Here is a 137162-nt window from a genome sequence, read left to right as displayed (position 1 = left end):
CGCCCCCAACTCACACACAACTCACACACAGCCCTTCCCCCCAATTTTCCCAAATGCACCCACACTATGAAAGCCCAAACACTTTGGTTTTTACAAGGAAGCGACAGAAGCGACAGTTTTTGCTTTTCTGCCTTTTTGTTTTTTCTGTATTTTTGGTTGAGTCGATACATTTTTCTTTTTCCGATTCTTCAGGTGGAGGAAGTTTTTAAAGTTGCACTTGAGTGGCTTAGAGAAAGTGTGGTAAGAGTGAGAGAGAGAGAGTGGGGCAGGGGGCGATTTTAGTTGCCAGGCATGAGGCCACACTCCATCATTCAGGCGTAAATATTCCCTTACGCAAATGCGCGTAAATCTTAGTCACCTATAGCAACTTCTCCCCTTCTCTCACTACTTCTCCTCCTCCTCCTCCTCATTCAGCCAGGCAGAGAGAAAGAGCATCTACTGCTGACCTCTTGGGGGCTTCAGTTTTCACCAGGGTGATCGTGTTTCATATTTATGTGCATGTTATGTAGCTCCTTCAAGGTGCTAGCCCCAGAGACGAGTCCTGCTTCCTCTGTGTGGGTGGATGTATTTTCGCCATGAAATTCAATAAAACCCGCCTCACTTACTTCACGTCATTTCCGCTTTGCCACTTTTATATATATACCTACATATACATATTATTTTGGTTCGTATATTTATTTATTTATTGACCTTACCCCCTACCATCCTCCCAATGTCCCCCCATCCACATTGCCGGTTTTAGTGGAAACAGGATTCTTATGAATGAATGGTCATTTGTTGGCCTTGGCTGCCAGATTAGCTGAAGAGTGTTCAAGCAGCTCGAACTAAGCATTTGCTTTACTTCTTATATAAGTACTTATATGTATGTTAGTGTATGTATGTGTTTGCGTGTGTGTGTCTAAGTACCTAGGCTGAGACTCAAAGATTGTTGTTTCTTGTTTTGTACTACTTAAATTTATCTTGCTTTTTGTTTTGCTTGCTTCTTTCTAATTCGAAAACCAAAGTAAAATTCCGATGAAAAGAGACAAGAAAATAGGCTAATACTTTTTACAACTTTTTAAATTGATTTCAAGTGACTTTATTTTATTTTATAGGCAATCAATTTTTCAAGATTCTTATATTGTGTAATATGGCATTAAGAGCTTTGAGGCTTAAATATGTACAACTTATATAATATAGTTTTATGTATAATAAAAATCACACAAATCAGCATTACAATAAATACTACTTAAAATACCTTTAAATAACAGAATTGACTTTACTGAACTATCGAAATTTTGCTTAAACCTTATTGATTTGCAAAAACTGATAGCGATTGACTTTATAAAGTTATAATTTTTGTTACGCAGTTTTAATCTTATTATAACCTTTGATTGATTTTATCCTAAAGCCGGCAAAAACAAAGGCTCGATAATTAAAATGTTTATCGAATTATAAAATTAACTTATTTTAAGCTTGTACTTTAAAAGAACTTATTAAATTAATCCTTAGTTGTATTAACGGTTGAGTTCGGCATTCACCTACAATTAATAATGTTTAACTTGTTTTATTTGCTAAGATTATCGGCATAAATGAGTTATGGCTAATTTGTGATATCACAAAAAAATTGATGCCGATAAATTCAGCAAAATTAATTCATATGCCATAGTGAAAAGTTGTAGCATTAGATTTAAATAAGTTAGCTAATATATGCCAAATGCAATAGAACTTTAGAAGGCTCTCTTTAGTTAAAAAATTTACCTCTGTTAAGCCAGAAATCAAAGGTTTTAAATCGAATTTATACCTTTAAAAACCTTAGACTTTTTACATGATACACATAAATGTATATAATCTTTTATTATTCATATTAATTTCAATTTGTAAAATACACATACAAATAATATGAAGAAAAAAATTCAATTACTCCAATCAATATCTAAAACGACCTTTAGCATTGGCATGGCTCAGAATTAGATAAGGACCCAATGAGCCTTGGCCAAAAGTCAATGGGCCTCGGGTTTGTCGTGCCGGCTCGGGCCTAAACTTAAACACAAAATGACCGAAATTAGGGACAATTTCTTATAACAAAATAGATAATAGATTTTTTTATGAAGTTGAATAATGTATTTTTTTTTTTTTAGCAATTGTCAAGCATTGTTTTAAAAATTAGACCCGTATCTATCTTTACTCAAAAGCTCTTCAAAGCCTTGTTAAGTTGGTCTAACTTTGGAGTGGTCATTGAACGTCCAATTCATCTAGCCAAACTAAGGTAATGCCGAGACATGACATTCAGTTTTTGTTTCTATCAGACCCCAGTGGCATGTCTAAAGAAAATATATTCAATCATTAAAGTCAACCTTTTATTCCTTAACAACCAACTTTGTAGTTAGCCATGGACTTGTCTTTGACAGTCTACTCAAGGCCATGATAATTGCATCCCATACGATAGCCTAGTTTACAAAGTAGGCCAATCATACATATGTATGTATATTCCTTGCCTTAACATTTTAGATACGAAATAAAACTTGAGTGCAGTTTTCCATGCACGTTTTCCTTTTAATTTTGGTTCACCACTTTTGCCATTTTCCACACCCACATACACAAACACACACACGCACACACACACACAAAATACAACACATCTTGGCTAATTACAACAACTTCTCACATCCTTCTTCTTCTATTCATTTTCTTTCTCCCCTTTTGCCTTTGCCAGTGACCAGCTGATCATAAATAAAATTACACGCGCATTAAATATGCACACAAGGGCGTGGCGCCCTTTGTGAGGAGAAGGAAGAAACGGGGAGCCAAATGTAAGAGGAGCCCAAAATGGAGCGAAGTTTTGCATGCTGAGCTGGAAATAATTGATTAGAAACGAACGTGATTGTTAACTTTTTGCATATGTAATTTCGATTAGGCTTTCTGTTACACACACACACACACACCCTCCCTTCCCTTTCCTAGCTTGTTTCTTACACTTTTCGTAGCAGGCAACAGTGCGTATGAGAAATGTTTGTATTGGATTTTATGGGCATTGCCGCATTGTGTGTGTGTGTGTGTGTGTGTATGATATTTAGCCAGTAAGTACAGTTTACAGGCTGCCAGCTAAGCAACATTTGCCTACGAGTATTTCATTTTCATTGCCACAACACCATTACCTACCCCACCTATCCACCGCCTACCCCTCCCCATTGCTCTCTGCTTTCACTCTAGTTCTGGGCTGGTTCCCATCACAATGCAAATTTACAGTTACATGCTTCGATTGGCAATTTAATAAGGTAACTTTTTGCAACAGCAGCCACGGGGCAAGCATGTCAGGAACCCTTTGGGTGCCCCCCCCCTCCCTCCCCACCAACTGCCACCTTACCTCCATCTCCTTTGTGTCCACATACATATACATACAAACGCGTTCACACAGAAACTGACGTGCTTTACATATTTAATGTTTAACTGTAAATTAGGTTAAAATGTGTTTGCAAAAGCAGTTTTCCTTATTTTTTCTCGCTCTCTTTTTGAAAAAAAAAAAAAAAAAAACAGAAAGGATTTCAACAACGTGGCAACTTCAGCATACATCCGCATAGCTCTGTCTCTCCGCACCACCAACACCACGTAACCCCTTTTCTTTGCCTTCTATTTGTCTCTGCGTGTGAGTGAGTGTGTGTGAGTGTGGCAAAAGGATGTGTTTTTTTTTGCTGCTACTCCTTTGTGGATCTAAATGTTTGCCATCCACTTGCGTTCGCTCATCAAGAGCACCAAGCGCTAAAGGCTTAAAGATTTGTCCAACCAAAAACCGAAGCATTTAAGGTTCCACCAAAGTTGATGCTTCTTCTTTTCGCACTGACACGAGGAAGAGAGAGACTCCATTGACGCCATTGACCTTTGCCCATTGTCCATTGGTGCAGCAGTTTGCAAAGAAACACAAAAAAAAACAGAAGTAAGTGAATTGTCGCAACGAATTAGATTTACCCTGTGCCAAGGCGAGAAGAAATCTTAAAATTCTAAAGGATTAATTTCTCCTTCACACGTTACCGATACTAGCGATACCAACAACAAAACGTTTCGACAACTTTTCATTCGATTCTTCAAAAATTTGGTATATTGCCTCAATATTATTAAGAGATGTGAGTTTTATTATTTATCCTTTAGCGCTTCTAGCGGTCAACTAAATCGTTGCTACAAAACGATTCTATTAAGAATTTAGTTATCTATAGCCATTTTTCATTTCTGTTATATTTAACAAAATGGTATATTGAAAAATATTAGTTTACGGAAATATAGAATGTTCAGACCACATGCTCCTTAAGGCTTCTTGCGGTTAATTGTATCCTTCCTACAAAAACGATTCTATTAAAAATTTGTCATCAGATTTTACTAAAGTTCGGTTCAGTTTTCAAAGCTACAGAAAACTCATTGTGGAAACCCACAAAACATTCTCGACTAATGTTTCAAAAAAAATCGACTATTTTTCATTCAGTTTTTATTCAATATGGTGGACTAAAAGATGCCGCTTAGATTATAAGGTCATTAAATAGAAAATATCGGAATAAATGTATAATCTTAACTATGTCCTTCTTACAAAACATTTGAAACCATATTTCATTGTCAAAGTATTGTCGACCAATTTTATTGAAATTTGATTAAGTGAAGAATATTCGCATACCTACTTATACTTTGGCCCTCCTAGCATACCACAGAGATCTTGCTAAAAAACTTATCTTTCCATATATTGGCCATTTTTTAATCGAGTTTTCCGAAATTTAGTATTCTTATTAATGTTGAATTTGTCATTGAGTGTATTAAGTTTAAGTTCAATTGGTGAATTGGTTTATAATATAATCAATCAAAAAGGCAATTAACAATCGAAATATGCTTTATCTGAAGACATATTCATTTTGATGGCTCTAATTGCAATGGTAACAGAGATCTCAGTGGGGCAGATAAAGAAAACTCAGTCAAAGCTGTTAATGTATTCGAAAATGAAACCTTCTGAACTCAAATATACCCTTTCGACAACAAAAAGATGCTGGGTATAAAAAGTCGAATCCTAAATGGTGGAGAAAAACAGAAACTCATTCCAGAGATGCTGGGAAACTGCTCACGCATTAATTAATAATTTATGGTTTCGTTTGTGTATGTGTGTGATGGTGTTTTAGGGTGTGTATGGGTGTGTGTTGATGTGCTTTGCCTGTGTTTGAGTGCATTTGCACACGCATTAAAAATAATTTCATTTGCTGACGCCAATGTCCGGCATTTGCAATGGGTTTTAGAAAGGGGTGGTGGGGTTTGGTTCATGTTAATGAACCAACAGCTTTAATGGCTAAAAAGGATTCAATATGAAAGGACTCCCTGTCCCTGTCCCCTCTCCCACCTAACTAATAACAAGCCAGAATTATACCCATGGAGCAGAAGATGATAAAGAACATTTCAAAATGCTTCTCTTGGACTTGTACTTGTTGTTTTCTTTGTTTCCTTTTTGTTGTTTTTTTGGCAATAAAATTGAACAAATTTTATGTACAAATTTGTATTTTATTTTTTTATTAGCACTTTTTCAATATGCAAAGCTGATACTCATACACACACACATAAATCTATAGAGAACACGAAAAATCCAACAAATTGTTTTCTCGTAAAAATAAAAAATTCTTTATTTTACTTTTCAATATACCGAAATATTTATAGACTTTAAGGATAAGCCATGGCAGAAACATGAAAATGCATTTACATAGGAAAAGGCAAAGAAGAGGAGAAGTAGAAGAAAGTGTGTGATGAGGCGAAAAGAGTATGGTGAGGGGAGGACACAGAATTGGAGAGTTCTCTGTTTCAGTCGCTGTCTCTGTCTCTGTCTGTGTAGCAGACAAAACACAAGGCCCCCCGAACCAGAAGACGACGACGACGACGACGCAAGCAGGAAAATGTAATCCCAGCCAAGCGAAGCAAACTTCCGGCAAACGCTGGAACGGACGCTTCAATGTATTGGATACGGGAAATGGGCAACAATTGGCAACAGTGCAAGAAGTAGATGAAGAAGAAGAAGAACATCACAGACCCCCGGACTATACACAGATACTAGAGACTGACTCCAACTGCAATTCCTACTCCAGGCACCGGCTGTTGCGGCTGCGTCCACCAACGGTGGCCAAGAGATTTGAGGGTGGTATTGGGGCATTGAAGCATTTGGGGGTTTGGGTAAGGGTAAGGATCTTGAGCATTATAATAACTGAACCAGAACCAGCAACAGCAGCAGCAGCAGCAACGAACATTGTCAACATTGCATCTGTTGTGGCACGCCCAGTTTGGTCCCCGCCTCCCAACCGTTCTTCCCTATCTTGTCTCCTTTGTGCACTTTTTAGCCAACAAAGGAAAATCCCCACTTCGATTGGACTTTGGCTATGGGATTGTTATGCAACGTTGAGCAAATATGAAGTGCAAGTGCATCAACAAGAATTGAAATAAGTATCATCAACTAGCATACCGATTTAATACGGGTATTTTGCAACTAGTACAAATATATGTGTCCCCTTGGCATCTGAGCAGATGATACGATTTGCTGTTGTTATTTTTTAAAATTGGGGCATTTGAAATGAAAACTTTAAAAATTTTGGTTAAAAAACTATGCACAAACTAATTTTCCATATAGCCAAATGGGCCTAAAACTATGTTCAAGTCTGGGCAAAAAGTTTTCCATCACCCCACACAAAAAAAAACCCAAAACGTAATATCAACCTAAGCTAGCCTGAAGCATGTGGAAACCCCTCTGCTAATACAATTTGCATTTTTTTTCCTTTTCTCTTTTCGGTTAAACTTTTCTTTCTCTCTTTTTTTTATGTCGGTCATGTGTTGGGATTTTTAATTGAATATAACTGCAACTCTCTATATATGTCTGTATATAGGCTAGGCTGGGCTACTTTTTACGCATGCCAATTTGTTGTTGATTTTTACAGCTAACGGGTAGGAAAAACTAACCACAGTTTGTACATACACACACACACTCACATACACAGAAACTATATATTTTTATGTATTGAGGCTTTTTTTTGCCAGCCTCAAGTGTGGCAAAATAGTTTCCATCTCACTTAAGCTTTAAAGTATGCTTAACTATTTCAGGTAATTAAACTATTTCAATAGCTAAAACAATTATCAAAATGTATAAACATTGCAATTAAAAATGTTAAGCTAATAAAATTTCAAAGCAATTAATAAGAGATGCTTGGACAAAAATTGGATTTAGATTTAGAATAACTTTCTACGAGAAAGATTTAAATGGTATTGCACATTAAACTATCTACTGTACATATATGTATCATCTTTCACATGATTTTAATCCATTCAGATGATCTTATTATGGTTTCATCTATAACTCTAATTGATTTTTTTTTAACAATAATTGACAGAGATTCACTTATTGCCACTGATAAATTTTATATATCTTAAAATCAATTTAAAAATCATATAAATTTTTTTTAGAATTCTTATCTTTCTTTTAAATCATTTCTCAAGAGATTTAAGCATACTACTTGAATAGAATAAAATAAATAAATCTTACTTTTTATAAATTTATTATCTCATTTTTCATTATAAATATTTAAATCAACAAGAGACAAAAATTTTTAGAAATATTGGTCTTCGAATAAAAAACCTAGATGTATCAGAGCTATATATTCTTCAAATGTAATCAAATTAGTAACTAATTATTAATATCTTTGTTCTTATTTCCGATTCATATTAATTCAAGTCGTTTTGGAGTTGGAAATTAATATAATAATAAACAACAATTTTTCGGAATCCAAAACTGTGATTAAAAATTATTTTGGAGAAAAAACTATATTTATATTCTTTCTATTTTCTCTTATTAAACATTACAACATTGCAAAAAAATTTGTCAGGATAATTGACTAAAAGTTAATTATTATAAATGAAAGAAATACAGTTATGTAGAATATAAGAGTTTACACTGTATATGTAGAATGACTTTAGAATTTGTTTATTTGAACCATGACAATTCGCTAGTCAATGCTAAAATTAATAGACAATTAAACTAACTTGCTTAAGATTAGGAAGAAATAATTGTGGTTTATAACAAATCGTAAATGAAATAACTAGTTTGCTTAAACATCAACTTACTCTCTATATTTTCACTTAGCAAAACGAAAACGACACAAATCAAAGTCATAACATTTATTGAATTTTGATGGGATAATCAACTAAGAACATTAAATTTGCTTCTGCTTTATCCTTTCGTTCAATATAAGACGACATAAAAATATATCAATTTTGCTTTGCCTATAATATTATTTCCCAAGCGTTTCAATAAACTAATTTTATTTATAAGTATACAAATTACCAAAGTTTTGATTGAAGCCATCATCATCATCGTCGTTCTCGTCATCATTGTAGTCGTCATTATTATGTTGGTCATAATCGTCATTACTAAACAGTAAAAAAAACACTGGCACACTCTACCACTATCCCACACCTAAGCCACACACCCACACGCTGCTTTGGGGTGTATGTCGAGTGTGTGTGTGTGTGTGGCAGAGTTTTAAAACAGCCAATAAATTATTAATAGCCCCGGCATTGATTGGAAAAGTTTTCAAATATGTTGCCACTTTTCTACCCGAATAATTTGAGAGCATTTTCCAAAACATACTCAGGCACATATACACACATACACACACACACACACGCAAACATAAAGGAGGAGTTGTTTGAGCCACTCACTTGGTTTATTATTAAATTCAAGTTTTTGGGTTTTTAGCTTATTTACTCACAACTATTTCTAAACCCCAAAACTAGCCAGCTTGGTTGCTTGTTCTGTTTTATTGGCCATGTTGCTAGTGTTCGTCCTGCTTCAGCAGCTCTTTCTCTTAGCCTTCTCCCTGTTGGATATTGTAAATAAATATTTGCTGGTTGATTCAAGGGGGAAATTAATTTCAACTATATTATTTGAAACACACTCAAAAATAAAACAAAATGAATTGGCAAAAATTTATCCACTCCTTGTTATGACATTTCAATACTCTATAGAAATATTCTGACACTTTTATGTTTTCTTTTTTAACTACTTAACAAAAGTTTGTATTTTTGATAGTTGTTTCTGATTTAGTTGAAAAATAAGTCACGTTTGTTTGATGATTTCAATTACTTTTAGTCCCATTCAGACCTGAATATAACTTGAAAAATATATTTTAAAAGAATAAATCTTCTTAAAATAAAAGTAGGTACTTCATTGAAAGTATTACACTTAGTATTATAATAAATTATTTATAGTAAGAGAACTCTAGCTCATAGAATTACAAAACTTTTCCATGTAGAACACTCCAAAAATTTAACATTTTCCCTTGTGTCTTTTTTTCTACCACATTCTCGAAATTTATCAACATGAGGTATATATACAAATTTACGGTTTCTCTTTAGTATTCAGTTGATTTCCAAAATTCCATTCGCAATTTATTGATTAAGAAAGTAAATCCTGAATTGATTTCTGGTGTATATATAAAAAGGAAATATGTGAAACAATTCTTACTTAATAGTTTTAGAGATTAGCTGGATTGTTAAATTTTCGATATAAATTTACGATTATTAAATTTGCGTAAACCTTTTCGATATAAATTTACAATTTAAAACGAAATTAGAAAATTTTTCTTTACTATACAATCATTATTCCATTCAAAGAACTACATAAATTAAACGCTATTATTTCACACATGATAAAATTCAAAGCAAATTATAAAATCAGCTAATCCCGCAGATCAAAAATAAAACATAAAACTCCATTATTCTAGCATTTCGCCATCTTTTTGTATTGCATACTTTTGGGCAAAATAATTGTGTTCTCTACGCATTTCGTTTGCTTGTGTGTACCTGTACAACATATATATATATATAGGTAGATATTTTTGTATGTGCATACATATTTTTCCAATTTAATTTGTTTACCATTTTGGTTTTTGGTGTTTGCTTGGCCCTGCCATAAAGTGTAATTTATTTTTGTTTGCCAGCTTCCATCGCATTTGGTTTGTTAATTAGAAAAACGCACACAGGTTTTTGGACTAAGCAAGAGGAATTTTCCAGAGCATTCTTAGCCACAAGGATGTGTTATCCTTGCGGATGTTTGTTTGCTTGTTTATTTGTCTGGCCAAAAAGTTAGTTCACTTTCTGTCGTCGTCGTCCTCGTCGTCGACCTCGTCATGGTCATAAACAAGTCAAACATTTTTGCGGTTTTTGTTAGCTAGAATTTAATGACCATTTATCTATTGACATACCAAGGAGATGCAAATATCCCGATGTTCACATGTCACTTTGAAATTGCAATTTTTCGCCATGTCCTTGAAATGTTTCGGCTGGCATTTCTCCCACACTCTGTGACGTTCTCTCCCTCGCTCTGATTTCGTTTTCTGGCCATGTCGCATTTGATGTAGTTAATTATTTGCGCGTTTTAGTCCATTATCTCGTCGCGTGGCCGCGCATCCTCCGATGTCGCCTGATTCCGATCAAAGTCAGTATATTGAAATGCAATTAGTGTGTCCCGGCGATGTCACGTGGTCTCTGGTCCACGGTCTATAGCTAAATGTCATCGTCAAACGGAAATGACGTATGGCAAATTAAATGGGGCCACGTGCTAGATTATCCCCCTACCCGCCCCTTCTCATTCGACCGTCTCTTTGTGTTCCGTGTCATAAATAAACGCTAGAACAATAACAAATGTTCTATTAGCTGACTGGCGGCCACCACAAAGCTGCCTCTAACTAATTGTATTACATATAAATATTTTTTTTTTTTTTTTTTTTTTTTTTTTTTTATATAGACGTAGTCGTACAACGCTCAGTACGAACAAGTGGCCCATATGACACCAGGCCCGGGCCTGTTACGAATGACCCTAAGTAAAGTTAATGTTACAACCTCTACCCACTCCGACCTAAGGGCATAGGCGTATTACATATATAAACATAAATTAAACTAAAGAAATAGAAAATATTAAATGTAATGAGATAATAGGTTACATATAAAAAGAAAACAGGATAGGTATAAATAAAGATGATTACAACTAATTACGAGCGAGGAATGACAAGATCGCAGTTTTAATACCCGGAAGCGATGTTTCGGAACCGATAACGTGCCAAAGTCTGTTGTAGTCACTACATAGTATACGAAAAGGTTCATGCAGAGAATAGTTAGTTGTGCAAGTGGGAAGTATAAGCGGTGTGAAATTGCGGGTCCTTCTAGATGGAACAGAAATGTTAATTTGGCTCAACAGCTCGGAAGAGTCAATCTCACCATTCAAAAGTTTGTAAAGAAAAGTTACACCAAGCATTGTTCTACGATTAGTTAAAGAAGGAAGGTTAATTAACTGAAGTCGACTAGAATAAGATGGAAGTTGTACAGTTGGATCCCAGCGCAAATCACGAAGGGCAAAGAGTAAAAACTGTTTTTGTACAGATTCTAATTTGTTTTGATAAAACTCATATTGAGGAGACCAAACACAAGATCCATATTCTAATATGGGGCGGACTAAAGAAGTAAAAAGTATTTTGGTAATATATGGATCCTTGAACTCCTTCGACCAGCGCTTCATAAAGCCAAGAACACTCTTAGCCCTACTAACAGTAGTCGATATATGCTGATTAAAACTAAGTTTGTGGTCGATTAAGATCCCCAAATCTTTTACAACCAAGGAAGTATTATTAATTTTTTCTAACGGGAAATTATTTAAAAAGTAACTCGTTAATTGGGGAGAACCTCTATAAAAAGACATAACTTTGCACTTAGAACAGTTTAGAGATAACAAGTTAGTCCTACACCACCCCTGAAAAGCATTCAGGTCAGCTTGCAAGGTATGACATGAGAGAGAGTCTACGATGCGATTAGCGATTTTTACATCATCGGCATACATAAGAACTCTGGAATTTAAAAGAACGGTGGGGAGATCATTAATAAAAATGGTAAATAATAATGGGCCAAGGTGACTGCCCTGTGGGACTCCCGATTCAACACAAATGATCTTAGAAAGAGAGGACCTAAAAAGAACCCTCTGCCTCCTATTGCTTAGATATTGTAAAATCCAAGCAAGCAGAGCATCCGGAAAGCCAACTAAATTCAGCTTATGTAATAGTAAGGCATGGTTTACCGAATCGAAAGCCTTACTGAAATCCGTATATATAACATCAGTTTGCTTTTGTTTCTTAAAACCTTGGATTACAAAAGATGTAAACTGTAAAAGGTTAGTTGTGGTAGACCTATTCTTGACAAACCCATGCTGGTATGGCGAAAAAATAGATTTACATAAATGCTGTATTTGAGACGTCATAATTTTCTCAAACAGTTTAGGTATCGCTGACAATTTAGAAATTCCTCTGTAATTAGTGACGTCGGATTTATTGCCACATTTGTGAAGAGGTAAAATGAACGAATCCTTCCATATAGTTGGAAACTCGGACAGTGTAATGGACAACTCAAAAAGCTTAAGTAAAGGCGAGCACAATGACTCCGCACAGAACCTCAGGACACAAGCGGGAATACCGTCTGGGCCCGGTGAGTATACCGGCTTAATCGTCATTAGTTCCTTAGCTACCGAACTTTGCGTTATAATAGGATTAAGAATACAGTTGGATTTCGTTATAGGATATGGATATATCTGGCTAGAGTTGTACTTAGTAGATATGTACGTAGTCGAGAAGAAGTTAGCAAATAAATTAGAAATAGATTGATCAGAAGAGGCCGAATCATTATTAAAAACTGCAAACGATGGAAGGGAGACAGAATTTCGCTTTGAGTTAACGAAACTATAGAACTCTTTAGGATTTTCGGAGAATTGCAACTTGCAACGTTGTAAGTAATTATTATAGCATTTAGAATTAGAAACAATAAAATTCGATTTAGCAACCAAGTAACGAGACAGATCCGATGATAGACCCGTGACTTTATATTTTTTTTTTTTTTTTTTTTTTTTTTTTTTTTTTGTAATACCTAGACTTAAGATTCTTCAGTTTTGACAGCCCCCGCGTAAACCATGGTGATTTTTGCGTCACCACAGGAGACACTAGGGGTACACAGTCATTAAAGATCGAGTCAACAGTGGTATAAAATAAAGAAATGGCGGAATTCATATCCGTACAAGTGTATAAATTAGTCCAATCGGTATTAAGAAAGGCATTGTTTAGTGCGACAAAGTCAGTCTTCCGAAAACATCGGGTGCTTACCGTAGGATCACACTCGGAGATGGGCTCGCGGCTGGGAAACTCAATAGATAACTCTAAAGTTGGATGATAACTATCCTCTGGTAACACCATTGGACTAGTTCTAGATACTTCACAAAAGCTAGGATCAGAAGTAAAAATCAAATCCAGAAATCTGCCAGACGTATTAGAAATCGAATTCAGCTGGGCCAACGAAAGCTCAAGCAGACCATCAATAAAATCATGACACCCAGAGGGCAGCAACGTTTTGCTACCATTAACTGTTGACCAAGTCATAGTGGGCAGGTTAAAGTCCCCTAGGACAATTAATAAGTCTCTGTCAGAAAGTAGTTCAACTATAAATTTAATAGAATCTAAGTGTAGTAAATAGGTTGGCCATTCCGATTGGGGCGGAATGTAAGAACAGGTAACAAAAATGGAAAAACGACTAAAAGATACCTTAACGCATATAAATTCGATAGTACTTGAGACAGGTATTGTTATCAGACCCGATGATAGGGCGGAATCTACAGCAATAAGAACTCCACCACCCCTACGATCAGTACGATCACGTCTAAAAATATTGAAATTAGAGGGTAGAACTGTGGCGTCAAAAACGTCAGGTTTTAACCAAGTCTCAGTAAAGACAATTAGGTCAAAATCAAAAGACAGACTATCTACAAAGAGTTTAGTAAGTTTAGTATTAAGGCCTCTGACATTCTGATAGCCGACAGAGAAGGAAGTTGTTAGTTTTTTGATAGAGTAGAAGAAGGAATAGATAAGGAAGGAGTGGGAATAGATGAGGAAGAAAGAGGAATAGATGGTGAAGGAATCCTTGTTTGGCCCCGTGTCTTCTTTTTTCTGGATGTAAACTCCTTCACAATTAAGCTTTTCGGCCAGAAGCTAGAACTGCAGATACAGTCAAAGAACTCAATTGGAACACTGATTTTAAAAGATGAAATTTCTCTAGAATATGAAAATTTGAACTTTTCTATTGATATATTGGAGACATTCAGTTTAGCCCGAATGTGGGCCATGACATCATCCGATGTAGCATCAGGGAGAAGTCTCGAAACAAAAATGTGTTTTTTAGGTGGCACTCCCACCAATGGTTTCGGCATTGCAGGTATTGCATCAGCTACCGCATTAATTGTAGCATCAGTTGCAACAAGTGGCATTCCGGCACTACTATCACTAGAATCCCTATCGGCAAAATCCATGGGTGTAGATTCTTGCCCAGACAAAACGGACACTACAGACATCGTCTGCGGAATTGGAGTTTGCATTGGTTGAGAAGGCGTCGGAACCGATATAGATGTGGAGACCGGCAAACACAAGGACAAATCAGAAGTCTGTTCTCCTGCCTTCTTACGCTTTCGAGACTCAGTCAGTAGCGTTAAACTACTAAACTGAGACTCGACAGCTTTAAACTCTTGCGAGAGTTTAAGAAAACTGGCGGACAGACTCATCAGGTTATCCTTTGTTTGCCGCATGAAAAGTTCCATTTCATCTTCCACGATACGGCATGACTCACATCCCCATTTGAGACCCTTTTTTTGATCTAAAAGATCCTTTACCCTGCATGTAAAGCCGGCGCACTTAACATGTACTGTAGTTTTACACAACCAACAGTAAATAAAACTATTCAGGGGTGGGGCGGGCTGCAAACAATTTTTAACCGAACAGACAGGCATTATGAGTTAATTAGATGAATTAGTAAGCAAACAAATAAAAATGAGATATGTATTGGTATTAAAATATATAACTCACTCTGAGGTCCAGAAATAATAAGAAAGCGAGATATTGGGGGTGCACAAGGGTTAAAAGATAAAGAGAGCACTATAGAGTCTAAATTACAGACACACAACAGACTGCAGTATGAGCGCAAATAACGGCGACAAGTGAAACGAAAACGAGAGAAAAAAAAAAATAAGTTAAAGAGCGCGAGCGCGGGAGCTAGAAATCACAAAAACAAAAACACTGCAACAAGAACTCACAGAAATTTCAAGACAACAACAAATGAGCGTTGCTTGTGATTTACAAGAAAGAAAAAAAGGTGGGAAAGAGAGAAAGAAAAGAAAAAAACCAACAAAGGTTTTAACAGAATTAAGGTTGTTAAAAATTATTAACACAAACACACAAAAACGCAAACGAGTGATATGGTGCAAGTTAGATTTAATATTATAATTATAATTTTCGATCGCGATGCCGATAACACAAAATAAAAAAAAATTATAAAATCAGTTAAAACGCGGGAGCTTAAAAAAAAACACGTCCGTCTTCCTCGAGAGCGTTGATGTATAATTTTATATATAGCCTACCTACTATATAAAGGCATTTTTTCTCAACAATTAATTTGGCAAACACAATTTTTTTAAAATTGAAATTTTTGTGTTTTTTTTACTTTTGGTCTCTTTCGCTGATGTGTGTCGCCTAAAGCTGATGCAAATAAATCTTGTTTGTCCCGGCACAGAGAGAGGGGAAGGCAGTTAACAAGGCTTTACACTCTTCACTCTATCTCTGCCTCGTTTCCTATGAGGCAAAATGGGGCCAGCAATTATGGTCAAAAAATATATAGTAAAACGGTGAATATTTGTCGAGGAAAAAACTATTAAAAGCCAAGTGAGTTAGTTGTTGTCACGAATTTTGCATACCCTGGAATCAGTGATTGTTATAGGGATGTGAAACATAGAAAATGGGCCCACAAAAGTATGCAATGGGCAATAGACAAAATTCTTTATGTGAAAACTAGGAATGACTTTTGAAAAACCATGTAGTTGGAAACGCTTTCTAACACGCTATAGTCGTTTAGTCTCGTTTAAAATTCTTTGACTAGTCTTTGCATTCTAATGATACTTAAACGTTTAAAACAGTTTTATAACAATTAAAAAAGCAGCCTAAAAGTAAGCATATGACTCAATAACTTTAGTTTTTTTCGGTAAAAAAAAATATTGTAATGTAACAGTAGAATTTAATGTTATAAATGTGAGTTGAAAACTCTTTTTCAAACTTTAGTCATTATCAGGAAATCGACTTTAGTTTCCAAAGGGCGTTTTTGAATCCATTCATAGACTTCTTTGGCTGTGCTTAGCATACTTTAGAGGACAATTTCCACCATTTCCCAATTATAAACATGCCCTCAGCTAGAAACCATCCGTGTCTTATAAAAATATAAATAGTAGTGAATATAGCTATATGTTGTATACCCCTAGGTAAGCCTGATCAAGAAAACTATATTATTTTTGGAACATTTTCCACATTTCCTTGACTTTAATATACCCAGTTTTACTCTATATGGCTATTACTGCCCTCAACTCTTCATTTGTATAATTTTTCCTGTTATTAGTTTTTAGAGCAGAGCAGTAAAACACTTTAGATACGCTTAGGGAACACTTGATAGCATTAACTTATTGCATTTTCATAACACACGCCTCAACGCGTACTGGGCAAACGGTTCTCTCTCACCCACTCTTTCCCTCTGTGTCCCTTTTTGGTCATATTTACATATGCATAACATCAGCCAATGACTCCGCCTTCAAACTCCGTTCCATCCACACCACACACAATATTCATCCATCAAGTGCACACGCAGCACGTACAACTAGAACCGGACGAAGAGAGGACTAACAAAAATATAGGTAGGTAGTAGTAGTAGTATACCTGTTAAAAGGGAAAATATTATTTATGCACGTAACTAGTTTGTCATGTTATCCTTTGGCTTAAAGTAAATTTTCTTTTTCCCTTTCCACTTGCTCGTCCTCCCTCGTTCTTTCTCGTTCTCTGTGTATTCTTCTCTAACCCACTTCCACTTGAGTTTATTGTCATAAATAAGCAACAAGAAAAGTTGTGACGTCAGGAACCCGACTCCTTCCCACCTCTTCTTTCTGAACATTAGCATATCAAATTGACAGTCGCTGAAAACAAAATGTTGACCAACCTAACCAAAAGAATAATCACAAAAAACAAAAGAGAGAAAGAGCAGAAAAGTGCTCCAACTTTTATCTCTTCCGCCACATTAAGAGAAAACTTTCTCTCTTATATCCTTTCACTCTTATACTTGCATGATAAACAAATGGCTGAATCTGTAAATTTATTTTCCGTTTACGCAAAAAAACAAAAACACAAAAGGAACATAAGAAGGCAAAAAGACACATCACAATATATATGGGCAGTCGCATGATGTTAAGCCTATGGTCCATATCGACATAACCCTAATCAGTGTTGAAGTCAGCCAACCATAAAGTCCACTTTGGTGCCTCATCAAAATCACTTTATGCTAATAGAGCGACCACACACACACACACACACACACACACACATTAGCATAATTTCCAAAGCGTTGTCACAACAAAACAAAAAAAAAAACACATCCCAGACAAAAAACAGCAAAAAAAAATAGGCAAGTAAATATATTTCATATGGCTTAAAATAATATTCGCCAATTTTCCGGAAGCCAGAAAAAGGGCTTTAAATAAATATACATAACTATTTTATTGACGGTTTTCGTTTGCATGTTGAATTATTATAAACGGACATGTGCAATACACTATCTACCACTCTTTGCTCCCCTTAACCCGCCCCTAGATCGAATAGCCACAGCAATCCTGTGGATTGTGTGAATGTGTGCGTGTGTATGAATGTGCCCCATATATTTTATAGTCCGACTTGGAGGGCCACTCTTTTTTTTACCTGCCAACACGACTGTTGGTCCTGCCTCCTATCGCGCAACGGAAACTGTTGGTTATACGTTCAAGTTCCGGTAATTATTTGATATAGGCCGACAGCAAAAGCCAATGCTTTCGGTAGGTAAAGTGCACTGTGGGCAAAAAAAATACCATTTATTAATTTAAGAAAACATATTTAAATAGCTTGACTTTCAATCATTTGAAACCATCCGATCCTTTATTTTTGCATAAAATGTAAAATTGTGTGCATACTTTTGGGCTGCGTTTAAGAAATATCTGAAACCTTTGATTGAGTCTTAAGATCCAAATTTAATATAAAACTTTAATAATTAGAAGTATTTTCTTTTACCGTCCTTGTTATGCCCAAGGGAAGATTGTTACTCCCTAAAATATGCAACAAGCTGTACAAGTATTTGCATTTTAAGACATCATCTAAAGAAGTTTTGTAATGTCCTGTGATTGAAATCCTTGGATAATATTACTTTAAGACTTTTTAAAGATACCAACATAAGAAGTTCTAAATTAGTTAGAAGCAATGAAAAACATTTTTGTTTTTTTGCATTAAATGAAAAAAGGAGAATTTCTATCACGTGGTTTGAAGTAGTTTTATTGACAAGCTTCAAACCAATCTTGCATAGGTAAACAAACCATAAACAAACTTTGATAGTAATAAAGGGTTTTATTCAAGTAATTAATAGGTAGAACTTAAATTTATCCTTAAATTGTTAGTTAGAAGCAATTGGTCCTTAAGACACTCAACTACCTACAAACAATTTATTTTGTATACCTCGATGCACATTTTTCACATTTTTATATATTTCCTGTCTTTACCATAGAAGCTTCGTTTATTGTTGGAAAATTAATAAAAGTTTCAAAAACTTCTCTATTGTTTGATCAAAGACAAATGCTTTAACAAGTATGCAGGTATGGAAAAATACTTTTTAAACCAAATGGATTATTTTAAACGAATTCACAACTAAAGAACAACAAAGAAATAAACATTTTTACCAAAACATCTGTGATTTTTTTCCATAGTCAGTAAATTGGGTGAGGTAGGTCGAAAGGATGCATGATGAGTGGAATGTGGATTGTTATTTCACAGTTATGCTCTGGTTTGCCTTGCCAATTCCAATTCTTAATATTTTTCATCCAAGTATTTATGGTCACGTAGTGCATAAAACAGAGAAAGAAAAAATAAACCTGTTACATCTCATCAAATGCCCTGAGGCCTACAAATAAAGAGAGAGAGAGAGAGTGAATTCTTCTGATTCAAACGTGCATTGATTCATTGAGCCCGTCTCTGTTGCTCTCCGCCACATAAAATTTCATTAGCTCCTCTTGGCCAATTAGGTGGCCTCAACAGTCACCAAAAGTAGTAGTCGTAGTAGAAGTAGTAGCATTCATAATGATGCCCTTCTGTTGCTTGCTGGCTTTAGTAATTAGAAATGATTTATTTTGTTGGCCATCAAATTCGGTTCAAATTGAGTTCAACTTGAGGTCTGCAGGAGTGGCTATAGCTAAATTTTTATGTCTCGGTCAATGAAGTCATCACGAAAAAAAAAAAAAAAATCAGCGAACGAAAGAAAGAAAATCTGGGCCTTGGTTGTTGTCCATAAAAACTTTTTATGGGTTTTAATTTGATATGCAAGCACATTTACATAAACAGCTCATTTGGTTAATATAAACGCGTGGAGAGGACAAATCATCCTATTCATGTGGTTTTATGAGCTTCCTTTAGCCATTCGCCCCGGTCATGTTGTGCCAATGTTATTTTGGGATAAACACTTTACCTGTAAAATGATGACCCACAACACAAACACCATAAACCATCTTTAAATCAACTTCACTGTCCATCCATCCTAAAGCCACAAAAATTGCTTTATTTTGATTACATAATCGCTTCTTTTCCGGCGCAAAAGAAAACTATTAAAATCGCAAGAAAACTTTACCGAAATTATAGTGAAGTCGAAATACTTTTGCCAGAGTTTTCGTTAAAAATAAACTTGAAACTTAACCAGCATTTCCGGAAGTCATAAATGTGGCCTACAAGAAAAAAACAATTAAAAGAATTATTTCACTTTTCTTTGGTAAATGCTTAATCCAATTTTATAGCAAAGTTCGTTGAAAAAAAAAACTAAATAATGAAATAAAAATCTGGCTAAAATAAAGTCATCTGAGATGTACTTAGAGTACTTTAAAAACGCTTTAAAACCAGGAGAAATAACAGAAATATTCTTAAAGAGGAAAAAAGAGAAAAAACTTTAAACTATTTCCTCTTCTTGTCTTCAAGATTGTAAGCCAATCGAGGATAAGAACCCTTCTAGTCTTTTAGTTGATTCAATTATATTGACATTTTGCTACTTTCTGGTATATAGCCTCAGTTTAAGGGTCAGAACTTTGACTTAAACTTAGTTATATGTACGTTTTACAAGTAAGTAATATCAATAGGTTATCAATAGACAATCATTCAATGAACCTTGAGAGGGCTGAAATAATAAGCTAACAATAAGGCGATGTTTTTGCATTTCCCTGTTTATCTAAACTATAAAACCTTATTTACATATAAACAATTTTCAAATCTCTTTCCACCATAGACTTCATTTTAAAGCCAAAATAAAACTTGGGCTTAATCTTGAGATGTTTTTGTTTATATATAGACTATTCCTAGGTACTACTCAGTAATATAAATATTAATTTCATAATTGCTTCATTTGGTTTTAATTTAATTGTAATTTTCTTTTTGTGAATATCTAACCAAAAACGTACTTTACATTTTCCTTGTAATCCAATAGAAACTATTATTTAAATAAGAAGAAACATATTATAATTAGCAAAACGAGCTCCCAAGTCCTTTGTCTAGTTGCCACAATGTAGTTTATGGTATGCAAAGTGAACTAATTGTAATTTTCACACACCTAAAGTCTATCTATTTGTATATATATAAAATATTTCATTGATATACAATCATATTGGCCAAGCTTCGCCTTGGTAATTATTCCTCAATTTTAGTCCAATCATGATTTTCTACACAATATTTGATTGGGAATGTTGAAATATATATGTGTGTATATATTTCAGATCGTGTTCTGAACATATATTGCCTTCATTAAGTTGGCAATTAAGTTTTGCTAGCATCCATTTGCACTGATTTTTGACTTCCAATTGGCAGGTTCCAATTGGTTCTCTGAGCTGAGAACTACTTACTACCTACTTGGCTTATTGGCAAAATTTCTTGCTAATTACCGCATATTTAAGCTAAATCCTTCTTTCATCCCCAGTCCCAAGTTGAGTCTTCAGAGTCACCTAGCTATTTACCTTTCATGCACATATTTGTTAACAGGTCCCTCAATATATCCTTAGGATGCAGGATTGCAATTGGCATTGGGAAGCCACTTTACAGACACACTCACACACACACTCACACTAACTGAATACGCAATGAAGCCAGAAAGGAGGCCATAGCGAAAGGGGTTAATGGAGATGGTGTGGTGGAGGAAGAGCGTATGTGGGTATTAGGGGATTGTGATTGCGCCTACTCCTGAGTGCTGTTTGTGTCTCGTTATCATTTGGTAAATAGTAAATTGCCTACAAATACGAAGCAATTATCCAACATAAAAGGCAAAAATTATTAATTATTTGTGTGTGTTTGTCTGTGGGGAGAGGGGCGCGGTTTTGCTTTGACTAAAGCGGAGCTTGTAGTGTAGTGTAGTGTCTAGTAATTGCCATCATTGTGTGCAATTGATTGCATCTACCCGGGGGCGCCAATATAAACAAACCAATTAAGGCCCAAGTGCACAGCACAGTTCAGTTCCAATCACAGCAACAACAGCAATAACAACAACAACAACAACAATGTGAAACATGAGGCATGGAGCATGTGTCACTTAGGGATCAAGGGGATCAAAGGGCCGGGACCAGAGCCAGACCAAGCTGGGTTTATGGGGTGGTTGTGGAGCGGACCGAGGCATGGTCATCTCGCAGGTCACACAAATGGCAGGCAATGAAAATCACAGCAAATGGAGCCAATTGTTTTATGAACTTATTGCCTCTCTCTCTGCTCTTCTATCCTCTTTTATCTTTCAGCCCCAGCCATAATAGTTTCTGTTCTCCTCTATTCTGAGAGGCAGACGCAGAAGAACCCTGTAGGAGGGGGGCAAGTATGTAGTAAGTGTGGCACAAGGACAAAAACCAGAATAAAAGAAAGTAAAGCAAAAAAGAAAAAAAAAACAGAAAACACAAAATCTGTCGAACGAAATGCTTATGCTGCAAGAAATGGCAAATACATAAAGGAGGAGCCGAAGTACGACGAGAAGAGGAGTAACAGTTGGAAGAGCAGCGAGCAAAAAGTGAAGCGGAAAATGTATTGCAAACAAATTGTCAAGTATTTTTGTGGCTTACACATCTTGGCTGGATGGCTGTCTGTTGGTCGACTGGCTGGTGGCTGGTGGACTCTCTGGCTTGACTGGATGGGGTATTGCTTGGTTTGTTTGCCGCTGCTGCTCCATGGGTGTGCCAGACATTTGACTGGCTTTTGGTCGCAGCTGGGTATAAGGCACATCCATACATATATACTAACTCATACACCGAGCTGATGGGGCAGCAGCCAAATGTGTGTCACACACTGTGAGAGGGGACAATCTTCACTTCTCAACATTGCTGTACAAATTATAAAGGCGCTGACCCGCTGTTCCACAAAGAAAACATAAAGGCAGGCTCTTTGCCTGCGTGTGCACTTTGAAAGTGCAAGGGAATTTTAACTCACTGAAATGACTATTCGAAACAGAAGCAAATGATGAACCCTACAGAAAGCAAAGATTTCACAACATGTGGGGAAAGTGAAAGAAATTAAATAACATTTGCTTTTACTTGCAGTATCTTCTCAATGTTGAATGGATAGGTACTTAAAATAACCATCGTGTGATGAGACAAGTGACGACACTATATGCTTTATTTATATCCATTTTATTTTGACTTAAATTAATAATTTGTGAAAATTCTGTCTTTGGCTTAAGTTTCCCATTTAATTAAACTTTTCCACATTCAACTTATTGTTTATGATTGCATTTGATATTTTTAAGAAAATAAGAAAAGTATGTGCTAATAGAGTATAGCTTTTTTATGGTATTTAAAATAGACTTTAAGCTTTATTATTTTGGTTTGAGGGCTGCCTCTATGTATACTTAATCAAAATCATAGCCTTTGAGCTTTATTAGCTAGAAATTCATATGATAAAATGATATTCTTACCTATACCATTTATGTTTTGATCTTTAACTTTGAAAATATCCACTATAATTTATTAAACGAAACTACTATAAACTTGGCTGGATGATCGATTTCATAGATATTTTGACTGTTTATTTTCTTGTTTGTTTGATTGTTTTCTTAAACAATTTAGTTTATTAATAATCACTTCCATGGTTTAAATCTAAGTTGAATTTAATTTCTCTCTGCTACATATGCTAAATAAGATTAAGTGGGGCAAAGAACCTTTGTTCTTGGAATCAAATTATTAACAATTTCCATTTAAGGGTAAAATAAAATGACTTTTTAAGGATAGGTTTTGTGTTTTCAATGAGAGGACTGAAAAATTTCCATAATTTTTCCGAAAATCCTAAAAAAATTTGATAAATTGTTAATAAAAATTGTAAACATGGATCCAACGTCACTCAAAAGAGGTATTATTCCCATTAGGCTATAAAAAAAAGCGCATCCTAATGCATAAAGTCAAAGAATCTGAAGAATATAGATGAATTTATCGTCAAGTAAACTTGACAGCAAACAAGAAACTGAAATGGAATAACTCGATATGTACCTAAATTATTTAGTTTAATCTAACGTTTTGCCGATTCCCTTTTCATATGTATATTTGTTTGTAATTTACCTTTGTTAAAGTTTGAAATCAAATATATAGACTACAAATTAAGCAAGACAGAGATTACAAATGATACAGATTGGGAAATATGTATACAGAGATGAGAAATATTGATCAGTCCTACGAAAATAAAATATTAATAAAAAATAAATATATCAAACATAGAAGAAAAGCACTTCACATGATCACGAAATCGGAAAAATGCAAAAAAAACTCAAACGATAAATAACTTCTTAGACAAATCGACGTACCAACACTTTGTTTTTTTCCTGTGAATCTGTAAGATTTCTCGATTCAATCCGACAACAATGAAAAGGTTATTCCAGGAAAAGGAAAGTTGTTGAGATAAAGTGTGAATTAAGTATCTCTTAATCTCTTATTTTTTTTTGTGAGAGTGTGGCATTGCATGCTCTTTGGTAATCAAAAATTAGCCATCTATTAGTCTTAATAGTTATTGATTTTCCTGCCACTTACAACCTCATCTAGCACTCCGTTCACATCACTCCCTTTCCTTTCCCTTTCTATTGCTTACAAAGTAAACTGCTCATAATTGCATTATGGCAATTAATTGCAGCATAACCCGAAATTAATTTCACATATTGTAGTCGTAGTTGTAGTTGTTGCTTGTCCCTTTGCCCTCGCATCCTTTTTGGCATTACTCATACGACAGGTGTGCCCCCAGAACCAAGCCCCAGAAGAAAAGCGTGTGTGTAGAAATTATCTTCTAACATCGCTACCAAAGTTGTATGTGGCTGTCTGTTTAATTATTTGTATGTGTGTGTGTGTGTGTGTTTGTGTGCGTGTGTGCGCAGCTAATCAAACTTTAAATAGAATTTTCCTCCATGTATCTTTCCACTTTCTCCTCCTCCCCTTCTCATGTTTGAGCTTAGACACCCGACCCTTTTGCCCATCTCTCTTTCTCACCCTTTCTCTCTCTCTTACTCTCTCTTAGCCATCACGTACATATCAGAAATGTTTTACAAAGTGAAAATGCATGAAACGTGTGCGAGTTTTGCCCAAGTTTTTCCTAGGGTTAACTTGCTTACTTGGCATGGCTATTGTTGTTGCAATTGTTGCTGTTGTTTGTTTTCCACAAAAGAGCATTTTGTATCTCTCGACTACATCTGGAGGTGCTGCTGCATGCTGCCTGCTGCTGCAGCTACTGTTGCTGTTGCTGCCACATTGCATAGGAGAAAAGTTTGTTCCACCAAAAAATGTTTTTCAGTTTGCTGCAAAACTGCAAGTGGCGACACATTTCAGGCATTTCCAACACGTCGACATATCCTTCTAACCCTGTCGTTTCTCCTAAACTTGTTCTCTTCGTTTTTGCGTCTTTTTCAACTGTGTTTCATCACACACACTTTTACTTTCACTTTTCTCTTGCGTTTCGTATCGTCTTGTGTTGTCTTATGTTGGGCGGCGTCGGTGTTGAAAAGCGGCTCATAAACAGTAAGCTGCTTAGAAAATGCAACCACTAGGCAGGCTTTAATACCCCCAACGAACCACGAACGAACGCCCACAACCCAACCGCCCTCCTTCTAGCCACATCCTTGCACCCCCCTCCTTCGTTTTCTCCAGCATCAAGTCTTACCCAGAAATGCCTTGGCATACTTTTTGCTGCTTTTATTTTCAATTTATATGTGTGTAAGTAAAAAAAAAAAAGAAAGAAGAAGGAAAGGGGTTTTCATATTTGCCTCACTCTATCTCTCTTTCTCTCTCTCTCTCTCTCTCTCTCTGTCTTTATTTTCTTTTTTCTGCTAACACCAAATCCTTTAAGTCCTCTCCTGCCCCCGCTGGCTAAGAGAAACGAAAGACGACAATATTTATTTTAAGGCAAATAAGTTTATAAATATGTTGGCTCTGCCTGCTTGCTTTACCATCTACCATTCTGCTTCAATCCTTCCATCCATCCTCCATTTCCAGCAGCATGTGCATGGGCGATTAAGCGAAGGGTTGGCTGGTTGGTTGGGTTGGTTGGTTGGTGTGGCAAGGTTTGAGGACTGCTGAAAAGCGCCTGAAGCATGGCACTTGCCTTGTGTCTGTGTGTGTGTGTGTTTGTGTGTGTTGATATTTCAGACAGTTTCATGATTCCTGCTAATTGCCTCGCTCTTATGCCTGCCTGGCCCCAACAGTTTGTGTTCCTCTCTCTCTCTCTCTCTCTGTGTGTGTGAGTGCATTCACTTTGGCCTTGCCGCAAAGTGAATCATGGCCCATAAATCATTCTATATTTATACTATAATTCCGCTTCATATTTGTATTATATGAGATGTCGCCGTTTGCTGCCAATAAAGTAATTTGTATAAACAAAATAATTCATAGCCAAGTTTCATTTATCAAAAAGAAATAGAATCCCATGGATTGAACCCTTCTTCTTCTTTCTTGACGATGATGATGATGATGATGAAGAAGAAAACGATTGCCAACTTGACAACTGTCAACTGTCAGCAGTGTGGCAACAGCAACCAGGGTCTGTGCTTCGCTGCTGGTCGCTGTCTTTCCTCTCCCCTCTCACTACCCTTCCCTGACTGACTGAACAAACAATTGTGTCGCCAGGCGCTGAAAAATTGTTGAGCATTTGTTTTGACAGGCGCTGCTCGCGTTTTTCTTTCTTTTTTTTTTTTGACAATACAAAGAGCAGACAGACGACTGCGACAGGAACGACGACAAATAACAAACGGTGTAATGGCAGACTTCTCTGACTAATATAGCTCTAGAAATAGCGCCAGGTGGCAGTGGTTATACCCCGTCCCCAACACCCTCGCAATGATAGGTACAGAGGTACAAATTAATTGTGTCATGTGATGTGTGCAAAGATGAAATGACTAGACGATGAGTTGTAGTCATCGTCTACAAATGAAGGAATAATACATGGTTTACATTGCGTATACTTCATTTGGAAAAGGCAATCAAATGTATAGACTGAACCCCCACCAAACACATGAGAAGGAAGGTCCCAACTTCTTTCTCCTATTCTCTCAAAGAAAAGCTGATAACGTGACACGAAATGATAAATCAAAAATTTACATTGATGTTAACATTTGTTTTTGATATTTTTTCCTTAAATTCTTGCCAATCATTAATTTGCTCCAATTCAAATAGAATCTTTGTTTATCTACTAATTTTGACATCATTTAAAAAATCAGACACTATATTAACAACATGATCATGCGATAACAACATTAAATATCTATGAATTTGAAAAATTGTAATTTTGCAATAACTTGATCTTTAATTTAATTTCCAAGAAATTTATCTTTCAACTTGTGGAAATTATTTAGAAGATTGTTTAATTAACATCCAAGTGGATGTCTGGCTAAAACAAAGGTTTAAAGTTTACATATTTTTAAAAATTGTGACAAAAGAACGGTAGCAGTTCCTTCGAAGGGAGTTGAGGCTAGCTTTATCCCCAAAAACCTTTTTGCGACTTTTAAACTGAAAAAATTTTGATAAAATAAATACCTACATAGATGAGATACTTTTTAAGAAAGTAGTGCCCATGTAGGTAAAGGTATTTCAGAACTGGTTAAGGTATACCTAACTTAATCCTCACATTCATCTTTCTATTAAATCTTTCGATTGTTTGAGCTACTTGAGGATTTTAAAGTGCTTTCATGTAAATGGAAGGGTATTAAAGTATTAAGGGGTATTGGAGTATGGCAGGGTTGTGGGGTATTTTAAGTATTTATCATTTAATAATTCTTGACAGTAATCTTAGTTTGAAATGAAAAAATCTAAAACAAACTCTCTTTTAAAAAGCTTTTAACACTTTTTTTAAATGGAGCTAGACATTGTCATTCATGTGTGTTTCCTTTGGAATATAATTCATAAGCCATAAAACACTTGATAAAAAAACATTTTATAACTAACAAAAGTTTTTCGATAATTTTAATTTTTTAGTTTATACGTTCATCCATACTTAGAAGTCTTTTACTTTGTTTGTGCAATACCAATATTCTTTCGATAGTTTGGACAAAATTCTGATTGTAAGAAATTATAATCTTGTTAGTTTAATCGATTTTAATAGACACAGCACAGGTCGACAAATATAAGTCAAACACCAGAGCAGCCAAGAATCAGAATATATTTTCTAATATTTATATGTTTTATTTCCTAATGTATTCTTTAAATCTTTAGATTTGTTCTGTTTTAGAATATACTGAATATAACCACCACAGATCAAATCTATCTAGAAATATTTGTTAACGTCTACAGGATGAATATCTTGGGATATTGGATATCACTTCTTTAAAAATTATACTGACCCAGTTTCCAATGGATTATATTAAGAAAATACAAGATTCAAAAACGTTCTTTAAGTTGTTTCCTATACTTCACCAAAACATTTACTAAATCATCGTCAAGTATTAATGTTTAAGAAACTACTTGGGCACGATGTCATCTCTATAGTTTGTTGAGTTGCAGTTTTGCCCGAGTGCCTGGCAGTCGCACGTCTTGTTTGCGAAAATTTCAATTTGTATATTACCTCATATCATATTGAGCGCATTACTTATGCACATGTAGAAAGAACGAACTTGCAACACCATCTCATGCATGTAAAGGTATGTGTGTGTATGTGTCTGTGTATATGTGTGAGTGCAGACAATGAAATTTATGGAAACACCAGGCAAAGAATAAGAAATATTGAAGCAGCCGAAGCACAAAAAAGCAGAACAAGTATGAAAAGCAGAAGAAGAATATGCTACAAATTTGCTTTATTTAACATGCGAAAAAGTTGTAAAGTTATGTTACACTCAGTTAGAATGTAAATTTTCAGAAGGGTAGATTGATTTTGATGAGATGCACATGGAAAGCACTTGTCACTTAACAACCCGAAATCAGGGAAAAAGAAGTGTGAGGCAGTTCAACGATTGACTTTTTGACTCAATGTCTTCTGAGCTCTGAGACTCTGCAGGGTAAGAGCCAAGTCGAGCATTTAATTTGTCATTTTTTAGCCAACTTTGTATGTGTAATATGTATGTGATTTCATTTCCTTTTTACTAACATTTGCCACCATTTTCTCTTTTCTTTCTTCATGTTGCTGCTTATAGGCAAACCAATGTATAGTTGGCAAAGTTTGCAGCCCGTTTTTGTCCTTCCCTCACTCCCTCATCATTCCCGCATTCGTTCTCTTCGTTTTTATGAGCATTTATATATGCGAGAGATGGAGATATGCAACCTTTTGAATAACTTTATATACCCAACTCGCTTACCCTTTGAGCTTGAGAATCCTTAAAGGGCGCTGATCTCTCTGTGATGCTGTAAAATTGTTTTCTATCTCCTTGGCAGACTTTGTCCGTATAAGTGAGTGAGTGAGTGAGTGAGAGATGCATTGGCCAGCAGGAGCACCAGCAGCAGCATTGACCAGAAGCAATTTGTTGTGCAATTTGCTGTGAATTTGGCATCCATACACATATAGAGCCAGAGAACAAGTCGAAAAAGGAGAGCGCAAAAGGAATGGCAAAAAGGATGCTAGTGTCCTGTGGCTGCCACGCAGCAGCAGCAGCAGCAAGAGCAACAAAAACAACAACAACGCTGACAGGCAACGGGGACAATGTGTCCTTATTATTGTCGTAATTATCTCTTGAGCGTGTAGCGAGCGTGAAGCAAATGTAAATATAATAAAAATAAAAGCAGTTAAATGAACAAATTGAGTTGAGTCCGGCCAAACGACGACGACAACGACGATGAGATATGCCAGTAAAAAAAAAAACGGACAAAAAGGAAGGAGTCGAAAGTGAAGGCTTTCATTCTACTATTTCTTTCCATCCGCTTGCCGCTACCCCTTTGGGGTAGGCAACGAACATTGTTGTTGCGACTTTCTTTTTTAATTGCATTTTTTTATTTATTTTAATTTCACTTGGTTTATGTGTGTGTGTGTGTGTGTGTGTGTGGTGTGTCTGCGTGTGTGTGTGTGTGTCAGCATTCAGCGAACCGTAAACGACCCCAAAACCCGAAAGGATAGTTGACGCCATGCCGATTTTGCTTTAAGGTGTCCAAGCGGCGTATGCGTAATGTTAAATATCAGGCTCAAAGTTTTTAATTAACTCGACGGAAAGCATCCGTACTATAGCCAATATGAAATGAGCAATGAACGGTTATTTAATGCCAACGCAAAATAAAAACACCGGAAAAAGGTTTTATTCGCTTTCTTTCCTGTGTCTGTTGTCCCAACCCAGTGGAATTAACCCGTAAAGCATTGCTTTTACTTGGCGTGCTCATGTGGGACTTCAATGCTCAGGATCAACATTAATGAGTTGGCATATAAATATTATTAATTTAAATTTGAATTTATAAGGGAAAATTAATAAATTCATTATAAAAAGGGGGTGAAAGTGGCCGGCGTAGGAAAAAAAAAAAGACCTTCATGCCCAGCAGAAAGTAAATGTTGCCAAGATTTAAGGATTTTAATTCAATTAGACTTTAAGGATTTGTACAGCCATAAAACGAAGTTTATAGTACTTAGGTCAAACAATTGTTCTTTGACATTAAGATTTTAAGATTGCTTTTTGATATATTGAGCAGATACTCCGTAATAAAACCGCTTTGATGCCAAAAATGTTTTTTTGCTTCTATGATATATGTAAAAAATGGGGGTTTATTCCACTCGAGTTCAATTTTATGAAAAAGATCATTTCATAGGCAGCAGGTTGTCTGTATAGCTGTCTATATAACTATCAAGTGCTATTATCAAGTACAATGTAAACCTTTTCTTCAAAGCCTAACCATAGATAGTGATCGAAGAGAACTAAATATGTTGTAAATATTACAAAATTTTCTAAAATTGATTACTCATTTCATTAAATTAATTAGTTTTTTGCTTTTCATTTATAAAATTACATCTTTACTATCTAAGTTTAAAGCATTTCTTATTATATGAACTTAGATTCCTTTTCCTAAAAGCATCGACATAATCAGTAATGAAATTTTGAAGTCCGAAACATATTTTTGGTATATTAATTGCACTTATCCTAACTTGATTTTGTTTCAAGCTTATTAACCTTTGTGAAAAACCCATTTACTTTTCAACAAATATATTATAAATCTCTTTTAAAACCAAACCAACTGTGTCTTAGATCATTTTGAAAAGATTCCCTTGAAGTGCAAATTTTTTTAGGTTAAACGACAAGAAATAAAATAGAAATTAATTCAAAGAATAACCAGAATTAGCAAATGTTTTGATCAATCTTTATGAGACTACAAAATGCATTCTTTCCAATATTGAAATGATCTAAATAAAACGAACCACATAAAGTTAATATATTTAATATTTGGCTAACATAATCTGGTTGAAAGACCTCCATCACTTAAATAATAATTTCTTTAAATGACCCTAATAAAATTTACATTGAAAATATTCCATCACAACATTTCTTTAAAATATTTAAATCATTGCCAATTTTAAAATCTTCGGCCCTTTATTTTTACTGCCCATTAAACTTTGTAAATAAATACTAAAATTTATTTGCATAACGAATTAAATTAACTTGTTGATAATAGATAGTTTCTTGTCATATATATGATTTATTTCTGTATTGAACAATTTTCTATAATATGCTTAAATTTAAGTTCTATTTGATATTTCAATTAATCAATTTAATGTCCGGTAATATAACATTTCTGTTTATCATTCACAGAATATCGAAATGATTTAACACTAGCAAATAAATAAATATCAAGTGCACACTTATGAACATATGTATGTATGTTTGTACAAAACGTTTGGACATATCTTTATTATAATCAGCTAAAAATTTTGGAATTGAGGTAAGTGTGAATTCCATAAACATTACTAAAATAATATTCATAGAATTGTGCATAGCGATATTGACTGGGCGAGTGGCGGGATGGAGGCAAATGCTTGGCTATTTATGGTCAATTTTGTGGTGATGTGACAAAATTTAATTAGAATTTCCGATACTCAACAATTGTGGAGCGCCATATTATAGGCCATTGGTTTGGCTTGACACCCACACAACAACAACATCACACACACACACATACTGACAGAGACAAAAAGACACACCAACACGTACACACGTTATTTTATTTGTGGCATTTATCAGTTGAAACCGCAAAAGCCAAAGTGCAAAAGAGAAATGAGTAAAATGGAGGTGAAAACAGGTGCCACAGAATATTTTATGAATCATTTATAACTCAATAATCCTGTTGAGTTGATTTTAACCAATAATTGATTATTGTTTCCGCCAACTGTCCCTATACATAAACACCCTCTTAATCTTCCCTTCTCTCGGTTCTGTCTTTTTGGGTCATAAATTTGTAAATGCATTTGAATTTTTCTGTCCTTTTGCTGCAAAAATTTAATGACCGAAGTACTGAAAAATTTAAGAGACAAATTTATGGCAAAATACTTTTGCCTAGACAGACAACATAATAATGATGATGACGATGCTGATGATGATCAGGAAGGACGTTCCTCCTACGAACCCTGAGTTGTTGAACCTCTAGCCGAATTTATGCAAATTCTCCTTTTTTTTGTGAATATTTTCTGTGAGGCATTTGCCACTGCCACTGCCACAGACGTCGCCCGAGCCGCCGCCTCCATTTCTTCTCCAGCTTCATTGTGGCGTGCGCATTTCCATGAATATTAATGAGACAACACATGGAAATTAGAGAGTAAGACAAACAGGCAGAGAGGGAGTAAGACAGAGAGAGATAGAAAGAGAGAATTGCAGATTCAGAGACCGAAACGAAGACCGAAAAATTATTGCCAAAAATCAAAATTAAACAAAATATATAGTTTCCGTATGTAGATCTTTCTTCTAACAATAATAAGACAACTTGGCAATCAGCCTCTAGCCTCTAAAGGTGTTGGACCAATGAAAATATATGTATACATAATGTAGGTGAAATCTACGTGTATGCGTATGTGTGTGTGTGTGTGTGTGTGTGTGTGTGTTGTGTGTAGGTGTGTCTGTTTTGTGGCTTGATATATATTTATGGGGCAAGCTTTAGACCAGCTCAGCCAGCAGGCATTTTGCGGTGTTGTATAAATTTAAAGCAGTTGCTATTAATGACACGCCCGAAAGTAGGCAACAGAAACAGCAACAGCGCACACCGACACACATACAACGAAGCATAGATTTGCATTTGCTGCAGCAGCTTTCATGCATAATTAACAAAAAGTAAAAAAAAACAACAACAATAACAACCAAAACAAAAACAAGAAAATGGACCGAATGAAATACAACAAACAAAAAGCAAAAATTTAATGTTCTACACAAATGAAATGAGAATTACGCCACCTACAGAGCTAAAAGGAAGCGTTAGAGTTGGAAGGGCAGACGTACGATGTTGGGGAGGGGGCGAAGGGACTAAAGGTGGGAGAATATTGTTGTTCATGTTCATGTTGTGTTTTCTTGTTTGTTGTAGCACATTATAAAGTTTTACCGGCACTTAAACACCGCTTACCCACACATGAACACACACAAACACGCTTTATGTACATAGACTTTAGGTATGCCTGTGTATGTGTGTGTGTGAGCTCTTCTTTGCAGTCAATATGCAGGCCAAAGCTGCAACAGATTCCCATTTCTGTTCTCTATTCTTTTCTTTGCCCTCTCCTCTCCTCTTCCTCTTACTTCTTCTATCTCATTTTCTCTAGAGTGCCACGCTAGATTGCCACTGGTCAAAAGACCAAAAAGGAAATATAATAATCAAAACAACACAAACAAAAGGACATTTACTAGACACTGTGATATCCTAGACGGAAAGATTTCAGCTCCATGCAAGACTCGTTTGATTCTGATTTTTCAATCATAAACTTTAAAGACTTTAATTACTTTCCGTTTAATAAATTGGATTTTCAACATACATATACATTAATTAACATGATTTTTTTTATTTACTTATTTTTAACACGTTATAATTGTGTCATTTCAACCAAAAAAGGAAATGATTTTTCATGATGCAACTGACATAAATCGTTTTGTTTAAGGGAGCGCCATAATTACATATCTAAGGGGTGAAAACTCACAACATTTTTTATTTAGCATAAAAACTAAACTAAAAGCGATCTAGCAAATCGAGCCAGAAGTTGTCTATATACAAAAGTAAATAACAAAGATTATATTAGATTAACTAAATTTTGTCATAATAACCTTTAATTCTTTTAGCTTTAATTACATTCTCAACAATTACCTGCAATAATTATTTTCTCTAACTCTAAACCATCCTAATTTCCAAGGCAAACTTAAATCATTGTCTAATTACATATGTATGCACCTTTTTGTATGTTGTATTATAACAAAATTTATTTATATATAACTTTATATATGTGTTTTCAGCTGAGGTCTTACATAATATTATAAAGTATTTTCTACAATGATTTGCATTTAGATGGCAAAGGAAAATGGGATAGAAAAATCTTAAAAAGAGACTTTTTACCAACTTAATACCAAAGGTCCAGGCACTTAATGAAAAATTTGACTCACAATTATCTATTTAACCATTTCAAAATAACCAAAGATCATTCATTGGTGGATTACTAAACTCTTACAAATTTTATTTGAATTACACATAGTGCTTTGATTTCTGATAGTTTTGAGGTCTTAGCTAACACGAGTTCGCTAATTCTAGATAATAATATAGCATACCACGTTAGGAATTGGCACAAATAAAAAACGTGAATCAAACCTTGCAGCACAAAAATGTGAGCAGGTTATCTTTATAGGTTAACTTTGCTATCCTCAATGGATAAAGTAGTTGGGAATAAAAATGTGCGAATTACCTATTCTTTTTGTATATACTTATTCTCGGAATTAATTTAATAAATTAAATTCTGTCAAAAGATAGAAACACAATTCCATACAAAAAATTTGAGTCGACGAGTTAAAAGATGTAAAGTTATAATAACTTTTACATCTTGTTATCTATTAAATATTGTAAGAATGTAAGTTTTTTTGAGAAAGAGAGTGGTATAATCGGGTATTCACGAAAATAAAGTTCTTTAAAGGACACTTAAAGAACTTTACAAAACTTTAAGTGAAGTCATAAGTAAACTATTTATAAAGTAGTGTGAAAATCTTAAAACAAAACGGAAAGCTATGAATACAAAGTGAATGTAAATGGAATTGAAATGCTAACATAAATACATATCAGGTAAGTCTTTAGTACTTCAAGACAATTGAAATCAATGAAAGCTGAAATAAGAGTTTTATGCCTTCAAGTGCGAACATGCTCAATGCAGTGAATAGGTAAAAAGCTACTAACCAACTGACTGTCAGTCAGAGGGCGGTGAGTTTGTCTAGTTCAAGATGGGAGGAAAGGTCGGACATCATCAGCATCAGCATCAGCATCAGTAACAGGAACAGGCAACATCATCTAGCCACAAGTGTAAAACTTTATAAAATGCTGTGCACATTTTTAGGGCAGGTGCAACCAGTCAGCCAGTCCATCCACCTCCGTCCGCTCCCAGTACCCCCTTGCCTTGGACTTACCTTTTGAGCAATTATGGTCACACACACACACACACACACACATACGAGTTAGATGTAGGCGATGAGATGAGATGCTCATAGAGTAGAGTTTTTAGATGAAAAGAAAGGAATGCAAGCAAAAAGGAAAATATTTCTGTGCAATTTTTGCTTCTGATGCTGCTGTTGTTGCATTTTTTTGGAGCCAAAGTAAATTTCGTGTTAATTAATATGGCAACTGGCCTCTCTCGTTCAAGGCAGGTGCAAAATCAAATGAAATGCAATGAAATGTATGCGCCTGAGTTTCAACATAGAATGCAAATGTTATTTATAGGAGCAAAGAGAAAGTAGATAGTAAAATTTCTTCTCTCCCCCGTTTCTTGTACCGTAAAACTTTCACTTCAATTGTCAAGTCGATAGGCAAAAGTTATTTTTGGGAAGCGACATTTGCATAGCACTTAACTTGAAACCGACCAACCGACCGACAGACCGACCGACCGAACAAGTGACATGTGATATATTTGCCTAACAATATCTAACAGTGAAAGGGATGAGAATGGGTTGATGATGGTGATGGTGATGATGAGGGTAAGAAAGGTCGTCTCTCTGTTCTCTGTGAATCTCTGATAGTTGACTAAGATTAGCTAGACTAAACCGGCCAGCCCATTTTTGGCCCTGACAAAAGGCTGAAAAACATGCAATCTTTTATTTAATGAGTGCGAGAGTCAACAGCTCAACTTCAAGCTGACACTTTTGGCCGCTTTTGGCATCGACTTCCCCCACTCCGCTGCCCAGCCATTGACTGCTTTATTTTGGTTAGGGTGGTGATGGGTGGGTGGTGCGAAATTGAAGAAACTGGGTTGCACACACACACACACACACACGACCACACATGGATGAGTTATTAAGCCATGTTTGTGCTTGTCTTTCTGGCTGCCACACATTTTCATTGAGAAATATTTGCAGTCGCCTAGCTAGCTAGCTTTTCCAGACGTGATTTAAGAAACTTTTCAAATATGTTGCCATTGCGACGCTAAGAAGAGGACGTAGTATAAAACGTAGCAAAGATTCCAGTAGAAGTTCAAGTTAGAGGGAAGTAGTATGCATTGAATTTTTGGCCATCCCATACACTGTAAATGCTTCAAGACTAAAATTAAATTAGCAGGTCTAGGCATCAACAAAAGCTTAACTAAAAGACAGCTAAGTTTACAGAAGGCCCTAAAGTGACTACAGCTACGACTACGACTTAGCTTTTAGTATTTTTAATATTATAATTATACATGTCCCACGAATCATTAAATCAACATATGTAAGTGAATTCTGAATTCATCATTTGTATATGAAATTAAAAGTTTTAGAAGGGTTGCTAATATATAAATTCTTTTTAAGGATGTCCAAGGTTTGATTAAAAAAGTTAATGCAATTGTTTGAGTTAAAACTAACTTATTTGTTTAAAGAAGGGTCAAAACAGGTCTAGATTTCTTTTGAAGTTTCAATAAAGATTTAAGGTTTCTTAAAGCTTTAAAGTAAACAATTGTTCTTTATCCTAAACTTTACATATTAGTATATGTATTATTCTATTATATCAGGCATTTCTTCTTTGGGTGAAAATAGTTTGTGGCATTCAATTAAATTAACCCAAATTAAAAGCATATATTCAGCAGATACAATTTAATGGTGACTAAATAATTACCTATGATTAAAGAGACTGTCTGAATAAATGGAATAAATTTGTTCAGGATGTGAAATCAAAGGCTTACTATATATTCCATTCGGCTTTAATGAAATAGCCAAACAAAAATTAAATTAAAGTTTATTATTTTAAAAGGTATAAGAGTTTGATTTTGTTCTACAGAAAAGAGTATTTGTGATAATGCCAATTAGATATCATAGTGATTAGAATAAGTGAATTAAGCATTACAAAAGTATTTAAACCGCATTGTGCGTCTAGCTAAATATAGAATTTGAATGTATTCAGTTAAAAGTTATTTGTGTTTAGTTTACACATTATTTGGACAAAAGCTTATTAGCTTAGCTAAGCAAAACATAGTAAAGCAAACTTAATTATTGCATTTAAAGATATTCAGTAGAAGTGTATTTTTCAAGACAGATTAGGGCTGAAGCTATTAAAACTTACTACACTAACTAATAGTAAATATACTAAAAGTTAATAAAAGAAATTAAATTTTTGCTGTTGCTCGAAACCTTAAACCATGATCGAAAATAAGTTGAATAAATTCATTGGAAAAATTTAAATAAATGCAAATGATCAATACGATAACCTAATTTAAAGAAAATTAAAAAGGGTCTAATTGTAAGTAAGAAATTAATAGTATGAGATTATATATTTCATAGTAATGAATTAAGAAGTAGGTAACAAGATCCTAATATTAAGATAATTCATCTTATTTGATGTTTTGATATTATTAGCATAGATACCAAAAAAGGTTTTAGAACAGAAAAGGTTTTAAAACAAATTTAACAAAATTAATATTTGTTGTTTTAAAATTAGGTGTAAGTAGAATAAGAAGCAAAGGGTAATGTTCTATTTATACTCTACTTAATCTTTAATAATTTAGAAGTATAAAAAAGTATTAAAAATCAACTTTAATTTCGAAATCAATGGAAAAAATTATTTATGCTCCTTTAGTTATGGGAAAAGATCAGCTTAAATTTTCCTATAGGGATTGCCAAAATAAGACAGAGTTAACATAATTCTTCAATTCCCAATATGTAATATAAATAGTTACATTTTCAAAAAATCTGTCTACTTTTGAGATAAATCTCTTTCTGTTTTCTACTTTGAGCTTATTTCTAAGTTGAACTTATCTCCAAGTGTAAGCCGTTTTCCACCTTTTCCAAGCACCCTTCACATATTGAATCACATCTCGTTGTCACAAAAACCTCGATATATGTATGTATGTGTGATCTTTTCCTTTTTTATTTTTGTTTTTGTAGTTGCCCAGCCAATTTGATTGGAAAACTCATTGAAGCGTAAATGTCAGAAGGCGCTACAGGTTTTGCCTTTATTCATCTTCTGCTTCTTCAACTCTACCAACCAAGAGCCCTGAGGGCCCTGTCGGCCTTGTGATTTATCTTTGAATCACACCGACACACACACACACATCCCCGAAAACGCAGTCACCTGACAATGCACCCAACCAACCCACAATTTTCTATCCACCTATGTTCACGTTGGTTCTTTGTCGCGAAAAGTTTTATTTTTATCTCGGTTGTTTTTTATGTTGTTTTGGGTTTGCAAAAAGTTGATGAAGTTATGTCTGGCATCAAGTTGCTGAACTTTCTGACCCGTTGACATAAATATCGTCATTCTTGCACTACCTACATATATCTATATATGTATATATAGGATAGATACATACGTATATGTTTATTATACTTATGTCTTTTCTCTTCACCACAAATTGGTTTTCAATGTTTTGCAATGTGTGTGTGTGTGTGTGTAAATGGTTGGGGGGAAAATCTACAAATATTAGACCATCTGCGGTAAGCAAAGCACGAGCGAGAGCAATAAATAAATTGCCTTAATAATGATTATAATTCCATTTATACGTATGTATGTATGTTCCACTTGCATTTGGTTAGCAATGTATTTATTTTTGTATTTAATGCAATATCAGCAGCTGATGAATGTAAACAGCAAAATGCACCAAAACCTAAATCGTTTTCTGTTTCAATTAAAGATTTCAGGATTATGACACACACACTCACAACTCGCCCCACTTTTTGTGAGGCCTTGTGTCTGGTTGTCAAGGTTGTCGGGTTTGTGTTTTCTTGTTATTTTTGTTGTGCCCAAACATTCCATTCCTGACCCTGGTCAATAGTCGTAGTAGGTAGCTGGTCAGTCTGGCCGGTAGCAGCAGTAAATTCTTTTACCCCACCATTCATCCCGACCACCGCCCACTTAGTATTTTGTTTACGTTTTTATGTTGGACGCGACGGGCCCATAATTTATATCCTCGAAGATGTCCTTGCGTGTCCTGTGTGTGTGTGCGTGCCATGGTGCCCCTCATTGCTGGCTGTCAGCGCCTCAGAGATAAGCTGACTGCGAGAAATATGCGTTCTGTCCCTTACGAATGTGCGAATAATGAGGAAATGGAAGGCGTAGCAAGAGATGCTGCGGTTATAAAACCATCGCCAGCTATTCCTCCTCCTTCCTCTTGCTCCCTCCTACAGATACATAGATGGTGGGTGGTGCACCTCCAACTCCTACTTCTGCTCGCTGTTGCCAACAACAAGACATAAATAAAACGCACAACGTCGACTTTAATTGGTCACGCCGGTCCACCATAGAATGTGAATGCGAATGCCGCTAAAACTGTGACCAGCTTGAATGGAATCAAACTGCTCCAAGAGAGATGGCCACGTGAGTTGGTTTAGAATAAATTGAATCCTTACAAACTTTATAGGCTTTGATTGTTCCAAAATTCTACTAATTTTGCTAATTATTATAAGTACAAGGGTTAACTAGATACAGTTTGAGCCTAATAGGATGTATAGTCTAAAATGTAGCCAGTTACTGCGTTTCTATAATTTTCAACTTATAAAAGAGAAACCAGTTGTTGCGTCTTTACATCAAACCATAAAGTAGATTCGAATATTCTAAATTAAGGCAAAGTTAGTTGCGGCTTAAGCACTTCATTCTGTTATTTCCTCATATTACTACAAACGTTGGCAAAGCCCCATGCATACATCTCTAACTTCTTGCCAACTTGGATTGCCTTGGATCTCTAGGGTTACTTTAATCGATGCTATATCTAAGGCCAAGTCAGTTGCTTTTAGAGAATTTCTATCGTTTCCTAAACTGAAATTAACTCTAAACTCACGAAAAGCGTAAACTCTAAGTAATTTCATTAGCTAAACTTGGAATCTCTAGTATTTTGAGTTGTTATCACGATCTCCCCTCTAGCCTGTTGGCCATTTGCTGCTTTTGCTGGCGTTTGCTCTTGTTTTTGTTGGAGAGGTTAATATGTGCGACTGATTTATGTTGGCGGAACAGCAACAGCAAAAAGGAAAAGCGAGTGGGAGTTGAATAGGATTGGGAGCAGGAGTAGTAGAACTATATAGAGGAGCAACTGCTGCTTCTGCTTTTGCTGCTTGATTCTCGGACACGGACATGGCCATCTTTTGTAACCGGCGCCAGACGCACGCAGCACATCGTTCATCCTTTTGCCTTGTGCTTTGGCTAGATGCGCCCCGACTTGGATTTTTTTTTTTTTTTTTGATTGCGTGGTGTGTGTGTCTGTGTGTATGTGTGCTTCTTTCTCTCTCGGCATATTATAAATGATTTTAATAATTTGAAACGATTTGTTTAGTTCTGCATCAAGTCGGATAAACGTCGATGATTAATTAGCTAGAGCGGAAGCCATACTTACACCCATCCAATCATATCCAAAAGAAGAAGGAGAACAACAACAACAAAAAAAAATCCGTTTGCCTTCCATTACATAAGCATTTCTATATCAGTTTGGCATTAAAGCCGAGCCGAAGTTAATCAAGCGAGGCAAAAGCGAAAATTAATTGGTAATTCGTGCTGTTGTTGTTGTTGCTCTGCCCCATAGACATATGCAAATTTTCTGACAGAATTTTCTTGTCTATTTTTTTTTTGCTTTGTAGAAAATAACTCTGTTTTTCTCTTGGTTAAGATAAAGCCCGGATGCTTTTACTTTATGGCTTTGTTGTTGCCATTCGTTTGGTATTTTATATATGTATGTATAGTTTTTTCTGTTGGTTTCGTTTTTGTTCCTTGTTCGGTAATTAAATTTGCAAAAATTAATTATTTACACAATTGAACATTTGGTTGTGTTGGGTCCGATTTTGAAAAGCAATTTATGCATATGTATGTAAATATTTGCATTGAAATGTGAACAAAACCAAATTGAAATTATTATTAAACTCTGTCTTTCTCTCTCTATCTCTTTTCCTGTCTGTCTGTCTATCTGTTTGTTTGTCGTTTCATTTCATCTCATCTCGAAACCACAACCAGCAGCAAAATTCAACAACTAAACTGTTCGTCTATCTATATATTTATTTGACTGAATGCCTCTGTGGTATCCCCAGACCAGCCAGGCTCAGCCTAGAGCCTAGACCAGACCAGAGCAGACCAGACAAGACCAGTTAAAACCCATTCCGATCGATTCTCACCATCTCTCTCTCTCTCTCTATCTGTCTCTCTCTCTCAGGGCATCAATGTCTGGCAATTCATCCTCAACTATGCCTCAAGTGGGAATACATTAATTCGAAAAATGTTAGACATTAATTAAGTGGGCCATATACATACAGCTAAAGCTAAAGCATTTTCATTTCATTTTCCCCTGTCTATGTAGGTTTATGTTTGTATGTATAGGACAAAGTATCGCAAAGTATTGTATCTGCCATATCATTCGATACCTGGCATCAATTTGTCAACACTCTGACTCTGGCTCTCTGCTCTGCTCCGGTCTTTATGTGGAATGGAGTGAGCCCATTATTGACACATTTAATCCATAATTGTCAACATCATTTGCCTGTGGATAAATTTAAAGCCATCAATTGAAATATAAAGAGTTATAAATTCGTTTGCCAGCGGCTCCGGTTCGTTATGCTACGATTCCCATCTATTTATTATATATATATACACACACATATATTTGAAATGTAATTTTACTCGTAATCTTTGTTGTATTTTGTTATACTCTTACACAAAGTATTTTGCAATTTGTCATCAAAAAAAAAAAAAAACAACAAATTATTGGTGAGTGGTAAAGTGTGCTCCATAAAGTATGCTATATTTATTTTATATATATGAAACATGATATAAAAAATTGTTACTTGATTTTTTCATTGGTTTCTGTTTACTCGACTATTTAATTTATATCAGAAAGTGTATTGATAGGTTTAAGAGCCATGTTACCCCATTAAGTATGTTATATTTATTACAATACTTCATAAAATTAAATCGAATTTGCATTAAAACTGTCAAATTATGCAGATTATCAGCTAAACACAATAAGTAGATTTTGATTAGCTTTACTATACTGAAAGTTTCATCAACTATTGAATTAATTTAACATATTGATAGTTCAATATCAACCCATAAAGTATGCTATATAAATTAAACAATTCATTTTAATCTAATATCTTGCTCTTGCCTATGTTTTCTTCATTCAATTAAGTGCAGATAGCAGTACTATTTCACATTGATTAAATTAGTTTCGGATAAGCTTTTCTATACTCATCATTATCAATTTCATCACTTGATAAGGCAATGACATCCCATAAAGTATGCTATATTAATAAAAAAAAAAATCATGTTAATTTGATTTTTGCAGTTTAAATCGTGCAGCAATTTGTATCGATTAAATTAGTAACACTTTTTGTCGATTTCCCTAATTATTAAGTTCTTAATTTGTCAAAGAGCAACAACAAATCGGTGGAATGAAATTAAGCTTCCGGCATACAGACAATTTTTTTTAATCATTTTCATAAAGCTGAAGCCAAATACTTAATATACGGATAATTCATAATTTGCATTCTTTTTTTTTTTGTTTCTTTGATCTCATTGTATTTTTCTTTTTTTCAGTCTGATTGGCGTGCCAATTTACAAATTTAAATTTAATTTATTTTATTTCATTGCAAATGCAAATATATATGTATGTATATACATATATTCCACTTGATAGATATTCAGCTAATTAAAATTGCTATTCATTCTCGCCGCGGCAACGCGCCTCATTAGGCAGCTTCAACAGAAGCTTTCCCCTCGCCTTCAATGTCGCCTTCAGACCCGGTCCCCCTTTTCTTCTTCACTCTCTTCTAACGTTGCTCTATCTATCTGTCTTCAGCATGGTCGTGACAAAACCATTTAATTAATTGGAAAAATCAAGAGTTTCAATTACGTGGCATGCATTTGGAAACTCTGGCAAATCGAAATCTATTGGCCAATATGGCACGCATGCCGTTACCGTAACATAGATCCCCCTGCCCCCATCTTTATCCTTCGATTTCTCCTTTCTTGGTAAGAGGATTCCTCAATGTTTAAAACCCCTTAGTGATGGGGGCGTGATCAAACTAGATGAAATGCAGTAAAATGGATGAATCGAAGAGATAGAAAAGTTGATGCAACTGAGTTGCAAAATTATATTTAAATTGTCACAATATAACTTGGCAGAAAAGTTTATTGATAAATAATAATTAAAAAATTTTAATAAGTATATAGTTATAATTAGTTTGTACTTTACATACATTTTAAATGCTTTACTATTCTTTTCACATCAAAAAACTTAAAGTAAACATAATTTTGTTTGCTTCTTCCATCTTAAACATGTTTAAAGTGAAAATAAATCAAGTTAATAAAAATTGTAGTTAACTATCAATTAGGATTTTTACAGAATCGTTTTGGAACTATTATATAAGAAATTGATATTTGTAAATTTATTTGGTGTTAAAAGCAGGAATAGTATAAGCATAAGTACTACACTAAGGTAAAAGCTTAAATGTCCACATATATTTCTTTACCTATGTACATTTACAGGTTTGGATTTTATATTCGAATTCTTGATTTCTATCAGTCTTTGGTCTCAGATTTTTTCCGCCTTAGCTTCAATTTTCGTGTTACTTCATGAAGAGTAACTTTAAATAGTTAATATTAAAATAATCTCTATTTCATTTACTAACACTAACACAGTCTAAAATAGGTTTAAGAAATGGCTTATAGATATATATTTATTGATGTACATCCTTAATTTCCTAATCAGTTGAGTCAAGAGACTAAAAGATATTTTCAAGTCAAATTTATAATTTTTTGTATAAAAAAATTTAACAGTCGTGAGACGGACAAGTTTTTGCCGTATTTTTTATGTTTGATATATGTACTTGAAGTATTAAAATGTTTACTAATATCTCAACTCGCATTTGAAGCCTCTCTTGACAATTTGTATATAAAGAGTGTTCGAAAAGTGTCGTTTAAAATTTATGTTTTAACATGTTGAAACAAAGTGAAAATGTAAATAAAAATGTTCGCAATTTACTTTTCCAACTAAATGCTTTGAGTTTTTTCGACATTTTGGCTAATGATAATTGTATGAACAATATTTTATTTCTGTCCTATAAGCTTGTCTCTTATTGGTCCCATCACTAATTGTAAGTGAATTACAGTCCGAGAACGGACTCTGCAAAGGAGCAAATCTAATTGGTATCTAGTGGCAGAGCTGGTAATAATCGTTTTGCAAACATATGAGGCAGGTCAATAGAAGATACACTATATAATATTAGGAGAAATGCCATGAAATATTCCTACAATATTGTGATGGCCATTTCGATGATAGCATAAGAGGCTTACACTCTCAGGTGGATGGTAATATTTTACGCAATATTTTCTCTGTTTGTGTGCGTGTTTGTCTGTGTGTGTGTGTGTGTGCTGCTCTATATAAAATGTGATCTCTTAATCACATTTACTGCACGACTTGTTGCACAACATTGCAGCAAATGCATTCAATTACTTAGGATAATTGAAACACAGCAGGACCTAGCCCCTAGCCCCCTTTTAGCTCTATTCCCACATGACTAGTAAAATGCAAAAAGGAAAAAAAAAATAGGAAAGAAATAAGGAAATGGATGAATAAATGAAGTAAGTCAATGACAGATTGTCTTTGAGGAGCAATAAGTTAATGTGAACAACGAGGACCTGTATCCTTTTGCTGCATCAGCAGTAGATAGGGTGCAGTATTGTGCGTGTTGTCCTTAATATGTCAACACGTTAAAAAGGGGGAAGCGGGAGGGGGAGGTCACCATCAACATCATTACTATCAAATTGAGGGGCGTGGCCTGTCAGCAGGTGTTGATTAAATGAATGGCCAAGGATTAACATGCTTTGGGGCGCTAACTCTCTTCCCCTTGCCTTTCGTTTTTTAGTGTTTTATATTATATCGAGAAAAGTGAAATAAGAGATGAGGAGTGGGGGGGAAGGGAAGAGTGGTGGTGCTGGCAAGTGAATAAAGCAAATAAATCTTATTTGCTCGAAGAAAATATTCTCGGCACTTTTTTCATTACTTCCACACTACCCTCGATCCTGCCGTCTTTTCAGCTTTTCGCATTGCCTCTCTCTCTCTCTCTTGCTCTCTCTCCCATTCTGTGTTTATTTTCTTGCATATTTTCGCCCAAACATCCTCTCCACTTGTGCACAAAAAACAAAAAGCGAGAAGCAAGCAAATGCCCGAAGCTAAGTTATAAATTTATTGCTGAACTTTGAAATGCCACGGGCCACAGCTCCATTTCCTTAGCTCTCTCGTATCCTCCCACTCCCTGCTTATCACCCTCTCTGTCTTGGTGAGGTTCAACTAAAGTCGAAGCGATTTTAAGGCCAAAAACTTGCTGCAAGCTTAGTCCCTTCTATTTTTTGCAATTATCCTTGAAAATGCAGCTAGCTAGCGAAAGTTGCCGCCAGCCAGCCAGCAGCAGCAGCGGCAGCAGAGCAGCGTGTTGAAAGCTGTAAGAACGGAAATGTGTTTTTCGGTTACGACGCTCGGTAGTATGGGGTGGGGGGCGGACGGAGAAGTTTGAGATCTGCAAATAATTTATTAGCTGCGTGAAAAATAATTTATATCTAGCCGTTGTTTTTTCTTCTTCCTCATCTCCTTTTGTCGAACCAATTTTTAGTTTGTTTTGTTGCATCAAAAAACAATGCCAAAACTCACTCAGAGTAGACAAATGTGTCTAAATAAATTAAAGAACTTTCAACACAGTTTTAGAGGAACCATCACTCAGCAGTTTTGACAACCATTGAGAGCATTTCGGGTTGATGTCTCGACTACCTTTACAGTTTGACAAGCACACACTTCTAGTTTGTTAAGTTAAAGAGTTGTAAATTTATTAATTTATAATTATTACTGGAATACGTTTTACATTTCACATTTTTTAAAAATATGACGAGAATTGCAACAAAGGTTTATTTTATTTCTTTTTGTTTTTTTTTTTTGTTTAGTGATCGATTCTACCGACTATGGAAACCTCCGAGTCCTTCCTTCGTTCGTGATTAGAAATACATTTCAATTGGATTACAATTAGAGCACCACCATTAGAGGAGGCAGAAGCAGGAGCCTCATTTTGTAAGGCTCATTTTGTCTTGGCGCTACGTAAATTCGATGCGGATAGCAGGGATCTTGGCGGTGGTGGACGCTCCAAATCAATTTGATAGCCACGCCGCGTCGGGGTCTGACTATTCTTGCGTCCCACACGGCTCATGGTGGCACTGGCATTGCTTACACCATTATGTGGTGGCGGTTTACGCGGCAGTGTTGACATCTGATCAGAGAGTAATAGTGAGAGAGAGTGAGATATTAGGACAATTAGTTATCGGTAAAGAAAGGTGAAGACACATTTGGGTTAGCCCCTTAAAGTATGTAATAAGCTGGAAAGTTTATCCAAAATTTCTTCAAAAACCCAGTTGATGAACTTCTTATTGCATACTTTAAGGAGCATAGTTCCCAAATTTCACAGATCTTCCTAGAAAGAGATTTTTTTTACTCACCCTCTTGTTCTGCTCCTGTGAGTAGTTAATCTCATAGCCCTCGCTTATATGTTTAGGTTTCCAAGGGGCCAACATTGAAACCGAACGCGATACGGTTCTTGTCATAGGTTGCAATGGCTCCTGACCTTTGGCCTTGCCGCCACCAATGGAAGAGCCTCCGCCACCACCTTTACGTAGATCATCACGCGACATGGAACGATGACGTGAATTATATGGCTGTGGTATATCACCCACTGTGGTGGCATGCAAATAAACCACACTCCTTTGACTGTGTAAACTGGATTCACCCTCGGTGCCAGAGCTTTCGGCGGGATAGCGATCCCTAAAAGGATTTATGATTAGAATCAGTGAATAATTTATTCGACCTTCTTTGTTAACTTACCTGCCATGGCTGGAGTCTTGTATCAAACCACGTCGCTCGGCACTACGCGCTGGCTTGGGGGGTCCCAATAAATGGCCCGAACGTTCGTTAGTTCTCTCTAGCGACATGGCACGTTGATTGGGTATGCTACTGCCACGTTTATGACGATCCGTTATGGCTGGCTCTGGCTCTGAGCCACTCTCCGAGATATCATGCAATTCACGGGATCGGGAATAATGACGTCGCTTACGGAAATCGACCTCATCGCTGCCATTATTATCCAAATGTTGCATAGAGCTGGCACGTTGACGATTCGAACTGGAACTAGTCAATGTCTGAGCTCGTTGTCCCGACAAGGAATGACGATAATCACGTGATGGTGGCGGAGGACTATGATCCAAATTGTAGGCACTCTGTGAGTGCTTAGAAGCTAAGGGGGGACGGCTTCTGTTTGGATAGAAAATTCTATAGTAAAAACTATTATAAATGATAAGGGGAGAAAATAAACTCACCTTGGCATGCTGCTGGCCTTGGATATTGTGGGTGGATTTGAATCCAAATCGGTATCGCCAAAGAAACGCAAATTTTTGGCCGGAGCAGTTGGTGCATTTCGTTTGGTTCTCTTTAAACTTGAGGTAGTCGCCTCGCTATGTCCATTAACAGACACATTAAGCTATCAAAAATAAAAGCCAAACATTATATAAGAAAATCTATTACGATTTGATGGTAACTCACCTGTTCCTTGGGACTACTCTTGGCACGACGATCCAATGACTTAAACCAACTGGTCTTAACCAATGGACCCGTTGGCTCCTTTTGCTTTTGTTTAGCTGGCTTATCCGCTGGACTGCGTTTGATAAGCAAAGGACTAGCTTTTGGTGTGGACAAACGACGTCGCATAGAGATGTCGATAGTCTAGACACAAAGAGAGAGAGAGAAAACGAAAGGTTTACAAATGGAGATGGTCTTTTCTGTGGGTCAAAGGTTAGCCCACATTACAACAGGTTGCAACACACACACACATACACACACAAGCATACAAAACACACAATATGGGGCAGGTGGCCTTTTGCACGAGTCTCCAATAGTCATGTCTGTGGTTTCGTTTTTCTTTTTGATTTCGTTTGGTGGGGGCGAAACTAGTTTTTGTTATTTGCAATTGAAACGTTGCCCCACTTGTGGTTGGAGCCCTGAACCAAAAAATGAACCGAAAAACAAATCTCTAGCTTAGAATAAATAAGTACGTGTGTGTGTGTGTGGAATGTGGAAATATAAGCCGACAAAATTGAAACCCACTAAAAAAAAAAAAATAAAGAATAAACACTACTATAAATAATTAAAAATTCAAATATGCCAAAAGCTAATATATAGTTTATGACCAAAGCATTTTGGCTTGGGTCATCCTCACCATAAATTAACTAACGAAAACCAAATTGACACATTTTGTGATTTTTATACATATTTTGGTAGAATTAGTTTTATTTTTTTTCGTCTGCTTTTTTATGAATGTTCTGCTGGCACTTAAGAAACACTTTTTCGGCTTTTTCGTTTTTGGTTTTTATGGCCAAGAAAGAAAAAAAAGAAGTTCTGACAAAGGTAGAACCAGAGCCACACCTATTGCCTTTTTTTTTGGGTATTTCTTTTTATTGAAATACAATGCCTACCTCCTGAAAGGATAAAAGAATTTATAACATCCGAAAGAGAGTGAGGCTGATTGGTGAGATCTTATGCGGATAAGATTTGCCGCCGCCCACAGCAAAAGCAGCAGCAACAGCACATCCGCTCCTATACGGCCACCCAAAAGCCATCTCCCTCTAATAGAATGCAGTCCAAGGTCTGGCCAAGAAATCCGCTCAAGCATTGCAAATTAACTAACTAAGTTGTCTGTTTGGATGTGTTGCAACAGTTTGCAGCAAAAGAGAAAAAAGATAAAACCTTAAGCTAAGCAAAACAGTTTACATATTTGAATACAACAAAAAAAAAATAAAGATTTCTAGCTTCAAGTTGACGCGTTTGTCGTTTCGCTGTCAGCTTTCTTAATTTGTGAGCCCAGTGACAGAGCAAACAAACCAAAACTAGCGAAAAAAAAAAATAAAAACTCACTGCCAAACTGACTGAATGACTGACTGACTGACTGGCAGCTGCTGCTGCTGCTGCGTGGGCATTTGCCATCCTCGTTGAGCATTGTTCTTTTTTTCTCTCCCTCCCAACCTTATTCCGCGCTCACGCCTCGTCGCTTGAATAGTTTTTGGAGCTCGATTTGGCCAAAGCGTTTATGATTTAACTCTAGAATTCTTTATGGGTCTTGGGGCGATTTTGATTAGATGTGCCTGAAAAGTGGACGTGACGTTGTCATGGCACCAATTTTGGTCACTGAAACGCCCACCAGAGAAGAATGGGAATGGAGACCCGGTCAAACCAGGCCAGGAAGTGCCCATAAGTTGGTAAGGTACAAGAACAATTGTATTTACTTACAGAGAAAGAGACCGAGATAGAAAGAAAACGATGAGAGAGAAGCTTGATTAATTCAATATTAATAATCTAACAGGTTAACGAACTTTCTTTTCATCAATTGAACATTAAGACTACATACACTGAGGGAAAATCCATTGATTGAACTTACCTTTGGTTCGCGTGAGGTCTCTTCGTTAAGGGCATGATGTTCACGATAACGTGAACGCATCTCATCTTCCCTGACCATATAGCGCTCCTTCTCCTTAGAGTCACGTTCACGTCGACTCAATGTACTGTCATTGCCATTGGAGGATGTCAGCCTTGACTGTGTATCCTTACGACTACTTGATACATTGCTGGCACTACTACGACCACTTCCTCCATGATTACTATTGCCCGTAAATAGCTGCTTGACCTTCTCAAAGCCACCCAGTTTCTTATTGCGTTTCAAGGTGCTCGTCTCATCGCGTGACTGTGATTTTTCACGACGTCGCAATGTGCTAGTAGCTATGGGATACTTATCCAAATGGGGATCAAAATGTGAGCCATCATCTATGGAACGTTCACGATACACATAGCTATGTTCCCGTCGCAAACGTGTGGGGGGCACTGATGATTGCAATTGTCGTTGCAATTGACGCTGCTGCTGAGCGCTATCCCGTCGTTCTTTACGCAAAAAAGACTCACACACCCGTATGTCATCGAGGGTAGTGCGTTTGCGCCATCTGAAAATGAATTCGGGAAAGTTGTTTAATCATAGATTAATAATGGAGAGCGTTAGGTTTATCTCCTACCTTGAGGTTATTTCACCATTGAATGACTCTTTGCGAAAATCATTCTCTATGCCAGAATCTCCCTTATCGAAGCTGCGTTGCTGCAACTTATCCCTCTTTAAGCTACTTTGCCAATAATCAGTTGGCAATTGCTGTGACGACTGCTGCTGCGCCAACTGATGATGATGATGCTGATGCTGCTGCTGATGATTTCTCAACTCTGGCGAAGATCTATATTGATCGGTTAGTTGAGAGTCTAAACTTTTGGGCTCTTGTTCTAATCTTTCGGCTGAATTATAATCACGATCCGCATAACGCGGCTGTGAGGCAGAAATACGCTCACGATGTCTTGACTCGCGTATTTGACCATCTGTTTGCGTTTCCCTTACATAGGTCTCCTTGATACCCCCTTGACCATCATCATAGTACTTGGTGTGACGATAACGCGATGTCTTCTCCATTTGGGGACTGACATCTAATGGAACGGAACGTTCTCTCTCGGGACTTAGGTAGGCACGTTGTTGACGCTCTAGTGTGCCTCCTGTTTGCTGTTGCGCCGTTGTCTCACCAAAGCGACGTGTCAATATGCGATTCTCCAGTTGAGCTCTTCTATAGCCCAAATTATCCAGATATGGAGCTGGGCTAACACTACGTATAACTGGCACAATAGGTGGCTCACGCTCCCGTTTGCCATATTCATCATCATAGTAGACTTTACGAGTCTCGAAACCCAAACCCTCATCCTCATCGCTTTGATTGCGTGGACTCAACTGCTGCCAGGGTGACGGAGAATGGGAATTACCCATGCGTGTAGTGTTTGTATGATTACCATTTGGAATAGGCGAATAGCTACCGCTTCCAGATCTAACTTGATGTCTATCCTGATTGGCTCTTGGTGGTCGCGGTGGCGTACGCTCCTGAGGCGGCAGTTGTTGCTCGTCATTGCTTAAGTCGAGTTGGGCATAGGTGATGCCCTCATTGGGCCTTATATACGAAAAGGCCGGCTGACTAATTACTGGCTGTGGTGAGAAACGCTCCATGGACAACCTTTTGACTAGGCCATCCACAGTCCGCCCTTTTGTTAGGGGCAGACGTTCTGCTGGCTGCTGAGAGCTGTGCATATTCTCGTTCGATTTGGCTTGTAAAATCTCAATACGATCGCGTATACCCGCTGATATTGAAGACGGATTGGGTCCAATGCTATTAGATGCGAATAATGGTGGCTTTGATTTCAATAAAGGACCATCTAATTCCGCCTTGGAACGACTCCGGGCGAGCAGTTCATTCAAACCCTGTCCACTTTCATCCTTCTCACGCAATGTAATGGCATCGGATTTGCGTCGTTCACGTTCTCGAAAGTAATCCTTTTCGAAAAAGTCTTCCCGTTGCGATTGCTCAATAATGGGACTAAGCTGAGTCTTTGAAGAAGCGTTCGCCAAAGTGTCTACCTTTTTGGCCACTCTGCTTGATTGACTCTCGGCTAATGGGGTCTTGCGTACACTGTTTGTGCTACCCACATCACTTTTACTTCGCACTAAACGCCTGGCTCCAACGTCATCGAAGCGTGGATCCCTATCCAATTGGTTAACATTTGTATCACTTGTCTTACGACTGAATAGACCAAAGATCGAGGGTCTTTTGCTAGCTGTAGGAGGTTTCTTTGTGGCAGCGTCACTAACACTACGGGTCACTGGTTTACCCTTCGATTTGCGTCTTGTGGGCAAAGAATGAAAACGTTGCGCATCGGCAGCGGCAGCGGCAGCAGCACTTTGCTGTCGCTTCTGTTTAGCCCGGAATGTGGGTATATTATCACCGTTTTCGGCTTTACTTTGATGTCGTCCCGCCTGTGATATAACCAAAGCAGCCTCCTTACGTATATCCTCTGGATCAATGTCTGGTGGCAATTGATGATAGCTATCCAAATCGCTAGGACGTTTACCTAGAGTAGAGAAAGAAATGAGTTGAAATGAGTTTAGCATAAATCACAAGCCAAGTTCGCATTCATGTAATGACAATTAGCACATTAGCTAGACTGATGATGATGTAATACTATCTGGCTGGCAGCTGCTTGTTTGGCCTGAAATCCGCCACATAGAAGTGTGAATTGGCAGCAGCAGCTGCTGCTGATGCCTTGCTAAATAAGGTAGACCCCCAGTTTCAGATCCAGTCCACTCGCTCACTAACTCACTCACTCACTCACTCATTCAGTCAGTCAGTCAGTCAGTCAACTAACAACCTGGCCCACGTCTTCGTCTTTTCATCTTCGTTTTGTGATCTTCGTGGTCTGTAATCGGGCGCTGTAAGCGCTAATGGCCATAGCATAGTCTCATCGTCGATCTATCTCATAAAGATTCTTCTACTTCCTCACTTTTTTTCATTCTTTATAATCATTATTATTTAATACGCCGAAAACAAAAAAAAAACGTGCCTCAGCATCATCATGAAAACAAGATTGCTATGGACTATGCGTGATCTTCTTTTCACCCTCTCTCTCTCTCTCTGTCTGTCTTAATCTCTTTTTTCCACCTATTTTTGTTCTGGACTGTTGAGAGATTAACCATCTCGAATGGTAAGAGGTGCTCTTTTACTTTTTGACCTTGTCACTGTGGACAATTGTATTTGTCCATTCACCTGCAGCAAACAAACATGTCACATTTACTTTGAGAACCCAGCCAACTAACCAACCAGCCACACCCACAAAAGTCAGCCAATGCAAACAAAAACAATGAATAATGACATGTTGGGCGTGTCTAGTGCCAAATTGGTTTAGGCTACTAATCGAAAATGGGTTAACCAATTTGAAATATATGCATATACGCTCTCCCTCGAGAAAAAAAAAAAAACCACATAAAACCACAAAGCCATCATCAGAGCGATCAACTGTCAAGCGGCGATATGTGTCAAGGTAAGAAAACAAGAAAGAAAAATGTTGCACGAACAGAGATCTGGTTGGCTTCCTTTTTGTTTTTAGTAGTTTTCGGGTAACAGGAAAACATAAATTGCACTAAAACGACAGTTGACTGAAACTAAAACTGAAGTTGAAGCTCAACTCAATGTCGTGTAACCGTAAACGGTTGCATTCCCAGGCGCTTTAGTTTGTTGTTGTTGTATGTATACCCTGAAATAAGTAGGGTGAACTTGGTGGTATATTAAAATTGCTATAAAGGTAGACAGAAAGATATAAATTATATTGGTATGCATAGCCTGGTCAATAAGAATCAATACTATAGACTCTGAGACTATTAAAGGTCTATTAAGTGTGTTCGTCGAGTAACCTGTTCTGTTGGGATTGGAATGTCTTGGTCTCAAGGATTATAAGGCACTTATTATGTTTATAATGTAGACCGATATTAAGGTTCTGTTTTAAAACTTATGTCGCCTTTACCCTTATCCTAAGGAAAGAAATCCCGCAGTATTTTAGTTCGATACCCCGATCAATGTAACTAATCTCTGCATAATTTCTTTAGAATGAAAAATTTCCTTTACTCTCCTACTTCGAATAGAAATCCCATTGGCTTTAAATTTGGTATCGAGAATTATGAAATTATTTTCTAATATTCTACCAAATTCGAAAAAAATCGGAATAAAATTGACCGAGTTATATCAAAAACTATTGTATAACAAAAAACTTCAAAAAACGAGACGATAGAATTGCTCTGAAGTAAATAAATATTATGGCAATTCAAATGAATTTTCAATATTTTTAGTTGCCATTTAATTAAGGGTAAACCTGATTCGGCTAACCCACTTGTTTATTCCATTTCTCTTTAATGCTGACTTGATTTTCCCGCTGAAAGCCATTCATTAATCTAATCAGTGATCCACAAAAAAAAAAACGAGAAACAGCAAAAAAATTACCGCCGGGCTCTATGATTTGCTCAAAGCTAAAAACAAAACGCACAAAGAAAGATAGATTTGGTTTTTTTTTCTGTATTTTTTTTCGTGGGGCAAACAAATTACGATAAGAAATCTGAACCACTTTTCCTTCTGAGCAACTTGCTGCAAGTTGTTCCGGTTTTATTTTTTTTTTTGGTGGTTTTTCGTTGCACTTAATTTGCTTGTCGTGGGATAGTCAAGGTGAGTTGCGAGCATTGAACATCAAGTGACCAAGTCATATATAAATAATTTTCTGTTTTAAAACTTTCACTCAACTGGAACTAACCATAGAGTCATCCTTTTTTTTCAAGTAGCATGTCTTGTCTCATTAAGTTGATTTTTTAAGTTTTTTTAGGTTTTTTTGTTTTTTGTTTATAGTAGCCGCAAAAACCACAAAAATTTCATCTCCAAATAGTATTGAAGAGGAGCCGAAGATGTTATTTTCAGGCTGAGGTCGAAAAAGAATGCTTTATAGACATTTCTATAGATAAAACCGAAATGGGACTTCACCCGCTATACATAGCTAGCTAGCTGGCCAGTTAATGAACTAAAGATGGTCTACAGTCTTAGTGCCTTTTCCCGCCCCTGCCCTGCCTTCCTGCGTGTCCCCCTAAAGGCATTTCAATTAACCAACCTGCGCACTTTCAATTTCATTTTTGTGTCTTGGGTCTTGGTCGGCTGCGATCTTTGGAAATAATTTAATGCTTATCGTTTGTGGGTCCCTGTCCATGTCCCTGTGTGTCGTCTCTCTTCGCACATCAAAAGCTTAAGCCGCGTCCTTGAAATGCAAAATAGGCTTTTCGATTCCTTTACTCGACCAGGTCTAAAGGGGCCTGAGACTTTAAACTAGACCTCTCCCTACTAAGCATGTTGAACGACGACGACTGTACCCCGCACCCGTAAGTAACCAATTAAAATTGCTGAGAATGGGTTTCATTGTGTGTATTTGTGTGTGTGTGTGTGTGTGTGTGGACTAGAGTGGATTAAAGTGGAGTGGAGTGAAGTGAAGTGATGGTAAAGTGCTGGTGGATTGGGCCAAACTAAACAAACAAACAAACAAACAAAAAATTGGCAAAAAACTTTCGCTAAAGAATGGCCGCTGTTCATTCCATAATATAAGCGACAAACTTGTTTCTTCTTTTTGCCTCTCTCTCAACCGCTAAAGCTGTCAACAAATAACCACAAAGAGCTCTAAAAATAATCTGCGACTCATTTCAATACACAATTTCGATAAACAAATGACGCAATCGTCTGCAATTTCAAGTGATTTTTCTTAAAAAGCGACAAAACTTCAGAAAAAATAATTATCATCCAAAAAATTCGATTTACAATCGATCAAAAAACAACTCCATTTACCCAATTTCAACTAAGAGTTTTTGTTTTTTTTTTTTCTTGTTGTGTTCTTCAATCTATTTTATTTTTTCGCGCTTTTTATAATATTTTTTTTATTTTTTTTTTTGCCACACAAAATGCCAAAAAGCAGCCAATGCCAAGCAGGCAAAGAACCTGACTGAAGCTCTAACAAAAACAAGATACAAATCTCCGAGCAGTCAAGTCGACGAAGTGCGGCTGCGCGCCTACGCCAATGTCACAGAATAATAATAAAAATAAAATACAAAACGCAAAAATAGTGCGAAATTGTGGGCAGAGTAACACAAAGTGACTGAAACTGAGTCGACTAAAACTGAGACTGAGACTGAGACTACTCTCTGAGCCAAAATGGTGAGACTTATTAATTAAGTTTCTTTTTGAACAGCAAAAATAAAACCAAGAAAAAGCAAACCAAGAAATATAATATAATGAAATATGCAAATGATTAATTTATCAAACAATAAAAAAGCATAAATGGCATTTTAATAGCAGTAGCAACAACAAGGGTCATCGCAGAGCTAACCAGAAGGAAGGTGGGTGGCGGGGGGTGTGGAGGCATTTACAGACGGGGGTGTAGATGGCACGAGAGCAAAATTAAAAAAAACCCCAACTGGTTATACTTTTCGCTGGGAACAACAACAAAAGTGGAGTAGATACCCCTCAAAAACGAAACACATAAATAAATAAATAAGACTTATGTATGTATAATAATGGCCAAGAGGCAAAGGCAAATAGCCAAGTAGTGTAGAGGTTGTCAGACAACAAAAGAGAGTAGGAAATGTAGCTAGTTGTTGTTTGGTTTCTATTTTTTTCTTTTTATGAGCAAATTTTGCTAATTAAATTAATTAATTAAAAATGTATGAGCTCATTAAAACCGTAATACGTAATACGTACGTATTTGACTTAAATTGCCCCTAGGGAAATTAGCAAATAATAATAAACAATCACCAGAGACACGAATCATTTCAATTTTTAGAGATCAAGATCTCTGGAAATGCAACACCATTTGGTGAAAGGAAACCAAACAAAAGTAACATAAAATGTCAATTTATATAACCCATAATTGTGGAAACTATTAGAATGATATATAGGCGTCTAGTCTTCCTCTAATGTAGGTGGAATTTAGCACATACATATCTCATCGTCATAAACCTCATGAAACTATCTCATTGTTTTGAAAAATTAACTTTAAATGACTAGAACAATCAAATCTTTATTTCTTGTGCCAGCTTGATGTCCACAATAAATAAAATCAGATAATTTTATGTTGTTTTTCGTTTTATATTGGCAATATATTTTTGGGTCTCCATGGGAGAGTCTAAATTGCTCAAGTCATTTGGTCAAAATTAATGCCGCAAGTAGTTTTATTATAAACATCAATTAACCATTTGTATTAAATGCACAAAAAAGAATCATTTCATGTGAATTTTTATATACAAGGATTAATTAGTTAGGTTTTTGGCTTTTTTCTTGCCATCTAATGGTGCTACGTATGAAATAAACAAACTTAAACAAAAAAGACTAATGCAATCAGATGAAACAATTCAACAAGAAACTTCAAAAGGTTTGCTCAAATGTTTTCATTCTGGTATCTGTCTATATAAACGCAAGCTTTGACATTTTTATTCTGCCTAGTTATAAAATATTTGAGTATTGCTAGAATTTGTTATATTTTGAAAAGTCCCAAATAGTTCCAAATATGATAGAAATAAAGCATTTCCCTGACTATAGACAAAGCCTTTTATATCGAGTACTCATTAGGAAGATTCCAAAAGAATTTTATACAAATTTTTAATGTAATGTCAAAAAGTCTTAGATTCTTATATAATTTCAAGTCATAGCTCTCTAGTGTCTCAGTCTTTATAGTCTTAAAATCTTATATGTATCATTTCAGATCCTAAGCTACCTAACACGATCCCAAGATCCCAAGTTTTGAGAATTCGAAATTCCCTTACAAATAACAAATATGTCAAAAAGTCAATGCAGCTTTCAAGTCCCAATTTATTTAAATTCGTAGTTCACTTTAAAATAACTACTCTTGTTTGCCAAAAAAAATCAAAGATTCTATTTTTCATCTTGAAATTATGTAAATTGGAGATTCTTTTAAAGTAGATCTTGTTGATTTGTAAGAAAGTCATGAATTTTAAGGGAATTATATATACTTTCAGCTATAAGTTTTCTAAATTCGCGGTTCTTTTAAAGTAGATCTTGATTCTACAAAAAAATCATCGATTCCAAAAGTTCTCAGCTTTCAAAATTCATAGATAGAGCCATACCTTTGCAGGATCTCGGCGCATTTTAGGTACTTATCGTGTTACTCATCTTACAATTAGCTTTAAAAAGTTGTAGAAAACTTAATAAGTTCACCTAAACTCTTTAACAAAGTGTCCTTCCCAGCTATGAACATATGAAACATAATTTTTTGTTAATGAATGCGTATACGTAATATGTTAAGTGTTTCATTGAACTCAAGCAAATTGAACTCAAGAGTTCTACACCGCAAAAAAACAAAAAAAAAAACAAAACCTCTAGGCCAAGTATTATTTTAGCAAAGATCTCTCTAGTTGTTCTCTTAACGCTTTTTTAATAAGCTATGAAAATTATGTCATCAGCAGACACAAACACACACACACTTAGGCATACACACACGCGCGCACCTGCAACCTGAAGTACAAGTAAATTAACAAAAGGAGACTGCCTCACATATTGTTTTTATTTAACCCCTTTCCACGCACCTCATCCTCTCCGTCTCTCTCTCTCTCTCTCTCTGTATCTTTGTGGTCGTTGTTGTCTTTCGTCACTTGTCCGCCTTCAAGTGCAACATCATTATCATCTACCACATGATCATGATGAACATCATCTCAGCAACACAGAGAGCAGCAGAGTAAAGCACACACAGCTGCCGAGTTGTTTTTGCCAAATTTGTCTCAACGCAAGGTTGCCCACGACGACGACGGCGACGACGACAAGTTGATACGCATATGTAAGCGAGGTTTTACCTCTATGGCAAAAGTCAAAACTCTTAAATTGGCTAAAACCAAAATAAAATAAAAAGAGAAGTAGAAAAAACAAAAAACGACTTTGCTGTCTACTGACTGACTGCACTGTAATTTAGTGTTAACATATATGAGAAATGTTTCTTTCTTGCTTGTGCCCTAAAGGCATATAATTTTTCCTCACATATAACAATATGCGATTGTTTGTGCGAAAATTAAATCATCATTAAATCTGTGTTTTACACATAATTGCTTTAATTTGCATGGAAAAAAGACAACAGAAATAAAGCAAAGACAATAACAACAAAAAAAAAGAAACACATAAATGCTTAAGTGGTGTTAAAAGACACATGAAATGCCTGTCTGAAAGCTAAACACTTAGTTAACTTAAGTTGTTTTTCCATTTTCTGTTTTTTTTTTTTGTTTTTTCAATGGTGACCCCGACGTTTCTAAAGTACATACAAATCAGTTGGGGGAGAGATACTTAATGCAATCCGTATTCAAAGCAACAACTCGAACGTAAATGGCAAAACGTTTGATTTGTTTGTTTGTTGGTTTTTTTACGTAATAGCCACGTTAATTACATACGAAAAAATTAAATTGGGTCTATAACCATTTTGGCAAAGTTGTTGGACATTTTTTTGTTTGCATTGCGATTTTCTATTCATTAGCCACGACCAAAATGCAAGCTACCGCGTCGATGCATGCCAACGCCAATTGTCATGACTGTTAATTGCCAAGTTGAAATCTCCATAATCCAATGAGGCACACACACACACAGAGAGTTCATAAGGAAATGCAACTTGGCAGCTGCGTACAAATAGAAACAAACAATCGATCGAAAGTTGACTTGAAAAATACCCTTGAATGGGTAAAAGGAGTCAATTTGATGTGAAACTGATCCGGATGTAGTTTTTGTCTAAGCCGAAGGCCTTAGTTGCCTGTGCTTGTAAAATATAGTTAGGTTGATAGTTTACAACTATATCCTACACTTTAATAATAATAATGATCTGAAACTGCTTCAGCAGTACTATCTATGAAGGTTTAAGCTTGTTTTACTTAGGAATACCACTAGGACCGGAATCAGTATTAAAGGATATATCCTAATATTAAAGCGAATAACTTTCGTTGTAGATACTGGATATTTTAGAAACATGGGAAGAATATATTCCATCCATGTATTTAAACTTTTTCTTTGAAAGATGAAGACATCAAAGCAAAGCATTTCATTTCACAAATACTTTTCATAATTTGTTATTTATTGTATTCAGTGTGGTTTACTTCTCCGGTTGATGTATTTTCTTCTTATTCCAATCGCTTTTCTTTGAATATTTTTAGGCATTTATTTCAACAATAAGTTGAAAGAATCTTTTCAAGATTTTTCTGTAGTCTAATTGTTGAATGCTGATAATTGCTACAGTAATTCAACTAATCAAATTAAATTGCTGTAACCCGATATTAAAGGGTTCTATATGACAAATTTTAAAACTCCTTATCTATTATAGTAATAATCTGTGCATAGGTGAACAGTGCTAAGGTCTAGATAGGGGATAGATTCAATATACGATGGGATGGAAGGAGGTCCTCAGAAGGTTCTCATTAAATAATGATGTTCACTTGGATATTTTTGGAAGTGGACCAATGTACTCATTATGTTTATTACATTTCACACTTGTTCAGTTGTTGAGTTCCTCAGCAAAAGCATTCTGAATAACATGTTCAGTTGCTCAGTTTAGTATGTTCACTCACTCATGGGCAATTCAACATTACTTAGATGAACAGGGCTAAAAAGATGTATCTTATATTTTTGTGAGGTTGTTTTGAATCTAAGAATTTCATTTCTAACTGTGTCCAAGAAGTCAAAACTAGAGGACAGCTATTAACAAAGTCATTGAAAACTAATTCATATACCTTTTGTAACAAAAAAGAATTAAAAAGTCTAATAAAATTCACCAGACAATTCATCATAAGATTTCAATGTAAACCACAATAAGTTTCAATTCCAAAGAGAAACTCCTAATCTAACATAAAAGTTTCTTGCTTATAAATATACCCCATTTAAGTTAATATTTACTGGGTATAAAAACAAAAGACTCTGACCACAAACCTGACATGCAAGTCACATACGAAAAGGCCTGCAAGGAGGATGAGGAGGAGGGCAAATAGCTTGAATTCAAGAAGTTGGGGGGAAACGAGACTGAGACGATATTGAAGAAGCAAAAAAAAAACAAAAATAATTTTCATTTGTGCCGCTTTTGTCATAATCAATTTTTAATTTCTTCATTTCGCGGCGACGTCACGACACTTGCCATAAATTCCATCTAGCTATGAAATAAATCTTTCGTTGTTGTTGTTGTTGTTGTTGTTGCTGCTGCTGCCAGACATAATCATAACAATAATAATATAGTCGAAGCTGGAGACAAACAGACAGCAAAAGTAGCAGAAGCAGCAGCAGCAGCAGCAGCAACTAGCTGCAGTAGATCTAAAAACTGGACAGCTGGAAGGTGATATCTCTGCCCAAGATTCAGACTTAGTCCGAGAGCATCTTAATGATGATGATAATGATGATCATCTCATTCCCTCTCGAGTCATAGTAGTGTAGTTTGTGTGACTTGTAATGCCTTATAAAATATCTCCTACTTATATATAGATACAGATATTTCATATATATATGTATGAATATAGGGGACTGTTTTGACTGTATGTGTAAGCACATTCTCAAGGTAAACTACATTTTATTGTTGAGGCGGCGGCATTGTTTCTAGCTATTTTGACTTTGTTTTTTTTTTTCTTTCTTATAAATTCGCCCACTTGGCACGAGGTTTTCACTCGTTCAATTCTCCAATCTCTTCTCTTACTCGTTTGTTCTTTGAGTTCGATTCTAGAATTGTTCCGTTTCGTTATGTTGTTCTCTGTTCAACGCATCAATGAGAATGAACGGACTCCTCTTGAATTATGCAATTGATGAATGAATATATTGGCTTGAGAAGTTTCAGTCAAAGTTAATTATATATGAATGTGTGAGTGATTGTGTGTTTGTGTGTGTGTGTGAGAGCGTGGGTTGTCTTAGCCTTCATTGATTATTGACCAAAATTGGCCTAGTCAGCAGCGTCGGCAGAGGTAGCTTCTAAGTATATAGTTAGTAATTTTACTTTTTTGCTCGCTTGTTATTGATGAGGTTTTTTTTTTGTGTGTGCTTCTTCGTTTTTCTTGCCGTAGTTTGTCATTAATGTTAATGATGGAGGTGTCTTCAGTGGCTCTCATCTCGGCACGTTTTTAGACATACATATGTGAGTGTTGGTTGGTTATATCTTTTGGGTTATATCTTTTTTTTTGGTTGGGGTTACACACTGACCTATGCGCTTCACATGCACATCTCGATTGAAGCTGACACGTGGTCCTCCATTTGTTGCCGCTGCAGTTGTTGTTGTCGTGGTTGCTCCAGGTAGTTGCTGCTGTGGCATTTTGTCTCACTCTTTCTTTCTCTCTCACACTCTCTTTCTCTCTCTGTCAGTTTTTCTCACTGTCTCACTCTCTCTCTCACTCTGTTTGACTGTCTTCTCTCTCCTAATTTATATCATAGTCGTATTTTGTTGCCTGTTTGCCATTTAAATCGACAAAAAAATATATTAAATGGCCTTTTTTTTCGTTTCGTTTCGGCTGCAAAAAGAAATAATAATTCCTTAAACAAAAAAATCCACAAAATCTTGTAGCTTTTATTTGGGTTATTTGTTATAGTTATTTGATATTAAATTATATCTGGTTGTAGTTGTTGTTTGTAGGTTGTAGGTTGGTTTTTTGGGTTTGTTTTTATATAGTTTTATTTATTATTATAGCTTGAGTTATGTTTCGTGGCTCGTTATCTAGTTACTCGTTAAGTTTATTTAGTTTTTCTTTGTTTTTTTTTTTGGTTTTTGTTTGGGTTTGTTTAAAGTTTAAATTTATGATCAGTTCACATGCAAGTGTGAGAGAAAGGGTTATTAAAATTTAATCAAAGTTTAAATTGGTCAGCAGGAAGTATCTTATATTTAGATCAAACGTATTAACTAAGAAGTAAATGTAGGTTAAAGTGCTGAAAATTATACAAAGAATCAGTTTCATCTGTCATAAGTTAGGCAGAATTCCATAGGTAACGAGTAGCGAGTTCAATTATTAAAACTAGTAGAACATATTTTTGTGGTTATTGTCAATATTTTAATCAAATTTAATAACCAAAAAGTAGCGAGTTGAGTTACAAAACACCCTTCTCATCAGAAATGAATCGTTAATAATGTTTAAGATATTTATGCAAAGTAGCGAGAGAACTTCTAAATCTAGTGTACTTCTTATTTGACTCTTCTTATCTGTTAATTATTATCTGTTTAAATAGACAAAATTAAATGCAAACTAAAAGTTTAAAGCGAAGAATATTGCTCACTTTAGAAATAAACGATTAACGGGAATAAATAAGGATTAAGTTGAATGTTAAGGCACTTAACAAAAGTAACGAGTAGGAAGTTAGTTTGCTGGCAGAATTAAGGAAAGCCTCTTTAGAAGAAAGTGGATGTCTCACATCAGCATTATAACAGATGAAATCATTGATTGAGAATAGTTAAAGTCGCTCAATCCCTTAATTTGTTTTAACCATTAATCTCTGCCTTCTAAAAAGGAAAAATTTCATCTTTTTCAAAACTTTTTCTCTCGTTTTTCTTAAAGGTTGGCTAGTGGAAAGAGTTAAATAATAAAGCCCATACAAATATTTAACGAGTAGCGAGTAAAATTTTTGCTTTTTATGAAAGTTTTAATTTCTCTTAAAAATTGAAATTATTTTGTAATTATTAGCCAATTAATGTCATAATTTAGCTCAAGAGAAGTGTTGAATGTTAAAATTAAAATTAATAACTAGGGAATAGCAGGTGGTTTAAATTTACTAAATAAAAAAATTTATCTTTTTGGCAATGAATTATTATGATAATAAGTGTTTGGCAGTTAAAGAAATAATCAAGAATTTTATTATAATATTAATAAGTTGAAACGAAGTGGAAAACATCTATTTAAGGCCGTGGACTTCTATATGTACATATATTTTCATTCGTCTAGCCATTGTCACAAATCAGCTAGCAGCTAGGAGCGTATAATATGGGCGTGGTCCTTAGAAATATTACTGGCGATTAAGCAAATGCGATAATATTCATATTTGAATACATCGAAACTCTATTTAAACAATGCATTATGCCCGAGGACACACATCGACTTGCTGCTCTGCGCCACACCACGGTGGGTGAAGAAGGAGTCGAAAGAGAGAGAGAGGTGGAAGGAGACCCAAAGACAGACACGCACCCACCCAAAAAGAAGCAAACAAGAAACGAGGGAGCGCGCTGTAATGTGTAGAAAATGCATGTCTATTATGGCACCTGGACGAATGGACAAAGACAGCGAGAGAGAGAGAGAGAGAGAGGGAGAATCGAGAGGATCGTAGGGACCCCGCCGTGCTCATTCACTTACTGGCTTACTTACAAAAACAGAAAAAAAAAGGAGAAAAAAAATCAAAGCCATGGTCAACAGTCGGTGGTGCTTTCCACTCTAACAAGCACACAATCGTCTCTCTCGGCTAGACATCAATGGCGACGTCTGCTAGGCGCAGGAGAGATGGTTTTGGTTTGGGGCAAGGGTTTTCTGTGGGTCTCTTGGTGGATCATTGCGGGCCTTTTTTGCGATGAGGACGAAGCGCTGCAAGCTGCCAATAAAAATCCTTTACCATATAATTTGAGTGCGCATGCGTGCGCTCTGACGTTGATGGGAAGCTGACTAGTCACAGTTCAGAGCATTGGCAACTGGCAATGGCCAGTTTGAAGTTAAAGTTGGAGTTGGAGTTGAAGTCCAGGGCGCTTATGCGCATGTTATGGCCAAGATGCCGATGCCCGATGCCGATTGCTGAGCGTTGATTGCGCCATGAACGTGATTTGTTTGTAAACACGCATTATTAAGGTGTAATAAACATAAAATTTGTAGCGCTTCGCGTGGACCTTGGATTTCACAGAGAGTGCGAGAGAGAGGGAGAGAGTTGGGAGAGAGTTGGGAGTTGAGTTAAGTCGGTCTTAGTTTTGTGTTTTTTAAGTTCGTCGGAAAGAAGTTGTACAGTGCTTTCAATTAAAATAAAAAGTCACTTTACCTGCAATTTGCGTTTATTTTTTTCATTCTCAGTTTCATCTCTCACTGAGAATTATAACAAATTATACGCAAAACATACACAAAACAAAACAACTAACGCAATCTGCTACAAAACAAAAGAACAATAATGATTTTGAACTTGAACTTTAACATGGCATACTACATACATATAAATGTATATATAGTAATGATAATAGACCCAGAGCCAAGACCCCCAGACCCAACCCAGTACAATTCTTAGGCCTAAGTGAAACCAAAAGTGGGCACACACACACACACACACAGACAAATAGACAGACAGATAGACAAAGCAAAAAGCAAACAAACTTTGCGTGTGTTCTCAGAGCTGACCTCTGGGTTCAGCCTTTCTCAGTTTCCAGGCCCATTGAATCTCCAGAACTCCATGGAAATGGAAGTGAAAATGAAGGTGTAGTCCAATTTGTAAGTATTGACCAAGCCCCGAGGCCAAATTCAAAGTCAAAGTTATGCAAAGAGATCGGCTGACTGGCGGCGGCGGCGGTGGCGACGGCTCCCGATGGACGACGACTACAACTCCTCTATAGAATGGAGTGGAGTAAAGTGGAGTGGAGTTTCTGTCTAGCGCTTAGCATTTTTCCATGCGTGCCACCGTCACCGTCACCACCACCACCACCACCGCCGCCGCTTTGTTGGTGGCGCTCGCTCGCTGGCTTGCCAGCTAGCTAGCTAGTTCGATCCCTCGAACTGGTCGCCTCATCCTTGCCGACTTGGCAAATACTTAATTGCATTTCGATATCTATGCTTAGGCATCTGTGAGTGAATGTGCAATACCCCAGACACAAGAGGACCAATGGACCATTGGACCATTGCCCCAGACCAGACAAGCCAGAGCGCGCGCCGACTTTGTCTTTCTCTCGTTTTGTCCCCTCCCTCCTATCACTGTTTTCCTCTTTGCATTCTCTATTCTCTGTGATTCTCAAGTCGCTTGAGACATGAAGACCAAAGAGCAACAAGCCGCAGCAGGCGGCCCTCTATGCCAAGGCTTAAGCATTGTCAATTTTTACAACTAAATTCCCTTCGATTCTAAGCGTTTTTACTAAGGAAATTAGTAATTGCTACTCCCCATTTAAAGACTCACATAAATGTATATACAGATATACTCATTTATATATTGTTGCTATATGTATATCTGTTTCGTAGACGTTTTCTAAAGATGATGACAATGACAAGATGACTCCAAAACCCCCACCCACCAGCAGTAACCACTGTGTGGCAAAACCACCCACACTTGGTAATTTATACAAATGTCATTTCAATACCAGTTATTCTAGAGATGGACAGAAATACATATTGTCTTTAGAATTTCACAATTAATGGCAATGAACTGAATAATGTGAATGAATAACACAGATATATAATGTTTTAAAAGTGAAATCGTTTACTAAGTAGAAAGAATTTGTCTAATTTCATAGCTAATACAAACAAATAATAACAAATAAACCTTAAGAAAGGAAGATATACATATTATCTAACTTAAATGAAATTAATTTTTAAAAATTTAACAGTGAATGGGAACAAAAGTTGTTGAATTTTTAATTCAGATAAATTAAATATATAAGTTATATAAAATCAAATTGGTAATTTAAGAATATCTTTCCAAAAAAACCCAATTGGGGGCCTTAATATTTATAAAAGTCTTACTTCTCACTGTTCTTATAGAATTAATAATATTTCAACTAATATTTCCCATTTCAATATAGACTTCAATAAATTCCATTAATTTTTGTTTACGCATCTTGAACAACTAAGGATCCGGGTTCGAATCCTGAGCTAATGTATGGATGTCTTTGTCAAAAAAAGAAACATAAGTTTACTTAATACAGCCAATCATTAACTGCAACAAATATTAATTATTGTCTCACGACAGATCTTAATAAAAAACATCATAAAAAAAAAAGTTTTTTTTACTTCTTCATTTAATTTTTCTTCACTTTCTTAATTTAAATGAAAACATTAAGTAACTAAGGTCATTGAATTGAAATAAGTTTAAAAGTTTCGAAGTAAAGCCAATCAGCTACAACTGTATCCACTATATAAATTTAAGACAGTGTGTTAAGCCAGGAAAAAAAAACAGTTCATTTAACATTTTTAGTTTAATTAAACATGTTGTCGTAACTTTATAACGTTTTGATTATAAATTGGCAAAAATAAAATGTTTACTATCAATCTATTCGTTGAAATCACAAAACTTAAAAAATAAACGTCATCGGAAGCAAAAACAAAAAAATATATGAAAATTTATTTCTTATATAAACAATTTAAATGTCCCAGCAGCTATAAAAATGCTGTTTGGTAAAAGCCATTACCTTAAAGTATGTTATTGGCCTAACAAATGTCAGAGTGCACTCAGTGCAAACATTAAATTAATTGGCCAAAAGCTAGTTTCATTAAAGAAAATCAATTTCAATTTCTTCAAAAAAATTCCAAAAATTTTAACGATTTTTACCACTTTTACTTGAACAGGTCATCAAAGTTAATTAGAATTAGCCTTTAAGCACTATTTCAGTTGCCTAATTTGACTATTTCGATGGTAAAACTTCGGTAAGTCTTAAAAAAAGAAGTAGTTGGTAATATTAGAAACTTCTATCCACATTTTTAAGGCAAGTTTAAGCGAAGCCATTGATTGAAATTATAACAATTTTAAGGTCAAAATCTTCTTTTTAGATTGGAAATTATAGTTATAGAGAACAAATATTCCATAGTTTTCTTCTATATACTAAATATCTTTAGATAGTTTTCGATTTAATAAGGAGACAAGAACGTTAAAAGATACATATATTAAAAAATATTCTCTCTCATGATCGGCTTAAAATTATCATTTCAATAGAAGTCATTATTAGAACTCATTTTATTGTAATTTTATCAAATCTTAAGCACCAGCCGACTTGAAATCAGTTACTGGCTGTTTAAAATTTGGCCAAATTGTCTCTTTATAAAAAGAATATTAAAGTTTAATACCAGAAGACCAACGAATGCAAAGGCTATCCGCTTTTTTAACGTTGAAACTAGTTGTGAATTACAATTAAATTAAATGAAAAGTGAAAGGGACACCTTAACACTATATAGTTACCCTCTACTTACTTTCTGTAGAAGTAAATAAGTTAGTTCAAGTAACTTTAAATAAGATTTCGTTATCTAAAACTTTAGTTGACCCATAAAATTAAATTTTTAATGAATATGTCAGCAATTTAAGGGAATTTCCTTCAAAAATACATACATATAAAGTAGACTTTTTAATAAAATTGATTGATTTGTATTAATTTTATGATCAGGAGACTTCTCGAAAGATACAGAATTGCAATTAAGATATTTTTCTATGGAATTAAACTCTTTAGACATTTAATAATCAGGAGTATTCTTTAGTACCTAGGATTGCACAAATGGCCTTGCCAATTTAGCAGTACTATAACTAGTTGTGAATTAAAACTAAATAAAACAATAAAGTGGAATGGATTGAAACACATTTGGCCAATTTATACCTCAAATACTTTATAAACACCCAATTCAAACACTTTTAATTGAAACAGTTAACCAATTAAAAGTTCTCCTTACCTGGCAATTAAAAAAAATCAAGTTTTTAAGTATTTAAGACTTCACTTTGTAAACATTTACTAAAATTTACTACTAATATTAATTGAATGTACCTCTTCATTGAGAAAAGTGTTGCCATGTGGTATTCATTTTTAAAAGATCAACAATTAAACAAAAATTCGCTACACATCTGATAGTTTACGGTTGAACTTCCTAAACATTTAACTACTATATTGATTAATGGTGACGACTAACCACAAACTTTCAAGTTGAACTCAGATTAGTCTGCGGAGAGATACATACATAGAGAGAAACCTACCTACATACATTTACATATAGTAAAACATTGTTGTTATTTATACTTATATAGTTTGACTTTCCCAAGTCACGTTCCCATCTCTACACAGAGAGATCCATGGAGAGACTTCTAGCTAGCTTATTGTTTGTCATCGTTTTTATTGTTATTATAGTATTTTAAGATTTTTGCTTGCCCAGTGTCCGGCCTTTCAATCTTTTTTTCTTTTTTTTTTCAACTTGGCCGTCCCTGCCCTGACTGTTGTGGCGCACTGTCGTTTTCACGCTTTGTTAGCCAACTAAACTGTAGCTCACTGCCTACATAGGAGGCTATAGATATGGGCTATAATGTGTGTGTGTTTGTGTGTGTTTGTCTAGGAAGCAAACACGCCGCCACATTTATTTGTTTTTCTTTCTTCTCTTCGAGTTGGGGCCCCGACTACATATACATATTTTAGTTTATTATGTATGTTAGAAGGTTAATCTCAGCGGCATTACATTGCAAAAAACCCAACAACAAAAATTGTGTTTTCCTTATGCAGCAAATTATGCGGGGCAATAACTAAAAAATGTAAATCAATTTAAAAACTACAGAAAGAAAGAAAAAAAATTCATCATACATATACCACCTCACCACAGGCAGACAGCAATGCAAAAAAAAAAAAATCACTAAAAAATTTCACTTTTTCCATCATTAAATGGAGTTTAGTGTTTCGAAATGATGTCGAGAGTCGAGTTGAGTGTGCCATTTTTTTCACTGTGTGTGTGAGTGTGTGTGACTTTTAACCTGCGCGGAAATCAATTAGGCAGCAAATCGAATAGAAATATACACACAGACAGAGATATAGACACTCAAAGCCAGTAGATCGATCGATCGATCACTATGAAATGAAATCTTGAGGGGGAAAAAACGCGCGTCGTCATGCACGCCTACCTGTTGTTAGCTAGCTAGATAGTTAGCCCTTTAGCGTTCATTTCTCATTTCATTTATCAATTAAATTAATCGACAATTGTGCACAATTATTGTGTTCTCAATACCACCCCCCACTCCTTACCTATCGCTCCCAGAAAATTCACTCTAAAAGACTCTCTCACATTTCCGGCAAGACACAAAGGTCACACAGAGAAAAGAAGAAAACAAAAAAACAGAAAAAAAGGGCAAAAATGTAGGCAAGTTTGCACGCGATGTGCTAAGTCAGCTAAGAGGCATCACTTTTTGGGGTCTGTAGGTACATGTCATAATCATGGTGCATGCAACAACAACAACAAAAAGCGACGGCAACAACATCATCATCTTCCGCCTTGCATAAGATACATACTTTACACAAAGTTTCACTTTTTTGTTTTTGGCCATCGCCGCTGCTGCTCTCTACCGGGGTAATTAATGGCCAATACCGGGGATATAGCGGTAGTGCAAATTTATGCAAATTTTGAGTTTTCTTTTTTTCAATATTTATATTGATCAATGACAAATGAGAGAATCCTTATTTAACCAATCGACTTGGAAGGGGAAGTATTTCAGTCTCTCATTCATTGATATGCAGTTCAAATATTTCCACTTCAATAAAACACAAAATGTTATTGACCGCGAATCAAAGTCACAAAATTCAGTCAATCGCTGAGTGGCATACAAAATATATATAAAACTTTTGTGTTAGCTTTCGACATGGGCCGTATAGAGGGGAGGGAGATTGTCAAATTGAGTAATGCCTTGTCTCTCAATGGGCAATTTTGGGACATTATTGTTATGAAAGCGTTACAAATATCAAAAAAAAAAGAAAAAAAAATTTAAGTTAATGAGGATCTCACATTACACAAGTGAACACAGAGAATAACGTGATTACAACCATTTAAAAAGTTATGGCCATCATCAACAATAAATATTTAGATTTAAGAGCGATAGAAAGAAAAAGGGTTTCTCAACCTGAGTTTGCCTTGTTATGTGTGGGCCTGTTGTTCAATATCTATGGCAATTCTTAGAAATACATAATTGGCTCAAGATGAAAGCAAAGTTTTTGTTTTGAGACAGCCCAAAGCGGCGAAACTATCGGCCAATACATCAATTTAATGACTTCATTGAAAGCATTTTCGGTTAACTCACGCCCAAAAAAAAGAACCAAAAATACAGAACAATAAGATAACTTTTGGAATGGCCGAAGTTTATATACCCTAGCGAGGGACTTAAAAGGATCGTAGTTTATGTAGAAGTCACTTTCAGAGAACCTATATATCATTATAAAGTAAGAGATCAGATTTATTGATCCCCTGGAATCTGTATAATATACTTGTCTGAACTTAATGAAACAAATTACACCGACTACACGAACTAGTCCCGATTATAGACACGTCCCAAAGTTGTATCAGGCCCAGATTTGGCACAGAAACAGAAAGCTATTAAATTCTATTACAATCGCTTGAAAGCTTATAAAGTTATCGATCCTTTTTACCAATTGATCCTATAGAATCAGTCCGATCTTAATAAAATGTGTTTGAATCAGTGTATTAGACTTAAGGCTTAATAAACCACCGATTATTAACATAAGTTTGAAAATTGATATAGTTTTGAATCTAAAACATCAGCTTAGATGTACGATCTTATGAAATCTTTTTGATATACTCGTCCGATTCTAATGAAATTAGGCAATGTCTTTAACAAGAATATGATATAGACAAATATAAACTTTCATAACAATCGCTTGAAAGTTTATGTTCATTTTCTGACCGTTTGTAATACAGATCTGATATATGTACGATGTCTTTAATTAATTTTATATATTTCCTATCGAAAATGCTTCGTTCTATGCTTAGTGGGCCATCCGCCAAAATTAATATACCCTTTAGCCAAGAGCATAGAAAAGAAAACAACAACAAACAGAAACCAATTCAAAACTTTTGAATTATTTTTATTGCTTCCATTTGCTAATAAAAATAAAAGAAACATAAAAAATTAAATTACAATAAAACAAACAGGACTTGCTCTTTAAAAAGGAGACCAACATAAGATAATAGGAGCTATGAAAGGAGTATATTTTTTTTACGGTTAGTTTAAACTCTTTCCCAGGGCATCAAATTGCACCTGCCCCTTATTAAGTGTTTTTTTTTTGTTTATTGTTTGTCATTTGATACACTTTTAGGAAAGGTCAACCTTATTAATTTGATCAAAGTTTTTAAGCCAAATGAGCGTGGCCAAGTGGTCGATCGGCTAGGTAGCCTCAGTCTGGCTGATTGTATACAATCTTCAAGTACTTCCGTGCGAGAGCAACTATTATAATGTGTCGTATGCCCATTTACCGTTTTAGCCAATTGATTCCCGCGGTTTAACTTCCGCTCCAATGCCACAATGCTTATAAATCAAATAATTTGTTAACAGTGCGGCTTAAATCAACACTCCATTCCACACACACACACAGTCCCGATTGCGCCACTTTGACAGCCATCAAGACAAGACAACATACATATATTGGTGGATCGAGCTCCCCCCATGGGCAATTAAAGCTGCACACAAGCTTTTAAAGTGAATGTATGTTTGACTTGGGGTCTGGGTCTGGGCCGATCATCGATGAGCAATCTCTCGCACCTATTTTTTGTTTTGTTTTTGTTTTCACCTCTCTATGATTAGGTTAGCTTTAGGTAAAGCTAAGATAAAAGGGGGTAAGGTCATCCCTCTCTCTATGTCTCTGTGTTATATGGGTTTGGTGGGAATTTTAATGAGTCTATTGAAAAATATTTTATTTGTAGATTTTTGTTTTTTTGTTTTTTTTTTTAATGCCAAGTCAATATTTGAATGCATTTAGCATTAGTTCTTCTGCGAAATGTCGCAACTTTTGATGTGCTTCAATGACTAATTTGTAAACATTTGTCGGGTGGGTGTATTAAAGTAGTAGTCGGCAGTGCTTTTGAGTCACAAAAGACCAGGAAGATTGCCTTATGCACATGATGATGATCATCATCATCATCATCATCCTTGAAGACAACGCATGCACACCAAAAACGGACAACAGCAAACGAAACCAGCCGTAGGACTGCATATATACAACAAAAAAAAAACAAAAAAAAGCCCGGCAAGGCTATAGACCTTTTTTGGCCACATCAACCCAAAAAAAAACGAGACAAAAAACAAACTGGCTTTTTGAGAATTTTTTCGATTTTGTATTTTTTTTTTTCAGCATCGTTGGCACAGGTTTGTGTTTAAATTGACGTTTATTTCCAGACACTGATCGTCGTTTTTTGTTCACCTTAATGAGCCCAAAAACGAAAAATCCAAAAAATTTGTGTGTGTGCATCGAGAGTTAATTTGCCATTTGAGAGAGGAGAACGCCACATCCAGGACCTTAAGCAAAATGAGGTGTTTAACTGCCAGACGGCTAAGCACACGAAAAGTGTAAAAAAAAAAAACAAAAAAACTAAACCTGACGTCATTTTTGGCATTGGCATTGAAGCTTCTTACCAAGGTTAAGTTTGGTCACAAAAGATCAGACAATAAAACAACTCCCACACACAAAACAAAACTTTTGCAATAAAACAGATTGCATATATGCTTGAGAAAAAAAATGTAAATTAAACCAAAACACATTTGAACATCTCAAAAAAAGAAAAAAACTAATTAGTTTTGAACTAATTCCACAGTTTGCACAGATTGCTTGACCATCTTGTCCTCAGGGTTTCCAGTTAGAGCTTCCATTTTGTCGTTTTTCTCCCAGCCGTGATAAGGACGTGATGTATATAGAGAATGTTTTGGCAGCAAATTGGCCAAAGTCAGACAATCACCGGCAATAACAAAAATTACAGTTGCATATTCCACAGTTGGATGATGAATAAAATCGACTAAAGTTTTTTGAATTTTTTTCCACTCCATTTTGTAAGTTTCTTAATGTTCGACCAGAAAATATATATTTATAGAAATAAATTTTGTTTTTTCCAAACTCATTAAGATATGTAAAATAGAATTAAGAACTCTAGGTTTCCTTAGATGTTTTCGACCTGAATACTAAATTAGTAATCGATGAGCATAAATTAAAACAAGTATTAAAATTAGTTGAAAATTAAACCGAATTCTTGGTTCATTTCTATTTAGCATTGCTAATTTGTCAGAACCAATTCTTTGGAATTGTTTGCAAAAAAAAAACTTTCACTCAACCAACTCTAGTTGGCAACAAATGATCTATCATATTGTAAATCATATATGGCTTTAAGTCATATTTTTTTTTAGTTAGACCTTCAAAATTCCATTTCCGCTCTAAAGATGGATTAACAAAAGGCATATCAAAAATGAATGAATTATTAATTTGCATTTGTATCTCTTTGTTAGAGAGCTCACAAAGGTTAAAAAGCTAGAAAGAAAGTGGCAAAACCCATTCGAGACCTTTTTTGAACCTAAGCCAATAGAAATTACTCCAATTAAGAGGGGCAGAGTTGAAAATGAAAAGGTTTAACAAGTTAATTGAGTAAATATAAATCTATTTTATATTATTAGAAACTTCTAACGTCATTTTGTTGTTGTGTGAGTCATCACAGAGTGTCAGTGTGTGCCCACCTATACACCTACGCAATTTGTTTGTATATATCTATTTGTATGTAAGTGTGTAACTGGGCCAAGCGTTTTTTTTTAATATTAAATTCAAGATCAATAGCCAGATTAGGTGAGCAAGAGAAAGATATTGAATTATTCAAAACACAGCAGAAAAAATGTCATTAATTTTTAAATGTTTTTTGTTTTAGTAGAAAAAAAGAGTAAAAGCGTTTTACCGCCTGACTATTTAAATATTTATATATATGTATATATGTACATTAGGATGTTTCATTTTACTTTGTTGTTTTAAGCGATAACAAATTTCAAGAATATTATTTAGCTATTTTTAAGACTTTTCTTACAGGTAAGGTTACATGTTTATAGATGCTTAAAGAAAATTTCAAGCCTTCTTTGGGCATATAAAAAGGTAATTAACTATTACATTTCAATATTGTTCACAGATCAATTTGATAAATTTCTAAAAATAAGGACGATTCTGCTATATAACTTCGGTTTGATATGGCTTCCCTATGTTTCTATTTTCAATTAGATTGATTCCCAGAACAAAGATCAGTTCAGGTCAATTTTTATAACTAGGATGGGTTAATATCGGTTAAAATATGTAAGATTCTTTCTTCTAAGTTCAACTCCTATAATCGAGATCGTCTAAGATCCATTTCCAAATGCATTTAAGATTCGCTTAGATCGGTTCTAATCGACCAAAATCTAATTCCAATTGGTAAGATCGTTTAATAGGGTAAAATCGTTTGAGTTAAGGCTCAAAGCATTAGATCGAGGACAATTTTATTGTTTTCCATTTGATTTTCATTTGAATTTGATTTAATATTTTGAACATGTTTTACTTTAAAGTTAATGCACCAATTGCATGCAATATCAGACAACTATAATATTAACGACAACTATAATAGTATAGTCTGGTATAGATCAGACAACTCTAGATATTGAACAACTATAAAATATACAAAGGCCCTTGGGATCCTTTGATCTAAATGGTTTGTATTTGTTCAATATCCAAATATTTTTTAAAGAAATTTATTTATCTTTTTTGATTTTATAAGATATATGATAAATCCATAACTAATTTTATAAAGTTTATTACAAAAATCTGTTGGAAACAGGAAAATTCGATTTAAAAATAAACTGAATTTTGTTTCTAAAACAAATGACATGAAAACTTAAAGATATATTGACTTTTTATGTTTATGAATAATTTTCGCTATACTTGAGCAAATTGAGAAAACAATTTTTGTAAACTATTATGCGATGTTGTTTCGTTTTTCCGGGTCTTTCCAGCTGAATGTGTTCATTTAAGTCATCATTATAGTTTCATTATGCTAACTGTTGCTAGAAATTGCTAATAAATTAATATAACTGATTGACATTGTTTGTATTAAGACGTTAAACTTTGATCTTTGCCTAATTTGTTGTTTTTCTAAAAACGATTATTTTCAAGTTATTTTAAAGGTTTTACAATATCATAAATATAATTATTTATTTAAGACTTTTCAAGTTCTTTTTTCAATTTATGTGATTAGGGGATATTTAACAAGGGAAAAAAACTATACTAAATCAATACTAAATCTCTATTTATCTATGTATTTTACAATATAAATATAATTACTTAACTATAATTCAACTTTAATGTAATAAAGAAAATATTTTTTATGGGTTAAAAACCTCTCCATATTAACTAAAACAAAAAATATCTCACTTAGATTAACTTCTCAATTCAAAACTAGATCTCTATATAGAAAAATTGTAAACATTTTTGATATTTCTAGATCAAATGATATATATAACAAATATTAAATAATATTCTTGAAATTTGTACTTCAATTGTTTTATATAAAAAGTGTAAAAAATTGTAAAATTATCATAATAAATTCTGTAAATTTCTTTGTAGTTTTTAGTTAAAATGAAACACCCTGTAAAACTATTTAGATGCATTAGCATAGTAAACCAAATATGGAGGGGGATGTCTTACCTCAAAACAAAAAGGTAACAGATAAATTTGCGCAGTTCTAATTACAAATATTCATATTATACACACATAGATATATATTATATAGTATTATCGTATGTAAACAACTCATTAGGGGGTGACACACACACTCTCACATATATCGTTCGTTTGATGATGTTGTTGTTGTTTTTGTCGTTTCGTTGATCGAAGTGGAGTTTTTTTTTTTTGGTTTTGTTTTTGTTTTGGATGCAAGGCAAATTTTAATTAGATGAAAAGACTGAACACACACACAATCGAAAAATTTGGCAAATGGCCGAAATAAATCAGTTTGCACAATTGAATTTAAAATCAAAAATTTATCACGATTTGTTGTACTTGTTTTTTATATCTCTTCCTCTCACTCTCTTTCTCTAATTCTCTGTACGTGTGTGTGTGTAGGTTAAATTGAACGTGCCCGTTGATTGTCGAATCGTTAGGAAGATATTTTATTCCAAAGACAATATACATATGTTAGCCATATATAAATTATGGTTGCTAAAAGGTAGACGAGGACGAGGGGGGCGGATATGGAGGCACTGGCCAGTTCGTAAATACGTTTCGGGAGATCGTGTACACGGCGCACTTTCGTTTAATATGGGTCTCAGGTATTATATATATTTTGCTTGGGTTTTTTGCTATTTATTTTTTTTTTGGCTTGTTTAGAGCCCCAAGACCAAGTGAACACGATCACGTCTGAAAGTCGACTAAAGTCGAAGCTGTGAAACTCAACACGATTTCCGACCAAAAACTCAAACCCATGGCAGAGAGACAGAGAAAGAGAGAGAGATAGAGAGAGCGCCAACTCGTGCTTAATGAGCTGAGGTTGTTGTGAGCGCAACAAGTGCCCAGTCCCAAAGCCAGCCAGCCAGCCAGCCAAACAGCCAGTGCCAGATTGTCTTAGCCGGCTTTTGGCTTTAGGCCCAGGCACTGGCAACAGTCAGCCAGCCTCGTCGATATCGAGTGCAAAACAAGTGAAACCAGCTCGCCCAAACATTCTTCAGATTGTTGCTTTCCTACACACAACATATGAAAATCTTCTAACTCTTCTCTGGCAGATGAGAATTTGAGAACTGAATCAAAAAAAAAAAACAAAATTAAGAATGAGTTTGTACTCGAAGTTGTCAACCCAGTCAACACACACACACACACACACACACACTGGTTTTTATTTTAGCTACCGTAAAAATTAAAAAGAAAAAAAACCCAAACCCTACCTAACATTAACTAACCAAAGCCCAAGCCTTACCTTGCCAATCAAACAACAACTTAATTAATTCACCAACGAAAAACGAAAAAAAACAAAAGTTAACTTAATCTTTCTGCTTAAATAAACAAAGCATGAAATTATGATGAACTGAAATCCACACAAAACGTAAAACGAAAAAAAAAGAATTAAATATTAAGAATATTTCCACACACACTTGAATATTTGAATATCACCAGTAATTAATCAAAAAAAAAGAAATCAATTTCCTATCGACAAGTTTGCTGACGACTTGAAATTTACCCTTTATTAATGTTGAATTGAAGTGGATTTTCGATTATCTTTTGAGAATTATGTAGAGCCTTTTGACATTCTTAATTTTAGACTGACATTTGGTGACTCTTTCAGACTGAAAAGAGTTTGAAAAAAGGATTTTTGAAATAGTTTCAATCGTAAAACTCTTTTGTATTTTATGATATTGAAAAGGTAAGCGGTTTGTTTTTCTTTTCAAATGTTTTCAAGTTAAAATGTTGTCTTTTTGTGACATTTCCACATTGATAAATCATCAAAATGAGTTGATTTTGATTCGGAATGTTCGCACTAGATTTAAATGAAGTTTTAAAAATGCTTTGACAATAAAAACTTGAGATTTTTGTTCAAAAAAATTTCTACACTGACCGAACATTAAAAATGTTTTAAAAATTGGATAGATCCTGAAGGATAGGGGTGTATTGGTTTTTTAATTGTTTTTAAACGTTGCTGATTCATTAGCTTAATTGTTTTTGAATGATAATCTTAAAAAATATGTATATAAGGGCTCAATTTGAATCCTATCCGGTATTTGGATTTATTATTTTAAAACCTTTTCATTCAAAATCAAGTGTTTTAAAATCATTTTAAGCTTTGCCTGTTCTTCAATTTTTGTAATTTGTTGACCTATCTTAAAGACTGTTTAGGGGTTCCGAATATGATCGATCCAAAATGGAAAATTCTCTATTTTATTCGACATAGATGTGGTTTTTAATGGTTTTTAAAGGTTGTTCGATCGTCGACTTTACCATGAAATGTCTCAATGTCTCTCATTTTCGAAAGGTCGACAAAAGTTTTAGAAATTGTTGCTCAAAACTGTGGATAAAAATTGCTGTTCGAAATTGTTGATTTCCACAAAATCGAAGCCAATCTGTAACTCTCCCATTTGCCTTTGAGAGTACTAAAGAGTAAAAATCTTAGATTTCTTCCAATTCCTGTGCCATTGGCATTACATATTATGAAATTAAAAATATACATTCATACATAAAGATATATGGTTATTTTTGGAAACCTTTTCGATTGATATCAACGTTTTCTAGGTAAACCCTTAATATCTTATATACACCTATAAAACATTCGCGATGATCCTATATACCCTTTCTACCCTCTGGGCTAAACTGGGTATTTAAGAAACGAAGACAAAAATTGAGAAATAAGCAAAAATATACAAATAAATTCATTATCGATTCGATCGTCATCGTCGGTCAAGAAACTATAAAGCACGTCCACTCTGATCACCATTGTCTACCCCTTCCTCTCACTTATCAAGGAGACCCCCTCATCATTCTCCTCCCCCTCTTTATAACTACGCCCCCAAAAATTCTCTTCAATCATTTAATAATTTTTTTTTAATACAGTTGTCAACGCGCATGGAACCCTCGGACTTTTGGCGTGTGAAGAAACGCTTTGACTTTTAGTGTGTCTCTCTTTTCCACTCATCCGTGTCAAGTGTCGCTCTTGTGGGTTGCCAATTCATATTTCAAGTGTTTAATTTGTTTGGCCAAAAATGTAACGGTATAGCGAAAAGGAAAAGCTTTAACCAATAACAAACTTAAGCTTCGCTTAGCTTTTGAAGGAAGCCTATTAAGTACGAGCTTTTTTTGCGTCAGTGTAAACACGAGATGGACATTCATTCATTCATTCAGTTGTTGTTCTTGTTAAATGACGGTTGTGTTCTTTTGTCCTTTTCCGTTAGAGGACACACGCGTTTAATTTGATTTTTGCATAATTATTTGCCAGCAAAAAGCAAATAACTTAATAGTACAAAATTTAGTAAATTATTTTTAGTTGTGGCAAGTATTTTTGACATACCAAAACCAATTAGGGCTCAAAATTGTCATTGCCATAAGTGGATGCCCACCCAGTTGAACAAGTATTTGGAATATATACATATGATGTGATATAAGTGCCTAAGCATTAGTGACAGCACAGAAAAAAGCTTCAAGACACGCAGAGAGAGAGAAAAAAAAACACAAAGCTTTGCCGTTTTCCTTTTAAGGGCTCAACAGCTGACTAAAGACAATAATAATTTGGCGCCGAGAATCCTTAATATATATATATACACCCCATTGCCCACGCACTTGTTGTGGGTAAATTTTTGGATGCCCCCCTCTCTCTAACTCACTCTAAAAATATAAACTAAAGTTCATGGTCAACGTGAGACGCCTGTGACAAACGCCTGAATTGCTGGGGACAATATGGCGTTAATACGTTGCTGCTTTGAGCCGCCAGAATTACCCGAATTTTTTGACAGTTTTGTCCAGAAATGCACGGATTCCAGCTGTAAGTACATATATACATAAGTATATTAAACTAAGACTTAAACTGCTTAAATTAGAATAAGATTAAACACAAATCGTGCGTAGACTTTTGACTTGATTCTGTCTTATAAAGTTAGAGAAATAATATTCTTAGTATCGAAATATGGTTTGTTTGTTCAGGTCAGAATTTTACACTTTTGTGCCCTGTTACTCTAAATCCTCTAAGCTATGTAGGTATAGATTTTGGGGTGGTGAAATACATACGTCAATGGCTAAATTAGTCTGGGATGTTAAAATTTTAGTTAAGGAAAAAAATAGTTATTTTGTGAGGAAATTTCCCACATTTCCGCCCCGAAGGAAGATCTTACACGGCTGAACATTAAGGCAAATGTAATAATGCTGAAATCAATTATACTTATAATATCCTATAATCTAGCTCATCATTTTGAAGAGGGAAATAGACCATTAGAAAAACTAGCAGTTTGGAATAAAAAGTGTTCTTGGATAACGAAATTTAGCCAGGTTTCATAGGTAAAATCCTTTTGGGAAAAAAAAATTTTCCGCATGTTTTACCCTAGGATCCGCTACTACTATAACGGTTTTCAATACGACATTATTTCCAGCGAAGTTTTTCCTTCCTATTTAATAATTGATCTATGATTATTGGACCCGAAACTATTTATTGTTTATCGAAACATTTTTATTGTGCATCAAACTCGAAAGCCTAAGACTCTAAGTTACTTTTAGTGTTTTCCTTCTTTAATTCTATTTTCATAATTATTTATTTTCTGGTAGTGATACTTAAAACTACAGACTTTGACTTATCGAAACGCAATTAAAATAATACCCATTAAATCTTTTAACAACTGCAATTAAATTCCAGTTTCCCTTTGCTAGCAAATTAACATAAAATAAAACATGCTAATATTTTGCCTAAGAACCGAAATCAATTGTGGTCTACCGTAACGTTTTACAGTCTTTAAAATACAAAATCCTAAAATTCCTAGATAGTTATAATATCTAATAACCGTTATATACGTAATAGTGAAACAAATTACGGAAAAACCGAAATAATAACGACATTGCAACTACTATCGGGTAAACCATATATCGATATATATGTTTGCCCACAATACACATCACTAGGCGCAACAACAAGCAATGATTTTATCTCTGATTGCCATCTGGTCACACTGCAGCACTCCATTCGGCAACAACAACAACAACAAAAGGAAGTAGATAGTTTTATTTTTTTATCGCAACGGTTTTTTGTTTTATTTATTATCTAACGCCGCGATAAAGAATAAGCTAAATTGCGCCTTTTGGAGCAGCAGCAGCAAGCAAGCAGACGACTGACACTTAAAGAACAATGCCTGGTAAGCAATTAGGAGCAACATGGGCGAAGGTCGATAAATATTAATTGCCTCTGACCTTCGGCAAGCAAAGTGCAGAGAGAGAATGACGAAATCAAAAGTAGGCGGCTATTTCAGTGGGGACGGGGAGGAGGTATTGTCATGAAGTTGGCTAAAAGGGTTACCTCTGTTAATGGGGTCGATGGATAAAACTTGCAAAAATCAGGCGAGAAGGCAATGGCAAAGTCAATCACTCATCGTGGCTCTCACGCACACACACACTTACTCATAAAAATGGGTTGTGATAAGATTATAACGGTTAAATTGTGGTCACACCCACACAAAAGGCATAAAGCACCACCCGCTGCTTAGTCGCTAGACTGTCCCCTAGCTATCAGGAGAAATGGTGGACTCTCTCAGTCGCCTTTAGCCAAGCGAAAAAATCAGACGACTCCGATGACGACAACGGCAACAACATAGCGACTCGTCGTCATCATCATCATCATCAACCATCATAACTATTATTATTATTGGTGGTCATGTTTACATATCGTTGTATCCACGCCTGTCTACCAAATCCCTCACAGACCTGTTGGTGTCCTTTTGCTATTCTAGGCTGCTGTGGCTGTTGTTCGGCCCTGAGGCCACGCTATAAACGTCTGGTGGACAACATATTTCCCGTCAATCCCGAAGATGGTCTGGTCAAATCAAATATGGAAAAGTTGACCTTCTATTCGCTGAGCTCACCGGATAAATTGGATCGCATTGGTGAATATTTGTATCAAAAGGCCACCAAGGATATCAATCGCAAGCGTTACAAGTAGGTGACAATAAATTAAACCCAAAAGAAACCTATATTAAATACATCTTATTACTTTTTAGGCTAGCTGAGATAGCCATGGAGGCCATGGATTTGCTACTCCAAGCTTGTCATGCCCAGACTACTCTGAATTTGTTTGTGGAATCATTTTTGCGTATGGTGCAAAAACTACTCGAGGATAATAATCCGAATTTAAAGATAATGGCCACCAATTCGGTACGAACAAAAGATTCTCCAAATAAATCTCATTCTAAAACTGTTTTTCTTTTTCCTGTCCCCTTTAGTTTGTGAAATTTGCCAATATCAATGAGGATACTCCATCGTACCATCGTCGGTATGATTTCTTTATCTCGAAATTCTCATCGATGTGTCACAGTAGCGAGAGTCAGGATCTAAGGGATAGCCTACGTTTGGCTGGCATTAAGGGTCTTCAGGGAGTTATACGTAAAACTGTGTCCGATGATTTGGTTGAAAACATTTGGGAGGCTCAACATATGGAGAAAATAGTGCCCTCTCTACTCTTCAATATGCAGGTGAATCTTTTAGCTCTTAATCTTTAGTTTCTTTATGTTTTTTTTTTTGTTTTCGTTTCCTTCTCTAATTTTGCCAGTTTTTTTCTTTCATAAATTGGCATATAAATTTACTAAACAAAATTTCTTGCAATTTTAATGTACTAATTTTGTCGTATATATATTTTTATATATATCTTTGTTACCCACTTTTTTTGCCAACCAAAACAAAACACAACAAAAAAAAACACATAATAACAACAACTACTACTACCTACCTACAACAACAACAACAACAGTTTTGTGTAAACGTTATGTTTGTGAAGAAAAATTTACTGGCGGTAATAATAATAATAATAATAAACATAGAATTAATTTATTTTTAATCTTACATAATTCTAAAAATAATTATATATATATATATATTATATACCACATATGTACACCATGAAAATGATTAGTGTGTGTAGATATGCCAACTAGATAAGAAACAAAAATGTTAACCTAATCGAACCCTAATGTTATATCTATATTTCTCTCTCTCTCTCTCTCTTCTCTCTCTGCGTATGTTTACTTGCTAATTGGACTGATATATATGTGTGTATATAGTCTGGTGATATGACACCCGTCGAAGATGCCACCAATGTAACGCCGCCGGTTCTGGCCGAGGAAGTGCTTCGTGAATTAGTGGGACGCGCCTCATTTGGACACATACGGAGTGTCCTCAAGCCGCTGTTGACGTAAGTGTGATGGTCGGGTGCATAGGTGGGGGGAATGGGTAGTAAAGAACCAAACAAAATTAGTAAAAATCATGGGTGCAGCAAGGTAAATGCCAACGGATATCTCAATTCCTTATTTGCCATCACCTGCAAACAACTATTTTTGTAGTAATTATCGTGTAGGGTTATATCCATTTCTTAGTATTTGTATTGAACTGGTAACATTTCGAAGAAACAAATTCTTTAAAAATGGAATCAATTACATAGAATAGAAAGAACGTTCTTCATCCATATTTACAAAATAACTCTTTAGGTATAAATAAACATAGGTATAGGTGACCAGATATAGATAAATATATTTCTTAGGAATAGAAATCTATAGCTTTAATTTTTAATTTTAATAACAAATGCATTTAAACAAGTTTTTTTGCTCTATGCAAAAATGTATGCTATCGGAAATTGGGATATTTGGTAAAATTTACCATAAAATCCTTGATTTAGGCAAATTCAAAAAGAATATATAAATATCGAATTTTTTACTCTAAAAAACACTTATATTTTGTTCACAAATACATTTCAACGAGTTTTTTGCACTATGCTAAAAAGCATGATACAAAAATTTTCGAGATTTGGGCAAATTATACCACAAAGTCTATGATTTAGGCAAATTGAAGTAGGAGTATGAGATTAGAGTGTGCACTTAACTCTAAGAAACGCAAGGGGACATTTTTTGAGTCATTTGAGTAGATAAAAGATAAACTTAAACCAAAATGATTAATTGAAAAGGGGGGCGTATTTTAGGGAAATGTAACAAATATAGAAGAATATATAAAAAATATTCATAAGTTCTTGCCATATAGCGTATTTTTTGTAAACCCTTTATTAAACTAATAAATCCCAAGTAAAAGTAATTTATCGACAATCTTTTTTAGACTATGAATCAAACTAAAGTCAAAGGTGTGGAAATGTTTAATATTTACGTTCCAATTTGTTGAAGTTTACACAATTTCGATAGCCATATCTCATTAATACTTACCTACAAAATCCAAAAATGTCCAAATTTCAATCTTCTTAAAAAACTTGCATGATGTATGCATCTCAGGGTTAATCTTATGAATCTCATGTTATGGGAACTCAATAAGGTAAAGGGATTGTAAAGCTATTTCAATAATTACTTGTTTTTTAGTTTTTTAAAGACCCGATAATCAAACTAGTCTTCAATTTGTGAGGTAACCCATTACCGTTATATATCTGGGAATTATTTTGACTTAATTTTAGAATAAACAAATGATTAAGTCAGACAAATTATTAACCACAAATAAATAAACTTCTACTTGCAGTCACTTGGATCGTCATGAGTTGTGGGTTCCAAATACTTTTGCAATCCATACATTCCGCATTGTGATGATATCCATACAACCGCAATACTCTTACACTGTGGTGGAGACTCTGATGCAACATTTGGATAGCAATTTCAAATCCTCACCAAAGACACGAACCTCGCTGGCGGTGGTTCTGTCCAAGATTATAGCCATAGCAGCTGGTGAAAGTGTTGGACCCTCCGCATTAGATATTATTAATAATCTATTGACCCATTTACGTACAAGTGTGAGTACGACAACGGAAATTACCACAGAAGAGTCCCAATATCAGGAGGCTTTAATCAATGCACTGGGAGAATTTGCTAATCATCATCCAGATTATCAGAAGATCGAGATAATGTTGTTCATAATGAACACAGTGCCGGATCTATCGAAGAAGAGTAAAAGTGATCAAATGTTGCAGAATATATTATTGAAATCGCTACTTAAAGTGGGCACACAATATAGCACAGTGTCCTTTGAGAAAGCTTTTCCGGCATCGTTTTTGCAACCCTTACTGAAGATGGCCCGTGCTCCACATGATCCAACGCGGATGATTGTGATGCAGATATTCCAGGCTCTACTCGATCGCCATCAGAACGAACAAGTCCTGAGCAATGTGAGTGTGAAACCGTATCCAGCATTATCCCAGGAGCCACCATCACGTTCGGATATTATATTTACGCACAAATATGGAGCGAATATTATGCAGGCTTTAATTGATAGCATGGCTCTGTCGGATCGGGTAGATCCTCTATCGTCCAGCTATAATACAGCCGCCCTGCTCATTGTGGAGATGTCGTGCAGTGAGACGGTGCAAGAGTTTCTACTATTCATATTGGGGTAAAGTCCATATTGATTAACATAAAAATGATTTAGATGACTAATTTCCGACATTGCCCTTTATAGAATTCAACAAGTGGCTAGCACTGTGGAGACTTTGGGTGCCGTGCATAAATGTAATTTGCATGCCATAGCCATTTCTCTGCTGGTGCTCATCTCACGCGTTACTGGTATCAACAATCTACTCGAATATGCACAAAAAATTATTGACGCACGGCGGGAAGAGGCCGCCTACTATTTGCCTCCGTTGTTGGAGCCCAAAAAAATGTCTTCAAAGAATCTAAATCTATCACTTCCACATTTATCCATTGATAAACTGGCATTGGGTGAATGTCTACAGAATGCCGGAATGGATGCACAACGTTTGAACACGGGAGCACCGTATACGCTACATCAAACCGATCATCCAGGTCATCGGCATTCGTGGGTGGAGTCAGTAAGCAATATGACACAGCGTAATAGTTCGGCAGATCTGACCGTTTATAATGGGGATGTGGATAGTGTCAATAGTTCGCCGGGTGTAACCAAAAAGATTCTAGCACCAGAGTTCAATTTTGATGCCATGAAACGGGCCCTGGCCGAGCCCACAGAGACGGCCAAGAAGGAGCAACGTGAACGGCAAATGCAAATTGTTCAAACATTCCGTGAGGGCGAATTCGATGATCTAATGCGGCGAACAGAACCAAAGGTTGGGAAATCAACTTCTTTAAAGAGTAATTCTTTTTTTATCCTATTTTTTTGTTTTCATTCCAGCATGAGCTAATACAAAATCGTCTTAATGAATTGTTCAACTCTTTGGCCGTTGAGCGTCAAATTACTCAGAGTGATAACAAGACAGCCCAATCCCAGGCTAGCCATGAGAAGCCAGTCTATGAAACAAATTTTCCCGAGCTGTTCTATTACTAGAAGCGAATTTTTCTGTTTAGTTTAATTTATACATATTTGAAATTCCTGTTAAACCTAACAATACAATTGTTAGATCAATTTATCCATGTACTTTAAATCAAATTATTTGTTATTCAAAGAAAAGAAACATACGAAAAATTCTCTCAACTTTATTCATTCACTATTTACTAAGCAGAGAAGAAGCTCACGACAAAATTTACAAATATTTATTTATTTTTTTTTTTTTTGCCTATTGCTGTATAGAGAAGAATAAGAGATTATGAGTCGCAAGCAGTGCTCTACTAACTCCCGTTCGGGGGCAAAACGTCGTCCTCCATCTATTTATAAAGCGGCTTCCTCCCAAGGGTCCGTTCCTAAGCAACGTAACCCTTTTTTGTTATTTTTGACTCAGTATCGTAAAAATAACAAGGACGCCAATTGCCACTTACCTGGCAAAGAAGTCCTCATAATGGCTGGTAAGAAATGGAATAGCATGAACATGGTGGAGAAGGCGCCCTTTCTCAACGCGGCTCGCAGGGCGAATTACGTTTTTAAATTGAAAAACAATCCAGACGCCAACATGGTGTTGGATAAACTTCGCGGTAGTGTGGCAGGTGGAAAACTTGATCTACAAATCCTTTGGGTTTTAATCGAAGCAATTCAAAGTTGGAGGGAGAGTGTGTTAAGAGATCTAAATCGCGACAAGGGTAAAAACTTTAATTAAACCAAATGCTCCTGATGATCCTGTTCAAATTGGATATTTTTCAAAATTTGATGTGACGAGGCAGTTCTACTTTTTTCCTGGGCCCCGTGAGCTGTCATTTTTCATTTTGGAACCTCTGGAATCCTCGTGAACCGTCATCTTTTGAAACCACTATAAAAAATTTTATGTTTTCTGGATCATTAATTAAACCCAAAAGCTCCTGATGATCCTGTTCAAATTGGATATTTTTCAAAATTTGACGTGATGAGGCAGTTCTTTTTTCTTGGACCCCGTAAACTTTTATTTTTTTTTGGAACCTCTGGAATCCTCGTGAAATTTTTAATGTTATCTGGATCATTAAACTTATTAAAAATGACTACTTTCGTTTTAAAAGCAAAATGTTTTGAATTTTCTTTAGTATAGGTTAAAATAAAGAAGATTCTCTGATATAAATCGCTTTAAATCAAACAGTAAGAGTCAGTGTTGTAAATTTTCAAAAATTCTGCATTTTCTGTGATTATTAAAGTAAATTAAAAGAAAGTTATCTGGTTGGTTGGTTTGATATATTGAATTTTAAGTTAAAATGTTTTTTTAAGATACATCTTTAGCTTAAAGGAAATTCTTTGGTGGTTGTCATTTATTTTGACTGATTTTAAACCTTGTTATATTGCTCTCATATTAATCATTATCTATTTATTTTAATATATTGAATTCTTTACGGAAATTCATCGCTTTACAGGCCGAAGCATTTTATATCCTTAAATAAGTTTCTGTGAGATTTATCTACAAAATTGACACTAAAAGTAAACAAAGATTCTTTATTATAAATTTTATTTTTTTTTAAAAAGTCTAAAATGTCGATTTGTTTCCACTATTCTATATAGACTTGACGATTAGCTCTAAAGATTGAGATAGTCGGACTTGATTGGGACGTTGTGGGGAAAAATAGAGTTTTTATTATTAATAATCATTGTTCCCCGGATACTTTTTTGGTAACATTTTAAAAAATACTTATTAAATTTATTTTATTCAAAACGATTCTCAATTAACCATCAATTCAAAACTGCAATATACTTGCACAACTCGAACAGCGGATGAGATATTGTACATATATAAGAAAGTACAGTGAATATCCTTTAAAATTGCATATTTCGTTTGCCTACATATAAAGACTGTTCGTAGATAAAAACAGGAAACCAAAAGGAACACCGATCAATTTATTAGCTAATAAGAAACTTGTATATACAAATGTATATAAATATATGAATATAAAAGAGAATTCTTCCTGGAACCGATCAAAAGAATACCTATTTTTCTTGCTACTCAACATGATATTGAGCATTGGAGTTTTGTACATAACATTTGTAATTGGGCAGATCAAACAGATTAGCAAATAAGACGCCTCGACGCTAATACATGAGATAAGAAATCAGTACAAATAATCAAGAATAGCAGCAGGTCAGAAAACGTTCCATTTAGTAGAAGATAGACCAGTGGCGGATCCTGGGAAAAGTTCCTCTCTTAAAATATATTTAAAATAAATATTTATATTTTACCTCGTTAACTGCGTCCTTAAAATGTAAAAATTTCATTCCAAAAATTTACACAGAGATATTTACACTAAGATATTAGAACCATTTCCATTTCAACTTCCTTATAAATCTTCTAATTTCTTGTTCTGCTGGAAATAGCCTAAACTTCTCCTTTTGATATAAATTTCCAATGCAACCCCTTTGTCTGTGTCTTAATAAACTTCTTTTACTACATAACATATCCTTATTTATTTATTTATTTAGTAAAACACGCAATTTTTGCTTTAGAAATTACACACGTATTTTTTTTTTAATGACGAGTTTTGTTTTGGTATATAAACATAATAGTTAATTCGTGCATATTAAAGTACATGAAAATTAGAAACAAATTAGAAAAATGTTAGTTGTTGACAATCATGAATGAATGAATGGTTGGAAATTACATTAACATAATTCGAATACGTTATTGTTTTTTTTTTTGTTGCCATTTAGAAAATATTACACTTTAATTAGATTTTGCTTAAATTTTAGAGATATTATTAAATAAACTATTAAGCCAGAGTTGGTTGTGCGAGGGCACGAAATGCTCATATCTTTAAAAACCTTTTTGTTTTCTATATATAAACGATATACAAAAATATATATATGTATATATAGTCGAAGATTGTGTAGTGTGTGTGGGGGTAACTGGGCATATCTCATCGATCTGCGATATGGCAGGAGTAAAACTTATACCGAAAAAGTTAGATAATTTTAGATATATATTCATATCTATGTAATATATATATATATATACAACGATCTATTAAGCCTATTTAATTAAGAAGAACGAATATTTATACAATCTATTAAACGAGAATCGCGCTCTTGATTGAAAAGCGATTCCCTGAACATAACAAAGGGCGGTGGTGGTGGGTTTTTTTTAGTTGGTTTTGGTTTTCAAATTGAGATGCTCAGCATCCTAAATTATTACACAATTGATCACCGTCATGATTATTGGAGTGAAGTGGATCATTGAGAGACCAGGTGATGCGTCTTCTTGGCGACGGTGATGATGGGGTTGATGTCTCCGAATCACCGCCATTTACAAACACCGCCGAATCATCTGCACTGGCCGGTGTTAGGGGACGTTCACAATTATCCCCAATTTCGGATATGGGTATAGAGAGCGATGTTCCTGCCGAGAATTCCTCACTCATGGGTACAATTTCCTTGAAACTTTGATTGGGTGGCATTACAACCAATATATTAATGGATATTAGCAAAGGATGCACTAGCTTTGAGTCTAGAACCATCAATGGCACTTCCTCATTCTTCTCCAGACTCAGGGATGTAATCTCCGATGTTTGAGTGAATATGGGCTGACGTTGAGCATTTATCGAGGTCACTGTAGTGCGTACCATAAATTTGCGTTTAGTCTGCAGACTCAGGACACGCTCATGCTCATGCCGATGATGACGTCTGATGTTCAGTCTACGTGAATCCATTATAAGTATGAGATCCATGCCATAGTTGAAACCCGTCCAGCGCCATTTTTGATAACCAGGCTCTAGAAGAAGACGGCCACAGCGCATGCAATTCTCAAAGAATTGTTCCTTATCCAATTGTTGGGGGCAGCTAAAGAAATGAGAAGTCGTCTATTATAAGCATCTTCTTTAGGGATTATCTACTCTTTCGGACTTACCCATCCTCTTGACCATGATCAATGCGCAGCAGAGCATCCCAATGGCTATGCATATGACGATATAGCCATTCCTTGGGTATAATATTATCATTGAATATAATCTTCAAGTCCATATAATGATTTGTGAGATATTGGGTACGCAATTTCTGAAACACAGGCACATAGGCCTGTCCCTCGGGTGTGGCCAGAAATGAACGTTCCTCCGTTCGTGTGGCAAAGAATGTCCACTGTGGTAAATCACTACTCGGCGTATGTGTATCCACACCAGCATTGGCCAGCCGTTCTTGGGTCTTTTGAGCCTCAGCCCGTTGCGCTGGATCCTCGGGATCATATTCGGGATGCAAACGCAAAAACATCCAAGTACGCAAAAGTGTGTAGAGTGAGAATTCCGTTTGCATAACATAGAGATCATGGCTAGCAGTCAAAGCAGTCATCAATTCAATCGATATATGCCGTAGAAGATTGGGATGTTTATTGTAAATGCTCAATAGATTGATTTGGAACCATTGGAAAGTGGATTTCTTGACAGCAATCACACCATATTGACAGGCAGCATCATAATATTGTATAGCCGTCTCTGCATTGATATTATCGATCATTACCTCGGCACACTTATCAATGATGCCATCCAAATGAAAGAGTGTGGCTGTGGCTAAAACTGGTATCACATCGGCCACCTCAATCTCTATCTCATCCGAGTACATGGAACCAAAAACGGCATCCAAACTCTTAACATTGATTCGATCATCCAGTATGGTGATTTGTATAAAACTCTGTTGGGCCTCCTTCCACGATCCATTGAACATGGTATAGAAATATGGACTCTGACTGAGATAGACCTTATGCAGATGCCAAACCTTATCCATAGCCATTACAGCCACATCGGAATTCTGTTGCTCCTTGAACAGGGCCTTATATATATACTGAGTGGTGGTCAGTAGCTTCTTTCTATATAAACAAAAGGGACCAATAAACAGAAATCAAAAAGGATTTGTGTATTTCATCTTACTTCTTGGGCGATGTGGCATTCTGTTTGGCATTCTCCTCATCTTGGGCCTGGATGGCATCGGTGCTGTGTTTCCTTTTGCGTCGACTGCCAAACACCTCGGCCACATTGCTATGCACGGAACCCATAATCTGACCCATAACAGACCACTAGCCTCCACTTCACTCACTCACTCACCGGGTGGTAAGATTCCACCAAAAATCTATTTTATAAAAGAAATATATAAATATTTATTTGTACATTAATGTTGTTTATTTTTATGAGAGAGAAAGATTAATAATGTCAGTTAAAAAAAAAAGGGGGCGAGTCTCCCTTCCTACTTATTGATTTGTTTTCTAAGGTGGTGTGGGAAGAAGTTTGACAGGTTGCGTGTTGATAAACCTAAAGGTTGACCCACATTTTTGGCCCTTTCTAGTGTTGATGGTGGAGTAATGCCAGTTAAGTGGGCGTTAGGCCCACAAGAAGAGAAAGAGAGGGAGAGATGGAGTGCGAGAGAGAGCAAATGTATTCGAAAATGCATTGCAAATGACAAATTTTATGCTCAACAGATGATGTCATTCCATTTCCCTTCAATATTGAAATCTCTTCCACAAATAGATTGAAAAGAACTTCAAAAAGATGTTTGTTTATTAGAACAATTTCGGCGTTCCCCTTCCACTTTATAGAGGCGTTGGGGTGATGACGATGTGTTGTAATCATGTCAAGGCCATTGTTAGTAGTTTATATAGTTAGTTCGTTTTGTTGCCCATAAACAAAAGGAACAACAACAACAGCATACAAATTACAAAACGAAACGAAACGCATTCATTGATATGGATGGCCAAGCGTTAGTAATTTTTGCCTTCTCTCGGAGATTTGCTTATCCGAGGAGGGGGAGGGGTAGGAGGAGGTGGAGTGGTTTGTTTTGGTGCGGCGCATATTGAGAGAGTTCCGAAAATAAAAGTTAACTTAATCTCAAAACCGGTTTCAATAGATGTTTTGGTACAATTTTCTAAGACAACCGACCGACCGACCAACCACGACCAAAAAAAAAACAAGAAAACAAGCTAAATGCATTGCCAGCTCCACATTACGTCACTGCCATTAGTGAGAGGGAGAAGAACAGGCAGAGTGGGGGACACAATAGAGCGAGAATGAGACAAAGAAAAACCTAGAGAGAGCCAAACAATTATCGTTAATTTTGAGCGATGATGATGATATCAGTCAGTCAGTCAGTCAATGCAAAGATGAGTTGCCCTGTGAACTTGTAAGTAAACAATTCAAACTAGTTTCTAACACATTTAGCCTACGAGAAAAGTGTTGCATGTATTGCAGGTAGGTAAAAGCAAGTACCAAGTACGCAAAAGTACGAATTTAAGATAAGAAATGAGTGAACCAAGTTAATCACTAAGGAGAAATTTCTGTAAGTGCACCTATGGAGGCTCTCACGCTGCTAGCAATTCGAGGATCACCAATTTTCCTTAACAACCTGGTTTTGATTGTGCAATATGCAAAACTCATATTCAAGTTTCAAATCCGGGAAAGGTGTTAAACTTTAACCTATTTCGACTAACGTAGACGGATCTGCGAGGAATCGGATCAATATTTTTCGGTTTAAAATGTGTAGAATTTTCATTTAAGCAATTTTGTCAGTTAATGGATTTCAAAAATTGAAATATTCGCTAGTTTAGCGTAAAAGGTGCCAAAAAAAAACCGTAAAATTATTTAAAAAACGCACTATTTATGTGTCCAGACCCCCAAAACTCCTCATGGATGAGTCCATGTAGAACAAGTTTCATCTTGAATTACGACCTCTTTATTATAACTCCTTTTTAATAAAGCACGACCTCCTTATAATAAGATATTATCTTATTGTCATAATGTATTGTATGAATAACCTATTTTTTACAAAGTACAACCTCTTAATAATAAGGTAACGACGTTAAAATGAGGTCATGGATGGTTTCCTTATGCTTGGTCTATTTTGTAAGTCGTTATCAAGGTTTCCTTGAACTGTTTTATAACCTTATTTGAGCTATAACCTCATGGAAGGAAACCTTAAAGAAGAACCAGTTAAAGTAAAGAATAGAGAGCCCATTAAAAATATATTAAAAAATGTAAACTTTTGAAAAGAATTTATCTTTTATTAAAAATAAAAACTTATTTAAAAAAGAAATCGTCTTTCATTCAAATTAAAAACTTGCATTAGAATTAGAATTGTAATTATTCAATAATATTTTCAATATAAAATTTCTTGGTAGAAAACTTTTGTGGAAATAAAAAACTTCGCACATATGGAACAACTAAATTCTAATTATAACTATATAATCGAAGAAGAAAAAACTAAAATCGAATGAAAAAATAATGTTGCCCAAGGAGTTACGGCTAATTAGCGTGGGGTTTATCGTCTAAAAGCCAACAAGTTCGGGCGGGGATTTGAACTCACGCAATGTGCCATTTGCGTGTTACTTACTTAACCTAAAACCCTTAGAAGGCAGAACCACCGTTAGGTAGAAGCATTTGCATGGTAAATCGCGCAGTTAAAGAGGCAGTCCGATTTTTTCTCTCCCACTGTTTCTCTCTCTTGAACTGATAAACTATTTGTTCAATTTTAAACAATTTTTGCAATCAATCTTGGTTGTTGTTTTCTTTTGGGTTCAGCGAACTGAAGAACTGCAGAGCAATAGGCCAAGCACCGTCTGGCTCAAACTAAGTTTGTCCCAAAAATAATCAGTTAAGATAACCCTAATATATTGGTGTTGTTTAGTGCTGATAACGGACATGATAGGGCCTTTCCCTTCCCACCCCATAAATGTGACAATTAGTTGGGGCTCTTGTTTCATTTCTTTTCTGTCTCTTTTGCTGCTGCTGCAGATGTATGTTTTTGGTGTAAATCTTCAACTATAAATAGCAAACAAAAGTGAATTACGCTTTAGCATGGTTTGAGGGGGTGGCGGAGAACTCTCACTCACACACACTCACTCTCTCCCTGCTGCTCCTTCTATCTATCGCTCAAAAATAGCAACAACAATGACGCAGTAAAAGAAACAGCGACAACGAGCAAAGTGAGAGAGGGCATGAACGTGCGCGAGAGCGAGAGAGTAAAAACATCAACAAAAGCAAACTGCAGTAGAGCCCTGCCGCAGCAGCAGAGTGATAAAAAGGAATACCCAAAAACGAATACGAAACTTACTGTAAAATTTTTTTGCAGTTACAGTAATCTTGCAATTGTTGTATTTTATATAACTGCAATTGTTGGTAAATGATGCACTTTACACACTGCTCACACACTTTTTCTAATAAGAACCATTAAAAATTGCACTCCGTTATTAAATAAAAGTTATTTGTTTATTTTGATCTGCTCATAATTCCATTTGTTTGCTACACTATCGCGTTGTTGTTGCTATTGTTGTTATGCGCATCAGCGGGACCACAAAAAAAGACCACCTCTTCGTGCGAAGGTAAATAAAGAGAATAACGGGGCAAAACAACAACAACAGCTGTATGCCATTATTTTAAGTTCCCTATTTCCCGACCATCTTGCAACTCCCACCTCATTACCAGTATTTGAGAAAGTATTTAGCACACTAGTGTGCAAAGTGTGACCAGATGTCATTTTAGTGTTGTACAACGTCAGCAATCAATTTTGATTTGATTCCCAATTTTCAAACAATTCTCAATTTTCAATTTGATTTGCTTCACAATCATACGAAATGAAGACCCCGGTTAAGAAATCCGCACGTGGTGGAAGCGAAATGTCTCTGCGCCTACGTGGACACTCGAAGGAATCAAAGACAGTGGCAGCCGCCTCTCAATTGCAAGAGGATGACGATATTGAATCGGATTTGCCCATACGCGGACGCCCTTCAAAAAAGTTGTTACTCCAACAACAGCAGCAGCAACGTGCCCAAAACTATCAGGTGAAACTACAGCCAGAATTAAAGACTGTCCAGGCAGCCGCTGGTGCTGTGGGCAGAAGCAGCGCTGCAGCTGACACACCGCCCGCTGCCTCCTCCTCCACCTCTTCTGGGGCGACCAACTCCACAAAAACCAAGCGCTCCAATGCCAAGAAAGTAGTCACCACTGGTGCCGCCGCCGCTGCCAAGTTGCAAAGTGAATCCTATGTGATGCGCCTCTTCGAACGTAGCCTGGATCTGTCCAAGTATAATGAGAAAACTCCCCTCTATCCCATCTGTCGTGCTTGGATGGCCAATCAGCCGCGTAATCCCTTCGTCGCATTGTACAACACTGAGGGCTCGGAGCCAGTGGTCAAGCGTGACGACAATGCCGAAGAGGTTCTGGCCAAATTGCAAAGCGGTGAAATGAAGGTATTGACCGATATGCCACTGGCCCGTTCCACCGAAATGAGCATTATACCACCACGTCTGGAGCACAAGAACGAACCAAAGTTGCAGGAAGGCTCCTCGCGCGAACTGTTGCTGGCGGCCAACAAAAAACGTTGGAAGAAGGTTCGCAATCATTGGCTGAGACATGCCCAAAAATATGATCATGAACGCTACGAAGTAATCGATCAGATTGTCAATTTATTATGCAAGAAGGAGAAAGCACCAGAATACCCCTAATCACTTGACACATAAGATTAAATTTAAACTATAATATTAACATTATGCTTTGTCTTAACTCCATACTAATTGTAATCTAAGAGACTTTGGTCTTAAATATAAAAAGATTAGAGAAATGTATAGTGAATCATTCAGTAACATAATTGAAAATTTATATTGTGCTTTCAGTTCAATATTAAAAATTGTGAAAAATTATTTAAAATTTTGAATATAATTCCAGGAAAATTTTATAAAAATATGGAATTTTGATATGTCCAGTGGAGAAATTATTTAGTAGACATTAATCCAAGGAGGAAGGATTTCTCAACCGTAACAAATTTATATTCATGTTTATGGAGGACTACTTTAGTTGATATCGATTCAAGGAGAAAGGATTTTCGAACTGTAAGAAATTTATATTTATGTCTAAAAATGGTTTCTTATCTGTCTGTGTCTTTATATTGAGTTTATGGGCTGTGGCATGATGCTCTAAAGAAAAATTACTTAAGTTTAGGGGAAATGCTTTTATTTTGAATTCCTTGGACTCTTCTATAAGATGAATAAGTTGATATGTATCGTCCTACTGGTTATTGGGAGTCTCCTTTAGGGGATATCAATCCAAGGACAAGGAAATTTCCAATTATTTTCAGACATTTATGTTACTTATGGGTCGATACCAATTTCATTTACACTTAGGTTTATCCATATAATGAAGATAAAAACGGATTCTGCTTTTATTTTTACTACAAATTTTAAAATATTTTCATTTTTAAAATCTATAAGATTATGTTTGATTACTTATAAAGAAGCTTAGAGCAGAGGTCACTATATTGATTCCCTAGGACTCTATGATCTTCTACAAGGTCAAATCTTATAACAAATATTGGAATAAAACAAAATCCTATTAGGCCGTTCATAGTGTGATGATGCTTTATAGGACCTCCTGAATCCTTACCTGAAGGTCCTTCTTTTGTTTTCTCTACTTTAATATATTTTACGATCACAAATCAAATGAATATATTCAACAGCTTTAGCAGATCGTTTAGTTTTTATATTGTTGGACTAAAAAATGTTAGAGATGTATTTACCTTTGTCTTTCTTTGTATTTGTGAATGGAAACATTAATGAAAACCGGTAAAAATCCGAACTCTTAACATAAATTTTTGGTTATCTGCTTTTTTCAGACTATATTTTCCATTTCTAGGCGATTTCAAAATATTCTCAAATAAGCCTAACTTTGTGAACCTGTAATTGTGCCAATTTTGGAAAAATTTTTTAATTTTATATGCCAGTTTAGGTATCAGAAGTTAAACTTGAAGTTTGTATTAAAACCTCAAAAACTAAAATATTAATTTGTTTCGTGGAAAATCGCGATTTAGTAAAAATTAGGTTTTTTTAAAAGAAAATGTTCAAAATCTCAAATATTCTCAAAAAACTTCAACTGTAATAGTGCCTCCCCTCCTGGGGGCAAGTGCTGATTAGGAATTGATCAATCTTAGCATCATCTCAAATTAAACAAATCCATTGAAATTGGTGGAGACAAAAGCAATATCGTGGATAAAAAATCATTACTAAGAAATGGTTGTCATTACTAAGAAATGGTTGTCATTTTACTATTAAAAAATTTAAAGATATTGACATTTAATTGATACCCATCGACCCTTAAAAATCTTCAAAGACGATTTCAATTCGATTTGAATCAAATGTTTTATTTTTTCTTTAGTAGGCGTTAAGAAGATGCAGTTTTCCATTAATTAAGTCTAATTTCATTTTGAGTAGAATTCAAAAATGCTGTTGGATTGTTCTGGTTTTGGTTTGTTTGTTGTGTTTGATTGGCTGGTGGTCTTGGTCAGGAGATTGGGAGTGCGCCTGTCCGTGTGTTTTTTTCTGTATTGGTGTATATATACAGTGCTCTCTCTTTGCAGCACACACTCAAGCAGGTGGTGCTCCTCCCTTTCCCCACACATGCACACACTCTTTCTTTCTCTCACACTCTATTCGACCTTGAGCAGCTCCACATCGAAAGTTAGGGTGGAGTTGGGTGGAATGACACCTGGATGTCCGCGACTGCCATAGGCATAGTCGGGGGAACAGATCAGCTTGGCACGTTGGCCAACACTCAATTGGGCTACACCTTCATCCCAGCCACGGATCACTTCACCCTTGCCAATGGTGAACTTGAATGGCTTGTTGCGATCCCGAGAAGAATCAAACTATAAAACGAGAAATTCTTGTTAATTCAACTGAGGGCGGGGGACAGAGAGAGAGGAAGGAGGCATGTCTCACCTTGGTACCATCGTCCAAAGTTCCGGTATAGTGAACCGATACCTTTTGGCCATTCTTGGGATAGGTGCTGCCTGTGAGAGAGAAAAAAAATGGTTGTGTGTGAGTGAGATAGCTATAGGAATGCAAGTATGAGAAAAATTTCTGCCGCATACACCGCATATTTTCAACAAAAAAAACGAGGTTATAATTGAAATGTTACGCTGAATTCAATTGTTATTTAAATAATTTAAACACTTGCTTACCATCACCGGGAGAAATTGGAACTACTTGTACGCCCATTATTAATTCAAATAAATTCTTTTTTTTCGCAGAGAAAAAAATGTAGCACGTTTCGTGTCGTGGGTTTGTTATAGAGCTGGAAAAAACATCGGTGGTACTATCGATACATCGATGGTTTAGTATTTGGCCAGCACTATTGGTAAATCGATATACATGCAGCTTCATTTTGGTATCGAGTATTTAATCGATTAGGAAAAATTTTAAATGTTTGGTGCTAGAATTTAGTGACAGTAACTAACTAAAAAGGTAAAGTGCTTAAGCCTGTTAAAACAAATGTTTATTAACTATGTAAAAATTGATTTAATTAACATATTTGATCAACTAAAAACATTTTATATACAAATTTAGACACCAGTGTCTAATAAGCGTCTTCAATAAATTTCACTCCTTGGTTAGTTAGCTCAACACTTTGACCATTCAATTCAACTCCACCTTGGGGTAAAATAGAAAATCTCAATTTATGATCTATTCGAAATGGATCGTTGGCTCCATTTTGCATCTGTGAGACAAATTTGTTATCCACTGTCCACATGCCACAGACATTGACCTCTCGGCATATCGCCTCCAATGATTGCACATACTTCACATAATATTTTAATTTGTTAATTTTCGTAGTCCTTTGTTCCATATCCAGCCAAAAGAACTCGGAAAGTGTGTCGATCGCAATTAATTTAATGTTTCGGTTACCAAGTAGCATGTACTTAATTATCTCGAGAGATTCGTCCAATTCTTTGGGGCTGAAGCAGTTTATTAGCTTCACCGAATTTAAACGTTTCTCCAGATTCTCATTGCTGGATGTTGAGGCTTTTTCTGTGATTATTCTGGCAAAATTGTGTATTTGCAACTTGTGGCTGAGATTTAGAAATAGAATTTCCCAATTCAAGTCACAGATGTAATGTGCCATTAATTGTTGAACTAGCAATGTTTTACCACTATTTGAGGGTCCAGAGATCTCTATTAAAGATTTCGGGACAAGTTTATCTACGCCAAAAAGCCGCCTATGCAATTCCATTAAAATTAAAGTAAAAACAAACTAAGCTTAATTTAAATAAACAAATGCGGGAGCCATCAGAGATGACTGATTTGGTTAACTGTTACTTGTCACAGTGACTGCTACTCAAGACATTTCTAATAAATATTTTTTATTCTCTGATTTAACTAAATTAAATCAATTTTTGGGCTTAGATTTTAATTGTTGTTATTCTAAAAAGTTTATGAAATTTAATGTAAAGTTAATAAAGTCTATATTAGAATTAAAAGTCAGGTTTTTTTTTTAGAACAGCAAAATCACAGTTTTGCTCATATCCAATTTTTTTATCGATAAACTCATAAGCTAGGACTGCCAACTTGTATAATTTTTTTAATCTAATAATTATTTAAATAATTCAAAAAATAATGCCAAAAGAAAAAACATTAAAAATTATTTTAATAAATAATTAAAAAATTAATTGAACTGCATCTACTATAAACTAGCCATACGAATAGATAAACAAACGTTTTGAACGCCTTGGCAACCATGGCATGATGGGCATGGAGAATTGTTTCCCTTTTTGCGTATAGTTTGTATGAACTGCAAGATGCAGGATGCACTTGCTCCTGTGCCGGAACCCACCAGCAGCTGTGGCGGCGGTGGTGGTGGTGGTGATGAAGGCGAAGATGCTGGACAATCAGAACAAGTGGAATCCACCAGTAATTGTACCATTTGTAGAGTTGCAAAACTATCTGCCCTGGACATGAGTTCCAACGAGGTAATGCAGCGTCGTCTACGGCGTGACTGGAAGATGGCGGTAAGTCAGAGTGCCCAATTTAACCAACTAGGATATTAAACTCCTTAGCCATTGCAGGCGGATGTCATCCAGTCGACATTGAAAACTATTTGCGTTGAGTGTGTCTGCAAATTGAATATGCATTCGGAGGTCACACGTTCTCTGATGCAGAGAATGCAGCGTCTGCAGCGACAGAAGGACGAAGGCAAAGAAGCGCCCATCGATGAGGGCGGTGGAGATGCCAATGTTAGTACAACAACCATAACTCATACAAGTCCACCGCCCATAGCTGATGCCGAGGTGTCTACCACACTGATCGAAAGTCAGGACACCATGTACACTAGTTCCTCCCTTTCGACTTGCTCGGAATTGGAGGCGTATTCGTCACAACCACCAGAATCCCCGACGGCCACAGAATCGGGTGGTATCCGTAATAATAGTGGACCGCAAGCCTCAAATGGTTGGAAATGGCGAACTCGACTCCTGTGCCAGTATTGTGGAAGAGCTTATTTTCGCAAGGATTACTTTACAATGCACTCACGTCGCTGCTGGCGTCGTAATCCACAGCACACACCTGCAAACAAGCCCAAATGCCGTGTACTCAATGAAGCAGAAGCTAGACAGGAACAGGATGAGCCAGTGCAGCATTTGTGCAACTTGTGCGGAGCGGAGTTTGATGCCAAATATGAATGGGAATTGCATCATACCATTTGCAGTGCCAAACAGGAGGCCCTGGAAGAGGAGACTGGAGACAAAGGGCAAGAGCAAAAAGCAAGAAGATCACGCTCTTTGCGTTCAAGATCAAGGGCATGCTCTGTGGCATGGGAGCAGCAAAAAGAACCTGAAAATAATGATGATGACGATGAGGAAGAGGAGGAAGAGAATGAGGAGTTACTGGAGCATGATGATGATGATGATGACGACGACGAGGAGGAGGATGATGATGATGACGATGATGCTGTTTCAACGGTGGACACCATGTATAGTAGACGCATGAATTTCACAGGTGATTGGGTGGTCAATCATAGCCGTAGCAATAGTAACAGTGCTCTAAACAATCTATGTCGTGTCTACGATGAGATAGAAGAGGGCGAAGAGGAAATGCATATAACCTCTGACAAAGAGTATGGTAAGTTAATGGATTCCTAACCAACTTTGCCGATCTTATCTAACCACAAGTTTACTTTTCCAGATCTCTATTTGCTAGATCTCCTCAAAAAGCAGGTGAAAAGGAAGTCTTTCACTTGCTTTGTTCCTTCTTGTGGCTATAAAACGACCACATTGGAAACTCTCATGTACCATGATTATATGAATCATTGGAAAATGAGTTGGTTCTATTGCCAGAAATGTGGAGATGTCTTTACCAGCAAGTAAGCAAAAAATTCTTAATGTTTCAACCATTTCTTTATTTCAAATGTTCATGTCCAATTTCGCAGGGTATTTCTTGACTATCATCTGCATAGACAGAATCGTGGATATTACATTTGCCACAAGTGCCAGGATGAGTTTGTGTATCAGCATCAACTCGATCATCATCTTTTGCTGCATAGCAAGGGCATTAATTATTATTGCAATTATTGTCGCCTCGAGTTCTTGAGTGAGACAAAACTTTTGGCCCATTGTCGGGATTGTGGTCACAGTCCAAACGAAGAACCGCCCCTCATTCACATTGATCGTACACTCTCGTTTGCCAATAACAATACGGAAGCGTCCAAGCCAGAGCGTCCCCAATTGGTGGCCTATGCCGAGAGGGAATTGATTTTGCCGCATGTCAAAATGCCAACCACAAGGCCCATGCATTTGGCAAATCATAAACCATTTCGTTTTGCCATCGGTATTGTCAATTTCGATAATCGAAATCCGCCCAACTGTGTTGGTTGCCAGTAGGAAAAGAGAATATACGTATTCTCTTGGCCATCAGTCTAACCATTTTATCGAATCATTTTATTTCGATTTAATTCATATCATGTTTGCAATATTAACAATTAGATGTATTCAATATTGTTTCAACAAATGTATTTTTAAAATGTGTTCGTTTTGGTCTCCCAACTTTTGACAGCCCAATTCAAGTTCCAGTCATAGCCATAATTTAGATAAATGAGAATTATGTATTTTTTTTTCCTAAATAAAGACTTATCATGAAGTAAGATAAAATTGTTATAAAGTTTCATTAACTAATATAGAATCTAGAATCTGAAATTTAACTTGTTACTTTAAAATTTGCTTGCAAACTAGAGAATAATGATTTATTTAAGTCATAAGGATATAAATTAATTACTTTTCGAGTGGCTTAATCGTTTCTCAATTTTCCCTTCTCGTTATCTACAACAACGTGTACCACCAATTGGCAAAAACTATAAGAATATTTAATAATCCGTTTCCTTCTTTTCGTTTGATTCAAAATAATGTGATATACTCGTTGAGGAGGGTACTTGCTACTCGCTAAATAAGGATATAAGATAATGCCATTACTCTTCTTTCAAACTAAAGTAATTCGACAAGGTGCGTTCTCGTTACACTCTATTCCCTTTTCGTTATTTACATGTTCTCATATATTGACTTTTAGAAGTTTTAGATCGTTCTTCTCGACAACTCGTGAGTATTGATTTTTTTAACAATCAAGATGTTTAATAAGTATTTTTCAATGAGTTTTTTCGTTACTCGTTTCTTACAACAACGTGTATCACGAATTTGCATGAAATTTATAACTTATTTGTTATTATTCACTTAGCCAGTCATGAGTAATGATTTTTTTTAAACAAAATAAATTTGAATACCTCTTTGATCTGCGTACTCGTTACTTTCTATGTACTTTTACTTCGAATCTACTTGAAACAAAGCCTATTACGAATTTGTATCATATTTATGTCACCTTCATACCATAAGGACTTATTATATTGACTTGTTAATTTGTTAATAGTTATAGTTAGTTATTAATAACGATTTTTTTAAACCAAATTTTGATTTTATTTATGGTTTCTAACTCTCATAAGCACGTATTACATTGAAAAATCTCAAAGACTCCTTGATCTCAGACTAGTTATATTTGTACTCGATAATAATGATATATAAGGATTCAACAAGACCGAATTCGCATTCTGTTTATGTTTTCTACTTTCTATAAGAATGTATTATATTGACGAATCTTAAAGACTCGTTGTTTTTAGACACTTTATATCTAACAATGTTTCTTCAAAGCCAAATGATGATAAGTTCTTTACTTCATACAAGGATGTAATATGATAACAATTCTTCCAGCCTCGTTATATTCATACTCGCTAATTTCTTGCTCGTTATTAACAACATGGTTGTTATGCATTTGAGTTTGTTTAATAAAGCAATTGTGGTTAATAATTAAAATAATTGGCTTTATCAACCTTCAAGTATGTCTTTTATTCGTATAATAAGTGCACATTTGGTACTTTCATACTCGTTACTTTTACTCATATCATTCTGGGCTTGGTCGGTTTTCTACTCTTCCATTGCTTTTATCATCAGTAATTACCATAGAGTGAATATAACTGGATACAAAATTAGTACACGTTGCAATTTTCTTGATTCATTCAATACTACTCGCTGTTGACAAGGGCAAGTGTTGAATGGTATCGTTGCACCTTAGTCACAAAAACCGTGGGTAAACAATTTTCCATGAGTTAGGCAACTTAAGCGTTTCATGTAATACTACTCGCTATTAAAAATCGCAGCTTGTGAAAAACTTTCACTCGCTTAGGGTATTAACACTCGCTGTTGCAGCTTGTAAGTCCTGCATTTACTCGCTTCAGTGTGATTGGCATGGTGCCTGGTTCGAGATTTTTGTTAATTGCTGTATTTTACTCGTTACTTAAGTGACTTTCTCATCTGAAATGACTTAAGTGAAAAACTCCTTGTTATAAGTGATTGAGTAAGTGATTTAATTTCATATATTTTGTTTTATTATTCTTCAGTCATTTTATTTTCGCATTCGTTTCAAAAAAGAATAAATCCATACGCGTGTGTATGTAATATGTCTTAACAGTTTAATGATAAATTGCAATTACATTATAATTTGCATTTGCTTAACACTAACTTTAATGCATGTTGTACCTATGTATGTATGTGTATAATGTATAAGTGTATATAATATATATATATATATATAGTTTAATGATTTTATGTACAGAAGATTAACTCATATAACAAATTATGTGTTTTACATTTTGTGTGTTTTTGTCTAAAATTTAAGAGCCTATTGCATTGCCCCCAGCGCATGTTGGTTGTTGTTTTTTTTTTCATTTTTGTTTTGTTTGTTTAGATTAAATGCACTTAAAACTAATTAATTTGCGATTGCCTTAGGTCTAATTAAGCTTAGTTGTGGTTTTGTGTGTGTCTGTGTGGGTGTGTTTTTTGCCATATATTTGTACGCTTTTTTTTACTCGTTACTCGTTACATTTGATTTGCATGCAGCGGGTCTAATTGCTGCGTTTTTTTTTTTTTTTTGTTTAATTTGAGTCGGTGTCAGTCTTATAAAATTCAACCCAGGACAATTTATAAACTAGAACATTATTTGAGGTAGATTTCTGTATAAACTATATACTATATAGTAGAGGTATGTTTTTTTGTTTTATGAAGGAAAAACTCATAATCTAAGGCTAAAAACATAATTTTTAAAAACAAATCACTGGCAATTTAACAAAGTTGTACCACAAAAAAAAATAATAATATTTGCTAACTGATTCGGTTTTTTTTTTTATTTTTTAACTTATTTTGTGAGCCTCTCTCGCTGCTCGCTGCCTGCCTCTCTGGTGCCACGCCCATTATTTTCAGTCTTATGCAAGTTGAAAAATTATTTGTTTTTATATGATTTCCTTTTTCTTTTTGTTTGTGTTTCTTTTTTGATTAGTTTGGACTGCTGAGCGCTTAGGACTTAATTTTAACTAATTACTTAAGATGGCCTACAAGTGTCTAAATAGTTAGTGTATGTAACTAGTAGTTGTGGGTGTTTTTGTGTGTGTGTGTGTGTCTAAAACCTAAGGACAAAACCCTAAACTATAAATCCTAAATTAAGTTTCTGTTTCTAGGCACAAAGTGATGAACAATTTTTTAATTATTAATTGTGTTTTGTTTTTTGTTTTTTGATTTGAAAAATGAAATATTTTTTTATGATATATTTTTGTAACGTGCTTGGTGCTACTCAAGTGCTGCCCGCCAAACTAAACTGGGATTGGGTACTTATCATTTTTTGTTTTAAATTTGTTTTTGTTTAATTGTTAAAGCTTCACTACCGCTGAATCATCCTAAGGACCTGCTGATCAGGTCAATCAGGATGAGAGAACACACGTTTTACGCCGTATCGAACGAAAGAAATAACTATTTAAATATATATAATTATATGTATATGAATAGTAGGTATATAAAGAGAGAGAGAGAGAGAGAGAGGATGGGGTGGGGTGGGGTGGGATGGTGTTGACCTAGCATATGGAATCGTAGCTATCATTTGCATACTGCCAGGCCATGGTGAGCATCAATCAGTCTGTGCGTGTTTGCATCTCATCGTTGCCCAAGAGCTCTCGCTTAAGGCCCAAACCGAGAGGCAATGGCGGTGGCGGCGGCGGTGGCGATGATTGTGCCGAATTGGGATAATCCTCGTGCTCTTTGCCATTGGTTGAGGTGGAATTCGATGAGTGATGCATTATGACACTGGCTCCCTCCAGGGGCGATGATGCCCTTGGCGGCGGTGGGGAATATGGTGACTCGGGTCGTTCTTTGCGTGCCAATGATAGATCTTCAACATGATCATGATCCTGATCCTCTTCATCATCGGCATCAATATCTTCACGCTCATCCTGCTCCCGTTCACGTTTGATTAGACGCTCGTGCATTTGTTTGGCCTCGTGCATTTCCAGATCCTCGGCATAATGCTGTGGACTGGGGCTGGGACTACGTGATCTTGCGGATCCATGTGGATGACCATTTGAACCCGAACCCGGGGGACTGGTGGACATACGATTGGCTGCTGCATGAGCAGCTGCCGCCAAGGCCATGGCATGGAGAGCTTCACGTCCGGCCATGTCACCGCCACGATTCTCCAGGGCCTGCTGGAGGAATGCATGATCCAGGAGGGCAGCTGCCGAATGGGATATGGTTGGTGGCATGCCATGATGAGGATGATGTGAACCATGATCCTTGACCTGCTCACTGCGTTCCAGGAGCTCGGACTGACCATAATTGTGGGCTGCAGCAGCTGCTGCCGCAGCGGAATAGGGGAAGGCAGCCGAAGATTCCACTCCAGGTGGACTACGCTTGGGAGTGCGATGTGTTCCCCGGCCTGTGGTGATATTCAGCTTGCGCACCTTATCATAGAGTGTTCGACTGGGCAGTCCATATTTACGACTCGCCTGCAGAGCGCTCATGCCCTCACGTACGGCTTGAATGGCGCACATCATGTCGGCCCGGGTATATTGCTTGTAGCGTTTCCATTCCGGTTTCTTGCCACCAGGACCTCCCGTCTCCTCGTCGAATGAGCGATCTGTGTGTGGAGACAGGGGTTCCTTATCACCGCCATAGTCGGAGCCATTGAAACTGTGGCTACCAGTGCCTCCACCGCCGCCACCAAGGTTTCCGCCACCGCCACCACTCTGATGGGGTGTCGACTTCTCTGCCAATGAGGATGATGAGGAACTCTTCAGGAGCAAAGGATTCGGTGGCTGTTGTTGTTGTGAGGAATCCGCTGGATTAGCCTGGGCCAAAACGTTACGCAAAATGGGTGTATCTCGTGTACTATTGAGCAACATACTGGATATGGCCGAGAGCTTCTTACGCTTGAGAGGATTCATATCGGCAGCAGACTCATAGACGGAATTCAACATGGCAGCAGCGGCAGCTGATGGAGACAGTGGCCATTGGCCAGCCTCACCGGCTGCAGCATGTGGCGTGGCATGTGTGGGAGTCAATGGAGTCTCGCCGGCTGGAATATGTGAGGGATGACTTGCTCCTGATGGACCATAATTCGAATACGGTGGCTGCTGATAGGCACCAAATGCTGGCGGTGGGGGCGAGCAGCTGCTCGAAATGGCGGCACTGGGTGAGATATGTGTGGACGTTGAGATCACCGAGGAGGAGGACGATTGCTGCTGATGTTGCGATTGCTGTTGCTGCTGCTGCTGCTGCTGATGTGAATGATGATGATGATGGCCATAAGAATCGCCATTCTGTGGCTTACCACCCGAACCTCCAGAACTCGAAGTTGGAGCTATGCTATTGCCATGACCATAGGGGACACGGTCATCCGCCGATGTGGCTGCACTTGTTGGCTTATTATTATTGAATTTCATCAAGTTATCATAGAGACCCTTCACCTGCAGCTCCTTGGCTGTACGTAATATTTCGGGCTCCTGACTCTTGGTAACTGTCGTCTCACCCGTATACATATATTGCAAAAGGGCAGCAATCTCGAAACCCTTGACACCTGGCAATATAATGCTACAATGATCTTGTGGAACATCTTGTAGTATATGTTGAAAATATGGCGAATTGGCGGCCAATACGACACGATGGGCCTTGAATTGTTCATCGTCCACCACCAAAGTGCAGTCCACATAGCTGCCCACCTCGTGCAGGGCATGAAGGATTTGTACCAAATTCGTTTGATGATTATTCCAGCGAAGGCAATAGGTCTGGCCACCCTCACTGCTGGCTGCTACGGGAGTGGCACCACCGCCTCCGCCGCCACCCATTTCGTTGCGACTCGACGACGACGAAGACTCTCGTTGCGAATGATGATGATGCGGATGATGACTCTGATGATGATGATGTGGATGATGACGCTGCTGCTGGTGGCCGCGTTGTATATGTGAATGATCGGAGGACTCCTCGTCCGGAGCTGTATCGCTGCTGCTGTGATAGACGCTATTCAAACTTGTGAACGCGGCACTCAGCAGCGTTGGCGAGTAGGAGGATAGATGTTTCCTGACCTTGAGCGCCAGTTTAAGGCTTACACTTCAACGGGTTTCGACCTGTAATTAAACCAGAAGGACAAACAATTCGAATATAGATATATGTGTTTATATTGAAACTTATTTTGTTGTGCAAAAAGTTCATAAGAAAAATTCACACACAATATGTCAGACAAAAAAAAACATTTCGCATAGGTTGCTAAATTTCTAATTTGGTTTTTAAGAAGGTTTTTGAAAGAGAGATCTTTTGCCTTTTGGTTTTAATTCCTGTTCACACAGGTGTGCAAAAATCTCGTATATAGAGATGAGAGCAGAGCCAAAAGAAAAAAAAAAAAGACGGAGGAGAATGAGGATGAGGAAATGGGAGGGTCACCTTTCCACCCACTCAAAACTCAGCCCAGGCAAACAGAGATGGGAAGGGAGAGAGAGAGACCATTTCCACCATTTGCAAAAGTTGCTGTGCGGAAAATCTTGGTTCTAAAAATTGTAGCGACCCCCCCCCACACTCCACCACACGCCTCTCCATACGCCGCCCCCGCCCCGCTCCTGTACAATGTGAAGTTTTATGCGCCATAAAAAGTGAAAGCGCGTGGATGTTTGGCAGGGGTAAAGCCGAAAACAGGAGCGGAGTGGTAGCAGCAGAAAAATAAGAAGGTGGAGGAGGTTAACATGGCGTAGGTGGAGGGAGTGAAATGAAGGAATATGTACGTGTATAAAAAATGGGGAAAAATATGCAAACATCCCTTGAAAAGAAGACGTGTGCGCGTATTTTTCCGGCTGCTTTTTCGCGCGCTTTACTTTTTATATATATCTCATTTTTTTTTTTGTCGTTTTTTGCTTCGCCTGGAAAATGGAAGGGAAGTAAACGACGAAAAAAAAACTTGCAATAATTTCATTCATTTTCTGGCTTGTTTTTCCTGTTTTTTTTTTCTTCATGGGCATTTTCTTGGCATGGGTATTGAGGGTGGTTCGAAGTGGTTGTTGTTAGTCGAATTTCAAATGAAATACTTGTAATAAATTTTTTTCTTTCCTTTTTTATTTTTGTCGTGGACCTCAAGTGGACACACTAGACAGGAGTCGTAATGATAGGCGTCCCATATGCCTTTTTTTCTTCTTCTTCTTTTGGGCAGCATATGTTGGACACATGCAACTGGCATGTGTGTGATGGGCGTATGTGGATGAGAAGTTTTTTCTTCTTTGAAGGGTTTCGATTACCAACAGGTAGGCAATAGGACGCAGTAACTGCGGCTCGTAGGAGGATCCAAAAATTGCCAAAAAAAAAACATAAAAGATAATGGCAATCGAACAACAACAACAACAACTGAAGGGAAATGTCAAATATACAGACAAACGAGCGGACAATAGAAAGTGGAAAACAAACGATCGATTATTGTTAGAGTAGAGTGCGGAAAATGCGCAAGAGATATATCCCTATAGGCCCATTGTCCCATTGTCTGAGCGATGAGGATAAAGAAGATGACGACGACGACGACGATGATGAAGACGATGATGATAAAGGAAAACCTGCTGCGAAGGCGCTCCCTCTTTTTGCGCAACAAATTCGTGATGATCCCTATATAGAGTAGGCAGGTAGATCTTGTGAGTATAAAGGAATGAGAGAATGGGAATTGAAATTGAAATTGGTTTTTGGGTACAAGTTAAACGCATTATAGGGCCATAAGCAATATTGCTTTAACGCCTCACCAAGAGCTCTGTTTCTCTCTCGCTCTTTCTGTCTTGCACTCTTATACAGACAAACAAATATCAAGCATACGCCACGATCGCCAAAAGCTTGCCAAAAGCTTTCATATGGCTCGATCGTTTGTTTTTGTTTTTTTTGTAGCAGTTGGGTTGGGGGCCCTTTATTTTTGCCCACCATTTTGTTCAAAAGTTTTTTAATTAAACAATTTAAGCAACAACAACGACAATAAACGTCATTGAAACACAAAATGCACTTGGAAACCGGTTTTAGGATTTTCCAGTTTCAAAATTATTATTGTTTTTTTTTGTTTGTTGTATTAAATGAAGGGCAAAAGTGTGACCAAAAATAAAAAAGCTATTAAATAAATTAAAATAAAATTGTGAAAAAAAAGTTTTAAAGTTTTTTTTTTCTTAATTTGGATTTGCAATTCTTACCACAAAATTATTTAGATGTAAGAAAAACGCTTAAAAAAAGCGATTTTCTTAATGTTGAAGAAAATTTTTGTAAAGTTTTTTTTTAGTTAAAACAAATTTTTTGTTTTTGTTTTTTTTTATGTTTTAAAATGTTTGCTTAAAACTCTCACATTTGTGTATTTTTTTTTTTTAATTTTTTTATGCTTGCATTTAATTAAGTTTCGTACTTGTTGTTGTTGTTTTTATTTTGCACACTCTTCTCTTACACACACTAGCACACACACACATACGCAAATACACGCGGAATTTCTTGGTTGTTGTTGTTGTTGTCAAGCGACACGTATTTTCGAAAATATAATATAATATTTTCTTTTAATAATTTTAAGTTGAATTTTGTGTGTTTTTTTTTTATTTGTAGCGTTTTTATTTTTTGCGTGGCACGTTGTTGCAGATTCGAGCGCTCAAACTTGAATAAAATTTCAACAGCGCTCTTATGCAGCAAGTCAAAATTTCCCGAAATGCGAGCAAGAAAGGGATAGAAAACAACACACACACTGACACTGACACTCGCACACGCACAGCAATCGAAAAGAAAACAAGAAATGAGGGGAAGTGTACGAAAAGGAAACGAATTAGAAGGAAAAACTGTGCTACAAAAATCACATGCTATCTCTGTTCCACCAGGCTAGGTCTCTCACTCTGGCCAAGTTGCAGTTATACGCTACCACCAAAGAGTGTCTTTCTCTCTCTCGGTGTGTGTGTGCGTACTTGTGCGTGCGTGCTTGGTGTTGTTGTTGTTTTTTCGTTTTTGCGTTGTTGCACTCTTTTGGCTTGCATTCGCTGCTATTGGCACCCAGAGCATAATGCGTGCACATAAGTGAGAATGAGAGAGAGCACGCTGCGAAGTGGAGGTGGAGGTCGGGCCACGAAGCGACTGCACATGAGTGTGTATGAGTGAGTGCGTGAGAGATGGAAAGAGTAAAGCGAGTTTTTTTTTATACTTTTTGTATTATTTTTTTTTTTTTGGCGACTGCATTTTTTTTTCTGTTGTCCAAACTGGCCTGCAGGTTGAAAACTGGTATTTTTTTTTTGTGTTCAAACCCCTTCCGCGGAGAGGGAGCAAGAGCGAGAGCGTGAGGAAGGTGGATGGAGAGAGAGCAATGTGTTCAGAAACTTCACATTTGAAGTCAACGAGCAAGCAGCAGCGCCATTTTGTAATTATGCAATCTGCTGCTTGCATAGGCTTGCATTTTATATCTGCTTCTTCTTCATCCAATTTTGTTTTTGCTTTAGGTAGAAGGTAAGAGAAAGGATTGATTTGACCTTCTTGCTTGCTGCTTCCTTATGCAAATTACGAAGGTCGTCAGAGGCGGCCTCATTGTCCTTGTCAATGAAATCAATAAAGATTACATTAGAAAAAATTTGCATATTTCTTGTTTAATTTTTTTTTATGCAAATTGGCATAAGCGAAATTGTAACGGTTACAGGAAAAAAAGGAAGGGTTCCGCACTAGAGATAAAAACCGTTAGAGATCAGAGGAAACTCTCGTTAGAGGAATTTAGTTAATTTTCGAAATTACACTTGACTTTCTCTAAAAATTTGTTACTGCGGTTTTTTTTTTGCATTTTGTTGCAGCTGTACTTTAGTTTTTTTTTTGGATGAGTTTAATAATTGTGCATCATTAATTTTGGTTTCCTCCACGCCTCCACTCCAAAATTTTGGCTTGTCCGAATCATTAATCAAAATGTTTTTTTTCTACAATTTTTGTGTTTTTTTCTTGTTGTTGTTGTTGGTAAATTAAGGTCAACCGCATTTTACAGACGCACTGCATTTGAGCAGTGTGTGTGTCTGTGTGTGTGTGTGTCTATGAGTTGATTTTTTTTTTGGCGTTAGTCTTGGTTTTTTTTGTTGTGTTGAGATTGTGAGGCTATCTTAGAAAAACTAGTTCGCAAGTGCATTCACCTCCCCAAGAAGCTGATAAAGCATAACGAACAAAAAAAATGTATATAAAAAAAATAAGAATAACTGAAAATGAAATGAAAACTTGCGCCATATAATCTAAGACAAACCATAAACGCATTTTTATACAAGTCAATTTAATGGTTGAATCAGTGGCGTAACATTTGGAGAACCTTTTAGGGGGGTTAATACACACTTTTTGGCGAAAGTAAATCTAGAATTTCATATAGAAACTAAAACATACTTCTTCATGGTGGAACTTTCGCCAATTATCCCCCCTAAGACTAAGCCACTGGTAAGTTTAGGGCCGGGGCTAAGTCTTAGTGTAATCTTATCAACTGCAACTAAGTTTTTTTTTCCCTTTTAGTGAAAGTCTTTAGTTTTTTCATATGTGCAACAAGTTCTAAGTAAGAGAAGGTGAGCGAGAGAGAGACAGAAAGTGCGATTGAGATGAAAAAGAAATCCCTTTTTAAATGGTTTATCCCATCATTTTGTAGGGTCAGTGTTGACTTTGCTGACTTTTTGACTGAAACAAGATGTTTGGCATAAGATGAAGAAGTTGACTCATTATAGAAGATTAGTCCAACCACACATAATCTGCACATAATCCAACCGCATAATCTCTCTATCTCTCTCTCTCTCTCTTTCGCTCATGCATGCAGTCAATGAATGTTGTCTTAATGAACTGAGATGTGGCAGGTATAGAACCTTGAACCTTGCCAAAAACACAAAGAACCCACATAAATGAGAGGGACAGTGGGAGAGGGAGGAGACGAGATCAACAATAGAATATGATTGTTAAATCGATTGGAATATTTGGCATTGTTTTACTTATCGCTTTGTTTGCAAACTGCACGACAAATGTATTTTTGCTATCAGTTGAAAAGGTCCCCTCCATCCTTCTCCTACTTACAATTTTCCTTATGCTAAACATATGCAAAACATATTTTTTTATGACAATCCTTTTTTACAATCCTGTTTTTGAATTTTTCGCGAAAATGTGCCAAAAACTAAGCAAAAGAAATGGTTTAAGTGGAAAAACTGCAATTTTTATGATTGCCCCTAACCCTTTTGCGTTTCCTTTCCTTGCATTCCCTTTACCATTTTTGGTCATTAACATTGAGTTGGCAATTATTCTTGGAAATTGTCTGTTTGGTTCCCTTTTTTATTAGTTTTTGTGGCTAGGTAAGCTCATCCGAAAGGGGTTAGAACTATCAATAAAACGTTGAGAAATGTTTACGTCTACTCAAGATCCTTAATGCAATTTCTCAGTTGTCGCAAATATTTCCCCTTTTACCCTTTCATTGTCGTTATGTGCTACCTGCCTTGCCTGCCTCTTGCCGTGTCCAGCATCATCATCATCATCATCATCTTGCACCGTGGTGGTCCAGTGGAACTCTTTTTCTTTTTGAAGTTGTTTTTGCCATGCGGCATCGGCGTTGGCGGCACGTGAAAAATACCTTTTCAATTAGCGTCAAGGATTGTTTACTCCTGCCAAACAGAAGCCTTGCAGCCCGAAGAAACAATGGCAACCTGCTGAGTGTCGAAAAAAGGAGCAGCAGGATCAAGGCTCAAGGACTCTTTTAACACTTTAGTGCTAATGTGCGCACGGCAAAGTTCAAAAACAACTAAAAATTGCATAAAGCAAAAAAAAACGAAAAGAAAATATACCCAAAAAAAAAAGATAACAAAAATGAAATTGATTTCATATCTAAAAATAAAAAATAAAATTTTTCAAAGTTGTATCTATCAGATATTTGCCTTTGGCAAACAACAAAAGAGACAACAAAAAAAAACTGGAAAAAAATGCAACAAGAAAATACGAAAATGTTAAACGAATTTGGAGGGGAAAAAGCAAATGAAAAATGTTGAAAAATTTATCGCGCGCGTCATTTGCTCTGCACGACTGCAACTTTGTCTCTCTCTTTCTCTCTCTGTTTCTCTAGGTCTAGTTCCCTTCCTCTCTGTCTAACTGTCGATCACTCTTTCTCGTTCTAACTGCTTGGGAGTATGGAAAGTAGCACGTAGACCCGCGACTTTGTGTGTTGGCGGCGGTTTTTTTTCGGGGGCTCTACGCATTGGGTCATTGCACTTTTGCAACGCACACACACACACTTAGTCGCATGCACACTCACACACACAGATACAAATAGAGATAGGCAAAGGCAAAAGGCAACATTTTTAGGAATTTTGAGAGAAATAGAGAGAATTGTGTAAAAAAAACGCACACGAAAGCAGAAAGAAAAAAATTAGGCGAAAGCAAACATAAATACAGAGCAAAGGGAGCAGAGGAAAAGAGGCAAAAGGCAAATAAAATACAGTAAAACTTCTTTAAAAAACGAAAAACTACAGAAAAATACTTCAGAGAAATGAGATAAAAACGTTCTTGGAGATGTTAATTAATTATTATAATTATCTGCAATGAAAATGTTAAAAAATATTTTATTTCTGGTTAAAATAGTCCTCAAAAAAAATCATTTTTCAATAACAAAAATACATGTACAATGTACATACATACATATGTATTATAAAATAGTTTAAAAAGTTTAACAAAACATCTGAAACAAGTCAAAGATTTTTTTCTTACAAGGAGAACTTCAGGTATGTGAATCACCGATTTGGATAAATTATGGATATGTTGTGGAATATCTCGTCATTTAAAGCTGTCTGGAATATTTCGGAGCACTATTCTACAATATTTATCCAAATCGGTGATACGCATACCTGAAGTTCCCCTTGTTAGATGAAGAAAATGCTATTAAAAAACAACAATTTTCAAAAGATCCTTTCAATCAAAATTTAACCAAAATTATGCAAACCATAATAATAATAACAATATTCAAAAAGTTTTAAAATTTATTATTTAATATAGTAAATTTCATGATTTCGAATAAGACACAGTACTTGAAAATATTTAATTTTTTATTACTAGATCTATTTAATCACAATTTTTCGTTACTTTTCAAAAGTTAAGATTTCCTTTATATTAAGCAGTTAATTAAGTATAGACAGTGCAAGCAGTGCGTTTTTTGTAGACAAAAAAAAGAAAGATTTAATTACTGAATTCTTGTCTTTGTTTGTATAAAATTTGAAAAATATATTTCCAATTTCTATAAACACTTTTCAGAAACAAAAAATTAACCATTTCTGCCTAAAAATATGATGCTATATTTAAAAACATTTTTGATTTTTATCATTGTAAGTAAAATAATAAGGAACTTTTTCAAACCTTTTGTTGAAAAAACTTTGTGTTTTTACCAAATCTAAAACATTTTATAAATATTAATTAAAACTTTATTGAGAAGAACAAATTTAAAATACAATTTTTTTTTAAATAAATTTTTTCAGTTGATATTAGTATGTTACAGATCAAACAAGATCAGGAAAGAAACAATTTACATAAGATTTTTAAGATTTAACATCTTTTCGTTAGTTAAAAAACTTTAAATTTTTTATTTCTTTTATTGATTTTCATTTGCAATGGTTTAATTTAATATAATTTTTGTTTTTTCAACAGTTTCATTTTCACTTTACTGAACATTGAGAAACACTTTAAGGAAGCTTCACTGTTCTGCATGTTACACATGTCAGTCAGTCGAGTGGAGTGGGTAGGAGGGGGAGATAGAGATAGAAGCAGAGCTAAAGATACCGAAACACACACACACACACACAGAGCTAGGGCCACATACAGATAGAAAAACATATGAAAAGATAGGCAAACGATTGCATTCGCGTTGTCTGACATCGAGAGATCGACTTTAACTTCAACTTGGCAACGCCATTTTGTTAATTTCGCTTATACAGATACAACTGCACTTTCTATAAATAGGCAAAACCCCTGCCCCTGCCCCGAACTCCGGTCCCATTACCATTCCCATGGTCATATGCCATTTGTGCCGCCAACACCACTCGAGTGTTGCAGTGTTGCAGTTTGCTGCACATGCTCCGAAAAATGCCCAAAAAAAAAAAAAGTACAGACTATGCGTAGGGCTCTCTATGTATCTTCATGGGGTGTGTTTTCCCTACAACAACAACAACAACTACATACTAATAAATACACACAAAATACATACATAGTTATTTTTAGCAAAACACGATATGTCAGAGGGGCAAGGGGGAAAAATTGTGAACTAACATATTGTGAATTTGACAAAATGACAAATAATTTTATCTTACCTTCCGTTGCTCCTTTTCTTTTCTTTGTTTCCGTTTTCAGTTTTCTAGACAGTTTTATAAACACGTTGTTTCTTTTTCTTTTTATTTGTTGCTTTCCTTTTTGGCAGTGTTTGTTGTTGTTGTTTTCTAGCTTTTAAGCTTTAATTTTTCATCACAATTCATTTTGGATTTGTGCAAATTTTTATGCCACGTTTTCCACATTTTCACAGATATTTTTTTGGTTTTTTATTCTTGATTTTTTGTTGGTTTTTTTTTTGGTTTCTTCAGCGAGATCGACACGAACACTGGGCGGTCATTATGCAAAATGGCAAAAAAAAGATAGAAAACCAAAAAAAAAACAACCACAACCAGAGAACTCAATCCCTGGAGAGCTGGAGAGACGAGATTATATGCTCAAATACATAAGTTTTACATATGTATGAATACATAAAATGTTTGTATGTATTGAGGCTGGTTACAAGTTCTCGTTTACTTGGTTTTTTTTTTGTTGTTGTAAGTTTTGCAACCGCGAACACTGACCTTGGAGAGTCTTCATAGAAATTAAGTAAGGGCCACTACGACGAGTCTTCCCGCTGTTTTTTTTGGTTCTATGCTCAATCGAGGTTGATATGTGTATGTGTCTCTCTATATAGACAGACCTAGAGACAGACAGAGGCGGTGGCTACCCAAAAAGAAATGGCAAAAAAAAGCTCTGACTGTACATAACTAACTATTTATTATGTACACATAATTCCTCTCTATACATAGTTTCTCTTTCTCTTCTGTCACTCTGAAACTGACTCACGAGAATTGAGAATCTGAAAAAAACAACAAAAATCATATATTTCAGGAGGTGGGGGTTGACCAAAAAAGAAAAAAAAAAACTAAAAAAAGCTCCAACCAAATGTATAATCAGCCCTTCAGACACATATTTTCCGTGAAAACAACATTTTGCAAATAACAAAGATCGAAAACAAAAATAACAACCAGTTGTTTATCTCGCTCTCTCCCTCTCTCTCCTTCTCTCTATCTCTCAATATGTAGAACTTTTTTCAGGGTCAATTCTACTTAATTATTACACAATAAATTGTTTACAGCAAAAAAAAAAAAACCTACATAAAAAAATGAGCAATAGCTCTAAGCGAAAACGACAAAAAAAAAGATATTGTAAAAAAGACAAAAACAAAAAATTCCATAAGCCTATTTTGATCAAACACTTATTAAATACCCTGTAAACAAATTAAAAAGACACTTAAATAAAGAAAATTATTCTAAACTTTTATTTTCATCCCTTAAAGAAATAATTGGATAACTGAAAAATCCTTAAGGTTAACTACTTTTCTAGAGTTTAAAATAATTATTCCTTAATTTACCTTAATATTTCTATATTCCCAAAAGAATAACCTTTTAACATTGATTCCCCCCCTATGTCTTTGATTTTGTTAATATAATAGATTTATTATTTATTTAATAAATTTATTTAAAATTTTATTTTTAGTAAGAAATATAATTTCATATATTTTTTTAATTTTATCCACACTTATCTAAAACTAATTTTAGTTACCATAAAACCGATAAATAATTCGTTTAAATTTTGTTATATTTTTCATGTACAAACTCTAAGAAAATGTTGACATGAAAAATTTTTGTAGCAAAATTTCTCAAAAATTTAAAAATTTTCTTCTTTTTAAATAGATTTATTATTTCAAACCCTTTTTTTTACATTTGTAAGATGTAAAATAAAATATTTTGACACTTATAAAAACATCATTAATTTAAAATTAAACCTTCAATTTAATAAACCTTTAATTCAAAATTTCGTTATTTCTTTGATGTTTTTGTACTTAAGATCTCTAGAAGACTTCATTTAAGGTCTCTCATAGATCTCATCATAGATCTTTACAAGATATTTTCTAAAGATCTTTTGTAAAAAAGAAGAAGAAAAGTACTTTATTACTGCAGTAACATTTAATATCCAAAATCTAAGAAGATTTATTCAAAATTTCTGTACTTTTATAATAGATTTTTTTTTACATGATTCTTAGAGTCGTTACATACATTTTTGCAGTCTTTTTTAAGAATTTCTTAAAAGGAAAATATTATTTAACATGCATTTACATATATTCTCTACAGTAAAAACACCAAACATTGTAAAGATTTTTCCAAATTCTTTCTATACTCTTTATCACAAAGTTCTTTTAGTTTCTTCCATCTGTCTGCTAGTTACATGACATGTTTTCCTAAGTCAGTTTATGCCCAACACTTACAACATGCTTTTTGCTGGGTATAAAAACAATTTTTGAAGGTTCTTCTCTCGCTTGTTTACAACGAACACAACAAAAAAAAATTTTGTTGATGGGCCAGGGCCATTTGTTGAAAAACTGTTTGTGTGTTTGGAGAGCTTTTTCGGCTACTACGTGCAAATACGGAAGGTCTCAATGGCTAATTAAATTAAATGCTGTAACTACCTTTACCTTTAGTAAAGAATAATAAATTTCCATGCAAAAAAGCAAAAATTCTTTTGCAGCAACAAGTTGAGTTAATCAAAAAATAGAAAACTACGTAGAAAAAAAAGCTACAATCTTTCTATTAAAACGCTTTTTGCCGCGCCCCACGCTATTTTTTTTCTCTGCTGTCCCTAAACTTGAACTTGAAATTGCGCTGCGAAAAACAAAAATAACAACACACACACACAATTTCAAGAGCAAAATGCCGGCAAAAAAAAACTAGAAAAACAAAAAATACCTAGCAAAACAACAACAAATTGCGTAAACACGCAAATACTTACTCTCTTTCTTTAGGCTACACTCTCTCTCTCTATCTCTGGCCCCCAAAAATGTGCAAAATACCGAATGGAGCCGACAAGAGCCGATTGTGTGTCGGCTAGACGAAGCTCTTATGTGCAAACTTTGGATTCGCTCATCGGCATTCGCGAAAATACACGAAATTCGCAATCCGACCAATCAGAGAGGCAAATTGGCAAATAACAAAAAGAGCAAAACGAAAGCTTTGACCATGAAGCTTTACATATATATACATACATACATATGTGTGTGTGTGCGTTGCTAGCTTTTGCTTATTTTTGGCGCTAGATAAGTCGCCATTTTTGCGCAAAAAAAACAGACTAATATGTTTATACACAAGTCAAAAGTACATAAATGAATAAAGCTGTTTCCATAGCTCGTGTTCTTTTGATTAAACTAAAGCGGGAACTAGACGACACGTGGAACCCGAATTCTGTTATGGACAGAGGTGTTAAGAAGGGATAAGTGGGTGGTGAGGAAGGGGTAAGAATTAGAACCAGAAAAGCTTTCGGGAGAGTCCAAAACGACGCGAGACATTTGGCAAGATCTTTAGTCTTCGGAATACAACTGAAAACTAAATTTTGAGCCAAAAAGGTAGAAAAAGAAAATCGAGCAACACAATAACAAATGAATCAGAATTATAGTTTCTCTACTGATTGTCGCTAATGGTAGAAATGACTTTAGAACTTTCATACCAACGAGTAAACGTAGGGAAACATGGGCGTAGTAGGGGATCGTTCAATAAACATTAGATCAAATCTAGGAAAAGTTTAAGAAATACAAATCTAGCGAAGAAAAGGGATGGAAAATAAAAAGAACTACGAATTTTAAGAAATTTAATGTTTTCTACTCAACAATCAATAGGTATGTAATTTTTGCTAAATCAACTTACAAAATAAACGTATTTTTTACACTGTTTTATATCTAGAACAATTATTGCATTGAAAAATCATGAATATTCATTTCCATTAATTAGTTATAATAATAATCGACAACAAGTCTATTATTTCCTTCATGAATATTATACATATTATTAAACAAAACTGGGTATTAGCCGGCTTGAGGTCAATAAATCTTACTACATACAGCTTAAAAGGTGAGCAGGTTATATTGAGCAGGTCTTATTATTAATAATTTTTGACTAATATCTAGTTAATAAGTTAACAAAGTATCATCTCAATAGGAAATTTCATCCTTAATATCGGTACAGTAAAACTTGCCATAAGCAAACACCCTTAGACCCTTCGGATATGGAAGAGTTCGCTGATAGAAGGCGCTCGCAAAGATTAATATGATAATATACTGTAATATGATTAAGGCACTGCATAATTTGACTATTCTAAGATTGTAAAGATCTATCAATATAGATCCTATCATAGAGGCTAGCCTCTAGCGATTTAATACTAAAGTGTATGAATCCTATATATGTACATAAGACTAAGAAGGCAGCTAAAATCCTTTTCCTATTCCTATAAGGAAGGGTATTTAGCTTATATAGATTACAATTTTTCAGTCGACTCTTAACATGAAAGGCAAAATTACTGTTTCTACGTTTGAACCAAAAAAATTATTCGTTATCCACAATCGTTTCCATTATCGGGGATACTACCTTTTAGTATTGCTTCATCAGGGGGAAACTCCACCTACGTCGGGGTTCGAACTCGAGAACAACAGAATTGAACCAGTTCAGAATTATAAGTAAAACAACGGAAAGAACAAATAGGAAGACAGAATTCCATATAAAAATTCAAAAAATTTAACGTAATATAATATTTGATTAAGGAACCTCTAAAAATTTTATAAATTCAGGTAAATTGCAAGAGTTTCATTTTAAAAATTATATTATTTATTTATTTATTTGTAGAGTTAACTTAAGCTTACAAAGTTTAAGCCATGGCTACTGAGGCCATGTGTATAAAATATTAATTGAAATTGTTATTCAGTTGTTTTCAAAGTTTTTAAATGCATTTACTAAAATGTGATAAGTTTTAATTAAAATCAACCAAAGCCTTTGACTCTTTACGCGTAATGTCTAAATATACCAAGTAATATTATGTTATTTTCCCCCATCCATAGAAGCTTTTGTTTAATTTTTGAATTTAACCGAATTTGTTTTTTGGCAAAGCTTTGGCAATTGGCAATGGGTGGGGGTTTTGGATTTTGAGGTGGTTGTCACTGCTTTTGTGTGGGATCTCTTATACGACAAATATTTAGAAAGAGAGATAGAGAGGGAGAGTGAAGGTTTCCCCTAGACTACATTGGTATCTTCGAGGCAGACAATTAGCCAATCTTTGCCTGTTTATCCCTTTTCCTATTGTCTGCAACCTGCTGTAATTCAGCTGTTGCTGTTGCACCCTCTGCACACTGACTTGCAACATGTTCTTATTTACCTTTTTCTTTCCCCCACAGACAAAACAAAACACAGATACACACACGCACACACACACATACACATGGACAAAGGGCAACGCCAACTGGCAACATTGTGAAATCTTTTCTATTCGTGTGACTTTTTCTCGATTTTTACCCAATCGAATCAAAAAGTTAACTTTTCCCAGGGATTTTCCTTATGCCGCATGTGTGTGTGTGTATCCTGTTGTCGATCCTTCGTTTCCCCTTCCCCTTCTCCTACTCCTACATTTACTCCTCCAATTCCTTTTGCAACAGAAGCAGCAATCAATTTGGGCATTTGCTTTGGTTTTGTGACTGTATCCTTCGTCCTCTCATCCTGTGTGCGTGTGTGTGTGCCATAATTTCTCGTCATTCTTTTGGTTTCCCATTGTTAGTGGGTTATTGAACTATTCCTTCCCTTTTGAATTGCTTAGCACAGGTGATAATTTTCTTCTTCTTCTTGTGATCACTTGTCGCAACGATTTTTTGATAGGCTAAAGGGGAAGAATAAAAATAATCGCATTAGTTAATCTATTAATATCAGCTTAAAATAAGTTTTCTGTTCTACCTGATCAGCTTTGCTCTAACTACTTTTGGTATTCTATGTGAGTTTTGTGAGTTTATTTAGGAAATTTTCACACATTTCTTTTCTTTTTCTTTTTAACAACTAAGTCAACAATTGCACGGCAGGTAATCTCACAAATACAAGTTTCACATCGTACAGATCTCTTACCTTACCCAGACAAGACAGGCGCAAATTATTTTGACAAGTGGCCGAAAAATTGTCTTGCATTGTGATGTTGTTGTTGTTGTTGCTGTTGCTGCTGTTGCTGCTGCATCGTCCAAACAAAGACAGTCTGCCAGTGGCAAGTTGTGAGTGGCAGCGACCATTAAAATTGAGAAGAAGAAAAAAAAAGAAAGACAATATTCAATCGACTTGAAGTGGCCGCCAGGGCAGGGTCTGCATTTTGACTGGGAGACAAAGTGTCGCTCTTTGCTATTAAATAAATATTGCCTACCATTAATTATAATCCAAAAGAAGAACAAAAAACAAAATGCCACACACACGCACACACACACATAGGACACAGACACTGCAATGCACTCAAAATGCTTTTGATGAGAGGGTTTCCAATTATTGTCTCAATTCCATCAATGTCATGCTTGGGAAAGACAGAGACAATTTTTATTTTTTTTGCATTCATTAGAAACATATTCATTATAAACTCTTCAATCTAAATGGGGAACATTTTTCGCTGTATGGAAAACCCTTGAAGTTTTCTTCCTCTTCTCTTGCTTATCACATTTGCGCAATTCTGGTAAATGAAAAAGGAAAAAACAGAAAATGTAAATAAAAATGAAAACGTGATATGTGAAAAAGAAAAACACCCACGACAAAGATACATATACAGAAAATGTTGATTGATATACATACATATGTATGCTTAAATGCAGGGCCGCATTTTGCGTTATCAAGGTTTTTACTGAAGTAATACAATTGCATTTTTAGGCTGAGAAAACCAAAATTACGCTATTAAGGCTCTTAAGGAAGTTAAGTATACCCTAAATGAGGAATTTTGTTTATTATTCTCCAATTCGACAAAATATCGAAAGAAAATAGATGAATTCATGGATCAGTAGCGGATCTACGGGGGGTGAAATAGGGTAAATTTCCCCCCCCAAAACTACGAGTCGGATAGGCAATCAGAGTTTGGTAAGGAAATTTTACTTGGTCAAACAAATTTTTGACATCGATTTCCCTCTCCAAAGTCGAGTGCACGATCCGCCACAAATCCTCAAACGAAGGTTATAAATTCCTCGAAAATTACCAAAACTCCTAAACCTAAAATCTTTATTTTCTAATAGGGGAAACCCCCGAAAATATTTTCTAGATCCATCTATGGATGAATGTATAAGTAAATCCATAACATAAAGGCTTTTAACGCTAATAATTTCAACTTAAACAAAATCCAGATGTTTTTTTGTAGTACAAAATAGATTATAAATAGATGATATACAAACCAATAGATAACAATATTAATTTGTACAAAAGCTAAGTAATCTTTTAAATAACTGCTGGAAGTTAGATTTAGATTGAGCATATTACTCTAGCTTACACGAAGAGTAAACCTTCGAATTGAAAAAGTCTCTAGAATAATCTAAAGTCGAGTAATGAATCAATAATTATCCATCTGAGGAACATTCAATTTGTAAAACATTCAACTTTATGACTCCCCTAACCTGAGCTAGGGGTAAAACCTTTATATCTTTCTGTAATTAAAGTTTTTAAATGGGATCTAAATCTGGAAAACTAATATTTATGATTACATCATACAAATATTCAAAAATCTATTCGCATTATTGATCCCTAATTGCCTAACTTCAAAGTTTATAGCCTTTTCTCTGTGTAAATCTTTTTTTAACCTTTAATTAACACTCAAGTATTTAGATTTTAGTTAAATTTGCAAAAATCCATGAGCATAAGTATTATTTGAAATTTCGAAAATTTGGTCTTTTATGGAATAACAAAGTTCTTAAAAGCTGTTTGAGTAAACCTTAAAGGTGCAAAGTAAAGCATTATTTGTACAAACATGACCGCATTTATGAAAAGGGGGTCCCAGGGCCGTGTAACTTTTGAGAATTCTACGGAAAAAGTTTCTAAAATTTTGATAAAATCTGATCTAAGAATATATTTTCTATTTCGCGTGGTTATTAGGCAACTTTTAACAACTGTTATCTGCAGTTGTTTTGAGGAGCCCCTTTCTTATTAAGGACCCTCTCACTCTCCTAAATCCGGCACTGTTTCAGTAAATATATGAGAAAGTTAATTGAAGAATCTATTTTAACTTAATTACTACTGAAATATGTGAGACGCTCTCTGTCCATTTATAGAAGGCACCACAAATTGATTGTTTATAATCATAATTCATTTCATCAATTAGTTATTGGATTAGCCAAACTTCATCCCTTAGTCATAATTTAGTTGGCCAACTTCGTTTGAGTAGAAAATTGTGGCTATTCCACAACTTGACATTCATTTTAGTTTACAATTTCTTTGTAATAAATGTTAGGGGCCCCTTTTTGATCTCAACTTGGCTCACTCCAGCCCTGTATATTGCATATCAATTGGCTCTTTTCCCCTAAATTTACACACCAAATATAAGAATATTGTATATTTGGCATAAATTACATGCCATGAACGTCGCATCCTCAAATAAGGGCGAATGCACGTGGAAGATGATAGTGGAAACACTGGAGGGGGAGGGGGTGGGGGGAGCCACGGTTTCAAATGTTTTTTTTTCCTTCAGTATTTTCATTTTCAATCTATTTTTTTTGTGTTTTTTTATGCGACACCACCATAAAATATAAACAACAATGCGACGTGCACTCGTCGCGCTTCACACGCGCAAGGATCTTCAGCGTAAAAGGATCCTATTACAAGGCAAAGAGATATATTTATATGATGGCTTGGGAACTTTGACTTGAAAAATGTTTGAATTTGTCGCATTTTCTTTGCTTTTGTCTAGTTTCAATGTGTGTGTGTGTGTGTGTATCTATAGAGTGCGTTTTTGTTCGTGTGTCAAAAAAAGAAGGACGAACGAGCCAGCAGCGAGCGCGCATCGCTTTTGTCTATTGATCTGCTGGTCCTTGGCCTTTGGTTTTTGGTTTGGTTTCACTTTCAGTTTTTCTTTTGGTGTCCTTTTTTGTTTTTTTTTTTTTGTTCTATTGGACGTGTGTCAGAACGGTGGCCTTAGGTTTACTACTCCTGTGGATGATGATTAGAATGATGATGATGCTGATGATGGTCATTGTTTTGACCTTTCTGTGGGTAAATTTCGGGGCGTGGCATGCGGCGGGCGCAATTATGCAACAAATATCGAATGAAGAGAAGAACAAATTTAAATTCATTTCACGGTAAAGTCATCGTGACTTGAGTTTATGTTGATGTAGGGCCAGAAAACGCCACATGAGGCATGCAACTCTTTGGAGTATTTGTGTGTGTGTGTGTTTGTGTGTTTCCCCTTCTTCTGCTGCTGCTGCTGCTGCTCCAAGATGGCGACTGCGGCCTTTAAGCACCTCTAACCAAAGTCAAAGCCAGCGCCCACGTCTTGAGGAGCCCCTCATCAACAATAACAACATTTTCTTGTCTTGTCTTGTTTTTTTTTTTGTTTTGGAGTTTTTCTTCTCTTGTTCTTCTCTCTTCTGTCTCTCTGTCTCCGTCTCTTTTGGTTGTTGACATTTCCAAAAATGTATTATCGCTGTTTGCTTGATTGGCGGCCACGTCTGCTTCCCTCTTCGACTGCCTACACACACTATCTCACTCTTCCACTCTCTTTCTCTCTCTCTCTGTGTGTGTGCACATGTGCAACGCATTTTCCCGAAGGAAAATTAAATGCAACAGCAAATGTTGCGTCGTCGTCGTCGTCGTTTCTGCTGCTGCTGCTGCACTCAATTGCGTGGTTAATGCTAATTATTTGTTATTCCATCCAGCGCATTTTCAACTCTGAAAATTGTTGGAAAAACAGAGAAAAGGAAAAACACACAATTCACACACACACACACACAGACACTGAAGTCAGCACACATTCATTTTTTTGGAAGACACGCACACAAGACGTGCAATTGCTGGCGATTTCCGGTTGCATAGAGCAGCAAAACCGAAACCGAAACCAAAAAAACAAAAATTACCAAAAATTATTTCGGACTGACTGTACTTTTCACGAATAAAAAAAATTTGACTTTGGCAGATAAATTATGACATGGGGAGGAGTACAAATAACAAATAAAATGTGCATTAACCCCTCGTTAAATGACGTTCAACCACCTGCATGGACTCCTATAGAAAGAGAGAGAGAGAGAGAGAGAGAGAGAGACGATAGATAGGTAGTTAGATAGAGGCGACCTCTCAATGAACCTTCATTTAAACAGCTTGCTGAACATTTTTAGATCAGATAAGATAACGAAAATTAGCATTAATTGAATGGCATGAAAATCCAAAACAGATTGATTATATATTTTGCTTGAAACTAAACGAAAAGGGATTTATATATAATGTTGCTTTGGGAGAAACTTAATCCAAAGTCAAGGTTATTTTCTTGGGTCAAGTTTGCTTAAGTATTTTGATGGATTTTGCTTTAAATAGAAGTCTTTCCTTTTTCTTTACTTCAATCTTTTTCTCTTTCTGTACTTCTGTCATAAAATACAGAAAAATAAGCTCCAAAAGGACTTATTTGACAAGTACTATAACTCAGAAGGAATATTTATTATTATTATTTTTAAAGTATTGGACATAGTTGTAAACTATCAACCTAACTATATTTTACAAGAACTGGAAACTAAGACTTTCGGTTTAGACGAATACTACATCCATATTCTAGCCTGACTGGGCCACTTAGACAACTCATCTACCAAGGACTGCCACAAGGAATATATCCACAATAGTTTTTTTGAGCAAGTAAAGAGTTATTTCTTCATATGTACATATATGTATATTCATTACTTACAATATTTTGGCAAAAGAATAGTCTATAAAAAAAGCATGGCGAAAAGTTGAACAAAAACTTTGAAAAAGGTAAAAATAAATTTGCAAATATTTAATTTTAAAAATGACATTTCAACGCAAAATTGTTTGAGAATCAAAAATTATGAACCTTATCAAGAGTTTGCTCTTTTCTGAAGCCAAAACATATACAGATAATCTTTCTTATCTAGGCTCAATGCTATTTAACACTTACTTATGGCAAAGGAAAGGCAAATGGAGTTCTTATTTATTATCATACTTTAGTACTTTAGAAATCTAAAAATATATGATGTTTGCAGGAAAAGTAAAGCTATAAATTATGCAAAGGGAAAATTGCTTTAGGCGAAACCGATTGATAACTAAACAATGTACTATAAGTTTTTAAGTGAAAAGAGTGCCATTTGAACTACGATAAGCTGATGGCATATTTATTGCAAAAAGGGTACATTAATTTTGGTCAGAAGTGTGCAACGCATAAAGGGAAGCATCTCCGTCCATATAAAGTATATATATTCTTGATCAGCATAACCAGACGAGTTCATATAGCCATGTCCGTCCTTCCGTCTGGATCAACGCAATCTTCTCCTAGACCGTTAGAGCTACAGAGATGAAATTTTGCATGTAGGCTTGTATATACTGCACAGTTTGTATATCTCGGACTCAGCCGGATCGGCCCACTATATCATATAGCTTCCATACAAACGACAAAGTCACGACTTTGATGGCTATAGGTAAGGAAAGAGTTACCAAAAAAGTTGCAGGCTAAGTAAGTCGAAATTAAGTACTTTTTAAATTGACGGAGATGGAAATATAAGGGAGTAACGATAAGTGCGTGGCTAGGTTTGAACAGGATTGAATCCTGGCTAGAAAACTTAAAATTCTTACAAAACTTAAGTTTTTTAAGACAATTTTTAGTCCCAAAGCATGGGATTATTAAGATTAATATTTATCAACAATTTTAATTATGCTTAGTATTCCAGTTTAATTAAACAAAGCATAAGAACAATTTTTTCCTTTTGTTGGGCATTTTTTTTGCAATCGGTTCACACAGGAGACAGTGAGCAAATTTATTTAGTTTGAAACTTCAAGAAATAAAGAAAATTTATTAAATATTAATTGAATTTTCTTAATTTTATACTATTGTGTACTATTTTTATATTGTACATATGTAGGTAACGCATTGCACAACCTGAAGACTAAGAAATGAAAAGGGATTATGTTAGGCTTTTCTCTCGACTGTTCAACAATTATGATTATATTTTTTTTACAAGCAACTGACAATAAATCAATTGGATCAAATAGTACACAGATAACACCCATGAAGGGGTGCCACCCACTGGATCATCCTTTCCGCTTCCCTCATTAAATGAATTATGTTTAATTTCTTCTTCTTTATTTATATTGTAGGCCATAAATTATATTAGCATATAAATTTTAATATTGTTTCCATATTTCCGTGAATGTAGTTAGAGAATTCAATAATTGTCCTGGTAAGGACAAGATCTACAATAAACAATTCAAATAAAAAATGTTTTTTAAAATCTTTCCATCTAAAATATATCTGCAAAAAAACCAGTTTAGTTTTTTTTTACGTTTTTTTTTGGTGACAGACTTGTTTGTGGCAAAAAATGTTCATCTAATTTACATTTCACCCCGAAAGAATTTTTTTTGTGTTTAGGAAAAGCCTAGCTAAAATATGGAAAATGTCCGAATTTCCTGCTGATTATTTTGGACGGCTTTTTAGCATAAACACGGTGCACACACACACACACAAACAAACACACACACACCGAACCCAACACCGTAACACAATGGCAGTGAAAGAGATAGAGAGAGAGAGAGAGGCAAAGGGGCGCAAATATTAAGCCCCGGGGTTGGAAAGCGTTGCTACGGTTTTTTAATTCTAGCCGTGTCTGGTCGACGTCTGAATTTTTCTTTCTTTACGAAAAAACTTTTTTTTTTTTTTTAATTTGATTTTGCGTTCTGCTATTTCCAACCCCCCTTGGACAAAAAAAGGAAAACAAAAAATTTGCATGTTATCGTTGCATTGCCAATTGCTACAGATATTTACTCCACTTCTATCTAGTAACCTAGAGAGCGAGTGAGAGATGGAGTGGGTTAGAGTGAGAGAGAAAGAGAAAGTGTTTTTTCCCGACTCCAGAGGGGAGGGTCGTTTGCAGTAGTTTTTTGCTTTCGGGGTGTTTCTATGATAAGTGCTTTACGAGAGACGTACAACCACACAACCCTCGTTTTGCGGATTTTTTTCCTTCTCCGTCCTTTATGGGCAACATCAAAGTTCATATTTTGCCCAAGGATTGCAGGGTGGAGTGACTAAGAGAACGCTAAGGACGATAATTATGATGATGATGATGACGATAATGACAATGATGATGATGATGATGACTATTTGGTCTTGTTGGTGGTGAGTTCTCCTTTTTGGCATTGGCTGGCATTGCAATTTCTCGGAGTTCGATTGAAATTGTTATGTATTTTGGCAAATTCGTATTGGCGATTTTTGCAAAAGTTTTTTTCACTTAGGGGTTGCTCATCGTTTTAGGGGGAGGTGCAAAAAAATAACGCAACTATTGCCAATAGAGAAAATGGCGATAGAAATGGGTAGGAAATTTGCCACTAAAGGCCTTAGTTTATCTTAATAGATACTAAGTTTGTCTAAAGGATCTGAAGGCGAAAATGTAGACCAAATTCTGTCTGAAATATTCTTTCAGTTAGCCTGACATACATAGCTTTAGGCCTGAAAAGAACTGTGCTAAATTGAAGACTTTGGTTCTAAAGACAGAGATTGTAGACAAAATTCTTTCTTTTTTGAAGTTTTCAATAATTTCAATACAATTTCATTAAGGTTAAAATTTCTAGCACTCAAATGCCTATTCTTTAACTAAAAATTGTATTTAAACTAAAATATAGTTGGGCTGTTGAAAACACCTCTTTAACAAAAAAACACCTTTTTTTTCGTGGGCAACGAAGTGTATCTGTTTTTAATCCGATTTTGATGCACAATATCTCATTCGACGTAAAATTTAATTCACTATCTTTCATAGTTCAAGTGTAGTTATACTTTAGTGTGAGTTAGTGGCGTAAAGTGACGCCAAGCAGAGAGACCAAAAAAATTCATACAAAATTGAATTTTTCAACTGGCTCCAAATTGGGCCCTGGGGCCAAATTGACAATTTGTGGTATGCAGTTTATCTTAGTTTTACTAGACCTAAAACTTTTTCTTTGAGTCCAAAGGTGTACGATTGTATATCTTTCCTTAGTTAAATATTCTTCCAAGTTGTTCGATCTAGCTTTGGGCTTAAAAAGAACTGAGTCATTTTGTTTGCAGCTGAAATATTTAGACCCAATATTTCCTGTATTAAAAAGCCAGATATCATTTGTAAGCCATAGATTAAGCTTAAAAATGCTAATTATAATAGCAACTTTCTTCCTTATGGTATAAATTGCAATATCCTTCCAGTTCACAATCATATGAACTTTCTTTCTCTTCTTTCAGTTAAAAATTGCAATATCCTTCCAGTTGGTTCGTGATCTAGCCTTGAAAAGGGATAAGTCTGCTTTTCAAGTACAATCTTAAGACAAAGAGATACAAAATTTCCTTGCCTTGGCTTGGCCTTTTGCCTCATTTAAATAATTTTCCAAGTTGTCCATTAAGAGGGTAAAGTTGCTTACCTCGGTTTACCTTTTCCTTTTACTCATTTCAATAAATTTCAATTTGATCATTTAAAAGGAAAAATTGCTTACTTTTGCTTACCTTTTACTTACCGTTTGGGTTACCTTTTGCTTTCCTCTACTTTTATTTTGCCTACTTTAACTTAACCATACGAAAAAAAGGAAATCCTGCTAAAAATTTGCATAATTATTTGCCTTTGATAGTATTTCGTGATCGTGACGGTGATGTTTTTGTTGTTTATGCAAATTAACTGCTTCAATCGATGGCTAAATGAATATCGATCAAAATTGATTTGTAGCCTGTTGTGTTGTAACCCAAACACACACACACCCAGAGAGGGCACCCCTTTTTCTAAATGAGCAGCAGCAAATATCCTTTTTTATTCTTAAGAACTTCTCTGACCGTGAGAAAGAAGTAAAAATTTTCCTTTCGTCTATTTTTGCACGCATAATTTACATAATTTTGCCTAAAAGTAAATTGCATCACATGTGTGTGTGTGGACTCGATAATATGCAAATGAATCAATGAACGAAAGACCACGTAAATGAGTGAGTTAGTGCTTGTTGCCATCCCTGTTCAACCCCCTGTGATGCAAGGCAAAGGACCTCAGGTGTGCGAGCGTGTCGGCATGAGGCGCCGCCGTCCACTGAGCGATGCATAATTAACCCCTGTGTGTCTCTGTGTTTCTGTGTGTGTCTCTCTGTGTGCGATTTCCTTTTTGTACACATTTTCATTTTCACTTTCATTCTATGGTTGTTGTTTTTTTTTTGGCAAGCCCAAGGACCAAGGGTCCTTTTTGGTTTCTTATGCAAATTAGTCTAAGACTCTGATCTCTGATCTTACCCTTTTTCTTTTTCGCCAAGTGAAAATTCGGTTTTGCTCGTTTTCCTCATAAATTATGCAAATTTGTTTTACATGTGTGTGTGTGTGTGTGTGTGTGTGTTGGGAAAACTACTTTCGCATTATGGATCTTCCTTTTTTGGTTCTGGGTGTCAGGTACATCCTCTGACTGACTGATCGTGAGAACCATTACATAATTTGCATATATTTTCTTTCGAACGACTCCGTCTACGTGATCATTGCAAAGACAACATAGATAGAGAGATGCTGCGGGACATGCATTTGTTTATTTTCTAAGAGGGGGTGTCATCACTGGAGGAATCACTGCCAGATGAGGATGAGCTGCTGCTGCTGCTGTCGCCGCTGCTGCTAGAACCACTACTGGAAGAGCTGCTACTTGAGCTACTGCTACTAGATTCACTTAAATGGCTGCGTGGCGGTTTATTGGGATCTCTGGGCTTATCCCCACCCGGGCATATCCTTTTCTGTTTCTGTGGTGGACTAGCCTTCACATGGGGACGCTTCAATGGTAGCTTAAGTTGATTTCTTTGTGGACTTATTCTGGGATTCATTGATTGATTTGTCTCATTATCATCATCACTGGTATCGCTAAGACGGCTGGATTGTTGTATAGGCAATCTTGGGGCAGGATTCGCAGGTTGACGTGCTGGTCGTCCGACTCCTCGTCTTTTTACTGTCCCCGATGTTGCTGCCGCCGCCATCGATTTGGCTGTGAAACAAGGATTACGACGACGACTGTTATTCAACATACGTGTAATGCTATCCAATTGACTTTCCAAGTTACGTTGAAGACCCTCCTTTTCCACTGGATGCATATCCTTGAGATTTACTTTACTATGCGCTCGCATGGCCTTGACCACGGCTTTTTTCATCAAGAACAAAATATCGGTCCCAAACGACTTGACATCAAAGCTCACTTGCTCAGAATTATCAGTTTCCAGGCCTTCAGTTTGCTGCACAAGATGCACTATCTCACGCATCGAATGCGGTGGTAGCCGGGCAAAAAGTTTCTGTATTGTACGTCGTTCCATATCACTGACGGCCGCGTTCTTGGATTTCTCAGTGCTATCCTCATCGGAGCTATTAGGCAAATCCACCGTCACCAAGGATTGCAACTCGCTGGGGGTTACCATCAAGTGTGCCTCGTTCACCTCAACGCGTACCAATTCCTCGGGTTTCTGATTGTGTTCACCGGCCACAGGCCAAGGTTCAACCGTTGTCGATGTTTGAAAATCCTTCGAATCCGCTTCTAATTTTTGTTTTAATCGATCGATTGTGCCTCGAAAGGTTTCTATAACATCCTTGGGCCGACTGCCATTATAGAGCCCATTCTCCGCTTCATTTGTTGCTTGCAATAATTCCCCGAGATCACCTTTAGTCAAAGCACCACCAAATAGAGATTCACCACCAGGCTGAGGCATTCCAAATGTCCGTTCGTAAATCATTTTGGCTGGATCATGATACTTTCTGAATATGCCATCCACATGATGACGAAACTCTTCGTACGATTTGAAATAATGTCGGTCCACCTTCTTGAACAGAGATTCCCATTTGTTGCTAAAGAAATTTCGGGCATTTGTATCCGCTTGATTGGTAAAATTCTGCAATTTCTTCAACTGCTCCCGACACTGACGCTCCGTGTTGGCCAATGTGGCCATTGTCTTTGGTCCATTTAACTTTGCTTTACTCACCGCCTTGGGATCTTTTTTGCACAGAATCTCCGCACCTTTGGGTAAACTTTTGATTTTCTTATAAAAGAATTTCTCCAGCATTTTACCCTTTCGATGGACAACATCGCCAGGACGATTAAATGTGAAACAATTGCGCAATACCAAACGAAAATCCGCTACAGCCTCATCCACACTATTATAGTAATTGTTTTGTACACGTTTCGTAATGGTCCCCAAGTCCATGGGACGTTCAATGATGGTATAATAGGTTGGCACCTGCAATACCTCCGTATCGACAGGTTCCATAAAATCCAAAGCAAACTTCTTCTTGCATACCTCGTCCAACAGGTGTTTCTTGAAATAATGCAATTTGTTCGTATACTGACCCACACGACCAGGTGCTGGATTAACTTCGGGCTGTATGCGACTCGGTATTTTTAATTTCAATGACAGCGTTTTTGGTACATGAGCCTAAGCGAAAGATTTGTCGAATTTAAGTAGAGGAGAAAAAAGTTGTTAAATCTTAATTCTCCTACCATGACGCTCCAGCAGTTTTAGCCTTCGCCTTCTTCTTTGCCTTTGTTTTTTGGTGGTCTGTCTGGTTAAAGTGTTTTTTAAGAGGTTTTACACGCGAAATTCGTTTAATCTATGGCCACAATGCACTAAAAACTGGTTTTATTAAATTTTTACTGGAATATTTTGCAAATATTTTAATGCATTTTTCTCGGATTGTCATTTTGACGTTGACAAAGTTAAGGAGCACTACTTGAGAGTGCTGGAAAACGCAAATTTAGTGAATTTGCCAACACTCTTTTCAATGTGGGCAAATTCTCTAAAATATTGCGCCATTTTGTTCAATTTTTTAAGTTATTTATAAATATAATAGGGGGACAAAAAATAACTACAATATCCTTATTGTAGTTATTTTTTGTCCCCCTATTATGTACCTTTATCCTAAAGGTACATCAAAGTCCCAGTGGAAACTCACACCACCCACCCATCGAAGATTTCTATGCCCACACCCATTGGGCCACCACTAGCTTCCTTCTATGTAGCTCTCCAACCACAGGCAACCGCCCTTGTCTAATATTTTGCACCACTTCAGAGGCTTTTTTTTCCTTGTTGTGTTTTGTTTTGCCTCTATTCATCCATGGTGAGTATATGGGTGGGTGGGTGTGCGTGTGTGTGTGTTCTGAGGCAACGGGACATAAAAACTGCTTTTTGCAATTTACATCAACATTTTTATCACCCATCCCCCTCTCAACATCCATCCCATCCATCCATCCATTCGAAGCAAAGCCAACCAGGAGTACAACAAACAAGCTTTTCCTATTTACATACATATGTAAGCAGCAGTCCTCCTCCTCCTCCTTCTATCTCCTCCCCCAACTTCCACTCCTGTCCCGGCCATGTCCTCTCCCCCATACTCACACACACTTTTATCCAGTTTCATTTCATTCTCAGGAGCTGCCTCCTGCGTCTTTTTGCGACACTTAATTACACACGCATACGCTTCGTTCCACTTGTCCCCCTCCCTGCCCGATTTCCATTCCAGAAGCTAGGCCAGAAATAGACTATGTTATAGTATTCAATGTACAGTCCTCTTCCTCTGGACCTCTGCGAAAATTTGTTACTCGTTAGTGTTAGCAGGTAAAAACGGGAAGAAAGAGAGAGAGTCTCTTGTCCCTGTCCTCGTTGAAGGTGTCAATGTTGCCTTATCATGCTGCTCCCACACTCGTCCCGCCTAGACGACGCTTAGCGTCCTTTTTTTTTCTTTTTGGCCATCGTCTTGTCTATTCTTTTTACTTAATTTTTATCTCTGACGGCGATTAATGCGAATAAATTTTATAGACGAAAATGTGCACTCACTGCTCGAGTTCGAGTCCTTTTTTTCCCTGTTGTTGTTTTTGTTACGACCTTTTTTTTCTGTTGTTGTTGTCCATTTTCTTCTTCGTTTTGTTTTTTGGCTAATGTTTTTCTATCTGTATGTGACTTTTTATGTTTATCGATGGCACCTGCAAGAAGAACAAGAAGGAGACGAAAGAAGAAGAAGGGCCCGTCTTCATCTCCTACCATAAACCATTACGCGATCTTGCGATGAGAGAATGCGTGTTTTCTTTTCCCTTTTTGGCCAATTGCTGAGTCAGCAGCATCCAGAATATAGACCCCCCCATTCCAATTCCAATCTAACCAAAATAAGGGCCAGGAAAATGCATCAAACTGCTAACAGGTACAGGTACATGAAAACAGGTTTCAGAAAAATTGACTATAAGATTCAGATTGAGCCCAACCTCAACCCTCATCTGGCATCATCAACTCGCGACCGTCGCGGACGACACACGGTCCATTTGCACGGTCTTTGGCTTGTTGGCCCTTTTGTTTGCGATGTGTTAACCTTAAGCGATTTCTGACTTTTCCACACACACACACACAAAGAAGAGAAAACCAGAAAGCCAGGGCCCAGGGCCAGGGCCAACTCCGACTCCAACTATTTTCTTGATTCTTTATTCCCTTTTGTTAAGCGCATCTGACTTTTTAGGGTTTTTCTTCTTTGCCACTTTTTTTTTTGGATTTTGATATAAAAAAAAAACATATATTAGAGACAAAGGTTTTTTTTTCTCTGGTCTTGGTTTGTTGTCTGTTTTGTTTGTGGTTGACTGTGGGAATGGAGGCCGCGAATCAACCATGTGCATTTCGGGACAATAAGATCGAGAGAGTTCGATTTATGCGTTTTCCTTTCTCTCTTGTTGATGATAGCAATCGACAGGAAAAAAAAGCAGCATGACAGCGAAAAACGAATGCAAAGATGCAGGTTGGCATTGCACATGGGAAACGATCATTTTCAAACAAAAAATTGTTCAATTGATTGCCGCATTGTCGAAGATTGTGGGAGAATATTTTCAAGAAATGCGGAAGGTTTGAATGATGGAAAGGTAAATAAATATTGTGTGTACTTTAATCAAGTAAATTTTATAGGGAGCATATTGCTTTGCTTAGTTTTTGCTTGCTGGAAAAGTAGGCTTTTCTTTGTATTTAGAAAACATTGCCCCAGGGTTATTACGTCAAACATTTAGAATTTTGCAGTCCGAATCTCATTGGTCTTCTCCTGGTTCTTCTATGCAAGTTCAAACGTTCCCAAATACAACCAAGATATTGGGTTATGGCCAATATCTTTATAGATGTGCAATATCGGTGCAAAATATGATTTTTGTTGAGTATCTCAACGTAACGTTAAGGTTTTTCCAATTTGCTAGGGTCTATCTAATCAGTTGTTGTTTTTTTATGCAAGCCACTTAGTTTCTTAGTTGACGGAGTTCAACTTTTGTCCTAAATACATATACAAAAGTAACCAGTTCTAACGACTCCGCCTACAAAGTCCGTCCGGTTATAGCGACAAAAGTTCGAAGAGTGATTGGTTGGTCCCAATACAAACATACATATATGAAAGGGCCTCCAGTTAGTACATCCTCCGGATATAACGACGAAAATCGTAGGTCCCTTGAGTGTCGTTATAACCGGATTCTACTATATGTTAAATTTGTTCCATTTCCAATTCATACCTCAGGTATATCTCATTATTCCTATAACTATTTAATGGGTTCTTCAAGTATAGTGAAACCTTTTAAAATTGGTTCAAAGTGTGGAAGCTTCAATAACTCTGGAAAAGGTGGATAATAATATGATTTAAGGATGTTCTATTTCGATTAGTTTCACTGGGCATTAAATAAAAACTCCCTACTGGGTAAATTCATTAAGATAATTCAGCTTAAATCGTGATCAATATAGATATCTGATCATTGTGCTAAAAAGGAACGATTAAGAATTTGCTAGTTCCATTCGTTTCACTTGGCATATTAAAAGCTTTCTTGGTCAAGTACATTTTTCCATCTTCCAATTTTATCAAGAAAACCTAATCAAAATTAAATGGTTTACTTAGTCTGTGCTATATTTAAACGACCAA

General features: G+C 35.9%; 10 protein-coding genes across 12 annotated transcripts; 4 read left to right on the top strand and 6 right to left on the bottom strand.

Moving 5' to 3' along the window:
- Positions 1 to 46072: 46072 nt before the first annotated feature.
- Positions 46073 to 62022, bottom strand: LOC6638362 (arginine/serine-rich protein PNISR). The gene is made up of 8 exons (XM_023175872.1): positions 61856 to 62022; positions 50279 to 52196; positions 49654 to 50209; positions 47766 to 47945; positions 47543 to 47703; positions 47052 to 47477; positions 46670 to 46991; positions 46073 to 46443 (listed from the first exon to the last, which is right to left on the bottom strand). The coding sequence occupies exons 1-8, from the start codon at positions 61962 to 61964 to the stop codon at positions 46255 to 46257; spliced, it is 3861 nt and encodes a 1286-aa protein (XP_023031640.1). The 5' UTR covers positions 61965 to 62022; the 3' UTR covers positions 46073 to 46254.
- Positions 62023 to 79594: 17572 nt separating this feature from the next.
- LOC6638363 (protein EFR3 homolog cmp44E) lies at positions 79595 to 86468 on the top strand. 3 transcript variants are annotated; one of them, XM_002061473.4, is made up of 9 exons: positions 79595 to 79842; positions 81788 to 81992; positions 82055 to 82208; positions 82277 to 82525; positions 82801 to 82842; positions 83111 to 83241; positions 84561 to 85424; positions 85491 to 86112; positions 86178 to 86468. In XM_002061473.4, exons 1-9 carry the CDS (start codon positions 79758 to 79760, stop codon positions 86328 to 86330), a joined length of 2505 nt encoding a protein of 834 aa, XP_002061509.1. In that variant the 5' UTR covers positions 79595 to 79757; the 3' UTR covers positions 86331 to 86468. The 3 variants fall into 3 exon arrangements, with proteins under 3 accessions (XP_002061509.1, XP_015034751.1, XP_023033777.1); XM_023178009.2 differs by lacking the exon at positions 79595 to 79842 and adding an exon at positions 81072 to 81196; XM_015179265.3 differs by lacking the exon at positions 82801 to 82842 and having other exon boundaries at positions 79601 to 79842.
- An 8-nt stretch (positions 86469 to 86476) lies between these two features.
- LOC6638364 lies at positions 86477 to 87388 on the top strand. The gene is made up of 2 exons (XM_002061474.4): positions 86477 to 87061; positions 87250 to 87388. The coding sequence occupies exon 1, from the start codon at positions 86590 to 86592 to the stop codon at positions 87031 to 87033; it is 444 nt and encodes a 147-aa protein (XP_002061510.3). The 5' UTR covers positions 86477 to 86589; the 3' UTR covers positions 87034 to 87061; positions 87250 to 87388.
- A 1949-nt stretch (positions 87389 to 89337) lies between these two features.
- LOC6638222 (protein germ cell-less) lies at positions 89338 to 94690 on the bottom strand. The gene is made up of 4 exons (XM_002061475.4): positions 94407 to 94690; positions 91238 to 91436; positions 90229 to 91176; positions 89338 to 90161 (listed from the first exon to the last, which is right to left on the bottom strand). Exons 2-4 carry the CDS (start codon positions 91372 to 91374, stop codon positions 89498 to 89500), a joined length of 1749 nt encoding a protein of 582 aa, XP_002061511.1. The 5' UTR covers positions 91375 to 91436; positions 94407 to 94690; the 3' UTR covers positions 89338 to 89497.
- Positions 94691 to 94848: 158 nt separating this feature from the next.
- On the top strand, positions 94849 to 95923 carry LOC6638223 (protein lin-37 homolog). The gene has a single exon (XM_002061476.4). The coding sequence runs from the start codon at positions 94927 to 94929 to the stop codon at positions 95794 to 95796; it is 870 nt and encodes a 289-aa protein (XP_002061512.1). The 5' UTR covers positions 94849 to 94926; the 3' UTR covers positions 95797 to 95923.
- Positions 95924 to 97463: 1540 nt separating this feature from the next.
- On the bottom strand, positions 97464 to 98430 carry LOC6638224 (peptidyl-prolyl cis-trans isomerase Fkbp12). The gene is made up of 3 exons (XM_002061477.4): positions 98304 to 98430; positions 98062 to 98132; positions 97464 to 97988 (listed from the first exon to the last, which is right to left on the bottom strand). The coding sequence occupies exons 1-3, from the start codon at positions 98338 to 98340 to the stop codon at positions 97770 to 97772; spliced, it is 327 nt and encodes a 108-aa protein (XP_002061513.1). The 5' UTR covers positions 98341 to 98430; the 3' UTR covers positions 97464 to 97769.
- Positions 98431 to 98651: 221 nt separating this feature from the next.
- Positions 98652 to 99404, bottom strand: LOC6638225. The gene has a single exon (XM_002061478.3). It carries the CDS (start codon positions 99350 to 99352, stop codon positions 98699 to 98701), a length of 654 nt encoding a protein of 217 aa, XP_002061514.1. The 5' UTR covers positions 99353 to 99404; the 3' UTR covers positions 98652 to 98698.
- A 394-nt stretch (positions 99405 to 99798) lies between these two features.
- On the top strand, positions 99799 to 102260 carry LOC6638226 (zinc finger protein 84). Its single transcript, XM_002061479.4, has 4 exons — positions 99799 to 100127; positions 100185 to 101235; positions 101299 to 101476; positions 101543 to 102260. Exons 1-4 carry the CDS (start codon positions 99906 to 99908, stop codon positions 101991 to 101993), a joined length of 1902 nt encoding a protein of 633 aa, XP_002061515.2. The 5' UTR covers positions 99799 to 99905; the 3' UTR covers positions 101994 to 102260.
- Positions 102261 to 105498: 3238 nt separating this feature from the next.
- LOC6638204 (protein bric-a-brac 1) lies at positions 105499 to 110252 on the bottom strand. Its single transcript, XM_023176965.2, is given in 2 exon segments — positions 105499 to 108097; positions 110174 to 110252. A coding segment is annotated over 1 exon segment (2265 nt). The 5' UTR covers positions 107819 to 108097; positions 110174 to 110252; the 3' UTR covers positions 105499 to 105553.
- A 21161-nt stretch (positions 110253 to 131413) lies between these two features.
- On the bottom strand, positions 131414 to 133962 carry LOC6638205 (bromodomain-containing protein 2). The gene is made up of 2 exons (XM_002061481.4): positions 133738 to 133962; positions 131414 to 133672 (listed from the first exon to the last, which is right to left on the bottom strand). Exons 1-2 carry the CDS (start codon positions 133738 to 133740, stop codon positions 131804 to 131806), a joined length of 1872 nt encoding a protein of 623 aa, XP_002061517.1. The 5' UTR covers positions 133741 to 133962; the 3' UTR covers positions 131414 to 131803.
- Positions 133963 to 137162: the final 3200 nt, after the last annotated feature.

Source organism: Drosophila willistoni, assembly GCF_018902025.1.
Source record: "Drosophila willistoni isolate 14030-0811.24 chromosome 2L unlocalized genomic scaffold, UCI_dwil_1.1 Seg139, whole genome shotgun sequence".
Taxonomy (NCBI): Eukaryota; Metazoa; Arthropoda; class Insecta; order Diptera; family Drosophilidae; genus Drosophila; species Drosophila willistoni.
The sequence above is the reverse complement of the archived record's forward strand: the minus strand, read 5'-3'. Positions and strand labels throughout refer to the sequence as shown.

What these genes read in the sequence shown, in the direction of transcription:
- LOC6638362 (XM_023175872.1), bottom strand. Translation starts at nt 61,964, where the DNA reads ATGCCACAGCAGCAACTACCTGGAGCAACCACGACAACAACAACTGCA. An exon ending in TGTGCATGTGAAGCGCATAG is followed by an intron (nt 52,197 to 61,855) that starts GTCAGTGTGTAA and finishes TCTCTACTCTAG; the next exon opens with GTAAACGTCCTAGCGATTTG. An exon ending in AGACCTCACGCGAACCAAAG is followed by an intron (nt 47,946 to 49,653) that starts GTAAGTTCAATC and finishes CTTTGTGTCTAG; the next exon opens with ACTATCGACATCTCTATGCG.
- LOC6638363 (XM_002061473.4), top strand. Translation starts at nt 79,758, where the DNA reads ATGGCGTTAATACGTTGCTGCTTTGAGCCGCCAGAATTACCCGAATTT. An exon ending in ATCAATCGCAAGCGTTACAA is followed by an intron (nt 81,993 to 82,054) that starts GTAGGTGACAAT and finishes ATTACTTTTTAG; the next exon opens with GCTAGCTGAGATAGCCATGG. An exon ending in TGCGGCGAACAGAACCAAAG is followed by an intron (nt 86,113 to 86,177) that starts GTTGGGAAATCA and finishes TTTTCATTCCAG; the next exon opens with CATGAGCTAATACAAAATCG.
- LOC6638364 (XM_002061474.4), top strand. Translation starts at nt 86,590, where the DNA reads ATGAGTCGCAAGCAGTGCTCTACTAACTCCCGTTCGGGGGCAAAACGT.
- LOC6638222 (XM_002061475.4), bottom strand. Translation starts at nt 91,374, where the DNA reads ATGGGTCAGATTATGGGTTCCGTGCATAGCAATGTGGCCGAGGTGTTT. An exon ending in AATGCCACATCGCCCAAGAA is followed by an intron (nt 91,177 to 91,237) that starts GTAAGATGAAAT and finishes TTGTTTATATAG; the next exon opens with AAAGAAGCTACTGACCACCA. An exon ending in GATCATGGTCAAGAGGATGG is followed by an intron (nt 90,162 to 90,228) that starts GTAAGTCCGAAA and finishes TCATTTCTTTAG; the next exon opens with CTGCCCCCAACAATTGGATA.
- LOC6638223 (XM_002061476.4), top strand. Translation starts at nt 94,927, where the DNA reads ATGAAGACCCCGGTTAAGAAATCCGCACGTGGTGGAAGCGAAATGTCT.
- LOC6638224 (XM_002061477.4), bottom strand. Translation starts at nt 98,340, where the DNA reads ATGGGCGTACAAGTAGTTCCAATTTCTCCCGGTGATG. An exon ending in TCCAATTTCTCCCGGTGATG is followed by an intron (nt 98,133 to 98,303) that starts GTAAGCAAGTGT and finishes TCTCTCTCACAG; the next exon opens with GCAGCACCTATCCCAAGAAT. An exon ending in CTTTGGACGATGGTACCAAG is followed by an intron (nt 97,989 to 98,061) that starts GTGAGACATGCC and finishes CTCGTTTTATAG; the next exon opens with TTTGATTCTTCTCGGGATCG.
- LOC6638225 (XM_002061478.3), bottom strand. Translation starts at nt 99,352, where the DNA reads ATGGAATTGCATAGGCGGCTTTTTGGCGTAGATAAACTTGTCCCGAAA.
- LOC6638226 (XM_002061479.4), top strand. Translation starts at nt 99,906, where the DNA reads ATGAACTGCAAGATGCAGGATGCACTTGCTCCTGTGCCGGAACCCACC. An exon ending in AACCTCTGACAAAGAGTATG is followed by an intron (nt 101,236 to 101,298) that starts GTAAGTTAATGG and finishes TTACTTTTCCAG; the next exon opens with ATCTCTATTTGCTAGATCTC. An exon ending in GGAGATGTCTTTACCAGCAA is followed by an intron (nt 101,477 to 101,542) that starts GTAAGCAAAAAA and finishes CCAATTTCGCAG; the next exon opens with GGTATTTCTTGACTATCATC.